Source organism: Pan paniscus, chromosome X (genome assembly GCF_029289425.2).
Source record: "Pan paniscus chromosome X, NHGRI_mPanPan1-v2.0_pri, whole genome shotgun sequence".
Lineage (NCBI taxonomy): Eukaryota > Metazoa > Chordata > Mammalia > Primates > Hominidae > Pan > Pan paniscus.
Window position 1 is genome coordinate 49,435,347 of NC_073272.2, and position 144,179 is coordinate 49,579,525.

General features: G+C 39.8%; 2 protein-coding genes and 1 pseudogene across 7 annotated transcripts; 1 reads left to right on the forward strand and 2 right to left on the reverse strand.

Annotated features, from left to right (window-relative positions):
- Positions 1–13,307: 13,307 nt before the first annotated feature.
- On the reverse strand, positions 13,308–14,048 carry LOC103785058 (uncharacterized). Its single transcript, XM_008964554.3, is given in 2 exon segments — positions 13,308–13,768; positions 13,771–14,048. Coding segments are annotated over 2 exon segments (729 nt in total). The 5' UTR covers positions 14,039–14,048.
- A 96-nt stretch (positions 14,049–14,144) lies between these two features.
- On the forward strand, positions 14,145–119,027 carry ZNF81 (zinc finger protein 81). Of its 6 annotated transcripts, XM_063601694.1 has the most exons (7): positions 14,171–14,241; positions 17,583–17,700; positions 19,907–20,025; positions 23,347–23,563; positions 72,915–73,041; positions 80,784–80,879; positions 99,855–119,027. In XM_063601694.1, exons 4-7 carry the CDS (start codon positions 23,510–23,512, stop codon positions 101,561–101,563), a joined length of 1,986 nt encoding a protein of 661 aa, XP_063457764.1. In that variant the 5' UTR covers positions 14,171–14,241; positions 17,583–17,700; positions 19,907–20,025; positions 23,347–23,509; the 3' UTR covers positions 101,564–119,027. The 6 variants fall into 6 exon arrangements, with proteins under 6 accessions (XP_034806082.1, XP_003812198.2, XP_008962804.2 ...); XM_034950191.3 differs by lacking the exon at positions 17,583–17,700 and having other exon boundaries at positions 14,145–14,261; XM_063601693.1 differs by lacking the exon at positions 17,583–17,700 and having other exon boundaries at positions 14,161–14,241.
- LOC134729791 (ribosomal protein uL30-like) lies at positions 17,700–19,911 on the reverse strand (annotated as a pseudogene).
- Positions 119,028–144,179: the final 25,152 nt, after the last annotated feature.

Consider the following 144,179-nt stretch of genomic DNA (forward strand, 5'->3'; position numbering starts at 1 on the left):
CAAAATTTACACACAGTAAAACACACAAATCTTATGTGCACTATTTGATGAGATTTAACAAGTGAACACAGACTTCTAGTTTCAGCTCTGACATGTTAAGAGCTTGGAAGTAATCACTCCCATCCTTGCAACAATAATAAAGGCTGAACAAACTGAAACTCAATGACTTTTCATAGGCCGTCAGAGAGTTTAGGTCACAAGGCAAACTGCCACCCCCAAATCTGGAGAGACAGACAAATACAGAGAATCACAGCTGAGATCAGCTTACTTTACCTGGAGCAGAAGCTGCTGGATCCCTAAGCAGATAGGAACACTTCACTGGTGATTTTGACAAATTGCTAGAGGCTGAATATGAATAGCTTGAGAATGAGAAACCTCTTATGGAGGTCTCACGCTTTCCTGGGTTTTACCTCCAGAAAGCCAAGAAGGTCCTCAGGTGAAGATCTAAAGAAAATCCCCTCACGTTTCTGGCAAGAGGAGGGCAGGAGGGTAAGAGGGTTCAAGTTGCCATTTTGAAACACACTCAGAGCTTTCTCTGTAACGAAGGACTGCTCTCTAGGGGAAGAAATTTTTCCAGAGACTTGTCTACCTGGGTGAAGGGCACCCAGTCAAAAACATCCTGTATAATCTAAGGGGAGAAAAAAAGGCTAAGAAATACTTTTGAAGGTCACAGCCCAGAGACTAAGGCCCACAAAAAGAGTGAGATTTAATTATAAGATAATGGAACATTTCCTCTCTTTCACTCCTTACTACTGCAGTATAATAACAGTGAATTAAAACTGAAAGAGCTGCAAGACACAGACCCTATTTAATGAAGGCGTTCTTAGGGAAACTCAAAGACACCAGGGGAGGGAAAAAATAAGAACACTGGAGAAACCTGAAGCCTCTGGCATCTAGAACTACAGCAAACATTAAACACAGACCAGCTCCTAGATTAACATAAAACCTCATACTAAAGATCTGTATTTGTTAGATACCTGATACATCATGTCCAGCATTCAACAAAAAATTATAAAACCATGCTAAAAGGCAAGAAAAAATATAGTCTGAAGAGGCAAAGCAAGCATCAGAACCAGACTCGGATATGACACAGATTTTGAAATTATCATGTAGGGCATTTAAGAGAACTATGATTAATATGTTAAAGGCTCTAATGTAAAATGTGGACAACATGTGAAAACAAATGGGTAATTTAAGAAGAGAGATAGGAACTCTAAGAAAATCAAGAGGAAATGCTAGAAATAAAAAAACACTATAACAGAAATGAAAGAATGGCTTTTGTGGGCTTGTAAGTAGCCTGGACATAGCAGAGGAAAGAATCAGTGAGCTTGAAGAAAGGTCAATAGAAACGTCTCAGATTGAAAAGCAAGGATAAGAAAAAATGAAAAAAAAGCACAACAGAATTTCCAAGAACTGTGGGATAATTACAAAGAGTGTAAAATATGCAAAATTGGAAAGCAAAAAGAGAAGAGAGGAAGGAGCAGAAGAGAAATATTTGAAGAAATAATGGCAAGAATTCTACAAAATTAATGGCAAACACCAAACTGCAGATCCAGTAAGCAGGATGTCTTAGTCCACTTAGTGTTGTTATAAAGGAATATCTGAGGCCGGGTTATTTATAAAGAAAAGAAGATTTATTTGGCTCATGATTTGGATGATTGGAAAGTTCAAGATTGGGTATCTGCACCTGGTGAGGGTCTCAGGGTGCCTCTACTCATAGTGGAAAGCTGGCATGTGCAGAGATCACATGGTGAGAGAAGAAGGAAGGGAGAGTGGGTAGGTGCCAGACTCATTTTAACAACCAGCTCTCCTGGGAACTAATAGAGTATAAATTCACTCATCGATGAGAGAGAGCATTAATCTATTCATGAGGGATCCACCTCCATGACCCAAACACCTCCCATTAGGCCCCTCCCCTAACACTGGGGATCAAATTTCAACACGAGGTTTGGAGGGACCAAACATCCAAACCATAGCACAAGATAAATACCAAAACAATCTACACTAGTCGTATGATAGTCGCACTGAAGAAAACCAACAACAGAGAAAATATTGAAAGAATCCAGAGGAGAGGGAATCTTACCACTAGAAGAACAAGATTAAGAATTACATTGGACTACTTGTTGGAAACCATGAAAACAGTAAGAGAGTGGAGAGGCACACTTAAAGTGTCAAAAGGAAAAACCCAACAACCTAAATTCTAGATCCAGTGAAATTATCCTTCGAAAATGAAGGAGAAATAAAGACTTTCAGATAAACGAACACTGAAGAAATTCATTGCCAGTAGATCTGCCTTGCAAGAAATGTTGAAAGGGGTTCCTCAGGAAGAAGGAGAATAATCTAGGTCAGAAACTCAGATCTACTAGGAAGGAAGAGGAAGAATAATTAAAGTTAAAATATTTTATTTTTCTTATTCTTAGTTGATCTAATAGACAACTGTTCAAAGTAATGTATTATATATACGATTATAGCATATTTATAAGTGAAATAAATGACAGCAACATTATAAAGGATGAGAGGAAGGAATTGGGAATGCTCAGCTATAAAGTACCTGTACTACCCATGAAGCAGTATAGTGTTAGTTGAAAGTGGACTTAGATTAGTTGTAAATGTATATTGAAAAGTCTACGGCAACTGCTAAAAAATATTTTTAAAAAGTGTAATTGATAGAGGAGAGAGGAGAGAAAATGGAATCATATAAAATGATTAATTAAAACCAAAGAAGGCAGAAAAAAGGGGAAGATAAAAAAGGAAAAAGTACAATAAATAGAAAACAGTTTAAAAGATGGTAGATAATTAAACTACATCAATCATCACTTTAAATGTATTAGTCTGTTTTCACACTGCTATAAAGAACTGCCCAACACTGGGTAATTTATAAAGGAAAGAGGTTTAATTGATTCACAGTTCAGCATGGTTGGGGAGGCCTCAGGAAACTTACAATCATGGCAGAAGGCAAAGGGGAAACAAGGAACCTTCTTCACAAGGCGGCAGGAAGGAGAATGAACACAGGAGGAACTACCACACACTTATAAAACCATCAGATCTTGTGAGAACTCACTCACTATCACGAGAACAGCATGGGGGGAACCACCCCCATGATTCAATTGCCTCCACCTGGTCTCTCCCTTGACTGTGGGGATTATGAGGACTACAATTCAAGATGAGATTTTGGGTGGGGGACACAGCCAAACCATATCAAATGTGAATCATATAAATACACCAATTAAAAAACAGGGAGTGTCAGAGTGCATAAAAAACCAAGACCCAACTATATGCCAATCTATAAGAAGCCCACTTTACATATAAATATACAGATAGTTTAAAAGCAAAGGGGATAAAGAAAGGTATATCCTGCTAACACTAAGTTTAGAGCATTCTAATTTAGGAACATTAAACAAAAACATTCCTAAATGAAATAATAGCAAATAGAATCCAATAGTACATTAAAATAATAATAATATATCTGTACATCTATTATATATCAATAATTTTTTTAAAGAATATTACATCATAACTAAGTAGGACTATATTAGGGTTAAAGGGAAGTTTTAAAATTTGGCAGTATATTAATGTCATGTTAACTGAATTAAACATAGGCAAAATTCATTGAGAGAAAAACCGATACACAGGATTTTAATAACATGAAAGCATGCTCAACCACCCTCATACTAAGACAAAAGTAAATTAAAACTACACTTGAGATATCATTTCCCACCTCCCAGATTGGCAAAATCTAAAAGCTTAACAACCCATACTTTTGGTGAAATTATGAGAAAACTAATACTCTCATCTATTGCTGGGGTGAGTCAAAACAATACAATCCTATGGAGATGAATATGGCAATATTCAATAGTTCAGTTGTTTCTCAGTAGAGCTCAAATAAATCAATGAAATCAAGTCATCAGTATGATTCCAGTCACTAGAATCAAGAAGCATGAAGATATTAGATTAGAAGTAAGAAAAAAATGTGGTTTCAGAGCCAAGACAAACATCTGAGGACCAGTATATCTGACATACTGCAATTGGGGAAGAAAACTGCAATTGATGAGTACAGATTATGTGTCCAGGAGTTCTAGTAGAATATTATAGCAGTACTTATCATTTATTCATTGCACTGATATTTCTTAAGCACTAATTGTGTGTTATACAATGTATCTGCAATCAGAAAAGCAGTAAATCTGATGCTGGGACATGACTATAATTATTCTAAAAAAAAACCCTACATGCACAGGGAAGGAAAATTCTTTAATGAAAAATGCCAGCTAATACAGAAAAATAATAGAATTAGAGAAGCACATTTTGCCACCCTAAAGTTAATGATTATTTTAGGCAAAGATCATCAATGGACCCAAATTAAGGTTGTCGAGGTAGAAATAATTTGCAAAAGTTTTACTGGAAGCCAAATGTGAGGATCAACCCAGGAAGACACACCAACAAAGTTGATCATGTTCAAGTTTGCCACAGGCTGAAGGGCTTTTATGGGAAAATTTAGAAGAAGGGAGAAGGACTCTTCATGTCAGAGTTGTCCTTTTTATTGGAGGGTGTAATATAGAGGTTATAATCATTAACGATAGATTATAACACATATGCTAAAATGTTCTACACGTAAGACAATCAGTAAAACTTTATGACTTAGCAAAAAATTTGTAAAACATCATGATTTGGAAACAAATTAGTGTCCTTTTTAGTGTCAGTAGGTTATGTATTAATCAATTTGTCAATAGTTTGAGGAACTCATAAGATTTTTTACTCCAGGGACAGGAAGTAAGCCATGAATTCTAAGACTTCCCTGGGTGGGTTAATTTGGAAGCCTGCTAAATGTGACCTGTCAGTTATAAGTGCTAAAACCATTTTTGTGAATGCTTCTTGGGGAACAGATTATTCACAGGGTTCCCAAAGAATGACCCCACAGCTAAATACAAAGGGCAGAGGTGGCTTTTTTTGCAATGGAGAGATTTGGTGGTCCATCCCTTAACCAAGAAGTCAAACTTAGTATAATATTACCAACAGAGTGAAGTGACACATGCCTCCAGATATGACTTACCGAGAGGGAAACATCACCCATGTAGTTTTCTTTTCCAAGTCGTTTGGCCTGAATCCGTTTTTGAGAAAACAGAAATGCAGAACCATCTGTAACTGTAACCATCTGTAACAATTGACATAAGCCCTTCAAAAATATTAACATTGTGACAGACAAAAAAGGCTGTGAAACTATTATAGATTAAGACTAAAGAAGAGATTAGAGACTAAGGAGATACGACAACTAAATGCAATGCATGAACTCTGTTTGGATACAGGATTTTTTTTTAAGTTGTAAAAAAAAAAATTGGAGCTAACTAGAAACATATGGAATTTGGACTGCATAATATTTTTGTATCATTGTTAAATTTCTTAGGTGTGATGAGATTTTTTTGGGGGGGAGGTGTCATGGAACTGTTCTGTATGCTGATGGTGGCGGTGGTTACACAAATCTACACATGAATTAAAATTTATGAAACTGGTCTGGGTGTGGTGGCTTATGCCTGTAATCCCAGCATTTTGCAAGGCCAAGGCAGGAGGATTGCTTGAGGCCAGGAGTTTGAGGCTGCAGTGAGCCATGATCAGGCTACTGAACTCCAGCCTGGGCAACAGAGCAAGACCTCCACTTAAAAATAAATTAATTAGGCTGGGCATGGTGGTTTATGCCTGTAATCCCAGTACTTTGGGAGGCTGAGGCAGGAGGATCACTTGAGGTTAGGAGTTAATGACCAGCTTGGCCAACATGGTGAAACTCCATCTCTACTAAAAAAATACAAAAATTAGCTGGGCATGGTGGTGGGCACCTGTAATCCCAGCTACTCAGGTGGCTGAGGCAGGAGAATGGCTTGAACCCGGGAGGCAGAGGTTGCAGTGAGCTGAGATCAGGCCACTGCACTACAGCCTGGGTGACAGAGCGAGACTCCATCTCAAAAATAAATAAATAAGGTAATTAATTAATTAAACTGTACACCAAAAAGTCAATGTTACTATATGATAATTTAAACATAAAATTTTAAATCGTTTAAAAAAATCTCTCAAATTTCTTAGGGGTGAGAATGGGTTTGTGGCTATGCAAGAAAATGTCCTTGTTCTTAGGAGAGTGGAAATATACACAGATGATCCAATGAGAAAAAGCAGAGACTTTTCAGAGCTTACTATAGTAAGGTATTGGGCCATTATCACTTGGCGTTTGTCAAAGACTCAAAGGCAGGCAGAAGAATGGGAAAGCTTTATATGTAGTAGAAAAAGGGGAAGGCTTCAGGTGTGTCCTGATTGGAGGGTGTTGGAGTGCACAAGCTGGAGGTGGACTAACTGAAGTGGGGCATCCTATGCGATTGATTTGGGAAGTAGATTTGGCTTTTTCTGGTTGGCCCTGAGTTGGAAATTGGGTTAAAAAAATTGAGAAGCTAGATGTCATCAATCAAATCCTGACCATCTGGGCTGATTGCTACTGAGGTTGTGGTTTGGCTTCCCATGCTTATTGCTGTAGAGGTTGTAGGTTAGGATTCTATTGTTATATATGGTCTGGCCATTGCCTGTTTGTATATTCAGTCCCTCAGGAGATACATGCTGAGTATATATCCTGCTGAGTATAAGGAGCATGATGTCTGCAGCTTACTGTACAAAGGTATTGTAAAACAAACACGGTGGAGTCCTCAGTTTCTCTGTTGCCTTCTACCTTGCACCTTTCATCCTTTTTTGCTATCTCTCCCCTGCCCCCATGAGCTCTGACTAGCAGATAAGCCACAATGTTTGCAAAAGTAATCCTCTAAAAATACTGTCCTGAAGGGTTCTGATTGAGCAAGGGGCACAAAAACAGGAACGACCCTGCCACCAACTACGAGTTTCACTTAAAGTCAAAAACTGCTATCCAGGCCAGGCATGGTAGCTCACAACTATAATCCTAGCACTTTGGGAGGCTGAGGCAGGAGGATCGCTTGAGGACAAGAGTTTGGTACCAGCCTGGGCAACATAGCGAGACCCCGTCTCTCTCTAGTGTGTGTGTGTGTGTGTGTGTGTGTGTGTGTATACACACATACAGCTACCTAAGCCAAAAGCAAGAACACATATTCCACTTTCCCTCATAAAAACCCTGACCCTGCTTCAATCAGGACATCACCTGATGCACCTCAGCTGAATAAAGCCTTTAAGCTCTATAGCAGTCACTTCAATCATTTTCTTTTGACTCTGTTTTTAAATGATGGGGCCTGTATATATGCAAACAGAAATATAAGGCAAATGTGACATAGATGAACAATTGTTACTTCTAGGTGGAAGGTATTTGAATATTCATAAGTGCAATTCTTTCAACTTCTGTGTAGGTGTGAAATTTTTCCATTAAAAAGCTGGGTGTAAAATAAATAAGGTATTATTGCTTGCTATCTACTGAAGTATGTAAATGGTTGTGGTTATTGGTCCTGAGGTCCCTGCTCAGCCATTGAACCTGATACTTTTCACAAAGTTTTCTTTGACTTCTGTCAGTGGAAGACTTTGTAAAATGTTTTCCCCTACTAAAGGGAGGCACACAAGACAAGAGTGACCAGGAGACCTTGGCTGTGGATTAATTTTTGCATCTGCTCTAGGACACATGTGCTCATCATTATGTCCTTAGCTGCAGATATAAAAATACTCGAACTTTGCATTCTTCTTGGTTTTCAACTGGGTACCCACATAGATGTAAAGAATCCCGACTGACCTCTCTATTTAAAGTGGCAGTTCTGGAAATCAGTATATGGAAGAAATACCTGCACTCCTATGTTTGTTGCAGCACTGTTTACAATAGCTAAGATTTGGAACCCACCTAAAGGTCCATCAACAGATGAATGGATAAAGAAAACATTGTACTTATACATAATGGAATACAATTTAGCCATAAAAAGAATGAGACCAGTCATTTGCAACAACATGGATGGAACTGGAGATCATTGTTAAGTGAAATAAGCGAGGCACAGAAAGACAAACATCGCATGTTCTCACTTATTTGTGGGAGCTATAAATCAAAACAATTACGGAGATAGAGAGTAGAAGGATGGTTACCAGAGGCTGGGAAGGATAATGGGGGGCTGGTGGGGAGGTGGGGATGGTTAGCGGGTACAAGAAATATAGTTAGAAAAAATGAATAAGATCTACTATTTGATAGCACGATAGGGTGACTATAGTCAATAATAACTTAATTGTGCATTTTAAAACGTAATTTAAAACATAATTTTTTTTGAGATGGAGTCTCACTCTGTCGCCCAGGCTGGAGTGCAGTGGCACGATCTTGGCTCACTACAACCTCCACTTCCCGGGTTCAAGCAATTCTCTGCCTTAGCTTCCCGAGTAGCTGGGATTACAGGAGTCCACCACCACACCCGGCTAATTTTTGTATTTTTAGTAGAGACGGGGTTTCACCATCTTGGCCAGGCTGGTCTTGAACTCCTGACCTCGTGATCCACCCGCCTCAGCCTCCCAAAGTGCTGGGATTACAGGTGTGAGCCACTGTGCCCAGCCAAAAATTTTTTTTTTAAATAAAAACTAAAAACATGAAGTGGCAGTTCTCCCAGCATTTCCAACTCATACCACTCCCCTATAACATACCCTCTTTAGCGTTTGTCACCTTTGTAATTTGCTCTTTTAAAATGCTTATTGCCTCTATTCCCTGCTAGGATGTTAACTCCATGAAGTTAGGGATTTGGGGGCTGTTTTGTTGAACCAAACATCAAGTACCAAGAACAGTGCCGGATGGTCAATTCATCAAGTATTTATAAGTTCTCCATCTCTTTGGTATTTCATACATTACTTATACCAAATTAATTTTATTATAGCAGTCATGTCGTCCAGAGATGCCTGCAGAGTCTTTTGGGGAAATCATTAATATTTTAAGAAAATGACTCTGAAGTGCGTATTTTGCTGCCCTCTACATTGTATAATAAAGATACTAGAAATAAAGCAGTTGATTACTCCATATATGTAAGAAGCAGAAATCACTGCAGTATCAGCATGAACAAGTAAATGAGCAAACAGTAAACAAATACAATAATTTCTGATACAAAGGAAGGCTATGAAGAAAACTGAAGCCTGGCGAAGAGCTCAAGTGTTGGGATAGACCAGGGAAGAAAGACCTCTGAAGAAGAGACATTTGAGCAGGTAAGTGACTCGATAGAGTGACCCATGGAGCCAGGGGCAGCAGTAAATGTCAAGGCCATGGAGCACCTGCCTCCCTGTTCATCCCACCACTAGGTGGCATCTCTGGGCTGCAGCCAAATGTTTTCTTGCCCCATTAAAGGGAGAGATGCCACTTTTCTCCATACAGATTTTTTCTTTTTATCAGTTAGATATTTATCTGTATTAGTCAGGGTTCTCTAGAGGGACAGAACTAGTAGGTGATATATATATGAGTTTATTAAGCAGTATTAACTCACACAGTCACAAGGTCCCACAATAGGCCATCTGCAAGCTGAGGAGCAAGGAAGCCAGTCCGAGTCCCCAAAGCTGAAGAACTTGGAGTCCGATGTTTGAGGGCAGGAAGCATCCAGCAGGGGTGAAAGATGTAGGCTAGGAAGCTAAGCCAGTCTAGCCTCTTCATGTTTTTCTACCTGCTTTATATCCTGGCTGCGCTGGCAGCTGATTAGATGGTGCCCACCCAGATTAAGGGTGGGTCTGCCTTTCCCAGCCCACTGACTCAAATGTTAATCTCCTTTGGCAACACCCTCACAGACACACACAGGATCAATACTTTGCATCCTTCAATCCAATCAAGTTGACACTCAGTATTAACTATCACATTATCTAACATCTTAATTTTCCCAATTAATTTAAATATGTAGTTACTTTTAATAATATAATTAGCTATGATCGTGCCACTGCACCCCAGCCTGGGTGCAGAGTGAGACTCAGTCTCTAAAATGAATGAATGAATGAATGAATATATGCACCTACCACCCAAAAGAAAAGGTAAGGACTTGATGATAACCTCTATCTATCCATGGAGTCCCCCAATTTGTTGCCTTGCCCTCACCCTCAACTGAGGTAAATATCATCCTGAATCCCAAGTTCGTCGTTTTTAAATTTCTTTTTAATGTAATTTTATTGCAACTACACAAAATCCTAAATAGTTCATATCCTTTATATTAGTAGCTTTTTTTTTTTTTTTTTAAAGAGACAGGGTCTTGCTCTGTCACCTAGGTTGGAGTGCAGTGGCACTATCATAGCTCACTGCAGTCTTGAACTCCTCAAGAGGCTCAAGGGATCCTCCCACCTCAGCCTCCCGAGTAGCTGGGATTACAGGCACAAGCCACCACACCTGGCTAATTTTTAAAATTATTGTAGGGACGGGGATCTCACTTTGTTGCCCACACTGGTCTTGAATTCCTGGCTTCAAGAGATCATCCCACCTTGGCCTCCCAAAGTGCTGGGATTACAGGCATGAGCCACTGTGCCCAGCCTATATTAGTAGCTTTTAAGTTTATAAAAGTGTGTTATGCTTTATATAATCTTTTGGGATTACAGTTCCTCCCCCTTAATATTCATCCATATTGTTGGGTGTTGTTCTAGTTCATTCATTATGACTTCTGTTGATGAGCATCCATTTTTTTTTCCAGGTTTTGCTGTTGTGAACAGGATGCCATGCTGGTATGGCTTGAATATTTGTCCCCTCCAAAACTCATGTTGAAATTTATCCCCAATGTAGCAGTATTGAGAAGTAGGGCCTTCAAGAGGTGATTGAGTGTTGAGGTCTCTGCCCTGCCCTCATGAATGGATTACCCCATTAATGAGTTACCATGGGAGTGGAACTAGTGACTTTATAAGAAGAGGAAGAGAGGCCAGGTGCAATGGCTCATGCCTGTAATCCCAGCACAAGGTCAGGAGTTCGAGACCAGCCTGACCAACATGGTGAAACCCTGTCTCTACTAAAAATACAAAAATTAGCTGGGCGTGGTGGCGCGCGCCTATAATCAGGAGGCTGAGGCAGGAGAATCGCTTGAACCCGGGAGGCAGAGGTTGCAGGCAGCTGAGATCGCACCACTGGACTCTAGCCTGGGCGACAGAGAAAGAATCCGTCTCAAAAAAAAAAGAAGGAGCGACCTCAGCTAGCATGCTCAGCCCCTTCACTGTGTGATACCCTGTGCTACCTTGGGACTCTGCAGAGAGTCCCTACCAGAAAGAAGGCCCTCACCAGTTATTGCCCTTCAACCTTGGACTTCTCAGCCTCCATAACTGTAAGAAATAAATTCCTTTTCTTTAGAAATTACCCAGTTTCAGGTATTCTGTTGTAAGCAACAGAAAACAGACTAAGAAACATGCATATCCTAGGTTTCTTGTGCAAGTGTTTCTCTTGGTTACGTTCATGAGAGTGGACTCACTGGATTGTTAAGGTATGTATATATTCACTGTAGGAGAAAATGCAAAAATATTTTCTAAAGTGGTTGCACTGATTTACATTCCTTCAACAGGGCAAAAAGATCCTGTTGGCCCACATACTCTCCAACTCTTGGTATTGTCAGACTTTTACATTTTTGCAATTTGAATGGGTATAAAATGTCATTTGTATCATGTCTTGATTTGTATTTCCCTTATCACAAATGACTTTGAACATCTCTTTATATGTTTGCTGGCTCTATATTTCCTTCTTCTCTGAAGTGGTCTAACAGAACTTTCTTTTTTTTTTTTTTTTTTGGCACTATTATAACATCCAAGAACACTAACAGTGATTCTTGGCACTCTATTAGAAGTGTATGCATGCCAAATATGCTTCCACTGATTCCATTCTTCTTTCATTTATTCATTCAACAAACATTTGCCCAGACCAGGGATGCAGGGGCAGAATGACAAGCTGGGATAATCAAAGTTCAACTGCTATGGTTCAAATGTTTGTCTCCTCTGAAACTCATATTGAAATTGCCATTGTAACAGTATTAGGAGGTGGGGCCTTTAAAAAGTGAATAGGTCATGGAGGCTCCATTCTCATAAACTGATTAATGCTGTCACTGAGGAAATGGGTTAGTCACCTCAAGAGTGGGTTGTTATAAAGTGAGCCCAGTCCCTTGTGCTTTCTCTTTGTTCATACACTTGCTTGCCCTCTTGTCCTCTGCCATGGAATAATGCAGCAATAAGGCCCTCACCAGATGCTGGCACCAAGTTGGACTTCCCAATCTCCAGAACTATGAGCCAAATAAGCTTATTTTCTTTATAAATTACCCAATCTGTGATATTCTGTTACAGTAGCAGAAAATGGACAAAGATACCAACTCTCTAAAAAAATTAAAATGAAAATCGGACTATAAAAATCTGCCTTGCTATTCATCAGGATGGAAGAACAGACACATATAAAGCCAAATGCAAAATTCACAGGAAACATTATTTCTTCTAAGGACAGGCTGCAGTTGTAATGCCATAAAGAACCCCTACTTTAAGTGCCTATTGCTTTCTTGGTCAATGAGAAACTTTGTTCTCTACAATCATAGACTATCAGAAACTTTGCTGTTTGAAATGATATCAGTAAGAGGGAAACATCTGATTCTCATGGGAGATTCTAAGTCACTTCCAGACAGAGAAGCAAGATTCAGTTTTCAACCCAGGTGCAAAGCTTTAGGCAAGAGTTATCTGGGGACACAAAATTCTACATCTAAATTGTTTCCAAGGAAACAGCACTCTGGGTTCACTTCACAGTCCAGACCTGACAATTACCCTTTACATACAGCCCTGCTTTCCTTTGAGCCCACTAAAACACTGCTTCATTTAATTTCATCTGAACTCCACTATTCCTCAAAATCCTATAAGAACTCTATCTTTTCCTTTGCTTAGTGAGCTGCCCATGGTGCCCCTGGTGTGCAGTCTCCCTTATTGATTGCTGGATCTGTCAGACTAAAAATTAGTTTGAGGCTAATTGGACTAGGACACCTCTAACCTTCGAGATTGTTAAACCGAGGGCCAGAGGGGATAAGACTGGATTGAGAGCCCCCAGCAAGTCCACACTTCAGCCTACACCAGGTCCTCTCAAAATATTTTTTTCACCTGAGGATTCAGAAAGGCTTTCAGGAGGGCACACAGGCTTCTAGCTCTGTCAGGATTCTCTGGAGGAGGAGATATTTGAACTTGATTTTGAAGGATGAATAGGCATTCCTAGGTGAAGGACTGCACGACTTCTTCCCCTTCTGCTCCAGTGACATCTCCCAGAGGGCAGGGGCATCTCCAGAATTTACACATTGGAGGTGATATGGAGCAGCAAACTGGTTGAAGGGTAGAAGCAGAGCCTTGTATTAAAGCTACATTTCCAAAGTAAGGGCACCATGACCACATATATTTTACTTCATGAGGAAATAAAAATAATAAAGTTTCCTAAAGATTTTTATTGACATATTGCATTGGACTAAGGACACATTAAAAATTATTAGTATTGGTACTACGTAGTCCCTTTTTAGCTGGGGTAGATGGAGTGGGAGATAAGGTAAATTGCTGCAGCATTCAAACCCCGCATCCAAGCCCCACAGGCACAGCAGGAGGGGAACCCAGCACTCTGAGTTCTCCCTTTTTCCCACCTCATGGCATATTCTAGGAGGGCTTGCATAACCATGATTTCTCCTCCTCCTCCTTCCCTTGTGGTATGTCCTAGGAGAAGCCTGTAACCAGCCTGACATCTCCCCGCTTCTCATCCTGTGGTATCTGCCAGGAGATAGCCGCGGCCGCCCCTGATTCTTTCCAAGAGGCCCTTCAGTTTCTCGGAGCGGTATCACACAGATCCATAGACTACAGGTCCAAAGACCCCTCCTCCAGTTAGCCCGCCCAGAGAAACGTCCCCACCCGTGCTCCCTGCCACCAGCGGGACAGCTCCACCTGAGTTTAGAGCAGACAGCTCTAAACTCACAGCCTGCTCTGTGAGTTCAGAGGTGTCCTCATCCTCAATACGGATGGACACTCCTCCAACATGGTGTATCCCATGGGGAAGCGCGACGTGGGCGCGGCCATGTTCCCCACCTGACCACGCCGCCGAGGGGCACCGAACGTCCCAAAGCACCCACTTCCGTAACTTCTCCATGTTGACTCCTGGCTAACAGCAGCTTCAAAGGTGGTTTTGCGCACGCGCGGACCCCCCCTTCCCTCATTCATGTGAAGTCCCAAACCCCGAAAAAGGGCGGTGCTAGGGGTAGTGACCGGAAGCGGCTGCGGTTCTCGCCGGTTCTCAGCCGGGGTTTGATAGTTGTGTGGAGGATTCGACGTTCAGTGCCCAGGGATGTGGAGGTGATGGGGGGCCGGGGAGGGTGAGTGCTGGGCGATTCTGTGTGGCCAGTGATGGAATCGTTTATCTAACTTGAGTTGGATGATTCACTCATCATTTTGCAGGCTTTTCTCTTTTCTAATATCACCGTTAAGGTCTTAAAGTTCATTCTAAGCCCCATTGGGTTTGGAGTATTATGTTTTTTAAGAGTGTTAACTTGTATTCATTTGTCTTTTACCCGGGAGTTATTCAAAAGTGGGGTTTCATTGTGCAAAAGTTTATCTCTGTAATGGATCTCTAACCTTAGTTTTCTGTGTTAGAAAAATATCTACGTGAAGCTCATTCCTTGAAATATAAGGAGACTTATGGCCTAGTCCGTGGTGAATTTTTAGAAACGTTCTATATATAACTTGAAAATAATATTTAATTATTTAGTCGTCAATTGTGTCATAGAAAATCTATCCTTTTTTGTCTGCTTCTTCTATTACTTCGAGGAGAGAGAAATTCTCCACTGTGATGGTGATTTGTCAGTGTCTCCTTACTGCTGTCTGTGATCCTCTGTGAGTTACTTTTTGTATAAAGTATGAGACTTAGGTCGAGGTGCATTAATTTGCTTATGGATGTCCAGACTGAAGCACCATTTGTTGAAAAGACTATCTTTCCTCCATTGACTTGTCTTTCACCATTGTCAAAAATAAGTTGGCCATACTTGTGTGTGGGCTCTTTCTGGGTTTGCTATTCAGTTCATTGTCTATGTGTCTATCCCTCTGCCAGTACTACCTTGCTGTCTTGAATTGGATAGAGTGATTCCTCTCACTTTATTCTTTTTCAAAATTGTTTTAATGCCTCTGGTTCCCTTGCCTTTCCTATATGCATTTTAGAAAATCTTGTCTCTATCTACAAAGCATCTTGCTTGGATTTTGATAGGAATTGCATTAAACCTGTATACCAACTCGGGAAGAAGTTAAGTCTTAACTGTGCCAAGTCTTCCAATCCATATACATAGTATGTCTCTCTATTTATTTAGATCTTTTAAAATTTCTATAAATGGTGTATTTTAATTTTCATCACCCAAGTTCTGTACATGTCTTATTCAATTTATACCTAAGTATTTAATTTTTTTGGAGTGGTCATAAATGGTGTTATCTTTTAAATTGCTGCTTATATATAGGAATACAATTGAGTTTTGTCTGTTGGTCTTGTATCCTGCAATCTTGCTGAGCTCAATTATTAGGTTTTACACCTTTTTTGGCAGATTCCTTGGGTTTTCTGCATGAGCAATCATGTCATATACAAACAGGGATAGTTTTATTTCTTTCTTTCCAATCTTTATACCTCTGCTTTTCTTCCCTTATTACACTGGCAAGAAGTTCCAGTACTATGTTGAATAAGAGAGTGGACATCTTTGCATTGTTTTCAGTCTTAGGGGGAAAATATTCAACCTTTTACCATTAAGTATGATTTTAGCTGTAGGGCTTTCTTTTTTTGGACCCTCTTTTTTGGTTGAGGAAGTTCCCCTCTATTTTTAATTTCAAAAGTAGTTTTTATCGTGAATGGGTGTTGAATTTCATCAACACTCTGAATTTTGATGATCTTGTGATTTTTTTTCTTTTTTAGCTTGTCAGTATGGAGGGTTATGCTGATTGATTTTTGAATATTGAACTAGTCTTACATTCCTGGAATAAACCCTACTTGGTTGTGATGTATAATTCTTTGGATATATTGAAGGAATTGATTAGCTAATGCTTTTTTGAGGATTTTTGCATCTAAGTTCATGGGAAATATTTGTCTATAGTTTTCTTTTTTATACTATCTTTGTCTGGTTTTATTTTTTATTTTTGAGACAGGCTCTCACTCTGTTCCTCAGGCTGGAATGCAGTGGTGTGATCATGGCTTACTGCAGCCTTGACCTCCCAGCCTCAAGTGATTCTTCCACCTCAGCCTCCTGAGTAGCTGGGACTCCAGGCACACGCCACCACACCCAACTAATTTTATTATTTTTTGTAAACCGGGTCTCACTATGTTGCCCAGGCTGGTCTCAATCTCCTGGGCTCAAACAGTCCTCCTGCCTCAGCCTCTCAAAGTGCTGGGATTACAGGTGTTAGCCACTGCTCTTGGCTTTGTCTGGTTTTAGTATTAGGGTAATACTGGCCTCATTGAATGAGTTGGGGACTATTTCCTCCTCTTCTGTTTTCTGGAAGAGATTGTGTAGAATAAGTACTAATTTTTATTTAAATATTTAAATATTTGGTAGACTTCTCCAGTGAAGCCATCCGGGCCTGGAAACTTCCATTTGGAAGCTTTTTGATCATGGCTTCAATGTCTGTAATAGTTATGTAACTATTCAGATTGTCTATTTAATATCATTTTAGACTACAGGTTAAGCATCCCTAATTCAAAAATCTGAAATCCAAAATGCTTCAAAATCCAAAACTTTCTGAGTGCCAACATAATGCCACAAGCAAAATTTCACACCTGATTTTGTGACAGGTCACAGTCAAAATGCAGTGAAAACTTTGTTTCATGCACAAAATTATTAAACATGTTATATAAAATTACCTTCAGGCTATGTTATAAGGTAACATAGTGTACATGAAACATAAATGAATTCTGTGTGTATACTTGGGTCTCATTCTGCAAGATACTTTATTATGTATATGCATATATTCCAAAATAAAAAAAAACTGAAATCTGAAACACTTCTGTTCCCAAGCATTTTGGATAAGAGACATTCAACCTGCATTTAATAGTGGGTGAATTGTGGTACTTTGCATTTTACAAGGAATTGGACTGTTTCATCCAAGTTGTTGAATTTATGTGCACAAAGTTGTTGTGGTATTCCCTTACTATCCTTTTAATGCAAGCTTGTCCAACCCGCTGTCCGTGGGCCACATGTGGCTCCGGACAGCTTGGAATGCAGCCCAACACAAATTCGTAAACTTTCTTAAAATATTGTGAGTTTTTTTTTGCATTTTTTTTAAAGCTCATCAGCTATCGTTAGTGTTAGTGTATTTTATGTGTGGTGAAAGACAATTCTTCTTCCAGTGGGGCCCAGGGAAGCCAAAAGATTAGATACCCCTGTTTTAATGGCTGCAGGATCTGCAGTTACATCTCTGTGTTTCATTTCTAATATTGGTAATTTGTGTCTTCATGTCTTCTCTCTCTCTTTTTTTTTTTTTTGCAGAGACAAGTGAACATTTATTTTTGTGCCTTTCTTCCTATGTGTATTTCGAGTCTTTTTCAAAACAAGTCCCCAGGAATCTCCAGATTCAATTATGTCCCTGGGCTTGGTCGACTGCTGCAGGATTCTTAGGAAGCATTATACAAATGCTAGAGTTACTCATTAACCAACATTAAACCCTAGGATAGAAGATGCAGCAAAGCAGGACTCCTTCCTCCGTGGAATGTGCTGATTTCAGATGAGGCCGCAGCCAATGTAGAAAATGCTGGAATTTTTCCTTGGAACTGGACTGTGATGAGAGGTGCTTGCCATGAACATAAGCTACTGTCTTTTCTTTTCTTTCTTTCTTTTCTTTTTCTTTCTTTTTTTTTTTTTTGAGACGGAGTTTTGCTGTTGTTGTCCAGGCTGGAGTGCAATGGCGCAATCTCGGCTCACCGCAACCTCCGCCTCCCAGGCAGGTTCAAGCGATTCTCCTGCCTCAACCTCCTGAGTAGCTGGGATTACAGGCATGCGCCACCATGCCCGGCTAATTTTTGTATTTTTAGTAGAGACGGGGTTTCTCCATGTTGGTCAGGCTGGTCTTGAACTCCTGACCTCAGGTGATCCGCCCGCCTTGGCCTCCCAAAGTGCTGGGATTGCAGGCGTGAGCCACCGCGCCCGGCGAGCTACTGTCTTTTCTTTGACCCTTCCTTTCCAGTTTTTGAAGATAAAGCAGGAGATAAACTTCTCTGAAGATACTTGATAAAAATTCCCCCCAAAAATAAAAACACATGCTTCCACTTCATTGATACAAATTTACTGCAGTTTGGCACCTGGGTCTAGTTCAGCTGGTGGATGAGCAGATTGATGTGTTCACCCCGATAGCCAGGTGTGCCCGTCTCCTTGAGGAAGCCTACTCTATTTTTGGTAGCATGACGGGCCACTGACAGGTGGAAAGGGCTCAAGAACCATGAGATCTCCTCGAAATGCTTCCCTGGGAAGGCAATTTCATGAATGAGGTCTTCCAAGCAAATGACACCAAACTTCCCCAGGTGCTCCTCAATCACTGTACTGTCTGTCAGAGGGATGGTCTTATTCTTGACCTTGGCTTGTCTATGTTTAAAAATGAGTTCCCGGACAGACTTCAGATTTGGAAATCCCCAGGTCACATAAGGTTCCATTATACGTAGCATTTTTAGGTTCTGGGAGGTAACTTTTACAAAGACACCACTAAAAATTTTCTTTAGGCGGTCTTGCAATGGTTCTCTGCACCAGTAAACTCACGCCATCAATCCTTTCGATGTGTATGACAAAGGCCAAGGAATGTTTATCTGGCAATTCCAAGGCATGAGGTTTCACTTCTAGTCGTCTGAGACGCACCTTGTCACGTTTCTGCCGGCAGGAATCATGTAGGAATGATTCCGGTCACTTAAACCTAAGCCCTTTTCCTTTCCTCTGCTCCTTCTTTGCCAAAAGTGCCTGCTTTGCCTGGGTGGCTTTGAGGGCTTGATAAACCTTCCTCTTTTTTTCAGGAGATTTTCTGGAACCAAAGGGATTTTTCTTTGCTCTTGCTCTGCCATCTTTCTAGTCGTGTCTTTTTTATCTTTGTCAATCTTGCTGGAGGATTACAAGTTTTATTGTTCTTTTCAAAAGACCAGCTATTGGATTTATTTATTTTTTTCTATTGTTTTTCTGTTTTCAATTTCATTGATTTCTGCTCTTGTATTTATTACTTCCTTCCGCTGAGTTTGAGTTTTCTTTTTCTAGTTTCTTGAGGTGGGAGCTTAGATTATTGATTTAAGACCTTTCCTCTTTTCTCATATAAACATTTAGTGCTATAATGTTCCCTCTCAACAGTGCTTTATCTGTACCCCACAGATTTTGATATGTTACATTTTTCGTTTTCATTCATCACATTTTAATTTCCCTTGGGACTTCATCTTTGATCCATGGATCATATAGAAATATATTATTTAAAGTATCTGGAGATTCTCCTGTTATCTTTCTGTTGTTGATTGATAGTTCTATGCTATTATAATCAGAGAACATACTCTGTACGACTTCAATTTGTGGAGGTGTTTTATGACCCCCGGTGTGGTCTATTTGGAGAATGTTCAGCAGGTGCTTGAAAGGAAGGTGCATTCCATTAGTGTTTGGCTGGAGAAGGCTGTGTATCTTCAAAAAGGTTTTCTGTTCAGCGAAGTCACCTTTTTCCTGGTCCGTTAACAGGAATGGCTTTTCTTGGAGCCATATTGTTTTGGCGGGGGGAGTCTGTTCCTGTTGATGGTTCTGAGTTGTATGTTTCTGCAGTACCTTTTGATGATATATGGGAGGATAAAGGAAAACCCAGGGAACTCAACCACTGTGCTGTTCAAGTCCTGAGGTCTGCAAGCTGTCCTCCTTACCTTTCTACCTTTCAGAGTCTTCCGATTTGTGTTTGTTGTTTTAATTTTTTTTCTGGTCTCTTCTACATGTACTAACCTCTTCTTTCTTTTCTGTGTTTTGGTTTTGTTTTGTTTTTTTGATAGAGTCTCACTCTGTCACCCAGGCTGGAGTGCAGTTTGTGTGATCTCAACTCACTGCAACCTCTGCCTCCTGGGTTCAAGCGATTCTCCTGCCTCAGCCTCCCAAGTAGCTGGAATTACAGGTGCGTGCCATCATGCCTAGCTAATTTTTGTACTTTTAGTAGAGACGGGGTTTCACCATGTTGGCCAAGCTGGTCTTGAACTCCTGGCCTCAACTGATCTGCCAGCCTTGGCTTCCCAAAGTTCTGGGATTACAGGTGTGAGCCACCACACTCGGTTTCTTTTCTTTTCTTATATTAACTTTGTTAATTTGCATTTTACTAGGGAAGCACTTGTTTTATGGCAGTATTAAAATGCATTGCTATACAGTTATGCATAATGTTCTGCAATAACTGCTTTAAACACCTTCCTATCTGGGAAAGATATTCCTCTCATTTTGAATATATGTATATGTGTATGTGTGTGTATGGTTTCTATGGTTTTAAGGCTCTTCCATGATGTAATAGGTATCCGTACTTCTTTTTTATTACCAAATAATACTCTATTGTATATATATGGCAAATTTTGTTTATCCATTCATCACTTGATGGACATTTGGATTATTTCCACTTTTTGGCTATTATGGATAATGCTGCTGTGACTATTTGTGTATAAGTTTTGGAATGGACATATGTTTTAATTTCTCTTGCATAGACATGGTCTCCTAATCAAATGGAAGATTTGGGTTTTGATTTGTATTTTCCTAATGACTGATGATGATAATTATCTTATGTTATTCCTATATCTACACACACACACACACACACACATTCTTGACTCCTTTATCTGATTTGCTAGAGAGTTTTTTTTATGACATTGGTCATTTCCATTTGTTTATTTTTTTGAGACAGTTTCTCACTCTGTCATCCAGGCTGGACTGCAGTGATCCAACTGTGGCTCACTGCATCTTCGACTTCCCAGGCTCAAGCAATCCTTCCACCTCAGTCTTCCTGAATAGCTGGAACTACAGGTGCACACAACCATGCCTGGCTAATTTTTCTATTTTTTTGTAGAGATAAGGTTTCACCATGTTGCCCAGGTTGGGCTCAAACTCCTGGGCTCAAGTGATCCTCCCACCTTGGCCTCCCAAAGTGCTGAGATTATAGGCATGAGCCACTGCGCCTGGCTACATTGGTCATTTCATTTCTTTTTTTTCTTTAAACCTCCTATATTTATTTGATTTAGTTAAGGTTTTATTAATTACTTCCTGGTTTTGGTTTTTGTTTTGCTTAATTTTGTTTTTTCTAATTCTAATGTTTTAGGTCAAATATATAGCTCATTTTTGGGTTGTATTTATTTTTAATTAAAACCAAAGCTATTTAAAGCAGTAAGTTTCACTCCAAATACAATGCTGTATTCCGTAACTTCTGGTAAAATTTGTATAGCTTCTGTATTGATTTCCCACTTTGATCCTGGGTTATTCAGGAAAAAGTTTTCTTCCCCTTTTAAAAAATAAGATTTATTTAGGTATATTCCAATACCATAAAATTCACTCACTTAAAGTATGTAGCTCAGTGGTTTTTAGTATATTAACAGAGTTGTGCAGCCATCACCACAATCTAATTTTAGAACCTTTTCAACACACCCAAAAGAAATCCTGTCCTCATTAGCAGACATTTACCATTCATGCCACCTCATACTCCCAGCCCTAGGCAACCATTATTCTATTTCTGTCTCTGTGGATTTGCCTATTCTGGATATTTCACATGAGTGGAATCACAAAATATGTGGTCTTTTGTGAACGGCTTCTTTCACTTAGGGTAGAGTTTTCAGGGGTCATCCATGTTGTAGTAAGTATTAGTACTTCTTTTGTATTACCAAATGTTATAATATTCCATTGTGTATATATGCGAAATTTTATCCATTCATCAATTGACATCAAACATTTGGATTGTTTCTACTTTTTGGCTGCTATGAATAATGCTGCTGTAAATATTTGTATACAAGTTTTGGAATGGACATGGGTTTTTAAAAATTTCTCTTGCATAGATATCTATGAGTGGAATTTCTGGGTTATATGGTGACTTTATGGTTGATATTTTGAGAAACTGCCAAACTGTTTTTCAGAATGAGTGCACCATTTTATAATCCAACCAGCAATGTATGAGAGCCCCAATTTATTCACAGCTCACCAACACTTGTTACTGTCTTTTCTTCTTATGTTAGCCATTTTAGTGGATGTGACATGGTCTCCTAATACATGAAAGATTTTGGTTTTGATTTGCATTTTCCTAATGACTGATGTTGTTGAACATCTTATGTTACGATCAGAGAATGTAAACCTGTCAATTCCCAACATTAAAACATTTATCAGATTTTTTGGTGGCCAAGTTATTTGAAGGAATTTTGTAAAAGTTCCATTACTATAAGAGAATAAAGTATATTTTCCCTCTTGTTTTGGTATAACATCCTTTTTATGTTTTTAAAATTTAACTTGTTCATGCCTTTTATTTTATTTTACTCTTTATTTATTTTACTTTCTCTTTTCCTCTTCATCCCATTCCTACTTCCATTGTCTTAAGTTCCTCTTTTTTAAGTAGATATTTTTCCTTTCTTAACAAGAATGACTAAATCTACAGTGCCTCTAATAATTGATCAGAATAAAATTGTACCTCAACTTGGACACAGAGACACCCTCTCCTCCCTAGTTCCCTCAACGAGGAAACAGTTTTACCTCTGGATATTTTTGAGTTAATTAAAAAACTTTAGTCCCAGGCTATTAATATTTTTCTTATAGCATGTCTCTTCTGTTTCAAGAAATTTTACTTAACTTTTTTATTTTGAATTCAGGGTCATATTTTCAACATCTGTTAAACAGAACCACATTTATTTTGAACCTACCATGGAAAAGGTATCATATGATATAACTTTGACGGCGTGAACTTTGGAGCCTTGGTAGACTGGGTTTGACTTAACACCACTAAACCTCTAATTCTGTGTGCATAAAATGAAATAATAATGATTATAACAACACACAGATGAAAGGATTGTTGTGTAAATTACCTGCTATTACATGCTTCCTTATAACAATACTTGGTAACATGTATTAAGTGTTTACCTGGGGCCAGTTCAGCGCTAAGTACCATTGAAACATAATCTCATCTAATTTTCATAACCACTTGAGATAAATATTTCAAATTCATTTTGAAAAATAAACCTGAAGCAGCTTTTTCATGTTCTCATAGCTAAAAGTTGGCAGAGCTAGAATTTAAACCTTTATTAATTTTAGTCCAAATCTCACGCTCTTGCTCATATTCTATTTTAATTGATAAGCAGAATATGTGTTTCTTGGACTTTATCTACTTCACAGTATCCAGTGCAGTGAACTGTACTTTGGTTCCCCCAGGAGATATCTGTGTAGTAAGTGCTATCTGCCTCTGATCATATGGACACTGTCTTTCCAGAGTTCTTGGAGTCTCTGCGGAGTCCCTGGGCCAGATCTCACAGTGAAAGCTGCAGGATCTCCCTTCTGACCCCAGCAGTCCCTGTTGAGTCCACCGATCCCACTGGAATTATAAAGTTGTCAGCAAGAAAGCCCCAGGGCTGAAGTCCAAGTTCGTCGGGAACATGCCAGCTAACGAGGACGCTCCCCAGCCAGGGGAACATGGCAGTGCCTGTGAGGTGAGGAGGAGGAAGAGGTGCCCAGGGATTGGAATTCATCCACAGCCCTGAAGGAAAGATACTACCTCATAGTTTTCATTTCTAGTACTTTTTTTAGCAGGCAGGAAAATTTCCCCCCACCCCCATTTTTATTGGTCATTTATTTCCCTTTTGTGAATTTCCTTCTCCTGTCCATTGCTGATTTATTTATCTTAGCTTATGGATTTTAAAAGAGGCTTTTGAAAATATTTAGGTTAATAGCCCTTTATCATTCTTCCATATTTTTATGAATATTTGTTGTCACTTCGTAATTTGCAATTAGCTCTTAGTTTCATTTACAAGTGGTAAAGGTATCAAATAGTTCTCTAAGTCTTGTTTAAAAAAAAAAAAAGCTCTTCCATGCTTTGTTTTCCACCAGATTCCAGCTGCCCAGAAGCAAGCACCCTTACTCTTTTTAATAGTTTTAAAGAATGTTTTGGGTGTTATCTATTGGCTTTCCACTATGGAAGATAGAGATTGAGCTTTTCTTTACACCCCTACTCACATACACATTTCCTAACTCCACCTCCCTAAGACAGGTATATCATTGTTTTGGTGAGATTCATGGTCAGTGTTGATCATTGAATCCCATGGTATCTATGCCGTGATGACTATTTCGGCACAACTTTTTTCTTTTCCCTGGAATTAACAATTTTCTGTCTCAGTCATTTGTTTGTGTTACTATATACACATCAATCATTTAACTCCAAATTCTTCCCTGGTATTAAATCTCCTTTCTATATATTCAAACATATTAGGTATTAATCACAGTGATAATAATTAAAAGCAGTCATACAACATTTACTGCATGCCAAGCACTGTTACACGTACTCTACATGTGTTCACCCATCTTCACAACAACCTCATGAAGTAGGTGCCATTATTATCTTTAGAGACAGCGTCTCACTCTGTTGCCCAGGTTGAAGCGCAGTGGCACGATCATAGCTTACTGCAACCTCGAACTCCTGGGCTCAAGTGATCCTCCTACCTCTGCCTCCCAAGTAGCCGGGACTACAGGTCCAAGCCACCATGCCCAGTAGGTGCCATTATTATCCCCATGTCATAGAGGAGAAAACTGGGGCATAGGGGAAAACCATTTGGCCCAGGTTTACACAGTAAATAGCCAGTAATAGGTGGGGCTGCTCTCACTTCTGGGCATCACTGTCTTCTCTTTGAAGAAATCTCTCCTGGAGCTTGACTTGCTAAAGTCTGGACTGGTGTCTTTCTCAGTTTGATACAGAGCTGTTACCTTGGTGTCTTCCCTTCACCATCTCCCAGGAAATGCCCTTGACTTCTCTCTTGGGTCAGATCTGTTTCCTGGAGCTTGTGTCTTCATCTTCCTTGGCTTACCCCTTCATTTTGTGGGGAGCACATCCTTGCAAATGGATGCATGACAGGTACATTTTATGAAACTTTGCATGTCTGAAAATGTCATGCAGAAATATATTTACTGAATACATATAACTGTATAAATTTATGTGTAGAAATATAAATATGAATGCCATGGAAATATACCTATTTGATCCTGACACTAAATTTGTCTTTTTGGCTGAGAATAGAATTCTAGATTAGAAATAATTTTTTTTTTTTTTTTTAGACGGAGTCTTGCTCTGTCGCCCAGGCTGGAGTGCAGTAGCACAATCTCGGCTCACTGCAAGCTCCACCTCCTGGGTTCACGCCATTCTCCTGCCTCAGCCTCCTGACTAGCTGGGACTACAGGCACCCGCCACCACACCAGGCTAATTTTTTTGTATTTTTAGTAGAGACGGGGTTTCACCGTGTTAGCCAGGATGGTCTCGATCTCCTGACCTCGTGATCTGCCCGCCTCGGCCTCCCAAAGTGCTGGAATTACAGGCGTGAGCCACCATGCCCGGCCTAGAAATCATTTTTATGCCCAATTTGAAAGCCTGTTTCCAAAGTCTTCCTAGGCCTTTTCTACTCACATGTACATTTTCTCTGCTTTTCTAAAACTCTTTTTATTTGGTTGTCGATGCTCCTTTGTAAAAATTATTTGCTTTACTGATTTCCATTTCTATCTCTTTTGTTCCTCCTTCTAGTAGTACTTTTTAAAAACTTTATCTTCCAAATCTTCTTTTGTGTCTCTCATTAATGCTGTTATATTTTTTCTTTTAAGTAGCTCTTTTTGTCTTCAGAATATTCCCGTGCTATTTTTGTTTTATGGATGCAGCATCATATCATTCTAAAGACATTAGTAGTAGTTTTTTTGACAACTTAATTTTTTGAATAGTAATATAGAAAAAATGGCTCAAAAAATTAAAGACATATAAAAAGCTATACAGGTTGAGTATCCCTAATCCAAAAATCCAAAATCCAAAATGCTTCAAAATCCAAAACTTTTTGAGCACTGACATGACATTCAAAGGAAATGCCCATTTGGATTTTGGATTTTCAGATTAGGGATGCCCAACCTAAGTATAATGCAGATATTCTAAAATCTGAAAAAAAAGTCCAAAATCCCAAATACTTCTAATCCCAAGCATTTCGGATAAGGGCTACTCAAGCTCCATGGTCTAAATTCTCTTACCCATCTTTCTCCTGTCTGCTCAGCTCTCTCTAATACATAAAACCAGGTTAGTTTTTCTCTGTATGATTAGGGTTTCTTTATGCAGATAACAGCAGCTGAGAACACATTCTTATTTTCTCCTTTTTATGTCACAGAAGGTAGCCAATTAAAGAAATTTTTATCAATTTTTGTTAATTTAAAATATTTCAGTGAAATATAATATGAATTATAAGCAATGCTGCTAGGAACATTCTTCATGTCTCCATGCACATGTGTATACCCTCTCTTAAATATATACAGGGGGGTGAAGTTAATGGGTCATAGTTATGTCTTAAAAACGTTTTTATTGTGAAATGTAACATACATACAGAAAAGCATACGGAACAGACATGTATGGCCGAATGAGTTATCCTTCCATAGGCCTAGAAAGAGTCCATAGTTAGCATTCCACAATCCCTCTACTCCCAGAGCTAACTACTACCCTGACTTTTATGATAATCACTTCCTTTAAGAAGAAAATCATAGCTAGGCACGGTGGCTCACACCTGTAATCCCAGCACTTCAGGAGGCTGAGGCGGGTGGATCACCTGAGGTCAGTCAGGAGTTCGAGACTAGCCTGTCCAACATGGTGAAACCCTGTCTCTACTAAAAATACAAAAATTAGCCAGGCATGGTGGTAGGTGCCTGTAATCCCAGCTACTTGGAAGGCTGAGGCAGGAGAATCATTTGAACCCAGGAGGCGGAGGTTGCAGTGAGCTAAGATTGCGCCACTGCACTCCAGTCTGGGTGACAAGAGCGAGACTCCGTCTCAAAAAAAAAAAAAAGAAGAAGAAGAAGAAGAAAATCGCAATCCATAGAGTGGGAGAAGATATAAACAACAGAGGACTTATACCCAGAATATATCAAAAACAACAAAACAACAAGAAAAAGCAGAATACCCACTAGTCAGAGGCCTTCTTGAACAGATATGTAACAGATGAAGATATTCAGATGGCTAATAGACACGTGAGACAGTGCTCAATCTCATTATTCATCAGGGAAATGCAAATTTAAACCACAATGTAATACAACTACCCCTTACCACCACCACTAGAATGGCTATAATTTAGAACACTGACAATGACAAGTACAATGACAAGTGTTAGGAGGAGGAGCACTGCTCATGAGAATGTAAATTGACACAATCTCTGGGGACCTTTTAGCCTTATTCATCCGTACATATGTAGACCATATGAGGAAACAGTTCTAGGAAAACACCCACCAGAAATCCTTGGCTGATGTACCAGGACACATGTATAAATGCTCACTGTAGCATTACTTGTAACAGCCAGAAACTGGAAATAATGCAAATGACCATCAATAATAGAGTGGGGCCAGGTGTGACAGCTCATACTTGTAATCCCAACACTTTGAGAAGCTGAGGCAGGAAGATCATTAGAGACCAGGAGTTCAAGACCAGCCTGGGCAACATAATGAGACCCATCTCTTAAAAAAAAAAAAAAAAAGAAAGAAAAAATTTAAAAATAGAATGGATAAATACATTGAACATAATATTGAGTGAAAGGAGGTAGACACCAAAGAATTTGTTGTGTTTATTTCAATTTATATGAAGTTTTAAGACAGGAAAAGCAAAAGCATATAGTATAGAGGGGTACATTTGTAGGTGATAAAACTTGAAAGCAAAGTGAGGAAGCGCTCACCATCTGAGGCAGAATAGTGGCTTCCTTGACCAGGGGCGTTGCAGGGAGGGAGGGAAAGAGGCATGAGTAAGGCTTCCGGCCAGGGAGCTGGCCATGTTCTATTTCCAGATTGTGGTGGTAATTAGGTTGGTATTTGCTTCAAATGATTAGTTAAGGTGAATATTTGTTTCATATGTTTTTCTGCATGAATATTATATTTAATAATAATAATCTTTTGAAAAGAAAAAAGTACCCTCCAATTTTGACCCCAGTGGCCTATATATTCTTTCCCAAGGCAGCTACAGATAGTCTGTCCATACAAACACGTGCACTCATTCACAGGCGCACACACACACACACACACACCCCAACACCCCTATATCCATTTTTAAACTGAAATATTAGCATACAAAATTTCCAGCACTTGCTTTTCTCCCTTAACAATAAAGCTTGGTGATTATTCAGTGTCACTACATGTAATGAGTTACCTCATTCCTTTACAAGGCTATGTCTTATTCTATTATATGAATATATCAAAATATGCTAACCAGTTTTCTATTAATAGACATTTAAATGGTTTCTAATCTTTTGCAATTGTACACAACACTGCAATGAATATCCTTATACAAATCTTAGTTAACACAAGAGAGAGTATGTTTAGAGAGAAATTTCTCCAAGTAGAATTCCCAGGACAGATGATATATACATTTTTACTCTTTTTATTTTGTTTTGTTTACACATTTTTATTCTTAATGGATATGGAAAAATTGCCTGCCTCGTGGGTTGTGTCAGTTGTGTGAGTGTCTGTTTTCACCATACCCAAGCAACACAGTGTCTTGTCATATTCATTTTTTCTTTTTGGTCAGTCTGATAGGTTACAACACAGTATCTCAGTATAGATTTAATTTACATTTCTCTTATGGCTGAGGTTGAATATATGTGACTGTGTTTAAAGAGCCATTTATATGATTTTTTTCTGAGACATTTTAAAATTTCCTTTTCCCATTTTTCTATTAGGGTGTTGCTGTTTATGGAAGGATGTTACATGTGTCCCAGTTATTTTCCCCAACTTCCCATTTGTCTTTTAAATGAAAATGTTAGTGTTTTCTCTGTGCATTGTTTATGAATCTTTTCTGTTCTCCAAGTTTTGTATCAACTAGAAAAGCCTTCCTCATTGTTCCTCATTGCTCAGCTGTATTTGGGAAAAAAACTCTTACATTTTCTGTTTAATACTTAATTGTTTTTATTTTTTACTTTTACTGCTGCGACTAGCTGGATTCTTTTTGCTATTGTTGTAAAGCCTTAGCCAGGGATCTGTCCTAATTTTTCTTCAAGATGCCTACACATTTGTCCCAATACCATTTATTGAATAATCTATATTTTCCCCACTAACATGCAATACTACATTAGCATATACAGGCATACCTTGGAGATATTGCGGGTTCAATTCCAGACCACTGCAATAAAGCGAGTATCTCAGTAAAGAGAGTCATACAAATTTTGTGGCTTCCCACATAAAAGTTATGTTTATAGTATGCTATAGTCTATTAAGTGTACAATAGCATTATGTCTAAAAACAGTGTATATACCTTAATTTAAAAATACTACTACAAAATGGTAACAATCACATGAGCCTTTGGTGGGTCATAATCTTTTTGCTGATGAGAGGTCTTGCCTTGATGCTGATGGCTGTTGACCGATCGGGGTGGTGGTTGCTGAACACTGGGGTGGCTATAGCAATTTTTAAAAATAAGACAACAATGAAGTTTGCCACATCAACGAACACTTTCCTTCCTGAAAGATTTCTCTGTAGTATACAACACTGTTTGATAGCATTTTACCCACAGTAGAAATCCTTTCAAAATTGGAGTCAATCGTCTCAAACCCTGCCCCTGCTTTCTTTCAGTTTATGTAATATTCTAAATCACTTGCTGTCATTTCCACACTGTCCACAGCATCTTCACTAGGAGTAGATTCTGTCTCAAGAAATCATGTTCTTGGCTTATCCATAAGAAAAAACTCCTCATCCGTTAAAGTTTTATCATGAGATGGCAGCAATTCAGTCACATCTTCAGGCTTCACTTCTAGTTCTCTCGCTATTTCCACCATCTCTGTAGCTATTTCCTCTAGTGGCGTCTTGAACCCCTGAAAGTCATCCATGAGGGTTGGAATCCAGTCTTTCCAGACTTCTGTTATTGCTGATATTTTAACCTCCTCCCGTGAATCATGAGTGTTCTTAATGGCTTCTAGAATGATGAACCGTTTACAGGAGGTTTTCAATTTACTTTGCCCAGATTCATCCAAGGAATCACCATCTGTGGCAGCTATAGTCTTACAAAACGTATTTCTTAAATAAGACTTGAAAGTTGAAATTACTCTTTGATCTATGGGCTCCAGAATCATGTTGTGTTAACAGGCATGAAAACAACATGAATCTCCTTGTATATCTCCATCAGAGCTCTTTGGTGACCAGGTGCATTGTCAGTGAGCAGTGATATTTTGTAAAAAATCTTTTTTTCTAGCAATAGGTGTCAACAGTGGTCTTAAAATATTCAGTAAACTATGCTGTAAACAGATGTGCTGTCATCCAGGCTTTGTTGTTCCATAATTCTTTTTTTTTTTTTTTGAGATGGAGTCTCGCTCTGTTACCAGGCTGGAGTGCAGTGGTGCGATCTCGGCTCACTGCAACCTCGCCTCTGCCTCCTGGGTTCAAGCGATTCTCCTGCCTCAGCCTCCCGAGTAGCTGGGACTACAGACACACGCCACCACGCCCAGCTAATTTTTGTATTTTTAGTAGAGACAGGGTTTCACCACGTTGGCCAGGATGGTCTCGATCTCTTAACCTCGTGATCTGCCTGCCTTGGCCCCCCAAAGTGCTGGGGTTACAGGCGTGAGCCACCGCGCCCGGCCGATTTGGCATAATTCTTAAGGATCTTAGGATTTACAGAATGGTAAATGAGCATTGGCGTCACCTTTTTTGTTGTTGTTTGTTTGTTTGTTTGAGACAGGGTCTCATTGTGTCAGTCAGGCTGGAGTGCAGTGACGTTATCATAGCTCACTGTAACCTTGAGCTCCTGGGCTCAAGCAATCCTACCTCAGCCTCCTGAGTAGCTGGGACTACAGGCATGTGCCACCATGCCTGGCTAATTTTTTAATTTTTTTTTTTAAGAGATGGGGTCTTGCTCTGTTGCCAGGACTGATCTCAAACTCCTGGCCTCAAGCAGTCCTCCCACCTTAGCCTCCCAAAGTGCTGGGATTACTGGTGTGAGCCACCATGGCTGGCTGGCTTCAACTTAAAGTAACCAGCTGCATTAGTCCCTAACAAGAGAGTCAGCCTGTCCTTTGAAGGTTTGAAGCCAGGCATTTACTTCTCTTCTCTAGCTATGAAAGTCCTAGCTGGCATGTTCTTCCAATATAAGGCTGTTTAATCTGCATTGAAAATCTGTTGTTTAGTGTAGCCATCTTCATCAATGATTTTAGCTAGATCTTCTGGATAACTTGCTGCATACAGCTTCTATGTTAGCACTTGAGCACTTGCTACTTCACCTTGTACTTTTATGTTATGGAGATGGCTTCTTTCCTTAAGCCTCACGAACCAACCTCTGCTAGCTTCAAACTTTGCTTCAGCAGCTTCCTCACCTCTCTCAAGCTTCGCAGAATTGAAGAGAGTTCAGGTCTTGTGCTTTTGAGTAGGCTTTGGTTTAATTAAGGGAATGTTGTGGCTGGTTTGGTCTTCTTTCCAGACCACTCAAACTTTCTCCATATCAGCAATAAACCTATTTCACTTTCTTATCTTTCATGTGTTCACTGGAGTAGGACTTTTAATTTCCTTTAAGAATTTTTCCTTTGCATTCACAACTTGTCTGACTGGTGCAAGAAGCCTAGCTTTTTAGCCTAGCTTGGCTTTCAACAGGCCTTCCTCAATAAGCTCAATCATGTCTAGCTTTTGATTTAAAGGGAGAGACATGTGACTCTTCCTTTCACTTGAACACTTAGAGACCACTGAGGGTTATTAATTGGCCTAATTTCAATATTGTTGTGTCTCAGGGAATAGGGAGGCCCGAGGAGAGGGAGAGACAGGGAACGGGCCAGTAGGTGGAGCAGTCAGATCACACACAGCATTTATCAACTCAGTTCACCATCTTCTATGCGCATGGTTCGTGGTGCCCTGAGACAACGACAATAGTAACATCAAAGATCACTGATCACAGAGTACCATAACAGATATAATAATAGGCCGGGCGCGGCGGCTCACGCCTGTAATCTCAGCACTTTGGGAGGCCAAGGTGGGCAGATCACGAGGTCAGGAGTTCAAGACCAGCCTGGCCAAGATGGTGAAACCCTGTCTCTACTAAAAAGACAAAATATTAGCCGGGTGTGGTGGCAGGTGCCTATAATCCTAGCTACTCGGGAGGCTGAAGCAGAGAATTGCTTGAACCCGGGAGGCAGAGGTTGCAGTGAGCCAAGATCATGCCACTGCACTCCAGCATGGGCGACACAGTGAGAATCTGTCTCAAATTTTAAAAAATGTACCCTAAAACTTAAAGTATAATAAAAAAAATTCTAACAATCAAATAAATAAATAAATTAATTAATTAAATTAAAAAAAACCCCAAATCTTCCACCTTAAAAAAAAGAGAAGAAACAGATATAATAATAATGAAAATGTTTACAATATTGTGAGGATTACCAAAATCTGACACAGAGACATGAAGTAAGCACATGCTGTTGTACAAATGGTCCCAATAGACTTGCTCTATCACGGTTGCCACAAACCTGCAGTTTACGAGAAACACAATATCTCTGAAGTGCAGTAAAGTGCAATGAAACTATGTATGCCTATACATACATTCCAAGATATAACTCTGAGTATATTGGGTATATTTCTGGACCTTATCCTGTTCCATTGAGCTAATAGTCATAATCTTTATTATTCTAATTCCTCTATATTTGTTATTTCTTCTAATAGATGGTAGGGCTGTCTCTGATTACCCTTTTTTTCAGGAATTTACTGTTTTCTTGATTGTTTTCTTTTTTGTACACAATTTATAATTTACTTACCAAATTTAAAAATAATTATATTGCCATTGTAAATAAACTTGCATTAAACTTATATCTAAGATAGGGCCATTTGCTTCTTTATGATAATTCAGATTTCCTACTAAAGAATTGAGTATGGGCTGGGTGTGGTGGCTTATGCCTGTAATACCAGCACTTAGAGAAGCCGAGGCAGGTGGATCACTTGAGGTCAGGAGTTTGAGACCAGCCTGGCCAACACAGTGAAACTCTGTGTCTACTAAAAATACAAAAATTAGCCAGGCGTGATGGTGCACGCCTGTAATCCCAGCTACCCAGGAGGCTGAGGCACAAGAATCACTTGGATCCAGGAGGTGGAGGTTGCAGTGAGCCGAGATCACGCCACTGCACTCCAGCCTGGGTGACATAGTGAGACTCTGCCTCAAAAAAAAAAAAAAAAAAAAAAAAAAGAATTGAGTATGTTTGCTTTTTTCAAGTAATCTTTGCATTTCCCGTTAATGTGTTAACATTTTCTTCAAATATGTTTTGACATCAGTTTTTGTTTCTATTTTCTAAATGGAAAAAATGCAAATATATATGAATGTATATCATTATAAATTGAAACTAAAATTACAATTATTTCCACAGAAGAGATAGTTGAAAGAAAGTAAGTGAAAGGAAAAGCAAAGAATCCTATGATTCTCTTACTCTTTTTCAGAAGAATATAGATATTGATAGACTTTGGGAGAGAAACATGCATAGAATTCTGGTCTTATGTTGGGATGAGTGATAAGACTAAACGTAGAATGAATAGTAATTTTCAAATGAGCATTAAGGGGGAAAACACCAAAAATTTTATGTGCCAAGGAAATTAAAGGAAACCAAAAGAAATATTTAAATAGCAGAAATCCATCCTAGTGTTCCAATAATTACATATGGCTTAAAATCATTCATTAAAAGAAAAACATCGTCAGCAGATAGGAAAAAACAACTGAAAAATTCCCCAAGGTCCAGCATTATTTTATAAATGTGAGTTACATTTGAAATTAAAAGACCCAGCCGGGCGTGGTGGCTCATACCTGTAATCTCAGCACTTTGGGAGGCCGAGGCGGGTGGATCACCTGAGGTCAGGATTTCTAGACCAGCCTGGCCAACATGGCGAAACCCCATCTCTACTAAAAATAGAAAAATTAGATGGTGCTCACCTGTAATCCCAGCTACTCGGGAGGCTGAAGCAGGAGAATTGCTTGAACCTGGGAGACAGAGGTTGGCAGAGGTTGCAGTGAGCTGAAATCATGCCACTGCACTCCAGCCTGCGTGATACAGCGAGACTCCTTCTCGAAAAAAAAAAAAGTTAAAAGACCCAGAAAATATGAAAATGAAGGGACAGAAAATGATAGACTTGGCCAAAAAACACCAATAGAAGCCTGTGGCTGCAATTTTAAAACCTGAGCAGGGGGAATATAAGGTGAAAAACTTCGCAAGGTATGAAAGTAGATGGTTCTTCAAACTGTGAAATACCAAGAATTATAACATTTATCAACACATATATAGCTAATGATATATCCTTAAACTATGTAAAATTTAAACTAGGTGAAATAGTTAATTGTACCACGAGCCACTTTAACCCAGCCTTTTTCAGAAACTAGATGATGAAGCAAAGAAAAAAAAATTTTTAAACTTTGCTGTAATATGGATCATCACACAGAGCATGAAAGCATGAAATTAAAAATAAAAAGTAAGCAGCTAGTGAAAAATAAATATTCCCTACGCACATTAAAATATTTTACATAAATATGTTTAAAGAGAAAGCATAAATCACCTTACAAAATACGTACAAGTAAACATCAAGAGGCACATTTCAAGGTTTATGCAGTAAAGCTAAACTTACAGGTGGACGGAAAATTATAGATTTGAATGTCCATTTATTCCTTTCCTATACCCATGAACTTTCCTTCCTGTTAGAAATGATCTTTCCACTGAACCCTTTCCCCTCCCTTCCAGTTATCTCCTCTCTTTCCTATCACATCACTTTTCCCCTTCTATGCTGGGCCATTCTCACAAGCATGCAACATGCAGAAATATTTTCCATCTGAAAAAATCTGCCCTTGACCCCTTATCCACTCCCAGCCAAGGTGTTTCACCAGAGGAATAAGTAATTCCTGCAAGCTCACTGACAAAACCTGTGACTTGCAAAACAGTTTAATGTCTTCTCCTGTTAGGTGGGTTTTGGGCCAGGGACACATTTCCTCAAACTGGGGCGAGGCTGGGGGTTACTCTCCTGTAATCTCTGTGGTACACTTCTTTGCAGGTCTTGGGAATCTCAATTACGCCAACCCCTGACCCTCAATTATTCCCCTTTTATTCTGTAAGCTGCCATTCTTACTACCAAGGGTCTCATACTTTTTACCTAATGTTGTGGTATAACAGCCTGCCAAAGAGAACATCAGCACTTACAGATCAGCCTCACTCATGAATAGTGATGGAACTGTTATAAATGAAATATCATCAAGCAGAATCCATCAATTCCTTTAAAAGTCACTCATTCTGACCACGTGGTCCAATATTATAAAATCTATAATCCACCATATTAACATATCATCAGAGAAAAGCAATGTCACAAAATTCAACATCCATTCTTGATTTTAAAAAGTATCAAAGTCAAGCATCCCACACTTCCAGTTCTTTCCCCAAACTCACCCTAGGGATTGTCACTGAAGTAGTGAAGGCTGATTAAGAACATCCAGAACTCTTCATTTGGGAATGAGTCCCTTATAAGTCATCTTCCTTTGTCTTGTCTTATACTTTTCCAGAATTCGTCTCTGGCTGATTAAGATGGAGACCATGCCTCCTTTCTTTTGCGACTTCCTTATACACTGATGATGTTCAGAATCCTTTATTTTAGATTGAGTCTTTTATCTTTATAAAGTGTCTTCCTTTGTCTTGTTTCATTCTTTTGCCCTGGAATTCTACTCTGGTTGATATTAAGATGGAGGCCTTGCTTCCCTTCTTTTGGCTTTTTCTGATACACCTTTGCTTATCCTTTTACCATCATTCTGAATCTTTGTTCATTTTTCTATATAATATGTGAAAGATGTGTTTTATATTATACTTTCTAATTTTAATGTTTCTTTTTAATATGTTTCACTATATGCTCTATTTTGCTTTGTTTTTTGTTCTTTCTAATAATTTGAAAGGGTCGGCTGGGCGTGGTGGCTCACACCTGTAATCCCAGCACTTTGGGAGGCCGAGGCAGGCAGATCACCTGAGGTCGGGAGTTTGAGACCAGCCTGACCAACATGGTGAAACCCCGTCTCTACTAAAAATACAAAATTAGCCGGGCGTGGTGGCACATGCCTGTAATCCCAGCTACTTGGGAGGCTGAGGCAGGAGAGAATTGCTTGAACCCAGGAGGCAGAAGTTGCGGTGAGGCAAGATCGCACTATTGCACTCCAGCCTGGGCAACAAGAGCCAAACTCTGTCTCAAAAAAAAAAAAAAAGAAAGAAAAGAAAGGAAAAGAAAGGTTTAAATTCTTTTTTTGGTTCTTTAAGTGGTTACCTTTATAACATTAATTTTATAAATTATAATTAATATTCTAATTATTATAACACTATTAACTGTCCACCTTGAGTAGTGACAAGATTTGTATATGTTATTTCAATAATTCTTTTATTAGTTTTCCTTCAGCCTTGTATTTGAAGGCTTATCAGTTCAACTTGCCTGGGTCAATTTTTAAGAACAAATTATATACTGATTTTCCTCTCTTCCATATTTCTGTCATTTTTTTCCTATTATATTTTGAAGTATTTGTTGATTTCCACTTCATTTTGTTTACTGGCCATAATCCTTTCTTTGTTCCTACCTGTTTTGACAGGAACTGTTAAAGACATTCATATCTGTATTGATTTTTTGTTTTTTTAATCACTTCAAATGGTCATGTCAATGTCTTTTCAAAGTTGATGACTTCAAATCAGAATCCAAATAAGGTCCACACATTTGTTCCTATGACTCTGTCAAGAACTGTGAACAGTCTGAGATTTTTACCCTACTTGTGAGCTAATGTTAGCCTGCGACAGTGTCCTGGATGCTGGCAAAAGAGATATGAAACTCTGGGCTAGAGAAAAGGACTTTATTACTCATGGCAGTCGTGGTAGCTAGAGTCTTAACATTTGTGCCAGCTCCCCAAGTCCTGATTCCTACAGGGTGACGTGAAGAGAGCCAGGTGATGCACAGTGGGTCGCTTAGGTATCCTGAGTCTTTTATACTGAGTAGTAAGCAAACTTGTCCGTTGCTCTGGAGGGAGACACAATATATATTTCCAAGGCTGTTTGCTCTGCAAACATCCTCGAAAAGATGGCCTGGAACAAAAGGCAGTGTGGCATAATAAAAATATATATATTTGGTTCCTGGCACAGAGCTCTGAAAATTCTTGTAATTTCCTGAGTGGATAGGGGTGCCAGGAACATCTGTTGTTCTAATATTTGGTCTTTGACCCTAGTTCTTGACACAGAGCTCTTAATCCCATGCAATTTCCTGGGTGATAGGAGCATCTTTTGTTCTAATGAGATGACCTTTTTTTTTTTTTTAAGATGGAGTCTCGCTGTATTGCCCAGGCTGGATTGCAGTGGCGTGATCTCGGCTCACTGCAAGCTCCGCCTCCTGGGTTCATGCCATTCTCCTGCCTCAGCCTCCCAAGTAGCTGGGACTACAGGCGCCCACAACCATGCCCGGCTAATTTTTCGTATTTTTTTTTTAGTAAAGATGGGGTTTCACCGTGTTAGTCAGGATGGTCTCAATCTCCTGACCATGAGATGATTCTTGATGGGCTCCTGGATAGCTTCAGGAGTGGGGCTGATCACCAGAAAGACCAAGCTGTGATTAGAAGCTTGGAACTTTCAGCCTCACGCTCATCCTCTGGGGAGGGAAGAGGGGCTGCAGATTGAGATGATCATCATGCCTATGTGATGATGTATCCATAAAAATCCCTATAAACCAACCCCTGATTTATAGCCAATTGGCCAGAAGTACAGAGGCCTGGACTTGTGATTGGTGTCTGAAGTAGGACAGTCTTGTGGGACTGAACCTTAACTTGTGGGCGTATTAAATTGTAGAACACCTGTTGGAGTCTGCAAAAGATGTGGTTTGGAGAGCTTCAGGATTGGTGAACATGGAGGTGCTGGGTGGATGGCACGCCCGGAGAGGACGTAGAAGCTCTGCGCCCCTTCCCACATACCTTGCCCTATGTATGTGGATAGGGGTGCTAGGAACATCTGCTGTTCTAACATTTGGTCTTTGACCCTTGTTCTTGACACAGAGCTCCTAATCCCGTGCAGTTTCCTGGGTGATAGGAGCATCTTTTGTTCTAATCAGGCTGTTTATCTGGCTGTTCATCTGTGTCTTTTGTAATATTCTTTATAATAAACCAGTAAATGTAAATAAGTGTTTTACTGAGTTCTATGAGCTATTCTAGCAATTATTGAACCCGAGGAGGAGTTTGTGGGAATCCCCAATTTATAGCTAATTAGTGGGAAGTACAGGAGACCTGGACTTCTGATTGGTGTCTGAAGTGGGGACAGTCTTGTGTGGCTGGGCCTTAACCTGTTAGTGTCTGTTCCAACACTGGGTAGTTAGTTCAGTATTAAAGTATGGAACACCTGTTAGAGTCTGCAAAGAATTGCTCGGTGTGGAAAACCCCACACATTTGGTGTCAGAAGTGTTCTGTGTGAGTGGAAGGAAAAACAGTTGTTTTTTTCCCTTTTTCAGGCAATCAGTACCTGTCCTCACAAGATCTGCAGAAATGTGAGAGCCCCGTAGAGAACTGTCTCACATCTCCGCCTTGTTTCTACACTGTCTTTGATTCTGCACATGTTCCCATGAGTACGCTACTCCACTGGTTACTTTAATTATTCTGTCAGAGGCTAGGGCCAAATCTGTGCAATTTGTCTCATGCAGCACTTAATTAAGGGTTGATCAGCAGTGCTGCAAGCAGCAGTCTGGCCAATACTGGGCCAATACCAGCAACACCGGGCCAATCCCCAGTATTTTCCTCAACCATAACCCTTAGGGTTCCAGGCCCAACCAGCTGAACAAATCCCATAAACCATTAAGGTCTGTCTCCCTGATAAAACCAGGTGTTTTTCTCCTTAACTTTCTAGCTTGACCTTTCTACTTGGCTTCAGGCCTAATCCAGGTAACATGATGTATTAATATTAGCAATCGCATAAATTCTATCTTGACCCCAAAGGGCAATTTCATTATCCATAACGACCTTGGACAGCAAGTTGAGGCTGACCAGAATGTTTCCAGGGCCAAGGTAGCATTATTAATCACCTCGGCTAAAATCAGGGACAGATTTGCTACCACCTTTTCTAACTGGATGATTCCTATCATGGGAATAACTGCTTGCAGGGTACACATAAATAACAAGCCAGTTTATCCCTCTAGGAAGTTCCTCCTAGCAACAATGGGTAGCCTTGTTTTGGTGAAGTCTCAAGAGTCATTTGAGGGTTACGTGAACCGCTGGTAGTGATTCCTTACACACTTGCAGGTCTCTAATGAGCCCCACTCAAGATGCAAATCACCGTATTTTGGGAGGGAACAAGTTAATGTCTGACTTACACACAAAGAGTACAATCTCGGCCGGGTGCGGTGGCTCATGCCTGTAATCCCAGCACTTTGGGAGGTCCGAGGCAGGCGGATCAGGAGTTCGAGACCAGCCTGGCCAACATAGTGAAACCCCGTCTCTACTAAAAATACCAAAAAAAATTAGCCGGGCGTGGTGGCAGGTGCCTGTAATCCCAGCTACCCGGAAGGCTGAGGCAAGAGAATCACATGAACCTGGGAGGCAGAGGTTGCAGTGAGCCGAGATCATGCCATTGCACTCCAGCCCAGGCGACAAGTGAGAGACTCCGTCTCAAAAAAAAAAAAAAAAGAAAAAAGAAAACTACAATCTCAGGGTGACCCTGGGAAGAAAGTGTTGTTTAAAACTTAGGGGGCTCCCTAAGTAGGAACCACAGCAGTCCAGGGACACAGGGTGAGAGTACCTCCAATGTGCTCTCACAGCCCACTGATAGTCTTTAATTATTTAAGATAAAATCCAAGCAGTGTAAGAAATTGAATGTATTCAGGCTACTGCAAAAGGAGAGTGCCTCAGATCTGGAGATCAGAGTGTCTGGGAGGGGTGGTTTTGAATCTTACTTTTATAGGTTTGAGTGGGGAGAGTTCCAGTGTGGAGGTGGGTTGTTGTTTTTGCATTCAGGGGAAGTCCTAGTCAGCTGAACAGGGAAATGTTTATCTTTGTGGCTAGCTAGTTTCAGGAAAACAAGCTTCCAATCTCAGTTAATCATTCATGAGACACAGAACAGGACGTTAGAGGGTCTGTCTCAGGCGTTTTGGCAGGTTCAGGCAAAAGGAGAGTGGTCTGTGTTTGGCTTTTTCACAGGTAAACCCGGGAGTCATGAGAAAGAGTGGACAGCAAGCCTTATCTAAGCCACGTGGGGGAGAGGGGTCTTTTGCAGTCAGTGTTTCCAAAACGTGAAACGGGGAGGGTGGTTCTTAACTGTTGCTATTTTCAGAGTTCTGGTGGAATTCAACATTGTCAGACCCCTTCTTGTTCAAGGCAGCTATAAGGTTGTCCTTGAACAACTGTCTGGAAATGAGGCTAATGGGGATACCAGGTCTACACCATTGTCAGTCTAGATTTGATCTCCACATGTAACTTTGTTGGCTCAGATTTGGCCTCTGGGCACGAAGTCAGTTGGCAGTGCATTTGTTGTCAGGTCTGCTGGATTGTGATATGTTGAATCATTTGTCGAGACTGGCTGCAGTGTGGCACTAAGACTCTGGGCAGGCTGTATCCCCAATTGCAAAGTGTAAGATTATACACAGGAGAAGGATTAGTAATCCCTGCCATCTACCTGAAAGCTAAGATCTTCTACTTCCAAATTCTGGCCAGGAGAACTTGCCCCATAGGCCGTTCATGTGAACCTTAGAGAGGCAAGTAACCTTTCCCTGGAGTTTAGTGATTGACTATTCTACAAGGCCTGTGGTGTTCATCCAAGTAGAGCAAGAGGTGTTAGCTATGGTGCAGACACCTCCTTGACCAGCTAGGAGGAAGGCAAGAGCTACATGATTGTACTAATTTGAGCCAGTGAGTTTCAACCTATTTGCTATGTTGTAGGGCAGAGGTGGTATCATATCATTTATTACTTCTGCAAGGGTTTTGGAGAGATTTGGAGCTACTTTTTCTAATTGTGTAATTCCTTGAGTGGGTAAAATGATCCTTATAGTGTGCATAAAGAGGAAATTGCTGATTCCCCTGGGGGGTTCTCCTGAATACCCTTTAGTTGCGTCATTTTGGAATGATTAAGTCTCCAGAGGGACATGTGAGTTGACAGGTGAGGTGGTGGTTTTCAATATTCGGAGGTCCTGGACAAGGATTCCAAAGACACTGAAAGGATTAATGTCGGGAAGGCAGGTGTAGACTGGCTGGCCACATACAAAGTAGTACCATAGGGGTCACAGACAGTTTTTGTGGTTTAGGAATTCTTCATAATGGTTGCAGTTAGTCAAGGGGTGGACCCCTCAGGAGGGCAGAGTCTTTGTGTAAAATTGAACAAAGTCTGTGAGGCTGATTGGAAAGTGGTGGAGGAGAAAATGGTGGATAAAAGCTCTGCTATGTTTTTTTTTTTCCTTTGACTGATTCTGAGGAAGTGGAGTCCATTATAAATAATGTACTGGGATATTTTCTCCTTTCCCCTACCCTATTTGGTTACAAATTATTGCTCGAGATTTCAAGAGAAGCATTAATTATGTTAGGAGATACAGTGTCATTACTATGTGCTAAAAGGTTGGGGTTGGTGAGGTGAGATGGTTTAAATACCAATATGAACCATTAAGGGGAAATGGGTTGTGCTGAGGGGAATGGTGATTAAATGTTAGTGCTGAAAGTCAAGCGAGGGTTGACACATCCAACAACTGGCGAGACTGCAAGTGGTAGCAATAGTTGAAAACCAAACAAGGGGCCAGGTGGGGTGGCTCACACCTATAATCCCAGTACTTTGGGAGGCTGAGGCAGGCAGATTACTTGAGGTCAGGAGTTCGAGACCAACCTGGCCAACATGGTGAAACCCCGTCTCTATTTAAAAAATACAAAAAGTAGCTGGGTGTGGTGGTGGGCACCTGTGATCCCAGCTACTGGGGAGGCTGAGGCAGGAGAATCGCTTGAACCCGGGAGGTGGAGGTTGCAGTGAGCCGAGATCGCACCATTGCACTCCAGCCTGTGCGACAGGGCAAGACTCTGTCTCAACAACAACAACAACAAAATAAAATAAAATAAAGCCGAACAAGGGAATATCATCCCCTCTTTGTTTGTACTTTTGTACAGTGGGAATATAAAGGAGGGAGAGGACAGAAGGTACTGTGAGGGGCAAAGCCATCTTAGAGTACAGGATCATAAGGGGACGGTTGGGTCAGAGGTCAATGGAAAAGAAGGAAAAATATGACAAAGAGCAGACAAAGAAGCAAGATGGCAGGGGCTAAATAATTTTAACAGCAAAAACCAAATTCTGGTTTCATATCAGTATAATATTTGATACGAAAACTCATTTTGAAAATCTTACAAATAAACTCATTAAACCTTAGCAAACTTTGTCCACAACAAATAAAATTCTTTCTGTGGACCTTCTACAACTTTCTATATTCATTCAAGTTTTGCCCTCTATTTTTCTCTTTTTCATTCTGGAACAACCAGTCATTTTACTTTAGGACAAAACTACTTACTTTTTCCTCAACAAAAACATATCCTGTGTAGCTCACGTACAGAGTTATTCCTTTCTGCCACTGTTGCTCCTGGTAGTCTCATTCACATATATAGATTATAACTTTTAACCACAGTAACTTCTATTTCACAAAGAAAACTATGAACTGTGAATAAATGTGAATTGTCTGTCATACACCAGCATTTTGTAGCAGACTAGCAGAGCTTATGAATATACATCTGCCAATTTTTTATAGCCATACACATCCTTTATAGTACAACTTCTCAAAATGACAAAGCTTAACATGTTCATTAACAGACCCAAATATTTATAGCCTCTCTGTACCATATAAAAATAAGACACAGGCCAGGTGTAGTGGCTCACACCTGTAATCCCAGTACTTTGGGAGGCCGAGGTGGGCGGATCACCAGGTCAGGAGTTCGAGACCAGTCTGGCCAACACAGTGAAACCCCGTCTCTACTAAAAATCCAAAAAATTAGCCGGGCATGGTGGTGTGCGCCTGTAATCCCAGCTACTGGGAGGCTGAGGCAGGAGAATCACGTGAACCCAGGAGGAAGAGGTTACAGTGAGTTGAGATCGCGCCACTGCACTCCAGCCTGGGCGACAGTGTGACACTCCATCTCAAAAAAAAAAAAAGTCACAAATGTTACATAAACTTAAAATTATGCTTAATGTTTTAGTTTTCTTTCTTACTTAAAAATAACTAGGTATCTGGTGAATAATGATTAACTTAATTTGACATACATCTAAGGCTTTAAGTTACCTAAAAATATTGGCACCTGTCTTCAAATTGACATACTGACATATAATTACTATAGAAATAAAGTTTGTCAGAATAATGATTCTATTTGGTCAAATATACATTTACATTTTTCATAATCTTGAACATCTAGTAGATGTAATGATAGCATATTCAACCAGTAAACCTGTATAAATATAGAAAGAATATATCCAACTGGAATAGAAATGTATGTTTCTGTTTAGTTTCAATTTTTGATATAGAAAATCACCCTAAAGGACGTTTTTACATCACTTGTGGATTTCAGTCTTTTATGCCACAGCCCTGTCTACTCTTACCTGGAATAATCAAGAACTGGTTAGCCTCCAGGGGAATGCAGTGAAGTCAGTCATATAGTGATGGATGGTATTTTGGAATAAAAAGCAAGATGGTTATTGTCCATGAAGCACTAATGTGATGAACAGCTCCCCAATATGCTGCTTGATGGATGGAGGGAGATGCTGACTATGTAGGCTTCAACCAGACATTCTAGATTCTTCAGGCAAATATTTTATCTAATGGAAAATGACATTGCAGCCTGTTGCTTTGCTTGTCCTTTAAGGTAAGCTAGCAAATAGAGCAGAGGCTTTCAAACTTTTTAAAAAAAGTTTCATTGAATTTTTTTCCAAACATGTTTTACTGTGATGCACAGTGAGAAGTACATTTTACATGGTGATCTGTTTGTATGTATACACACACACACACACACACACACACACACCCCATATACGTAAACATATGTATACACCATATATATAAAATATATATGCATGTGTGTGTGTGTGTGTGTGTGTATATATATATAATCTCCCCACTGTGCATTCATATATGCAGGCAAATGCGCACACACACGCACGCGTGCGCGCACACACACACAAATGCGATAGGAAAAAAAGTTTAGAAGCAATACTCTTCGCAAATAATATACTGGGATATTTTCTTTTCCTCTACCCTATTTTGTTACAAATTTATGCTGGTTGCAATAAAAAAAATGCTTGTATTATACTTCATACTGATAATGCAAAAGACATGGCTATTTTTATTAACTAACAACATTAAACTAGTCTTGTTTGGCAAAGATTTACCTCAATTATGTGAATTTGAATTCTGAAAACATTTGAGTTAGTCTCTATAAGTAATGTCCCCTTATCTGCAGTTTTGCTTTCTACAGTTTTAGTTACCTGCAGTGAACCAGGGCCTGAAAATATTAAATGGAAAATTCCAGAAATAATTTCTGTTTTAAATTGCGTGCTGTTCTGAGTAGCATGATGAAGTCTTGTGCCATCCCATTCTATCCCACGTGGGATGTAAGTTATCCCTCCGTCCAGCACATCCATGTTGTCTGCTTTCCCACCTGTTAGTCGCTTAGTAGCCATTTCGGTTATCAGATGGAAAAAATTTAGTATATACAGTGTTTGGTAGTGTCTACAATTTCAGGCATCCACTGAGGGTCTTTCTTGGAACATATCTCCCGTGGATAAGGGGGAACTACTGTACTTTTAAAAAAGCATATTAAGGCCAGGCATGGTGGCTCATGCCTGTAGTCCCAGCACTTTGGGAAGCCAAGGCAGGTGCATCACGAGGTCAGGAGTTCGAGACCAGCCTGGCCAACATGGTGAAACCCCGACTCTATTAAAAATATAAAAATTAGCTGGGCATGGTGGAGCGTGCCTATAATCCCAGCTACTCGGGAGGCTGAGGCAGGAGAATTGCTTGAACCTGGGAGGCGGAGGTTGCAGTGAGCCGAGATCGTGCCACTGCACTCCAGCCTGGGCGACAGAGCAAGACTCCATCTCGAAGAAAAAAAAAAGCATATTAAAAGTATTAGAAGTTCAAGTTATTGGGGGTGAATTTTAGGAATATTCATTTTTTCTCAGAGGTAGGAAAATATTACTTACTCACAGACACATAAACATACAGACACAAATAGAGAGCTTATAGCTCACTGGTTCATACAAGAGCTGTTCTCTTCCCAGTGGGCTTCCTGGGGCAGTGGAGCTGAGCAGAAAGCTCTGCTGGGTTTTGAGAGGTCCTAGTGAGACAGAAAGAGGTCTAGAGGAAGGCAGGTCATGTAGTACATTATCAAGTTCCACCACAGGTTGGTTTGGATGCTCTGAGGGAGGTTGGTGGGAAAATAAGAGACATTAATGGTGGAAAGTGTTGGCCTTGTGTCTGCTGGGAAGGTGGTAGGATGTCTATGCTGGGGATGATTTTCTCCCTTTGCAAACTGAGTCAGTTCTGGGCACAAGGGCAAGGGTCCCTCCAAGGAAAGTCACTGGGGAGATGAATTTTTGGATTCTTGTTCCCTTTTGTGATCTAGAGCTTGGAATTCCAAGTCCAATGTCCCCACCCTATCTGTGGGGGTTGCGGGGAGAGCAGATTGCTCTGGCTCAGTCCCTTCTTAATGTTTGAGTTGTAAAGCCATGGATTTGCATTGTGTTGATTTGGTCTTTTCTGTAGTGAAGTCCTTATGGTGTCGAACTAGTGTGTGTATTTAGGAGAGAAGAGTATTTCACCAATTTACATTATGTTTTTGAATCATGTCTCTAATTTCTGGTTGTAAGCTATTAACGAAGTTAATGACCAAGGCAGATGTGGTTTCATCTTCAAGAACAAGACCAGAGTAGTCCTTCCAAACACGTTCTAATCTCTGTCTTTAGTTAGAGATGTATTTATCTCTTTGTTGTGTACAGTCTTGTGTCTTAATTTCTGAGAGGGAAGACAGTGGGAGTAGATTCTAAAAGCCTCTCCCCTATGGTTTTAACTTGCATGTAAGCCTCAGGGTATTTTCCCATCCAAGTACTAACCAGGCCTGATCCTGCTTAGTTTCAGAGATCAGATGAGACAGGGCTTGCATGGAGTTATGGCTGTAGATTGCTTCAAGGTGTTCTGATTTCTTTGAAGTTCCACCTGCAGGGCCACTAGCAGTAGCACAAGTTGAAAAGAGTCAGAGAGCCCAGGAAAATATGCCCCAAGGAACACTCTGAATTGATTACAGAATTCTTCATTCTTATAGGGGTTTAGAAAGTCCTTAACAGTCTCATGTATATATGAGCAAGACCAAGGCTGAAAGAATACTTGGTTCACATGGGGGCTCAGGTCATTGACCTTCCATCACAGGTGGAGAAAGGCCAATAATACAGGTTAGGATGGGGACTTGGTAGCAGGAGAGTTTAATAGACCCAGAGAGGAGGAGTAGGGGGAATCCACAGGAGTAGGGAAAGGGTTCGGTGGCACACATGGAGGGTTCCAGATGAGAAGAGGGTTTTGAGGTTTAGTTGGGGGTGAAGGAGGAGCAGGAGGAGTGGACTGGTGGTTGAGAGATAGTTCTTAAGGGATTATGCAGTTTGAGATACATTGAAGACATTTTCTCATTTTTCAGCCTCCTCATAGAAAACAAAACAAGCTGACCATTGGTGAGAAGAGACAGTAGAGCTCCAAGGTTTGGGAGCATTTCACAAATAAGTAAGTTTAGGGAGATCCTGAGGGCCTGAAAGGGCCATTGGAGTTCTAAGTTATCCTTAGTAAAATTATGGCATTTTTTGAGATCATGAACTGAATTGTTGCCATAGTAGCAAAGCATTTAATCGCCAAGAGTTTTTTGAAGGCGTTGATAATTGGATCAAGAGTTTCCAATGAGTACCAAGGTTAAACAAAAGCCAGCAATAAAACAAAACCAAAAGAGCACTCAAAGAATGAAAACCACATGCTTACTGTGCTACCATAGACAGTGTCCAGAGCACAGGGATCAGGGTCTGGACTTACCCAGATCCCCGAATCACCAGTCAGGGAGGAACACAGTGGGCTGGAGGCCTCGGTACCCGGGTGGAGGAGGTGGTCAGGAAGTGAGCTTCTAGTCCTCTTCAAGTCATGGCACCAAACTGTCCAAGACAAAAACCAAGCAAGTAAGAAAGTGGATTTGATTCAATCTGTTGCAATAGGGAGAGCACCCTAGATCCAAATAGTAGAGTCTCAGCAGGTGGTTTTACCTTATACTTTTGTAGGGAGAATAGACAAGTTGTAAGTGGAGAGATTTCCAGGGGAGATTGTTTTTGCCATGAGGGGAAGTCTCAGTCAGTCAGCTGACCAGGAAATGTTGATCTTTGGATCTAGCTAGTTTCAGAAGGATAACAGTTTGGTTGATCATTCATGAGAAAAGAATGGGGAGTTAGAGGGTCTGTGTCAGGCTTTGTCCACAGGTTCAAGCAAAAGGGGAAAGGTGTATGTTTGGCCTCGTCACAGGTAAACAATGAGTCATCTGCAAGTCTTATAGGAGTTATGACAGAGAGTGGACAGCAAACCTTAGCTCAGGTATATAGGGAAGAATGGCTCTTTGTGGTGAGTCGTTTCTCAAGAAGGAACTTAAACAGGTGGGGGGATTTCTTAACTCACTGTTTTCAGGGCTCAGGTGAAGTTCAGTGTTGTTGAGTGTTCTCACTTCTGTTTGAAAACTTGAGTCCAGTTCTTGTTATTGGAGAGACTGCCTGATGGCAGTCATTCCTACTGGTCCTACATGCCCATGCCACTAGCCCCATGGCATTCTTCTACCCACAGAATGACTTAGTGACAGCTGGGGGAAGGGCTTGGGGAAGACATTTGGAGATGTTGCTAGTTGTTCTGCATGTGAGATGCAGGAGCTGGGTGGAGGGAGGTTGGGGATTGGCCTCGGCTGACAGTTATTTTTTTTTCATTTTTAAAAAGTTTTTAAAAATTTTTTTGAGACAGCATCTCACTGTTGCCCAGGCTGGAGTGCAGTGGTGCAATCACAGTTCACTGCAGCCTTGACCTCCTGGGCTCAAGTGATCCTCCCACCTCAGCCTCCCGAGTAACTGGGATTACAGGCATGTGCCACCACACCCAGATAATTTTTGTATTTTTGTAGAAAAATGGGTTTCACCATGTTTCCCAGGCTGGTCTTGAACTCCTGGGCTCAAGCAATCCACCTGCCTTGGCCTCCCAAAGTGCTGGGATTAAAGGCGGGAGCCACCGTGCCCAGCCAGTAGTCAGTTAAATTGAAGGCTCTTGCAATAGTTTGGGAGAGATTTATGAGGGCATTTTCCTTTTTGAGGAAGGCTCTAGGGGTGGTCCAAAGGACAAAGATCATTACAGTTCCTCCCTGTCTTGTGCCTCGTGGGGTCGAAGGTGTTTCCTCTTCAGATGCTGAGTTCTTGCTCTCCCTCTACTGACGCAAAATCTTTGTGGCCCTTTCTAGTAGCTATCAGTCATTCCCTAGTAGTTCCTAGAGCTTTCATCTGAATGGATCAGGTGCAGGAGGGACAAGACCATTTTTTAAAATTTACAGAGGTCTATTATGTTCCTCCCTTTGGCCCATGTGGGTTACTGTAGGGGAACACAGTGAGCAGTGTACTGAATCAATGGTACCTATCCTTATGATCTAAGACAATGTCAGTCCAACCAGAGAATCCAGGTGGCTGAACTGGAATTAAACTTAAATCCCTTTGGTTCCCTTCTGGCTAGGCTGCCACCCAGAGGGTTACCAAACACTCTAGTCAGGGATTGCTGTTAGGGGAAAGAAAGAAGATAATACCCAGAAATATTCAAGACAGAATTTCAGATTTTCAAAACATGTTCATATGACCCTCGACACTTTTTGTTCTGATCGTTACCCAGGGAGAAGCTGAAAGAAAATGATCCCTTTCTGGGGTCAGGCATATTCATGACCAAACTGCCTTACTAAGGCTTGCGGACCAGGAGGAGGCAAGGGAGGTAGACTCTGAAGTCCTTTTGAGTCAGTTTTTGAGAAGGCTTTTCCAATGCTTAATGATACCAGATGCCTGTGGACGGTAGAGAATATGGAAGTCTGTCGAATACCTTGACATCAGCCCATTGTCACATGGATTTTGCAATAAAAGGTACACCATTTTCAGGCTGTGAATAGTCCAGAAAACTGAAAATAGCCACAATTATGAGGCCAGAGCTGGCTGAGCAGATTGAAACAGCACCACTTTTACCTGAGAAGACGTCAACGGTGGTGCAACCTCAGTGAAAGCTCTTAGAATGGGCTTAAGGAATGATGTCATCAATTTGCCAGGAGTGAGTGGGGCCACACCTCATGTGATGTGACCTTTCTTATCACAATGGGTAATCTTTTAGAAGGAGTCAGAAGTTTGGCATGCAGTGGTAGCTTCTGCATCAGAAACTTAAGAATCTTGTAATTTGTGCCCAGTCTGTGACAATGGATGCATTGCCATCACCAGTGGATGATGGATCCAGGCAGCAGTGACTGTAGTATGAATAGTATGGAATCAGCAGCTTGATTTCACTCAGTTTCATCAGAGAGCGGATCCTTACCATAGGCATCTATGGGGTGACCCAAACCACTCAGCCAGTAGCTACAATTTGTTTCTACAGTCCATGGTTCCAAAAAGAGCTGACTGATCTCAGTCTGTAGTCTTCCAAGTGGGAGACTGAAAAGCTATGCCATTGGCAATAGCTCAAGAGTTAAGAAATATAAAAGAGAATATTGAGCAGAGTTACGACAGTGGCCTTGCATTCTGCCTGCTGAGCAGAGCACCCACATCCATTCTCAGTTCTGCTGAGGTTGAACAGCCACACGGCCCAGTGGAAACCATCAGGTTTCAGCTTAGCCAGACCATTAGTGGATCAGGTCCAGGCTTTTAGGGGAACCTTTGTGAATTGAGGGCCCCATTAAGCCCAGCAGCCTTGCTCTAGTTGGCAGAGTGAGAAATAAATTTACCCCCAAAGGGATAGTTGTCCCATTTTCATGTAAAACCGAGATGCCACTGGGGACAGGCCAGTTATACTCTTGAATATACTATTGGGCCCTTCCTACCTTATTAGTCATCAAGTCTGAATCAGCCGACCCCAAAGTGGGAATGTCAGTCAAGCTGGAGAGTCACAAGGCCTCCACTGGTCAGGTGTTCAGTTTCGACAAAGGCCCAGTAGCAAGCTAATAGCTATCTTTCATAAGGGGTGTTGCTGGTGACTCTGTAAGGACAATGAAAAATCCAAAACCCAAAGGGCTCTTCTGGGTGGAGGTTGCCTCCCTTTGTTAGAGATCCCATTAGGCAAAATCACCAGTTACAAACACTAGTAGCTCAACAGGGTCATTTAGGCTTTGGGGACCCTGAAGGTAAGGAGCAGAGAATGTGCCACAGCTTGCTGGACAGCATCCTCCACTGCCTGTTGGGTTGGGCCCCGCTCAAAGGACATTGGTTTGCAGTTTATCCAATATAAAGGATCTAGTAGAATGTCCAAGTGAGGCACATAATGTCTCCCATACCTAAAGCATCCAGAATGGTCTCTTTTGGGGCTTCCTTTTAGGTGTGAAGTTCAAAGAGATGGAAATTTTTCCTTGACTGAAAGAGGGACAGAACATTGTGAATCCACCCAGAGGTCCCAGATGCTTTACTTGATGAGCAGGCCCCTGAACTTCGTCAGAATTTACCAGCCACCTCTGATGGCAAAGGTGTGCTAATACCACCGTCAGAGCCATTGAGATGGAAGCTTCTGACTTGGCAACCAAGAAGACTGATCTCTATAGTGAAAATTTTGTACATCAGAGGGTAGAGGTGGTCACACTAAAGCCTAACCTACTCACTGGTGTTAAATGACAGGGTACTCATTGCCCCTGGGAGAGTACTGCAAACCTGTGTTGAAGGCCTTTGCCACATGAATGAAAATTGATCTTGGCCCTTGGTGTCAAGACCTGAGATTTTACCCTACTTATAAGCTAATAATTGGGCTTGCCACAGTTGCAAGTGTGCTGGCGGAAGTCACCAGATTCCTGAGTCAGTGATAAAAGACCATTACTCAGAGAAAAAGACGTAGCCAGCATCAGCTTGGCTGCATGTTGGAGAAAAGATTAAAAATAAAATTCCTGGCAACCCAGGAAATCCTCTCCACAAATATAGAATAGAAAGAAAAGAGTTTTATTATTGAATATGCACTAAACCACACTGCAGTGTGCATCACAAGAAATCTGCTAATGAAATTGCAAAGACAGAAGGAAATCTCACCCTTGTATGTAGCCGGGCAGATTCATGTTCTCAAGATAAATAACTTGTCTCATGTAAGAAGAACTGATAGCACCATTTGCTGTATATTCTTTCATAATTCATCCTAAGTTTACCTGGTAATTGGAGTGGCCATCTGTGCTAGTTAATTGCCCTTATCCAAAGGCAAAAATCAAACTTCTAAATATGACATGCAGGTAGTTACAGACTAGAGCCAGGCACCTAGGCTAGACTCCCAGGGTGACAGGGAGATAGCACCTAGGCTAAACTCCCAGGGTGACAGGGAGATAGGATCCTTGATGTTTATATATCAAAGAGATGTCTCCTGAGCTCTTAAGAAAAACATTCTTGGTACATGCATGTGTGTGTTCATGGCAGCACTATTCACAACAGCAAAAACAAGGAATAAACCCAAATGCCCATCAATGATAGACTAGATAAAGAAAATGTGGTACATATACACCATGGAACTATGCAGCCATAAAAAGGGACAAGATCATGTCCTTTGCAGGGACATGGATGGAACTGGAAGCCATTATCCTCAGCAAACTAACACAGGAACAGAAAATGAAACACCACATGTTTTCATTTATAAGTGGGAGCTGAACAGTGAGAACACATGGACACAGGGAGGGGAACAACACATACTGGAGCCTGTGGGGGGTTAGGGGGAGGCTAAGAGAATCAGAATAAATAGCTAATGCATGCTGGGCTTAATACCTAGGTGATGGGTTGATAGCTGCAGCAAACCATCATGGCACACATTTCCCTATGTAACAAACCTGCACATCCTGCACAGGTATGCTGGAACTTAAAATAAAAACATTCTTGGATTGTAATACAGGCAGAAGACTTGTTTAGCTTTTAAAAATTCATACACATATCAAAAGAGCAGAGGAAAGATTTACAAATACAAGTTTTTTCAGGAAATGCTCTAAGAAAAGGGAAGAGGGAGGAAGGTCTCTTTCCCTTTTGGTAATAAGGAAAATTTAAATGTTTTTTCTCCTTATGATTTCCCCTTCTTTTATAATAACACTACGGTTTTCTAATTTTCTGTGTCACTCACCATTTCTACCTTTCTCTGGGCAGTTAGACATCTAAAGATCCAGCAAATCCATAGTAAAATGCAAAGCAAGCAATTATGAAAATTACCATAGGATGAATTTAAAATGTCAGTGCAACATTTGCATTGTGGGAAAATCCTTTAAGTATGTCTTACCAGTGGTGAATGGTTAAAGCACATTCTTGATTAGCAACGTGCAGAAATTCTCATTTCCTGATATATTACTTTTACAGATTGCTGGTGTTGTCCGTATTGCTTGTTCTTTAAGATGATTGTTTAAGTATTGTTTTGTAGTTCTTTAGGAAGTCTTACCCAATCCAAGTCTAAGGAGTAGCTTTCCAGGGACCTGATATTCTAATTTTTAATTTAGAGTTTTATAACACCCAATAAATTTCTCTTGAGTTCCTGTCAATCAATAAGTAACACCACATTTACAAAACGTAGCCCTGTAGTACTTGTTCCATCTTCTCAAATAATATGTCCAAGATGCAGAACACAAAGATACCCCTGGCTATTATCGAGTTTATTATTATTAGGCATTCTTTGAAGGGTACAGATTGAACTTCCAGTGCTTAATGTGCTTGGCTCTAATTGTTTTAAGTCTTGAGGAAAACCCCAATCTGTGGGTCATTGCTTGCATTAGTCTAAATCAATAGTAACACCAGGCATGTCAGTCCCCATGAGTAACAGGCATCCACCTGTGTTTATCTGTCCCAGTTTATCTCTGGGACTGGAGAGAATCTGCATCCTAAATTAATCCAATGACATTAAACCTGTTTTCTTCAGTCTCTATCTGTGACTGCCAGATTTGTTTGTCTATTAAGTAGATGCTTTTTTTATACTATTCTTCTGTCTCTTCTGGTATAGTCATAGTCTAATGCCTATCTATTTCCTTAAAGATGAACAGCCCTGTGATTCTGAACTAGTGATGGTATCTGGGACTATTTTATAACCAATTGCCTTGGACTGTGCAAATGAACCTCTGAGACCTTCGTGGTGATTTTTGGTTCCGTCATTAAATTACTCCAAATAGTTCAATTCTATACTGTTTTCCATTTCCACTCCTATTGAGCTCCCCTTGCTTTAAAATATCTTACATGATGTGATTCATACAGTTTGTGATTGTATTATGTGCTTTTGTAGTTGTCCCAAAGCACTATGTTTATTATTCAAAGTCTCAATCTCAAAAGAGTTAGGTATATCTGTACCTGTCCCTATTCCTCCCAGGACTGTATTCTAATAAGTCTCCTTTTGCCCTTGGCTGTCCCCGAACAGGCCTGTTAATAAATTTTATATTGGGAAGGCTCAAGGGATACATGTCTAGCTGTGAAGACTGACAGCAGCCTCAGACAGTTCAAGAAAAACCATCTACCTATAATCCTGGGGGCTATTAAAATAGGCTCAGGGCATTGCCATGTTCCAAACATAGTGGTGGGGGGTGGGGGGGATCTCTCTTATATACATCTTGAGGAGTCTGTTGAAAGGATTCCCACCAGTATGGATGTAATTTACCATCGATGTCTTTACAACTATCAGTAGTTTTATTGAACCAAACCTCTACCATAGTAAAGGTGAGAGAATAAATCACAAGGCTTACTCCTATAGGTATTTTGATTGTCATATAGTTAACAGATTCCTTTTTTCCCTCTAAGGATCCTTCCAGTCAAACCAGTTAACAAAACATTTTTGTATCAAATTTAGGGCTTGAGTATCTGGATGCATATAAGTTACTTTAGTATTATCAAACATTACTAGTGAAGATGGCTCTGCCTTTACTCTGCCAATAATTTGACTGTTGGACTTAAAAGTCCAGATCATGTGTATTCTGAGGATATAATACGGAGTTCATCAGGAAAAACAGGACATGGCGCGGGCACAGGACATGGTCTGTGTAATTGTGGAGACCATTACTGGGAGTACAAAAAAAAGCAGCATAACAAATAACAGATTTGTTTTCTAGTAAAATGAGATTCCTAAGTAATCAAAATAAGCCTATTAAGAACAGGAGAGCAAGGCAGTCTCTGAGGATAGTAGTAATACATTTTCCAGAATACCTCTTTTCAGTCGAATCTCAATACCAGTGTAAGTTACTTTGGAAAACTTAAGTTTCAAGTCTTTTGTCAGTGCTGGCTTCACAAGGAAAGCATGGATCCAACTGTATTTTTTGTTTTTTTTATTTTGTTTTGTTTTGTTTTGTTTTGTTTTCCCTTTTTTTGAGATGGAGTCTTGCTCTGTTGCTCAGGCTGAAATGCAGTGGTGCGATCTCAGCTCACTGCAACCTCCGCCTCCTGGGTTCAAGTGATTCTTGTGCCTCAGCCTCCTGAGTAGCTGGAATTATGGATGTGCACCACTGCACCCGGCTAATTTTTGTATTTTTAGTAGAGACAGGGTTTTGTCATGTTGTCCAGGCTGGTCTGAAACTCCTGGACTCAAGTGATTGCCTGCCTCGGCCTCCCAAAGTGCTGGGATTACAAGACTGAGCCACCACACCTGGCCCAACTGCATTTTTCTTTTACTTTGATAGCAGAGTGGGTGATCACAGCACTTGAAAAGGTGAGCGACGGCCTGTCTTTTCCCAGGAACACTTTCATGTAGATGAAATCTCCTGGTTGAAAAAGGTGGCAGACTTCTTCCAGCAGGTCCATCCAGATCTTTATGACTTTATATCTTAGGGTTCCTAAGGAAGAGAGGAACTCTTCTAAATATTGAATATGATTATAAGAAGATTCAATTAAGTTAGGCACAGGACATGGTCTCAGACCCACATCATAGGTCTGCCAAACATAAGTTCAAAGGGAGTGATACCATGCTTGCTAGCAGGGGTTGCTCTAATTTTTAACAAGGCTAGTGGTAAAGCCATTGGCCATTTTAATTCAGAAAGTCAGTGAATCTTGGCCAATGAGTTTTTTTAGACTTTGATTCATTTGCTCCACTTGTCCAGAGGACTGAAAATGATTGATAGAGCATATAATAGTTTATAGGATTCTGCAAACATTTGCATAATTCTTGAACAACAGAAAATAAAAGGTCTTACTCTGATTCAATCTGCTTTTGTATCCCCAAAGTGAGAATTATGTTTATTAAGGAAAACTTTACCACTGCCTGAGCAATGACTTTTGAAGAGGGCAAAACTTCAGGGCATTGATACACACCATAACTAGACAAACATCTCTTACCTTCTGCGGGCATTGATTCTATGAAATCCAGCTGCCACCAGGTTCCTGGTATGTTGATTGGGGAAAACTTCCTGTGCTTACCTTGGGAGTGGTCTGTGAAGACTTTTGCTGACAAATAGCACATCTCTTTACTATGTTTTGAATAAATTCATCTTTTTGGTAGGCATAGTGAGAGTCTGAAACCTTTAAAATCCATCTTTTATGTAGCTGATTTTGTTGCTGACACAATACTAACCAAGTAAATAAAGACCAAGGAGTAGGAATTATATTGTTAGCTAATTCCCATAGTACAGCCCCCCTTCCTTAATCCCTTTGCCCATTTTCTTTTGGAATGCATATTTTTGAAAATAAATGAAAGTTTCTTGTATTAGAATTGGGGCTTCTGAGCTGGGTGTCAGCCGTGTGTTAACCGTAGTTTTTACAGCCCTATCAGCAGAATCATTGCCTTTAGAAATTTTGTTTTTCTGCACTATGTGGTCTCTACAGTGGATTATCGCTATCTTACTCAGCAGTTGTGAAGCCTCTCATAACTCGGATATTAATTTTCCATGAGATATTTTAGTTCCCATGAAGTCAAGAATCCATTTTTTCAAATTTCCCCTATTATATGACAGACACCAAACACATGTTTATTGTCAGTATATAGATTCACTTTAAGTCCTGAACCAAGAGTTGTAGATCCCTAGTAGCTGCTATTAGCTTGTCTGCTTGTGCTGATTTAATTCCAGGCAAAACATAAGCGTTCAAGATTTCCTGAGCAGTCACCACAGCATAAGAACCCTGAAGGTGGCCCTTCTCATCCCAGGTATATGCCCCTCAGTAAACCTTATCAAATATGCATTTTGAACGGGAATATCAGAAAAATCAGGTTGCTGCCTAGTATCTTCTATTACTGTTGTACACTCATGATCATCTATTTGACCAGGATCTGGTAAAAGAGTAGCTGGTTTTTGAAGATTGCATCTTCCAAGCACAAGATTAGGATTGGGTAATAATGCTGATTCATAATTAATAAGATAGTGCACCGATAAATGCTGGGTCTTATGCACTTGTAAGATAGTTGTCATAGCATGAAGGGTATGCAGAAGAGTCAGGTGACCCAAGGTAAGGGTTTGAGCCTTTTCACTAAGTGTGGCAGCTATTGCTGCTGCTCGGGGGCATCCAGACATTCCCAACAGCATCCAGAAGAACTGGGAAATGAGCTGTCAGTCTATAGCCTAACCCCGCCTTGTGAGTTAAAATTCTACTAGCAGCACTTTTATTTTCATGATAAAACAAGTGGAAAGGTTTTAAAATTTTGGAATCTCCAAAGCTAGGGGAGAGACCATAGCGAATCTTAGTTATTCAAAAGCCTCTTCGGATTCTAGGGACCAAATCAGAACATTTGGAGAATTACCATGCAGTTGCTCCATCCGAGGTTTTCTACTCTTTGCAGAAGCTGGAATCCCCTGCTCTATAGTCCCCTAGCAGTTCCCAAAATGGTCTCAGTTGTTTTATTGTAGTAGGCCCTTTCATCTGCAAAATTGCAGCCTTTACCTGACAATAGATTCCCTAAATATTTCACTTCAGTTTGGCAGTATTAGAGTTTGTTTAGTGAGGCCATATGTCCCAACCAAGCAAGGAATTGTAACAAAGCCAAAGTATCAGTTTTGCATTGTTCTTCAGTTTTAGAGGCTACCAGCAAATAATCTACATATTGAATAATTACAGATCCCTCCAGTGAGACAGATTTCCCTAAGTTTTCCTGTGAGTGGCTCGAGAAAAAGAGTAGGAGAGTCCGGAAACCCTTGAGAGACCATTTGCCATAAATATTGAACTTCATCATAAGTAAAACCAAACTAGAATTTAGACTCATTAGCTAGAGGAACAGAAAAAAATGCAGAACACAGATAAACTACACAGAAAAAATTTTCAGACAATGGCACTGAAGTCAGAGTAGTTGCAGGGTTAGGAACTAATGGGGTTAATGGAGCAACAAATGTATTTACTTCCCTAAGGTCTTGTATAAATCTATATAGTGGTTGTCCATCTTCATCAAATGTACCTTTCTTGACTAGAAGTATGGGACTATTACAGGGTGAGTGCCCTTTTAAAATTATTCCTGGTTTTTCTAATTATTTTATACATGGTTTTATTCCTTCTGATTGAGCTCTCAACAAAGGTTATTGTGTTATACATGGCCATAGCTTATCTTTTTGGTAAGCTATTTTTATTGATTCGATATCTTGAATTAAACCAGTATCATTATTCTGTGGCGCCCATTGATTTGTTTCAGTTTGGGGTACTTTTCCAGCACAGTGTGAGATTGCTACCCTCTGCCATCCCCTTTTCTTTCTAAAGGCACCTAGTAACCAGATCAGGTGCCTTTTCCTCTAGGCATCTCCACAAGCACTCCATCTGGAGTAGAGAATATGGTAGCCTTTATTTTGCACAGCAAATCTGCAAGGGAGTCTCTCTTCAATAGCTTTACAGGAGGATCAGGAGAAAGTAAGAAAGCATGTTCGTTATCAGAGGACCTATCTTTATGGGAACTGTGGAGGGAAAGAAACAAGTAGAAGGCTGACCTGAAATGTCAGCAGCCTGTATTAACCTGTCACCAGACGGCAAGTGAGAAATTTGAGGCAGTTGTAGAATAAGTAGCACCAGTATCTACCAGAAAAGGCAAACATAGGTTAGCCTGAGGGAAAGTTATTGACACTTGCTGTTCACTAGTTTCCACCCCTGAAACTCCCTCAATCTGCCAGTTTTGAGCCAATTGCCAGTTGTTCCTTAGTGGAGGGTTTTCTCCGGGGCTTTTCTGATTTCTCTCTGTTCCTGCAATTTCTGCATCCTCTGGGGTCTCTATAATCCCTCTTCCAATGTCCTGGCTTCTTACTCTAATGACAGTTTTCTCTTTGTCCTTGGCTCCCTTTGTATATTGTCCAGGGTAGCGTGATTCCTTTGGAAAATAGTTGTAACTGAACAGTTAACGCAGTGGAGTTTGTTTGTTTGTTTTGTTTTGTTTTGACACAGAGTCTTGCTGTGTCACCCAGGCTGGAGTGCAGCGGCACAATCTCGGCTCACTGCAACCTCCGCCTCCTGGGTATAAGTGATTCTCCTGCCTCAGCCTCCCGAGTAGCTGGGACTACAGGCATGTGCCACCATGCCTGGCTAATTTTTGTATTTTTAGTATAGACAGGGTTTCACCATGTTGCTCAGGCTCATCTCGAACTCCTTGGCCTCAAGCAATCTGCCCATCTCAGCCTCCCAAAGTGCTGGGATTACAGGTGTGAGCCACCATGCCTGGCCTTACAGTGGGTTTTAATTGCTTCTCTTCTTCATCTTTCTCTAACTTGTCCCAAAACTAAGTAGCTGCTGCTAAGATTTGAGTAATAATCCGTCCTTGGCTGAGACAAAGGCAGACAGGACCAGAGAGTGGTTTTGATCTGTCCCTGGATTTGCACTGGTAAATTTTGAAAAAGCCTCAACAAACTGCTGAGAGGAGTCAGCAAGGAACACACTCATCTTCTAGGTTCACTGCTGTAATTTCTGCCAGCTCACTTTTAGCAGAAAGGGGTTCAAGTATGGGCATTAGCAACCCTTTTTAATGGGTCCCTAAAGCCCTTGTTCTTCCATGGCCATGGGGGATGGCAGATAGTAGCAGTCTTTTGGCCACTATTCCTCCTATTGTGACAGGTCATCTTCCAATCCCTAACATGCCTGTTCCATCAAATAAGCACAGCCTGCTGGTTGCAGAATTCCATGCAGGAGCCAGGGTACATCCCCATATTCAGGGTTGTAAACTGGAAACACACAGCCAAGTTCTTGTGCAAACTTCTGTGGCTCTTGCCTGGGCACAGGAAAGGAAGTCCTTGTGTGAGTAATACTGGCTGAGTTGAAGGCATATAGATTCTTACCATTTCAGGTTCCCCTTGTGTAGGTCTGCGGTAGCTTTGTGATGGCATCAGCCTTATTGGTGATGCAGATAGGAAGGGCTGCTGTCCTCTCATTGAGTCAAGTTAGATAGCACTTGGGATTCCTTTTCCATATTGGTATATATCAGCCTAACACACCTTTTTTGTTTGTCTTTTCCAAGTAGCTACTGCAACTGCTGTCCATCTTGTCACCTGCATATGGGGACACAGTCTTGTATCTCAGTTATTCCCTGATGATGTTGCTTTATTACCTGTGCTTCCCTAGCTGTATGGTATGTGGATAATAAAGGACTGTTGGAGGTGCAATCTAGGCTAAGCATGAAATGGAATCAGGGCACACAAACCTCACACAGGGCAGATAATTCATTGCTGGTGAAAACAGTTGGGCTTTTGTCCCTCTTTGCAGGGAAACCCCCTAAGGGAACCACCCATCTCAAAGATTATGGCTTTCTTCTTACCAGGAATCAATTTGAGGCCACGGGGGTGGGGGTGGGTAGAGATAAAGAGGTCGATGCAAGGGGAACAGAGTGAATGGGGACGGCAGAGCAAGGAGGAGCAGGAGGGTTTGGTGAAAGAGAAAGTACCTTTCATTCTCCCATTTGCTCTTCTGTTTTCCTCAATCCTTCCAAATAATTTTTAGCTTTCTTCTTAGAATGACATTCATCCCATAAACATGAGTAATGCATTTGCTTGCAATGAGGTCCTTCTAAGAATCACCACAAACAAGTTAATTCACCCAAATAAAAGGAATCATCCTCAGGTCACACTATAAGACTGGATTCTCATTACAGATGGATTTCATTCCAAATGTTATGTACAGATATGTTAGTGCTTTAAGAGAAAGCCCTGCAGGCTTTCCCATATTTTTCTACCATCAAAGCTAGTGGTGATCCTGATGGAGTTATAGGTTCTGCATTACACATGCTTCTCAATCATAAAATCTGGAATTTGGAAAAGTTGATTTGTCTGGCTAGTGTTTGAAAATAGCACAGAGCTAGAAGGGAGACATTTTATAATTCACCTTCAGCTGGTCTGCTCGATTCAGGAACTTCCAGGCCATCCCATCCTCATCAGCAGATTGCTAGGGGAAAATTAAAAGTAAAATCTGGCAACACAGGAAATCCTGACTACAAATGTAGGGAAGAAAGAAAACAGTTTTATTATTGAATAAGCATTAAGCCCACTGATTTGCATCACAGGCAATCTGCTAATGAGATTGCAAAGGTAGCAGGAAATCTCACCCTTTTATATAGCCAAGCAGATACAATCCATTACATACGTGTTCTCATGATAAATGATAACTCATCCTCATGTGAGATGACTTGACAGCACCATTTGTTATACATTCTTTTATAGTTCATCCTGTTTACTTGGTAATTGGAGTGGCCACATATGCTAGTTAATTGCCTTTATACAAAGGCAAAAGTCAAACTTCTGTCTCTGTGATAAGCAGGTAGTTACAACTTAGAGCCTGGTGCCTAGGCTAAACTCCAGGGTTACAGGGAGCTAGGAGATAGGATTCTTGATATCTGTATTCAAAGAGATGGCTCATAAGCTCTTAAGAAAAACATTCCTGCATTGTAATGCTGACAAAAAACTTATTTAGCTTTTAAAAAGATTTATGTACATATCGAAGAGAATATAAATCTTCTCAAGGAAGTGCTCTAGAAAAGGGAAGAAGAGAAAAGGCATCTTTCCCCCTTGGCAACAGTGAAAATTCAACTCTTTTTTAACCTTATAGGCTAGGGGTTCTCCAAATCCCAATTCCTACAGGGGTGGCTCAGATTGTCCTTGATGAGTGCCTGCACATGCAGTGAGTGAGGTGCACTACAGGAAATGAACAAGCCCAGGGAACCTGCTACTGAACAGCCGCCTGTAAGCAAGGCTCAAACTTGCTTGATGCAGATATAAGCCTGAGACGTGTCCAGGTCAAGAGCAGTCCGGGCCTTGCTGTGTAGTCATACCCAGCAAGATGTGTAGGAGCACAAGAGACCCATGGAAGTGTCTTCCACCTCCAGTGGGGTAGAAAAGAAAGCATAGGCAATGTCCAACACAGTGTCCCAAGTGTCATTCGCTTGTGCAGTGTATTCAGTTATAGTCACTATGTTTGAAACAGCCAGGACAATGGGAGCAACAACTGAATTCAGTTGGTGGGAATCCCCTGTCAGCCTCCAGCTCCTGCTACTCTTTTTCACTGGCCATATAGGGCTGTTGTATTGACATCTTACATATCTCATGATACCTGCTGCCTTTCTGTCCTTAATTGAAGCTGTGATTGCTCTTTGTCCTCCAGGGATTCTCTCTCTCCTTTTTGTTGGACCACCTGGGAGAGGAAGGGAGATGGATTGGGGAGTGGCTTGCATGTCTCACTACCATGTGTCTACATATGGGAGTCCCTGAACAGGAGAATCCCTTTTGGACTGGATGAGCATTCACAGCACAAGCATGTAAAACATCATGCCAGTGATACACTCAGCCATGGAAGCCCCAATAACCATACACTGAATTGGCCCAAAGGGCCCTATCCACAAGGTCACTTTAGTTTACCACAAGGTCACTTTAGTTTACCTTCCTCACTAATCCCTGCCTAAACCCCATCAGTTGAATTTGGGTGCGCCCCCCCGCACCTTGAGATCAGATAGGATGGTCCCTTGGGCAACTGTATCCAACCAAGCCTTAGAAGTCTGAGTCCTTCCCTTCCCTGAAGTTCTCCAGCACACTCAGAGGGGCGTGTATGGTGGCCTTTGGTCCCTCTTGGAAACAGGGAGGCCTCTGTCCCCTCTCTAATAATTTATTAAAAACAGCTGATTTCAGGGCAGAAGGGGACAGAGGGACCAAGCATGTAGTGAGAGAACGCGGTGCCATGCCAGTAAGCAAGTCTTCCCATTTACTTTCAGTTTCAAGCAATGCAGCAGCTGCTCAGGACTCAACCTAGTGAAACTCTCATGTTTTTAGTATGCCCAGAACTCTGTATCAGGCGGCAAGATCAGCCTTACTGACACCATCTGTTTCGACTTTGGGGATGCCTCAGTTCTACAGCCATGGCCACATTGGTTTCTGGTCATGCCCACTGGTGAACTCAGGCATTACTAGCACAGTAGCAACTTCTTATTTTTAAGATGTCCACTTTAAGCTGGCACATTTGCTGCTCATTTTCCTGATAGCATACCTTAAGTTGTTGCTTAGTTTTAAACATAAAAACGAGGGGAGTTTTCCAGGACAGTGTGAGCTGACCTAAAAAACATCTTGAATTCTTTGGGTCAGTTTCTCATTTCCTAGCATTATAGATCCAATACGGGGCAGTAAGAGCCCAATGCTAGTCAATGCCTCATCTGTGATTTCCCACAAGAGTTCGTCTCAGGCAGCTTACCAAGAGGGCTAACTATAGGCCTAATAACCGCAGCCAGGATCTACTGCAAAAAACCTCTGAGACCTTTTCCTGTTGCTTCTGAAGGGCTCTAAGGTTGGCATGATCGACTGTAGGAGGGGCCGAGCCGTGAACATCCCAGCTGTTGCCATTCTTCCTTAACAAACTTTACATCCCCTCCTGCCTGTCGTGCAACCAGACCAGCCAAAGTTCTGACCATTTTCCTGGTTTCTGTGCCTACCAGTCATGAATTTTCCTCTTTTTGTCTTGAGTGTAGATGCTCTTTTCTGTAACTATTGTCTGCAAAAGGGTTGGGAATTGCACCTCCACCCCTCCCACCAATGATTCTCAATACTGGTTGTTACTAAGGGTGGAAGGGGACAGAGGGACCAGGCATGGAGTGAGATGGTGCGGCGCCATGCCAGTAAGCAAGTCTTCCCATTCACTTTCAGTTTCAAGCAATGCAGCAGCTGCTCAGGACTCAACCTAGTGAACCTCTCATGTTTTCAGTATGCCCAGACCTCTGTATCGGGCAACATTCCCCTCAATGACATCCCCCGACTGGGGGGAACCTGAGACTGACCATCAGATTGGTAAGGAAGTCCTCCACCTGGATGAGACTTTGGAATAACTAGGAGACTCTTTAAACCTACTTCCTGGCACTTAGTGTGTAAGAATTTCCCCAGTTCCTCCTCATTGACAAGCAATAAAGTGGAGGACCATTTATTTCACAGTTGACCATACAATTTAGTCAACATATTCACTGCTGATTCACCTTAAATCCTCTTAATTGCCCCATATATTAGTTTTCTATCACTGCTGTAACAAATTGCCACGAACTTGGTGGCTTAAAATAACAGAAGTTTGTTATCCTATAGTTCTGTAGTTCAGAAGTCCAAAATGGTTCTCACTGGTCTAAATTAATCAAGATGGCAAGGCTGATTCCTTCCTCAAGGCTCTAAGGAAAATTCCATTTCTTTGCCCTTTCCAGCCTCTAGAGGCCACCCATATTCCTTGGCTTGTGGCTGCTTCCTCCATCTTCAAAGCCAGCAACAGTGAGTCCAGTTCTTCTCACATTGGGTCACTCTAACCTTCTCTTCTTCCTCACTCTTCTTCTTTTAAGGATCCTTGTGGCTACATTGGCCCCACCTAGATGATACATGATAATTTCAGTATTTTAGGTCTGCTGATTTAAAACCTTAATACCATATGCAACCTTAATTTCCTTTTGCTATGTAGTATAATATATTCACAGGTTCCAGGGATTAGATGATGGACATCCATGGCAGGGAGTTTGGGGGATTATTTTTTCCTTCCAGGGGTCGACAAGGCCCTCATCTTTCCTTTTCCAGAAAGCTACATCTCTGTGAGTGGCCAATCCTAATCACCAGAACTTCAAGAACTGTGAAGGGTCTGAGATATTACCCTACTTGCAAGATAAAAACCCAGCACAGTATCATGGATGCTGGCAAAAAATACAAGACTCCTCAGTAAGAGATAAAGGACTTTATAATACTTGTGGTAGCTGGAGTGTTAGCAGTTGTGCTGCTTCTCTAAGCCTCAGTTTCCACAAGGCAATGCAGAGGGCTAGATGATACCTGCACATACAGTGGGTTCCATTATATGAGAGAAAGCCTAAGTTTATGGACTCCAGATCTTTTATAATGGGCAATAAATCTGCCTCTCCTTTGTCCTGAAGGGAGAAATTACATTTAGTATAATTTCTAGTATAACCTGCCCTTTGTTCTGGAGGGAGACTCTGTGTTCCAGGGCTGCTTGCTGTATTAACAGGCTTGAAAAGATAAGTTGGAAAAAAGGCAGTCAGTGAGTCTGCTTTCAAGATGTGCAGAGACCTGTGGAGAGCCATCTCCCAACAGCCTCTCAAGTCCCTTTTAATCTATGGCAAATCTCCCAGATTCTCCTCTGTCTTGTTTTTCTCCTTGCTATTTATTTGTTGAAGAAACTGGGCCATTTGCCCTGTGCTATGTCCCACATTTTGGAATTTGCTAATTGTATTCTTGTGGTGTTATTTAACGTGTTCCTGTATCTTTATATTAATATGAACTGATGAATCTAGAGGCTTGATCAATTCAGATTTAATTTTTTTGGGCAAGAATACTTCATAGGTGGTGTTGAACACACTTGCTAATTCATCCCTCCAGGAGGCACATAATACCAAATATGTCTGTGTGTTCAGGGGTTCTCAGCCTGGTCCGTACATTATAAAATTTCTGCAGTCTTTCACTCAGTAGTTTCAGCAGCCATTGATGATCAGTGCTTTCTTTTGAGACAGGGTCTTACTCTGTCATCCAGGCTGGAGTGCAGTGATGCATCACAGCTCATTGCAGCCTCGACCTCCCAAGCTCAGGTTATTCTCCCACCTCAGCCTCCCAAGTAGCTGGGACTACAGGTGTGCGCTACCATGCCTGGTTAATTTTTTGTATTTTTTGTACAGATGGGTTTTTGCCATGTTTCCCAGGCTGGTCTCAAATGCCTGGGCTGAAGCGATCTACCCACCTTGGCCTCCCAAAGTGCTGGAATTACAGGCATGAGTCACTGCACCTGGCCTCGTGATCATTGCTTTTATTAGCATTTCTCAGCTGGAATTCTTCTGTAAAGAATAAATTTCCAAAATCAATTATTTGTGTACCCTGAAATGAAGTACTTGTGGGTGGGATAATAATTTTAATATAAAACTCAGTAATACCTCTTTCTTGATATATAAAACACTTCATTGGCAAACTGTTACTTAAAAGAATTCATGCTATTTCCATGATCAGACTCCAGCATACTTACCTGAATGTTTTTCTCATAATCACCTCCCTAATTGTCTTACTTCCATTTTCTGTTGCTTATAACAGAATACCTGAAACTGGGTAATTTATAAAGAAAAGGAATTTATTTCTTACAGTTATGGAGGCTGAGAAGTCCTAGGTCAAGGGACCACATCTGGTGAGGGCCTTCTCGTTGGTGGGGACTCTGCAGGGTCCTGAGGTGGTGCAGGGTATCACATGGCGAGGGGATTGAGTGTGCTAGCTCAGTCTCTCTTCCTCTTCTTAGGAAGCCACAAGTTCCAATCCTGTGATAACCCATTAATCTATGAATGGACTAATCCATTTTGGAGGGTGTGGAGTCCTAATTAGGGAAAAGGAGTTGGGCTAGTGGGACTGAAGGAAACAAAAAGATAAAGCAGATAAGCTACAAGTCTGCCTTTCTTCATGGTCCAGGACACATAGCCCTCCTGCACAAATAACTCACAATCTTCCTGCTCCCAACTATTACCAGGCCTTCAGCTGATGTTATCAGTACTGCACAAAGCCCTCTTCAGCATACATCATAAACACCATTCTATAAAATCCCCAGCAAGCCTTTCTTTCCTTGCAGTTAGCTCCTCTCTTGCTGGTCTGCCCATTGCACCCTTGCAACATATTTTCCTACTTTCTCTAACAAATCTGCCTTTCTTCACCTACAACTGTCTTGGTAAATTCTTCTTACCCCTGTGCCACCGGCCCCAGATAGTCGCTGCCTACCTATGACAGAGGGGACAAATATTCAAACCATAGGACTGACATATAAATAGTATTCTCTCTTTTTTACAGAGCTGTTTGCTCTTTACTTAATTCACCATGTATTTTCCTGTTTCCACACTATTTTCCTTGTCTCTTCTGGAAAGTATTTCCCCCACTTATCTTTTCAATTAATTTTTTTTCCCAAGAGCCAATTTAAACTGCACCAACTTTATGGAACCTAAACTTACATCCCCAGTAGAATTGACTGTTTTCTATTTGGGCCCACGGTGTACCCTGAATATATTTCAATATATTTATTTTATTTTATTTTATTTTTAGAGTCAGGGTCTCACTCTGTCACTCAGGCTTGGAATGCAGTGGTGCATCCATAGATCACTGTAACCTCAAACTCCTGGGCTCAAACGATCCTCCCTCCTCAGCCTTCCAGGCAACTGGGACTACAGGCTTATATCACCATGCCTGGCTAATTTTTAATTTTTTTTTAGAGGTGGGGTCTCACTGTGTTGCCCAGCCTAGTCTCAAGCTTCTGGCCTCAAGCGATCCTCCCAAAGTGCTGGGATTATAGGCATGAATATGTTTCTAACATGCCCTTTTGTTTTTTGTGGTTTTTGAAATTGAGTCATATTTGAAATATACTGAATTGCCCAGATCTTAAATGTATAGTTTGATGAGTTTTGACAAGTATATGTGTGTGTATATATATATATACACACACATATACACACATATATGTACATATATATACACATCCATGCAAATTAAAATATAGAAAGTTCCCTCTTGACCAGTCAGTATTCTCCCCTTGAGGCAACAACCATTGTTAAGGTTTTAAATCCCTGTAGATTAAAATTCTTGATTGTCCTGTCTTTGTAATGGAATCAAACCATCTGTGTCTGACTTCAGTGTTTGGCTTCTGTTTGTAAAATAGCATAATGCTTCTGAGATTCTTCCAGGTTGTTGTGTCTATCCGTGGATTTTTCCTTTTTTGTTGCTGAGTATTCCATTGTATGAAGACACCACAATTTGTGTAGACATTCATGTGTTGATGAACATTTAGAATGTGTCTAGTTTCTGATTATCATGAATCAAGCCTGCTATGGGCATTCTTATATAAGTTTTCTGAGGATGTATGTTTTAATTTCTTTTTAGTAACTACTAAGAAATGGAATTGCTAAATTATATGGTAGGTATATGTTTAACTTTATTAGAAATTGTCAAACAAGGTCTGGCACAGTGGCTCAGGCCTGTAATCCCAATACTTTGGGAGGCTGAGGTGGGCGGATCACTTGAGGCCAGGTGTTCAAAACCAGCCTCGCCAACATAGCGAAACTCTATCTCTACTAAAAATACAAAAATTAGCCGGGTGTGGTGGCACACGCCTGTAATCCCAGCTACTAGGGAGGCTGAGGCATGAGAATCCCTTGAACCCGGGAGGCAGAGGTTGCAGTGAGCCAAGATCACACCACTGCCTCCAGCCAGGGTGACAGAGCAAGACTCTGTCTCAAAAACAAAAAAAAAAAACAAAAAAAGAAATTGTCAAACAAGTTTCCAAAGTGATGGCTTGGTTTTACATTCCTACCAGCAATTTTTGAGTTTCTTTTTAATTTTAGCTTTTCTAGTGAGTGTCTGTGCTTTCTCAATTTAGCTTAAATTGCATTTCCCTTACAACTAATGATGGTGAACATCTTTTCATGTGCTTTATTGGCCATTCGTATATCTTTTTTGTGTCTGCTCAAGTATTTTGCTCATTAAAAAAAATTGGGCTGTGTGTCTTTTTCTTACTACTTTCTAGGAGTTCTTTCTACATTCTTAATATGGGTGTTTTGTATATGTATTGTAAATATTTTCTCCCAGTCTGTGGCTTCACTTTTCATTTTCTCAATAGCGTCTTTTGATGAGCAGAAGTTTTAATTTTGATAAGGTCCAGTTTTTGAAGATTTTCTTTTATGGCTGGGGCTTTTTCTACTATGTCAAGAAATCCATGCTTACGTCAAGGTTGCAAAGATAACCTCTTACATTTCCTTCTAGGGCATTTTTAGTTTCAGCTTTTATGTTTAGGTCTATAATCTAGCTCAAGTTAATTTTTTGTTAACTTTTTCTATGATTTGTTTTCTATTTCTGTTCTTTAGTAATTCCTTTCTTTTACTTCCTTTAGGTTTATTTGGTCCTTCATTTTCTATTAGCTAATGGCTCCTTGAGGGTAAATTTGAGGACACTGATTTAGACTTTTGTAATATAAGTGTTTAAAGCTATACATTTCCTTGTAAATTTGTCTTTTATCTGCTTTTCACAAATTTTGATACACTGTAGTAAGCAGCCTTCTAAAATGGCTCTCAGTGATCCCCACTACTCAGTATTCACACCCTTGTGTAATCCACTTCCCTTTATGTGTGGGCTGGACCTAGTGACTTGCTTCTAATAAATAGAATATGGCAAAAGTGATGGGATGGCCCTTCTGAGGTTAGGTTATAAGAGATTGTGGCTGGGCGTGGTGGCTCATGCCTGTAATCCCAGCACTTTGGGAGGCCGAGGCAGGTGGATCATGAGGTCAGGAGTTCAACATCAGCCTGGCCAAGATGGTGAAACCCTGTCTCTACTAAAAATACAAAAATTAGCCAGGCGTGGTGGTGGGCACCTGTAATCCCAGCTGCTCGGGAGGCTGAGGCAGAGAATTGCCTGAACCAGGGAGGCGGAGGTTGCAGTGAGCTGAGATCGCGCCACTGCACTCCAGCCTGGGCGACAGAGCGAGACTTCATCTAAAAAAAAAAAAAAAAAAAAAGGAGATTGTAAGATAGCTTGCTGGCATACTCTCTCTGGCTCTTCTCGCTTGCTCTGATGAAGGAAGGTGCCATGTTGTGAGCTGCCCTCATCTATTACCTCACAGTTTCTGTAGGTCAGGAATCCAGGTGTGGCTTACATGGGTCCTCTCACTCAGGGTCTCTCACAAGGCTGCAGTCCATGTTGGCTGGGGCTGCATTCATCTTGAAGGGAAGGATCCACTTCCAAGCTTACTCAAGTGATTGTTGGTAAGATTCAGTTTCTTGCAGGCTGTTGTGCTGAGTGATTCAGTTGTTTTAACTTACTAAGTTTTAGAGTGATTTGCTATGCATCAAATAGATAAGTAACACAGATTTTGGTACTGGGAATGGGGCAGCCTGAAAATGTGGGAGTGTCCTTCAAACTGAGAAGTTGGTGGAGGCTGGAAAAGATTTTAAGGAGAATGTTAGAGAAATCCTAAATTTCAGAGAGATCTATGGGTGTACAGCTTTTGTCTAATGGTGTGAACCCAGTGAGATTCACAGAAAATAAAATTTTAGAGCAAACTATATTAGCAGAAATACTACCACTTTGGACTGAAAGGGATATAAACAATAAAAAATGGAAAAACATGTTGGCCCCCCAAAATTCTTTGGCAGGAAGCAGGTTGAGCAAACTCTTTTGTTGCCTTTCGTGAAAAAGGAAGGATACCTCAGATGGTGGTGCCAAGGACCCAGAGTGTGGAGCCAAAAGCCATGAAGAATTATTCCTAGGCCTCGAGACCTAATCAAAGAACTCCTAACATTTAACCAGTCAGATAATACTTTACTTTCTTCAGCATTTTAAAAGTACCATCCAACTGTGTTTTAGCCTCCACTTCTTCTGTTGAGCAGTAAGTGGTCACTTGAATCACCATTTCTCTGTATGTAATATTTGGGGGGATTTTTTGTTTGTTTTTGGCTTTTCTGGCTGCTTTTAAAATCTTGTCTTCTTTGGTTCTCAATAGTTTGACTATGATGCTCCTAGGAATGGTTTTATATGGGTTATTCTGTTTGGAATTTGCAAAACTTATTGAATCTATAAGTGTATGTCTTTCACCAAATTTGAGGAGTTTCTGCACATTATTTTTAAAAATACCTTTTCTGCCCTTCTCTCCTTCTGAGTCTTAAATTGCATGTATGTTAGATCTTTTGATTTTTGTCTTACTCATCTGTTTTAGTTTGTTTGTCCTACTGTAACAACATTCCTGAGATTTGGTATCTTATAAACAATAGAAATTTATTTCTCACAATTCTGGAGGCTGAGAAGTCCAAGATAAAGGCACCAGCAGCTTAGGTGTCCAGTGAGGGCTGCTCTCTGCTTCCAAGATGGCGCCTTGTTGCTGTGTCCTCCAGAGGGGGTGAATTCTGTGTCCTCACGTGGTGGAAAGTGTGGAAGGTCAAAAAGGAAGGATGTAGCTAGTTCCCTCCAGCCCTTTTAAAAGAACACTAACCCATTCATGAGCCCTCATGACCTAAATAACTTCCAAAGGTCATACCTCTTAATACTGTTGCATTGGGATTAAATTTCAACATGAATTTTGGAGGGATAACAAACATTGAAACCATAGCATCATCCCTGAGACTCTGTTTGTTTTTATTTTCAATTTTGTTCTCTCTGCTTTTCAGATTGGATAATTTCTGTTGGTCTATGTTTAAGTTAATTACCTCTTTCTTCAGTTACCTCTATTCTTCTGTCAAGCCCATCCAGTGAACTTTTTAGTTTCAGATTGTATTTTTCAGTTTTTTTAAATAGTTTATATTTCTTAGTTGGCCTATCCTATTTAATCATTCATTATGAACATATTTGTATGTTTTTGAGCATAATTATAACTAACTGATTTAAAGTGCTTTTCTGCTAATTCTAGCATCTGGATCACCTCAGGTCAGTCTCTGAGTGCATTTTCTCTTGAGCCTCTTCCCTTTCTCTCCACACCTTTCTGTCTCTTTCTCTGTTGAGTTGTTTTGGATTGTATCTTTGTTGTGAAACATATATTAGAGATGCTTGATTCTGTTTAATTCCTCTGACTATTGTTGATTTTTTTGTTTTGCTTTGTGTAGGGAGCACTTAACTTGGCTAGACTCAAACTAGGAAATGTTTTCTCCGTGGTATGTGGTAGCTCAAATTCCAGTTCATTCAGCTGGTCAATCAGAGATCTGGGCAGAGTTCATTCACAGAATTTAGGTACCCTTCTCTCTTTCAATGCCTTTCTGGATTCCCCCTTGATTTTCCAATGGTAGTGATGACTGCAGAACTCCCCTTCAATTCTTCAAGTCAATAACACTGGTGGTTTTCTTTTCTTTTCTCTCTCTCTCTCTTTTTTTTTTTTTTTTTTGAGACAGGGTCTCACTCTGTCACCCAGGCTGGAGTGCAGTGGCACAATCATAGCTCACTGAGCCTTGACCTCTCAGGTTTAATCAGTCTTCCTGCCTCAGCCTCCCAAGTAGCCGGGACCACAGGCATGTACCACTTCTCTTGGAATTTTAGTTATCCCACGTGGCACTGACTGGGCCTATTCACAAGCTAAAGTGCCAGCCTCTCTTCTAAGTGTCAGCTCTCCTCCCATAGATGCCTGACTTGGGTTGCTCCTTAGTATCTTTAGATAGTTTTTAAAATATTTTTTGTTCAGAGTTTATAGTTGTTATGTGTATGAAGGTTGGTCTGATAAAAGCAATGCAGTCATACTGAAACTTAATTTTTGTTAATTTTTGTATATGGTGTGAGGGGTGGGTCAAGGTTTATGCTTTTTTCCTAATACTGATATCTATCTCTTCCAACACAATTTGTTGAAAAGACTTCACTTTCGCCCATTGAATCACATTGGCACTTTTGTCAAAAAACAATTGTCCGTACATGTGTGGGTCTGTTTCTGGACTTTATTCTGTTCTAATGATATATCTGTCTGTGCATACATCGTCCCATACTGCCTGTATTACTGTAGCTTTACAGTAAATCTTAACATTAGGGGGTATAAATCCTTCATACTTTTTCTTGCTTTTGGCTATTCTGGGTCCTTCGCATAGCAATATAAACTTTAACATTTGTCAGTTTTTACCAAAATCTTGACAAATAAGTGATTAAACAAGTAGAAAACAAATCAGTGATGCAACAGGAAATTTCAACAACACTCAACCAACTTGATTTATACATTACAGAACAATACAGCCATCAATAGCCAAATATATATTCTTTTCAGGGAGACATGGACCATTATCCTAGATAGACCATATGTTGAAATCATACAGAGTATACTTTCTGACCATGACGGAATTAAATTAGAAATGAGCAATAAAAGGGCATCAAGAGAAAGAGGCCATATTTTTGAAGAGTAAATGAAAGCAACAGGAGAGGGAGCTATGTGAAATTTTTAAAAATTGGGATGGAAGGGATATATGTGCTTCCTTCTACAAGTTATAGAGCACAAATTTCTCATAAAAATGAGCAACAAAATAGGATCAAGGTCAAATCCTTACTAAAAATTATAATTTTTAATAAATGGAAGAGTAAATGTCATATATAATAAATAGCAGAAATTTATGATTAGATTTTTATATTCACAATATTACATATGTGTATATATATAAACTAAGTATTTAATGGGCATACCATATCGTATATTATGATGAAAAAGTATCAAAAAGAGCTTCCTATCTGTTTTCTCTCCATCCTCCAGTGCTGATCATGTTGCCTTGAACAAGATTGTGTTGTTACAGGTATCAGTGTCATTTGAGGATGTGACTGTGGACTTCAGTAGAGAGGAGTGGCAGCAACTGGACTCTACTCAAAGACGCCTGTACCAGGATGTAATGTTGGAGAACTACAGCCACCTGCTCTCAGTGGGTAAGGACAACCATCCTGTGAAGTTGTGAGGAGCCTGTTATGGGTTAAATTGTGTCCCCCAAATAAAATATGTTGAAGTCCTAATACCCCAGCCCCCCAGAATGTGACCTTATTTGGAAATAGAGTCTTTACAGAAGTAATCAAGCTAAAATGAGATCATTAGGGTGGGCTTTAATCTAATATAATTGGTGTCCTTATAAAAAGGAGAAAACTGGACACAGACACATATACACATACGCACGCACACACACACACAAACACACACACAGAGGGAAGACAATATGAAGATACACAGGGAGAAGATGGAATGTGACTAGAATGATACATCTGTAAGCCAAGAAACACTTGAGGCCACCAGAAGCTAAGAGAGGCCTGGAACAGTTCCTTCCCTAGCACCTTCAAAGAGAGTATGGCCCTGCTAACACCTTGGTTTTGGAGTTCTGGCCTCCAGAACTGTGAGACAATAAATTTCTCTTGTTTTGAGCCCCCTAGTTTGTGGTACTTTGTTATAACAGCCCTAGGAAACTAATACAGAGTTTTACACTTGGAAATGGGATGTGGCTGTGATAAATACCTTAAAAATGTGAAAGTGGCTTTGGAATTGGGTAACGGGTAGAGGCTGGAGCTAGGGGCTAGGTTTTGATATGCTTGACAGAAAAAGCCTAGATTGCGTTAACGAGACTATTGGTAGAAACATGAATGTTAAAGGTACTTTTAGTGAGATCTCAGATAGAAATAAGGAACATATTATTGCAAACTGGAAGAAAAGCGATCCTTGTTATAAAGTACTGGAGAACATGGCTGAATTGCGTTCTGTTGGGTGAAAAGTAGAACTTGTATGTGATGAACCTGAATATTTAGCTGAGGAGATTTCCAAGCAGTGTTGAAAGCACAGCCTGGTTTCTCTGTGCTGCTTATGTAAAATGTGAGAAGAAAGAGATAAATTGAAGAAAGAATTGTTAGGAAAAAGGTACCAGAACTTGAAGATGTGGAAAATTTTCAGCCTATCCATATGGCAAAAATTCAGAAAGTGTACTCTGGAAAGAACACCAAGGGTGTGTCTGGACAACCGATTACTAAAGAGATTAGGTGTGTGACTTGTGGATCCAATCAACTGTCTCACTAGAAATGCTTCCAGGTTGGACTGAAGGGGACAGAGACAGGAGAAAATGAAGGAAGGCTGTTGGACTTCTGGGATTCTATAAGCAGGAAATGTGATGATAAAGCTATTTTGACTGTGAACATGTGTCATCCTTCAAGAAAAGGGAAGAATGACTTTGAGGATAGTTCAGAAGCTAGTAGGGCTGCAGCTGCCACCACAGGCCCTGAAGGCACAGGCTGGGGAGATGGGGGGACCCATTGCCTCCTTAGTTTCAGAGAACAGTGCCATCTGTTTTCAGGGCTGAGGGGGCAGGGCCAAGGTTGCAGGGTTATCATGTCTGATCTGAGGTTACACCATGTATTAGTTACACCATGTATTAGTTACACCATGTATTAGTCCGTTTGTTCTCACATTGCTATAAAGAAATGCCTGAGACTGGGTAATTTATAAAGAAAAGAGGTTTAATTCGCTCACGGTTCTGCAGGCTGTAAAGGAAGCATAGTGGCTCCTGCTCCTGAGGAAGCCTCAGGAAGCTTCCAATCATGGCAGAAGGCAAAGGGGAAGCAAGCATATTACATGGTGGGAGCAAGAGCAAGAGTGAGGGGGAGATGCTGCATACCTTTAAACAACCAGATCTCACGAGAACTCACTCACTTTCATGAGAACAGCACCAAGGGGATGGTGCTAAACCATTCCTGAGAAATCCGCCACCATGATCCAGTCACCTCCCACCAGGCCCCATCTCCAACACTGGGGATTACAATTTGACATGAGATTTATAGGGGACAAAGATCCAAACCATATCAGGTGATGAAGACCAAATATATATATCTTTTTAACTTTCCCTTATGGTTCTTGTTGACTATCAATTTTGTGCACCTATTTAGCCTTAGTAGATGGAGTTTACTACCCACTTTGGGGTACATTCTCAAGCAACATGGCCCCAATAATGCCCAGGCCCAGTGCACCAGAGCCTGCTGCTGGCCTTATACCATCATCAGGCTGGGCCTCAATCAGAAGGACTTGGGTGCTATAAGCAGCAGTGGGGAGTGGGTCTTCTCTATGCCACATTTCCAACACCCCCACTGTGGGGCAGAGGTTTAGCACTGGGCTCTTCCATGTTCACTTGCTGTTACTGAGGGAATCCTTGTTAAGTTTCTTCTCCACTAACTAGTGTGCTTAAATTCAGTGGGTGAGTAAATTCTGGCCCAATAGCAAGCCAAAAATTATTTCTCAAAAAGAGAGTAGTTATCCACTACTACAGGATGGCAGGACTTTGCTCCCAAATCCTAAAGATCTGCACTGTGATTCACCTATAGGGGAATGCCAAAGGCTCCAAACAGCATCCCTGTCTGCCATTGTCACTTCAAGCACCATTGGATCTGCTGGATCATATGGTCCAAGCAGCAGAGCAGCTTGCACAGCAGCCTGGATCTGTTGTAGAGTCTTCTCTTGTTCTGGTCCCCACTGAAAGCTAGCTACTTTTTGGATAACTTGATAAATGGGCCAGAGTAGCTTTACCCAAATCAGGAATGTGTTACCTCCAAAATCCAAAGAGGCCCAGTAAGCATTGTGCCTTTTCTCTTTTTCTTATAGGAGGGGCCAGATACAACAATTTTTGCTTCACCTTAGAAGGGATATCCCGACATGCTCTATACCACTGGACCCCTAGAAATTTCCCTGAGGTGTAAGGCCCTTAAATTTTTTTTCAGATTTATTTCCCACTCTCTGATATGTAAATATCTTACCCATAAGTCTAGCGTAGTTGCTGCTTCTTGCTCACTAGGTCCAATCAGCATTATCTCATTAATGTCATGGACCAGTGTGATATCTTGTGGAAGGGAAAGGTGATCAAGATGCCTGCAGACTAAATAATGACATAGGTCTGGAGAGTTGATACACCTCTGAGGTAGGACAGTACAGGTGTATAGCTGGCCTTGCCAGCCAAAAACAAACTGCTTCTAGTGGTCTTTACTAACAAGTATCACAAAAAAACATTTGCCAGATCAATAGCTGCATAGGGTACCAGGGAATGTGTTAATTTGCTCAAGCAATGAAACCACATCTTGAAGAGCAAGTGTAATTAGAGTCACCACTTGGTGACGTTTACAGTAATCTGTCACTCTTCAAAATCCATCTATTTTCTGCACAGGCCAAATAGGCAAGGTGAATGGGGATGTGGTGGGAATCACCATCCCTGCATCCCTCATATCCCTGATGGTAGCACTGATTTCCGCAATCCCTCCAGGAATGTGGTATTGCTTTTGGTTTACTATTTTCCTAGGCAGAGGCAGCTCTAGTGGCTTCACTTGGCCTTTCCCACCATAGGAGCCCTCATTCCACAGGTCAGGGAACTAATATGGGGATTCTGCCAGTTGCTGAATATGTCCTTCCAATTATGTATTCAGGAACTGGGGAAATAACCACAGGACAGGTTCAGGGACCCACTGGATGCACTGTGAGATGGACCTCAACTAAAACTCCATTAACCACTACACTTTGTAAGCTCCTACGCTGACTGGTGGACCATAGTGGTGTTTGGGGTCTCCTGGAATTAGTGGCAGTTCAGAGCCAGTGTCCAGTAATTCCCAAAATGTCTGATTATTCTTTTTTCCCAATACATAGTTATCTTGATAAAAGGCCATAGGTCCCTTTGGGGAACACTGGGAGAAAGATTTCATAGTATAAGTTTTTGGCAGTGTACCAGGGTCCTTCCCTAAGGGAACCTGGCTTCCCCTTCATTCAAGGGGTTCTGGGTCTGAGTCTGTAAATAGGCTCAAGTCTGGGAATTGATTGAAGAGCTGTGACTTTGTGCTTTTATGATTCGAGTTAGAGTTTTGTTCACTTGACCTAGAACTCCTCTACTTATACAGATCAACTTATTATTGTGTAGACTGCCATCTGTTTCTTTTCTCAGGACACCATGATCAACTAGCCAGTGCCATAGGTCTCTGTGAATCAGACTATTCTGATTGTTGCTTTGACTCTGCTGTCCATTGTGGTAGCCATGTTCACCTTGCATTTGGCGATTAAGTACCTCCCTTTAACCCCTGCCACCCCAGGATCCAACTACCCCCATTGCACTTAGGTTTCCCTACTCAGTGGCTGCAGTTCCCACTGTAAGTTCCAGCCTACAGACAAGAGCACTTGGACATCTTCAAGGATGCTCGGGCTCCCCTTAAAAATTTGTTTCTCACATTGGTGACAGGTGTGTCCTCTGGACCCTCCCAGAGTAGATGAACAGGTAGGTATCACATGATAAATCCCCTCCAACAGTCCAATTCTTTGGATACCTTCCTCTGCAGAGTACCCAGGCAGTTCTGGCATTTCAACTTCATTTAGTGTAGGCCACCTTTTGGTCCATGTTTAGCCAACCAGCCAACCAAACTGTTAGAGCCCTTTCTAACCCCTCCAGCAGCAATATCAAATTCAGAATCTCTGCTTAGTGGGCCCATACCAATCAATTCAGCCTGATCCAACTTTTTGTTTCTTCCAATTTTATCATACACCCTTGATATCCACATCAATGTATAGTCTTTAGATTTGTCTGCATAAATTAAATGAATCGTGCCGTTCTTTTGGTGTACACACATCCTCATGGGTCATTCTTTGTACTTCACCTTTTGGGACCTGCTTTGACTTAAGTCCAGTTATATGTCTAAAAGCAAAGAAGGGTGGTGAGCATAGGCTCTTAAGGGAATTGGCAGTGCCTGTCAAGGCAAGTACCTCAGGGGAAGCCACTGAAAGTGCTTCAGGCAAAGTAGGGTTAACCTTCTCAGATAGGGTAGAAGGGCTGCCTCTACTGGCAAAGGAGACTCAAGAATTTAAATGTTCAATGTCTAGTCTATTTCCAATTAGTTTTTTTTTTCTTTTTTAGTCTCAGATGGTTGCTTTTAGGGTTCCCTCAGTCTCTTGAGAGCCCCTGATGGGAGGAGGGGTCCCAAAGTTCAAGTGACTGTAGGGAGTTAAGAGACTGAAGTAGGAAGGGAAAGGTCTGGCAGGAATGGATAGAGGGGTGGAAGAGGTAGGGGTTTGAAGAGTGACCTATGCGAGGATTCAAGAGAGCTTAAAGGGAAGATCAAAGGTGGTAAAAGGAAGAAGGAGGAGCAGAAGCAATGGGAAGGGAGAGGTTTTGGAGGAGACAGTTGGGGGAGATGTAAAGTTTCCCAAGGAAACCCCTGAAGTTCCAAATTATCCTTAGTAAAATCATGCCAACAAGACAGGAAACAGGTAGAGTTGGTGGAGCATATAGCCAGCAGGGGTTCAAAAAGGGATATTTTGGTAGACTGAGAAGTTCCCATGTTTTTTAACTAATAGTACTTTTATGGTTATAAATAGAGAAACTTGGGACTCTGACCCAGCTTCTGTTCCTTACAGAACCCAACCTCTTACAAAGAGAGAAACCTAGGAGACTAACCCAGCCTTTCCTTGCATGAGACTCTAACTTATTTTCTTATAAACAGCTGCTTACCTGGAACTTTAACCTACCTTCTAGCATGAGAATCACTTGAACCCAGGAGGCAGAAGTTGCAGTGAGCTGAGATGGTACCACTGCACTCCAGCCTGGGTGACAGAGTGAAACTCTGTCTCAAAAAAAAAAAAAAAAAATCAAAATCTGTCCTTACTGTGCTTCAGTGGACTGTCATCCAGAGGCTCAGGAGTTGGACTCATCAGTGGGTCCCCAATCAGTCAGGAGTGAAGACAAAGGCTTCGAAGGTGCATACTTCAGATTCTGAGTGAGAAGTCTGGGGTCCAGTGATCAATCTGATCTTATCCGAGTTGTGGCACCAAAACTGTCAAAGAAAACCAGAGCTGGACAATAGTTAAAGCAGTGAAAATAGATTTTATTCAGAACTATTACAATAGGGGAAAAGATACTTCGGTATAGAACTGGGCTGAATTCCAAATACAACGTGGACAAGTGGGGATTTATAAATATAGCCCAGGAGCAGAGTGGGGCCAGTCGATGGAAAATGACTAATGAGAGGAAACATCAGGGGTAAAGGGGGATTGTTACTAAACTGACCTGACAAGATTCTTGCTGAAGGCAGGTGAGGGTGATCAAATATTATGTGGGGGATAGTAGAAGATGAGGAATTTGATCAGATATCGAGGGTGATCAAATATTGAGGCTGGGAGATTCTAGCTAAACTGACTTAACAGGAATCTTGCTAAAATTAGGCAATGCAAGGATTCCCCTTGGTAATCATGATCAGTTACCCCAGCCAAAACCATAGCTCCCTTGTTTGCCAGTTGATTCAGGAGCATGAGGGACCCGAAGTGGTCGGGTGGGAGTTTTCACTTTTAGTTTAGTGGAATCATTGTGTGTCTCCTGGTGGAAGTATTTCTCCCTTTGGAATTAAGACCTCTAGAACAGCAGAGCATAAGGTCACAGAGACAGGTAGCAAAAATTTTGCTAGTGGACCATTAGGGGTAATAGGGGTGTCATTCCTGGCCCAGGGCTACCTGCCACCCAGTGGGCTCAGAGGACAGATCATGGAGACAATGAGATTATTCACAAGCCTTAAAATCTAATTGAATTTTCCCTGCTAGGTTTCAGACTTGGGTCCCATTATCTCTTTTTTCATTCCAGTTTCTCCCTTTTGGAATGGGAATATCTATCCTATACCTGTCCCACCATTGTATTTTGGAAGCAGATAACTTGTGGTCTGGTTTCATAGGTTCACAGATAGAGAGGAATTTTTCCCCAGGATGAATTATATCCTCTCTCATCCATAACTTATTTGGATGAATTAGATGATGAGATTTGAGACTTTTAGTTGACGATGTCGAGATGTGATTTTTGACTTACAAGTTGATGTTAGAATGACTAAGGCTTTGGAGGATGTTGGGATGGGGTGAATGTATTGTGCATGTGAGAAGGAAATGAATTTTGGGGGACTAGAGGGCAGACTCTTGTGGGTAGAATTTTGTCTTCCCCCAAAACTATGTGGAAATCCTACCCCTCGATACTTCAGAATGTGACCATATTTGGAAATAGAGTCTTTGCAGAGGTAATCAAGTTAAAGTGAGGTCATTAGGGTGGGCCCTACTCTAATCTGACTGATGTCCTTATAAAAAGGGGAAATTTGGACACGGGGGAATGCCATATGAAGATGAAGGCAGAAATTGGGGTATTGCTGCTACAAGCATGCGTAGAGGGAAGACAATAAGAAGATACGCAGGTAGAAGACAGACATGTCACTGGGGTGATGTATTCACAAGCCAAGGAATGCCAAAGAGTGCCAACAAACACTAGAAGCTAGAAGATGCTGAAAGGGTTCTCTCCTAGATCCATCAGAGAGAGCATGACCCTGCTGACACCTTGATTTTGGATTTCCAGCCTTTAGACATAAGAGACAATAAATTTCTGTTGTTGTAAGCCACCAGGTTTTGGTACTGTGTTATAGCAGCCTTAGGACACCAACATAGAGCCTCGTTGTGTTTCCCTTCACCACCACTGAGCTATCTGGGACATTAGAACCCTATGATGATGTCCTCCTTGATTTGTCTGAGATTCTTCAGTCCCTTTTCACCTCTGTGATTATTACTCAGTTCCCAATGAAATGTGGTTACTTCTCCAAAGAACAAATGGAAAGCAATTTGCTGGACCCAATTCTCTATCGTGTCCTGTTAACAGGGTTCGAAGTTCCTAAACCAGAGGTCATCTTCAAGTTGGAGCAAGGAGAGGGGCCATGGACATTGGAAGGGGAAGCCCCACATCAGAGCTGTTCAGGTGAGTGGGTGTGACCCAGGCAGATGGGGACACGAAGTAATTTTTTTTTTCCCTAAGGAAGACCGATGCCTTTAAAATGCTGTTATTGCTTAAAAGTTGGAAACTTTATAAATTGCTTGAGGATAGGTAGCATTGGCCTCTCGGGTGCCAAATTGTTCTCTCCTTTTATTTCTCTTACTGTTATCACCTGTCTTCTTTGCTTGGCTTTCTTCCAGGAGAATTGCCCCAATTCCTATACTCTGGATCACATGCCAGTCTTCCTCACTAGCGGTCTTGCTTTCTTGGATATTCTTTCCTTCCTTCAGTCCCATTTTTATGTGTAATTCCTTAAACCACACCCCAGAGTCTTAGACTCTTATCACATACATTTCAGTTTTACTGGATTTGACTTTTTGAAAATCCGTTGGTTGCCTCACTTCTGTTCTTCCTAGCACTCTTGCACTTTATTCTTTCTTTTGTTCTCACCTTCTCACTCTAAGGTACCAACAAACTCTCATCTACAACCAGCCTCACCTCCTGTTGCCTTTGTAAGTATCACCTTCAGATTCCTCACTCCTCTCCACCTTCCCATGGCCTAGTACCTCTCTCCCATCTTCTGACTTTATGGTCACTATCACTTAGCATTTCTTCTTTTAAAATCCATTTTATTAAGGTAGAATTTACACAAAATGAAATGTATTTATTTTAAGTGGACAGTTTGATGAGTTTTGATAAAGATATACACCAGTGTAACCACCACCCCTATTGTGATATATACCATTCCTTCACACAGAATGCTCCCTCATGCCCCTTGCAGTCAGTACACACAGCCCCAGGCAACCACTGACATGCTTTTTGTCACTCTAGATTAGATCTGTCTTTATTAGGGTTTTATATAAATGGAATAATACCTTACATACTCTTTTGGGTCTGGCTTCATTTGTTCAGCATAATCATTTTGCAATTCATCCATGTTATTAAGTATATCTCTGGTTTATTCCTTTTGAATGACAAATAGTATTTCATGGAATGAATATATTACTATTCATTAATCTCTACACCTATTGATGGATAGGTGGTTAATATTTGGTTATTATGAATGAAGCTGCAGTGAACATTCTCGTATGTCTTTGTGTGAACATACGTTTACATTTTTCTTGGGTAAATACCTAAGATTGGAACTGCTAGGTCATATAATAAGTGTATACTTACCTTTGTAAGAAATTGCCAAACTGTATTCCAAATTGGCTGTACCACTTTACATTCCCAGCAGCAATACATAAGGATTCCTCTTGCTCTACATCCTCGTCAACACTTGTTATCATCAAACTCTTTTATTTTTGCTATTGTAGCGGATATTATAATTTAAAGTTGCATTTCTCTTATGAGAATAATGATGTTAAGCATCTTTTTATGTGCTTATTGACCATTTGTACATTTTGTGGTGTGAAATATCTACTCAGATATCTTTCTCATTTTTTAATCAGGTTGTTTGTCTTCTTATTAGTGAGTTTTAATATATTTACTGGATACAACTCCTTTGCCAGATATATGTATTGCTAATATTTTGTTCCAATCTGTGGCTTGAAATTTCATTTTCTTTTTGGTGCCCATCAAAGAGCAAACATTTTAATTTTGATGAAGTCCAATTTATCATCTGTTTTATTGTTAGTACCTTTTGCGATCTGTTTAAGAAATCTTTGCCTACCACAAGGCACAAAGATTTTCTCATACTTTCTTCTATAAGTTTTATCATTTTAACTTTTCCAGTTAGGTCTGTGATTCATTTTTCAATACTGATATCTAATTGTTCCAGAAACATTTGTTGAAGGGGCTTTCTTTTTCCTATTGAATTTCCTTGGTATGTTTATCAAAATCAATTGACTTTATGTGTATGAGCCTGTATCTGGTCTCTCATTTCTGTTCAATTAATCTATTTGTCTGTCTGCTTTAAAAGATAGGTTTTATTATTATTTAGGTTCGATGAAGCCAACAGATCAGGAGACAACTGCCATTGGAAAGACAGTTTGTTATAATTCCCAAGAGGCGGGGGCATACCACACCATACAGGGCCATGCATACCACACATGTGGAAGCACCAAGGTCAGTTGGGATCTAGAAGGAGTGAGGGGAAAGCATGGGCCAGAGCCTTTATTTAGGTTTTGTGGGAAGGAATGGACTAGGCAAGGTCAGAAGGCTAGGCAGATTTAAGATTGGCTAGTTTGGATAATTCCACTGGGCTCTAGGGTATAGGGACTCTCCCCAGTTGCTTGGTACCTGGCCCTGGGGTGATTAGAGCAGGGGGATAGTGGCTCAACCTGTGAGAGCTCAATAAAAGAGGCAGTTGTGGGTATGGGCTGTGTATTGGCTGCTTTGCATATGAAAGGCATCCTCAAGGTCAAGTTATTTCCTAATCTCTAGAATTAGCTATCACTGGGAGGGGGCAGTCTCTCCAGGATCAGTTAAGCCCCAGATGCCAGAACATCAAGGATACAGAAAATAAGAAAATATAGTTAATACGTTATCCTTTTAGCAAACCCATACTATCTTTATTACTGTAGTTTTTACAGTAAATCTTCAATCAGGTAGTATAAGTCCTTCAACTTTGCTTTTTAAAAATTACTTTGCTCTTCTAGGTCATTTGCATTTTCATATACATTTTATAATCAGTTTGTAATTTTTACAAAAAAGCCTACTGGGATTTTGTTTGGAGTTCAGTTAACTCTGTAGATCAATTTTAGGAGAATTGACATCTTAACAATATTGAGCCTTCTAACCCATGAACATGGCATATTTCTGCAATTATTTAGTTCTTTAATTTCATTTAGCAGAATTGTATAGTTTTCAGCATAGAGGTCATAGGAAACCTTCATTAAGTTTATCCCTAAGTACTTGATGTTTTTGATTCTGTTTTACATGGCATTGTTTTAGTTTTATTTTTTGATTTTCATTGTTAATATAAAGTTTTTTAAATTTTATTTTTAGATTGTTTATTGCTAGTATAAGTTGCTAGTGATTGATTTTTGTGCATTAACTTTGTATCCTGAGGCACTGCTAAATCTACCTATTAGTTTTCTTGTAAGTTCCTCAGGATTTTTCATATAAGTAATCATTATCACCTAAAAATAGGGACACTTTTACATCTTCCTTTCCAAACTCATGTTTTAATTTCTTTTCATTATTTTACTGTCTAAGACTTTCAGTTCAGTGTTGAATGGAAGGGGTGAGTGTGGGCATGTTTGTCTTGGTTCTGATATTGTGGGCAAAAACTTCAGTCTTTCACCATTAAGTTATGATATTAGCTGTAGGTTTTCTGTACCTGCCCTTTAACAGGCTGTGTAAGTTCCTTTCTAATCCTAGCTTGTTTCATAGTTTTTTTTTTTTTAATCATGATTGAGTGTTGAATTTTGTCAAATGCTTTTTCTGCATCTATTGGAGTGATATTATATATATGAGCATTTTTTGTTCTGTTATTATGGTGAATTCATTGATTTTTAAATGTTGAATTAACCTTGTATTTCTGAGATAAATACTAGTTGATTATGACGTATTAGCTTTATTATATATTGTTGGACTCTAGTTACTGATATTTGACTTAAAAGTTTGCGTTTTTCATGAGTGATTTGGTTCATGGTTTTCTTTTTTTTCAATGTCTTTGTCATGTTTTGATATTATGGTTATACTGGCTACTAAAATGAGTTATGAAGTGTTCCCTTCTCTATTTTCTGAAATACTTTGTGTGAGATTATTATTTCTTTTAATGTTTCATGGAATTAACCAAGAAAGCCATTTGGACCTAGAGTTTTCTTGACAGGAAGGATTTAATGACAAACTTAATATTTTAAATAGACGTAGAGCTATTCAGATTTTTTGTTTCATCTTTTGCCAGACATAGTAAGTTGTACTTTTCAAGGAATTTTGTCTATTTCCTCTATGTTGTCCAATTTAATCCTGTTGTGGTCTGAGAGCATACCCTTTATGATTTCAGCATATGGTCTACCTAGGGGAATGTTTTGTGTGTCCCTGCAAAGAATGTATGTTCAGTTGTTGATGGGTACAGTGTTCTATAATCTATAACTCAGGTTGGTTCCATGTTGTTGAAATCTTCTAATGCCTTACTAATTTGTCTTCTACTTGCTCATTCAATTATTTGTAATTTGGGGGGGTTAAAACTGTCAAAGAGATTTAAAAATTTATATGGATATGCAAAAGACCTAGAATGACCAACACAGTCTTGAGGAAGAAGAAAAAGTATGGAGGATTGACACTACCAAATGTTAAGATTTACTTTAAAGCTATAGCAATCTGGACAGTATGTTACTGGTGTAAAGACACACTAATATATAAATGGAACAGAAGGGAAAGACTAAAAATAGACCCATTAATATATAGACAACTGATTTTTGACAAAGGTGCCAATGTAATTTGAAGGGAGAAATGAAAGTCTTTTCAAATTGTGCTGGAACAAATGGATGTCAGTATTGGGGGAAAAATTCATACTTTGACCCATACTTCACATCCTATACAAAAATTAACTCAAGTTCTAGTATTATAGAATTGTTTATATTGAAATAACCTGCCAGACAGTTAAAAAATTGTTAACCCTGGAAAGCATATTTTTAAAACTAGCTACTGAAGATGCTGGAGAGTGATCAAAAGAACATTTTTCTGCTCCATCATATTTTGAGTAATTTGGATTGCGTCCTGAACATTATCAATGTTTATGGTAACATGGTATTCTGTTATATTGTTCTGAAGAATGTCAGTGTTCTTATCACAGCAGGCAATTAACTAGGTTAGATTGACACTGGAAATGCTGTCTCACCTAAGGCGAGTGGCAACTCAGGTGCACTTCAGCCCTGCTTTAATTTTGCTCTACCCATGCAAAGTTGAGGGGTCAGCCAGAGACTTAGGCAGATTTTATACACAGAATTAGGAATTTGCTTTTTTTGATTCTTTCTTTTTGAGTTGCCCCCTTAATCTCTAGTGGCCCCGGGTACCCAGGCCTTCTTCCCCTGATTCCTCTCGCAAAAGGATTACAAGCTTTTATGAGAATTTTAGCTGCTCCACATTGCTGCTAGGAGTGCAGCTACTCTCAACAGAAACCCGAGAAAAGGGGAACTCACTACATGCTAGTCACTTCCTCTAACTTTTGACCCCCCTACAAAATCTGCCTGCTTTTGTTTGTTTTTTTATTTTTGTTTGTTTTTTTATTTTTGTTTGTTTTTCTAGAGATTACATTTACTATCTGTAGAAGGGTCTTTTTCAGAAGCTTACTTCTCCATACTGGAAGTAGAACTCTTACCATTGATTCTTGTACATTGACCTTGTATTCCGAGACTTTGCTACATTTTGCTTATTAATTCTAGTGGGTCTTTTTGTGAATAAATACCATAAAACTTTCTGCAAACATTATCATGCCTTTCTGTCATTTCCTTTTTGGTCTATATGCTGTTTATTTTTATTTTATCTTGTTCCCAATCTGAAGGCAAAAACTTTCAGTCTTTCACCATTAGGTGTATTAGCTGTGATTTTTCTTAGATGCTCTTTATTAATTTGTGGCAATTTCTTTCTATTCCTAGTTTGATGAGAGTCTTAAACATGAATTGATGTTGAATTTTCTAAATGCCAAATGCTTTTTATGTATTTATTGAAAAGTGCATTTTATCCTACTAATATGGTGAATTTTTACTGATTTTTAGATGTCAAACTAAACTTACATTCCTGAGATAAACCTTACTTCATCATGGTGTATTATCTTTTTATGTATTTCTTGGTTTGATTCGCTAATATTTGGTAAGGATCTTAATCTCCATGTCTTTGAGAGAGATTGGTCTTTAGTTTTGTGGGGGGGGGTTCCCTTATAATATCTTTGATTTTGGTATCATGTTAATTCTAGCTTCATAAAATTAGTTTGGAAATTTCATGCCTGCTCTGTTTTCTGAAAGAGTTTGTGTAAACTTGCTATATTTGCTAGAATTTTTCAGTGTTCACGTCTCTTGTGATTTTGTATAAGATTACTTTAAATTTCTTTTTCTTAAATATGTGATAAAATTCACCAGTGAACTCATCTGGGTCATCTGAAGTTTTCTTTGTGGGACTGTCTTTAATTTCAAATTCAGTTTCTTTAATATAGGAATATTCAGATTTTTTATTTCTTCTTGTTTTAATAATTTGTTCCTTCAAGAAGTTCGTGTATTCCATCTAAGATGTCAATATTTCGACATAAGTTTTTTTCATTAATACTTCTGTATTGTCACTTTAATGTCTTGTATCTTCGCCAATGTACTCTCTTTCTCTGAAGTTGATAAAATTTCAATTCAACAAGAATATATATATATAAACCTAATTTTCTATGTACTTAATAACATAGCCTCAAAATATATAGTAAACACTGACAGTATTAAAAGGAGAAGTAGACAAAATGCACAATCATAGTTGGAGATTTTAACACACCTATTTCTCTAACTGTTGTAACAAGCACACAAAAGAATCCCTAAAGAGGTAGAAGACTAGAACATGATAAACCAATATGATGTAATCGACATACATAGGTTACTACATCCAACAACTACAGAATACACATTCTTTTCAAGTATACATGGCACATTCACCAGAATAGACTATTTTGGGATATAAAGCTGTTTGCATCAAATTTCAAAGGATTGAAGTCATAGACTGTATGTTCTCTAACCACTGTTAAATTAAAACTCTGAATAGAAAAACAACTAAAAAATATCTAAATGTTTGAAAAGTAAGCAACACACATCCAAATATCCCATAAGTCAAAAAAGATATCACAATGAAAATGTATTGAGTGAAGTGATAGTGAAAATTGACACATCAGAACTTGTGGGGCCGGGCGCAGTGGCTCACACCTGTAATCAGCACTTTGGGAGGCCGAGGCGGGTGGATCACCTAAGGCCAGGAGTTTGAGACCAGCCTGGCCAACGTGGTGAACCCCATCTCTACTAAAAATATAAAAATTAACGCAAATCAATAAATGTAATCCAGCATATAAACAGAACCAAAGACAAAAACCACATGATTATCTCAATAGATGCAGAAAAGGCCTTTGACAAAATTCAACAACCCTTAATGCTAAGAACTCTCAATAAATTAGGTATTGATGGGACGTATCTCAAAATAATAAGAGCTATCTATGACAAACCCACAGCCAATATCATACTGAATGGGCAAAAACTGGAAGCATTCCCTTTCAAAACTGGCACAAGACAGGGATGCCCTCTCTCACCACTCCTATCCAACATAGTGTTGGAAGTTCTGGCCAGGGCAATTAGGCAGGAGAAGGAAATAAAGGGTATTCAATTAGGAAAAGAGGAAGTCAAATTGTCCCTGTTTGCAGATGACATGATTGTATATCTAGAAAACCCCATTGTCTCAGCCCAAAATCTCCTTAAGCTGATAAGCAACTTCAGCAAAGTCTCAAGATACAAAATCAATGTACAAAAATCACAAGCATTCTTATACACCAATAACAGACAAACAGAGAGCCAAATCATGAGTGAACTCCCATTCACAATTGCTTCAAAGAGAATAAAATACCTAGGAAGCCAACTTACAAGGGATGTGAAGGACCTCTTCAAGGAGAACTACAAACCACTGCTCAATGAAATAAAAGAGGATACAAACAAATGGAAGAACATTCCATGCTCATGGGTGGGAAGAATCAATATCGTGAAAATGGCCATACTGCCCAAGGTAATTTATAGATTCAATGCCATCCCCATCAAGCTACCAATGACTTTCTTCACAGAATTGGAAAAAACCACTTTAAAGTTCATATGGAACCAAAAAAGAGCCTGCATCGCCAAGTCAATCCTAAGCCAAAAGAACAAAGCTGGAGGCATCATGCTACCTGACTTCAAACTATACTACAAGGCTACAGTAACCAAAACAGCATGGTACTGGTACCAAAACAGAGATATAGACCAATGGAACAGAACAGAGCCCTCAGAAATAATGCCGCATATCTACAACTATCTGATCTTTGACAAACCTGAGAAAAACAAGCAATGGGGAAAGGATTCCCTATTTAATAAATGGTGCTGGGAAAACTGGCTAGCCATATGTTGAAAGCTGAAACTGGATCCCTTCCTTACACCTTATACAAAAATTAATTCAAGATGGATTGAAGACTTAAATGTTAGACCTAAAACCATAAAATCCCTAGAAGAAAACCTAGGCAATACCATTCAGGACATAGGCACGGGCAAGGACTTCATGTCTAAAACACCAAAAGCAATGGCAACAACAAAAGCCAAAATTGACAAATGGGATCTAATTAAACTAAAGAGCTTCTGCACAGCAAAAGAAACTACCATGAGTGAACAGGCAACCTACAAAATGGGAGAAAATTTTTGCAACCTACTCATCTGACAAAGGGCTAATATCCAGAATCTACAATGAACTCAAACAAATTTACAAGAAAAAAACAAACAACCCCATCAAAAAGTGGGCAAAGGATATGAACAGACACTTCTCAAAAGAAGACATTTATGCAGCCAAAAAACACATGAAAAAATGCTCATCATCACTGGCCATCAGAGAAATGCAAATCAAAACCACAATGAGATACCATCTCACACCAGTTAGAATGGCAATCATTAAAAAGTCAGGAAACAACAGGTGCTGGAGAGGATATGGAGAAATAGGAACACTTTTACACTGTTGGTGGGACTGTAAACTAGTTCAACCATTGTGGAAGTCAGTGCGGTGATTCCTCAGGGATCTAGAACTAGAAATACCATTTGACCCAGCCATCCCATTACTGGGTATATACCCAAAGGATTATAAATCATGCTGCTATGAAGACACATGCACACGTATGTTTATTGCAGCACTATTCACAATAGCAAAGACTTGGAACCAACCCAAATGTCCAACAACGATAGACTGGATTAAGAAAATGTGGCACATATACACCATGGAATACTATGCAGCCATAAAAAATGATGAGTTCATGTCCTTTGTAGGGACATGGATGAAGCTGGAAACCATCATTCTCAGTAAACTATCGCAAGGACAAAAAACCAAACACCGCATGTTCTCACTCATAGGTGGGAGTTGAACAATGAGAACACATGGACACAGGAAGGGGAACATCACACACCAGGGACTGTTGTGGGGTGGGGGGAGGAGGGAGGGATAGCATTAGCCGATATACCTAATGCTAAATGACGAGTTAATGGGTGTAGCACACCAACATGGCACATGTATACCTATGTAACAAACCTGCATGTTGTGCACATGTACCCTAAAACTTAAAGTATAATAATAATAAAATTTAAAAAAAATCAACTCCAAAAAAAGAAATACAAAAATTAGCTGGACGTGGTGGCGGGTGCCTGTAATCCCAGCTGCTCGAGAGGCTGAGACAGGAGAATCACTTGAACCCAGGAGGCAGAGGTTGCAGTGAGCCAAGATGGCACCACTGCACTCCAGGCTGGGCAATGAAGTGAGACTCCATCTAAAAAAAAAAAAAAAAAAAAAGAACTTGTGAGATGAAACTGAAGCACTATGATGAAAGTTTCTTATTTTATATATATCTACCAGAAAATTAAAAAGATTAAAAATTGGCCTATCTTGATTTTATAATCTGATGTTTTCAAAAACTATTTTTCACCATGGCCACTGCTTCTCAAACTGGGGAACCCTAGCCATCTTCCAGGAGTGTCATTTTTTTTTTCAGACATAGAGGTTTAAAAAATTTTTAATCTTAAAAAGTCCTGTTGTATATATTCACAGGTAAAATAAGAATAATTTTAAAGATAAAACATATGACTTCAAAGAAATTACAAGTTGACATCTTGGACTCTACCCCTCGTACTTTATCTCCTATGAGGAGGATTTCAGTAATTACAGCTGCGAAGCAATGACCTAGGAGATCCTGATTTCTCAAAGCATAGCCAGGTCTTTACTGACAGTGAATGTAAATACAATTCAAAGTCTTGGTGCATTCTCCTGAGTTCCATCTTCAGATATAATGTAATTCTCTGATTAAATATATATAGTCCTGTCTATACTGATCAGGAATTAAGTCAACAAAAGAACTCTGGACTGATTTTGATTTTTCACTGTTTATAATTAGAGGAATGCTACAGTTAAAGATTACTGCTTTACAACTAAAAATATACAACATATATCATCAAAGGGAGTGGAACTCATGAAGCCAAAAGATTAAAACTTGACCCAGTGAAAATAATAGGGAGAGTAACTGTGGGTGATTTTATCCTTCTTCCAAATTTACATTAAAATATATTATCCCTATTCTTTACTGCTCTTTTGGTTGAAGAGGTAAATACATGCATTTTTCTGAATAATTAATTATAACACCTCCTCTAGAATCCCAAATCCACTAGGGATTCTTTCTTGACCCCAAAGAGATGCTTTCAGTATGTCATGAGTATAAACTCAAACTGCTTGCCAATTATAACTACTTGTCACATAGAAAGTCAATAGCCACTTTCTGTATAAGTAACATTTATAAAAAACAAAATGAAGTTGCAAATGAAATTATGTCAAATTTACAGTTTCTTTTTTTAAACAAAGGGTCAATGTCATCAACATTATCTGTAAATCAAGTTATCATCAGATACATTTAATAATTAATGCCTGTAATCCCAGCACTTTGGGAGGCTGAGGCAGGTGAATCACCTGAGGTCAGGAGTTCAAGACCAGCCTGGCCAACATAGTGAAACCCCGTCTCTACTAAAAACACAAAAATTAGCCGGGCATGGTGGCTGGCGCCTGTAATTCCAGCTACTCAGAAGGCTGAGGCAGGGAGAATTGCTTGAACCCAGGAGTGGAGGTTGCAGTGAGCTGAGATCATGCCACTGCACTCCAGCCTGGGCGACAGAGCGAGACTCCACCTCAAAAAATAAAATAAAATCAAGATAACCTCTTGAATGTAATAGCTCATAGCACTTTAATTTGGCAAGCCATTTTTCCTGTTTTATTATAAATCTATATTAGATGTTTGAATATGGTTTGAAATATTTCACTACCGTGCTGAAAAAGATTGGTTGATAGCAGCTTGGAGTGCTAACTGGAAGATCAAAATCATGTCTCTTGCTGATAACCTAAGAGCATTAAGCTCTGAGTCCAGTGAGGTCATAGTAGTGTATGCTCCTTGCCCTTACGGAGTGTCTGTTTTTAGAAATTTAGATTTTAAAAGGCGTGGGACATACGACCAGGCCCTATAGCCACATAAATATAAATTTCATAGAAAAAGAATAAAAGCGGAGATATATTTTTTGACACAGAGGCACCCAAAGAAATACAAACATTGCCTAGCTGCTGCCATTTCTGTAACTGCCCAGAAGGGTGACAGATTTCTGAAGGGGAAAGGATTCAGATATGACCTTTTCTTTAGTCCCAGCCACTAGTTTTAACAAATGTGAATTATTGAAATGTGAAGGGACAAAAAGAATCATACATTTAAACTGTCTTGCTCAGCATACCAATATTGTATGTTACAAATCATCATTTCTAAATCTGGATTGATTCTGTTGTGTTTTTGACTGTTTCTAAAGTAAGTGTGTATAAAAGTTGTCTCCTTTTTAAAAAGATCATATTTTTAAATAAAGCATTTTTTGTAGAAAAAAAAAATTGGCCATCTAAGTTTGCACCTCAGGACATACAAAAGTGAAAACTACCAAAGCCAAAATTTGCTTCTTTGAAAGATTAACACAATTGATAAATTTAGCAAGCTCAATCAAGGAGGAGAAAGAAAACACAGATTATCAATGCCATAAATGAGAAAAGAAACATCATTACAAATCTTACAGGCCTTAAAAGGATACTAAGAAAATATTATGACCAACTTTATCCCCCAACATTTGATAACCAAAATGAAATGAACAGTCTTAGAAAAACAGAAATTACCAGAAATGTCACAAGAAAAAAGGTCAAAATCTTAGTAGTATTTCTATCTATTAAAGAAATTGAACTTATAATTTAAAACCTATCCACAAACAAAGCTCTCAACCCACATGGCTTCATTGGTGAACTCTGGTCTTTTAGAGAAGAAATAATACCAATATTATTCATGTTCTTTTGAAGGAAATAAAGAGAGAATACTTCATATCTCATATGATAGTAAATTGAACTATATTAGAATAAAGAATTACTCTTCTTTGAAAGACATCATTAAGAAAGTTAATAGGGAAGCCACAAGCTGGGAGAAGATATTTGCAATACATATATTTGACAAATGACTTTATATTCAGCATATATAAAGAACTCTCACAAATCAATAGAGAAAAAATAGATAAAAGACACAGGCACTTGAAAAAAGAGGTATTCAAATGGGCATTATATATATGAGAAGGTGCTAAAGATCATTACTCATCAGAGAAATGTAAATTAAAACCACAATGTGGCAGCCCTACACACATACATACATACAAAAAAAAGGGCTAAAATTTAAGACTGACAATTATCAAATGTTGATGAGTATTTAGAGCAACTGGAATTCACATTCATTGATGGTAGGAGTGTAAATTCTTTCAACCACTTTGGAAGATAGGCATTACCTACTAACACTAAATGTACACCAATTCTGTGGCCCAGTAGTGCCACTCCTAGGCATATATTTAAGAGAAACAAGCAAATATATTCACTAAAAGAAATGTACAAGAATGCTCATACCAGCTTTAGCGTAATTGCTCAAAATTTGAAACCACTCAAATGTCCATCAGTGGGAGAATAGATGAGCATTATGCTATATTCTTACAATGTGATACTACACAACAATGAAAAGAATGAACTGCTGTTACAAGAACTTGGGCGAACCTCAAAAAATTTGTTGAACAAAAGAAGCCAGACATGCAAATGGGTATATGCTATATGATTCAATTTACATAAAGTTCAAGCAAGGACAAGCAAAACTAATCTATGATTGTGATAATATTGATAAGTGATTGGCAATCTATGGTCAGAATGGTGGTTACCGCTGAGAGTCAATTATTGACAGGAAAGGGCCACCAGAGAACTTTCTGGGATAATTAAAATGTTTTCTACTTTCATCTGAGTTGTGGTTACATGGGTGTATACATATGAGTATTGGAGTTCAGCTTTATAGCTAAGGTCTATACTATATAGCTTTGCATACATTCATTGAGCTTTACAGTTAATATCTACACTTTACTATATATAAATTATACCTCAATAAAAAATAATTAGCCTGTGAGATTATTCCTCAGGGATGTTTATATAGAATTGGTATTGGTTGATCATTGGATCATATGTGCAATCCACAAGTGTGCCTATTTTACCACATTTATGCCAACACTCAGCATCGTTCAGATTTCTTATCTTGTGGCCAATATAATGGATGTAAAGTGGTATTGTGTTCTCTTCCCCCCTTTCTAGTATCTGCTGTACATTTAGGTTTCCCCTTTGTTAATTGCTTGTTCCTATTTTGTCTCATGTACTTTTCATAGAGGCTTTTTTCCCACTAAGATGCACTAGCTAGGGGTACCATTTACTGTCTTCAGGATACATGTTCTAGTAGTAATTAACTCAAAGGGGTCTTCCATTTGGAACACTTAAGGTTTTTTGTTTGTTTGTTTGTTTTTTAGGTTGTCATACATGGCTTTTATTGTTTTGACATATGTTCCTTCTATACCTAGTTTATTGAGGCTTTTTTTTCCTTTTCTTTTTTTTTTAATTATCATACTTTAAGTTTTAGGGTACATGTGCACAATATGCAGGTTAGTTACATATGTATACATGTGCCGTGCTGGTGTGCTGCACCCATTAACTTGTCATTTAGCATTAGGTATATCTCCTAATGCCATCCCTCCCCCCTCCCCCAACCCCACAACAGTCCCCAGAGTGTGATGTTCCCCTTCCTGTGTCCATGTGTTCTCATTGTTCAATTCCCATCTATGAGTGAGAACATGCGGTGTTTGGTTTTTTGTCCTTGCGATAGTTTACTGAGAATGATGATTTCCAATTTCATCCATGTCCCTACAAAGGACATGAACTCATCCTTTTTTATGGCTGCATAGTATTCCATGGTGTATATGTGCCACATTTTCTTAATCCAGTCTATCGTTGTTGGACATTTGGGTTGGTTCCAAGTCTTTGCTATTGTGAATAGTGCCGCAATGAACATACATGTGCATGTGTCTTTATAGCAGCATGATTTATAGTCCTTTGGGTATACACCCAGTAATGGGATGGCTGGGTCAAATGGTATTTCTAGTTCTAGATCCCTGAGGAATCGCCACACTGACTTCCACAATGGTTGAACTAGTTTCAACAAAAGCCAAAATTGACAAATGGGATCTAATTAAACTAAAGAGCTTCTGCACAGCAAAAGAAACTACCATGAGTGCACAGGCAACCTACAAAATGGGAGAAAATTTTCGCAACCTGCTCATCTGACAAAGGGCTAATATCAAGAATCTACAATGAACTCAAACAAATTTACAAGAAAAAAACAAACAACCCCATCAAAAAGTGGGCAAAGGATATGAACAGACACTTCTCGAAAGAAGACATTTATGCAGCCAAAAGACACATGAAAAATGCTCATCATCACTGGCCATCAGAGAAATGCAAATCAAAACCACAGTGAGATAACATCTCACACCAGTTAGAATGGCAATCATTAAAAAGTCAGGAAACAACAGGTGCTGGAGAAGATGTGGAGAAATAGGAACACTTTTACACTGTTGGTGGAACACTTAAGGTTTTTATTTGTATTCTGATGACTTCCATGTTGACACCACTAGGTGCTGTATTATAATTGTGCTCTAGTACTTACTTACCTGCATACCACACAATTCCCATTGAATATTCTACTTTATTCATCCTCAATATGGGAGGAATTGGGATCATCATTACCCAAATCAGGAATCCTCACATTCCAAATTTTGTCAGATTCTGCTGTTTCTTGTTTCTTCCCTCTTAGCTGTCTTTTCTTACTACTGCAATTCCTATTTTTTCTTTTTTAAAGAATGCTACTTAGTCTCTCATCTTAGTTCCAGTAACATCACTCCAAAACAGGTCTGTATTTTCTTATGCTTGGATTATTCTGTTCCTAATGGAAGCTGCAGATTCCATTCTTGTTTCTAGTTAATCTTTGAAATGCTACTGATAGATTTCATTACCTAAGACATTGCATTTATCTTTGCCATTAGCTTCATGAAGTAGTCTTACAGTTACTCCATATTATATAACACATGACCAATAACTTTTCTCTCAGTGCCATCTATAAGATTACCATTATTCCCAGTTTAAAATTTTATCTGTACGGTTTCCTTAATTTATGCTTACTTCAAATTGTTTGCCTGGTCTTTAATGCCTGTCATATATGAAGTGTGTCTGTGTATCTGGGCTTTTTATTATTTTGTGCTCTGCCTGTCCAGGTAATAGACATTTTCCTTTTGTGTTCAGGCTTTCATCTATTCCATGAAATGGCCCTTACCTACTCCAGATTTATTACTCCATTATTTATTATTCTTCCCCATTTCTGTTTCCCCATGTCCCAGATGCTTTTGCCCCCAGTAATTTTTGAAAGTCTCTGAAAGTAAGAGCTCGTATCTTATTTTCGTCATTCAAATGTTGAGCATGAAGAAAATACTTACCAATATTAACTAATTGAATTTGTGGGGGATAAGAATAGAATTTTGCTGTGTTTTAGAGGGATTTTAAAAAATTATACTGAGAGGAATTCAACGAAGATTGTTATTGGAAAGTAAACACAATGGCACCAAATATTTAAAAGTTTACCCTCTTACACATTGTGTTTCTGTTATAATTAGGAGTCTATTACAGGGATTAGCAAAATGAATAGCATAGAGAGTGCCTGCTCTTGACATTCAGAAGAAAAAAACTTACTAGCAATATAATTAGATTAGTTTTCTAAGTAAAAATTCTTAAACTGCTTGATGAAGCACACATACCTTTTTTAATGGCATAAAAGAAAATGCTAAGCAGGCTTAATGGGGAAAGAGGACATGAATATGTCCTTTGATTTGAAAATAAACTGGACTCTTTTGAGGCATCTTTGTGTGTGACAAGTAGAATGTAAGCTCACGTGAGCAGCTCTTTTTTCTAGAGTGATGACTCTTCATTTACGTACTCTTCATAGAATCGGGGGCTCAGGAGAGGTATAAAGAAGCTTTTTATTGCAGGAGCAAATTTTTTACGATGAACATTGGTACTAGTGACATAAAAAAAATTGTCTGGTACAGCAAGGGATTTATAATTTAAATAAAGTAAAAAGTAGAACTGCTTCTGAAACCATGCCTAGGAATCCAGTGCTTAGTATCTCCAGAATAAATTAAAGCCAGATGTGTGAGAATACAAATGCAACCTAAGAATAGGAGGATGAGATTTTGGATGGGACATGTGTCTGAAGTACAGTATCAAACCGACTAAAAGGGGATAAGTGGATTTGATGACTCAGAGCATTCTCAGTATCTAAAAATCTCTTATTGAAAAAGTCAGTGGTATAATTTATTCATGTTAAAATTATTTATCAGTAATCTAGTATGTCTCATGCACTGTACTAGGAATGGAAACATCTGTAATTCCCACTCTGGGCAAGAATAATGTATGAATTATACTAATGCTAATTTGTAGCAATAGATTGTCAAATATAGTGACTAAAATAGTAAGGAATTGTATTTCCCTCTTATAGGAAACCTCATTGCTCATGATTGTTCAGGAATCCAAGTTCCTTCCAACACACATTACTCCACCATCTCTTAGGATTTTTGTGGGATCTGCGTGCTTGACTCTGTGTTTCTGCCAAGTCCAGGTTTTAGTAAGCAAGAAGGTAGAAGCGGGTGTGGAGAAAACATGCCTGTGGTCTCAGTGCTCCCATCTGAAAGTGGCACCATCATTTTCTCTCAAATTCTCTTGATGAGAACATTGTCACATGGCCACACTAATTTCAAAGGAGGCTAAGAAATGCTCTATGACTGGGCATCCATATGCCTGGATGCTACTCTGTTAAATGCAAAAGAATGGGGTAACAGATTCTAGTGGGTAGCTTTCAGTCTCTACCAGAGATGACTTGTCTTTTCTGCTATTTTTTTGTTAGATATATATATATAATGTAGGTCCAAGAAAACAATTACACCTGGATGTAGAGTCGGAGTATAGACATCTATTTATTGTTTGTATAGGTTAGGATGGCTATGACTACAATATTTTTATAGACATGAATAAATTATTTTATCACATAAATTTTGGATTTTTGCTGATAAGCAAGATTAGTGAGGATTTAGAATTGAAAATGAGTATAAATAGCAGAGCATTTGTTATAACAGAAAAAAAAAGTTCTGCAATCCCAGCTACTCAGGAAGCTGAGGCAGGAGGATGGCTTGAGGCTAGGGGTTTGAGACCAGCCTGGGCAACATAGTGAGACCCCTTGTCTAAAAACAAATTATGTAAAAATTAGCTGGCTTGGTGGGACATGGTCCCCAACACTTGGGAGGCTGAGGCAGGAGGATCATTTGAGCCCAAGAGTACAAGGCTGCCATGAGCTATGATTGTACCACTGCACTCCAGCAGCCTGGGTAACAGAGTGAGACTCTATTTCAAAAAGAATAAAGAAAAGAAAAATATGGAGAATTTTGTCATCAAGGTGAAGTAAAATTCATTCATTTATTGTATTTTGATCATATTCATTCTTCACTTTGTATTGAGCCAGCTCCATGAAAGACAGTAATAGGACCACTTAAATTTGTAGTTATCACCCCCTCTATTAAATTCAATAAACATTTTTTGTTATCTTTTACAAGCAGTGCTTGTTAGAAGAACAGTGTGGTGTCAACAAAGTAAGACATGCACCTTTAGTCCCTATGAAGAAAACCTTTAAGCACATAGCAAAGGACCTACCTATATTAGAAGCCCCACAGAATTAAAGAATTGAAACCCATCGAGAAGAGTTGTTGCAGAGAGCAAGATTCAAAGTGTGAACACTCATCCTTGTCAATCAGGGTTCTCACTCTTAAACACAATGTCAGAAGTAAGCTGATGGTTATATTTAATATTTAGGCAAGAAGATATATGTGTATGCATTTTTGGACTTGTACACATACCAGGATTCAATATAAGTATCATCTATTAGTGGGAAAAAAAAAGAATTGAAAGCTAATGAGGACTTAAACTCCAAGCCTAGGCCCTCCTAGATCTTTCCCCTGAAAACTCTTGTATTATCAATCTTCTGTCCACCCTACCTAATAGCCAAGCTTCCTACCAAAATAGGACTAGACTGCTTATGTTGAATGCCAGCCTCCAACACTTAATAACCATGTTTTATGGCAAATTATGTAACTGTCATGAGCTTCACTTTTCTTATCTACAAAAGGTGGATAGTAATAATAGATACCTCATAGGACCTCTGAAAGGATTAAATGAATTCATATGTACAGTCATGTACCACATAATGATATTGAGTGACTTAAGATTGTAATGAAATTGAAAAATGCCTATCACCTACATACATCATGGCTATTGCTGCGTTGTAGTGCAATGCATTACCTTTTCTATGTTTAGATATGTTTAAATACACAAATAGTTACTACTGTATTATAGTTGCCTACCGTATTCAGTACAGTCACATGCTATATGGGTTTGTAGCATAGGAGCAATATTCTATACCATATAGCCTAGATGTGTAGTAGGTTATACCATCTGGGTTTTTATAAGTACTGTATACTCTATGATGTTTGCACAACAACGAAATTGCCTAATGACAGCTTTCTCAGACTGTATCCCTGTTGTCAAGCAATGTTTGACTGCATATATTTCTTAGAATGGTGCCTGGAATATTGTAAGTGTCGTGTAAGAGTTTGGCACATAAAAGTGCTATATATGTATTTCCTGTCATCATTGTCATCATGAGATTTACTGATTTCCACGTGTTCAATTTGTATTAGCTTATGTGTACCTTTTAATCTCTTGCGGTCTATTGTTTGTGTCAATTTTACTTTTTCTTTCTCTTTTTAGATGGGAAATTTGGAATTAAGCCTTCCCAGAGGAGAATTTCTGGGAAATCTACATTTCATAGTGAAATGGAGGGTGAAGACACAAGAGATGATTCATTATACTCTATTTTAGAAGAATTGTGGCAAGATGCTGAACAGATAAAGAGATGTCAGGAAAAACACAACAAACTTCTGAGTCGCACTACTTTCCTGAATAAGAAAATATTGAATACAGAGTGGGATTATGAATATAAAGACTTTGGAAAATTTGTTCATCCAAGCCCAAATCTCATTCTTTCACAGAAAAGACCCCATAAACGTGATTCATTTGGGAAGAGTTTTAAGCATAATTTAGACTTACATATTCATAATAAAAGCAATGCAGCAAAGAACCTGGATAAAACTGTTGGGCATGGTCAAGTTTTTACCCAGAACTCTTCTTATAGTCACCACGAAAATACACATACAGGAGTGAAGTTCTGTGAACGTAATCAATGTGGAAAAGTCCTCAGCCTCAAACACTCACTCAGTCAAAATGTGAAATTTCCCATTGGAGAGAAAGCAAACACATGTACTGAATTTGGGAAGATCTTCACCCAGAGGTCACATTTCTTTGCTCCTCAGAAAATTCATACTGTGGAAAAACCTCATGAGCTTAGCAAATGTGTAAATGTTTTTACACAGAAGCCACTACTCAGTATATATCTGAGAGTTCATAGAGATGAAAAACTCTACATATGTACTAAATGTGGGAAGGCCTTCATCCAGAATTCAGAATTAATTATGCATGAGAAAACTCATACTAGAGAGAAACCCTATAAATGCAATGAATGTGGGAAATCATTTTTCCAGGTGTCATCTCTACTCAGGCATCAGACAACTCATACTGGAGAAAAACTCTTTGAATGCAGTGAATGTGGTAAAGGCTTCTCCCTGAACTCAGCCCTCAGTATACATCAGAAAATTCACACTGGAGAGAGACATCACAAATGCAGTGAGTGTGGGAAAGCCTTTACCCAAAAATCAACACTCAGGATGCATCAGAGAATTCATACAGGAGAGAGGTCCTATATCTGTACTCAATGTGGGCAGGCCTTCATCCAGAAGGCACACTTGATTGCACATCAAAGAATTCATACTGGAGAGAAGCCTTATGAATGCAGTGACTGTGGGAAATCTTTCCCTTCTAAGTCACAACTCCAGATGCATAAGAGAATTCATACAGGAGAGAAACCCTATATATGCACTGAATGTGGGAAGGCTTTCACCAACAGGTCAAATCTCAATACTCACCAGAAGTCTCATACTGGAGAAAAGTCTTATATATGTGCTGAATGTGGGAAGGCCTTCACCGACAGGTCAAATTTCAATAAACACCAGACCATTCACACTGGAGAGAAACCCTATGTTTGTGCTGATTGTGGGAGGGCCTTCATCCAGAAGTCAGAGTTGATTACACATCAGAGAATTCATACTACAGAGAAGCCTTATAAATGTCCTGACTGTGAGAAATCCTTCTCCAAGAAACCACATCTCAAAGTACATCAACGAATTCACACAGGGGAGAAACCATATATATGTGCAGAATGTGGGAAAGCCTTCACTGATAGGTCAAATTTCAATAAACATCAGACAATTCATACTGGAGATAAACCGTATAAATGCAGCGACTGTGGAAAGGGGTTCACCCAGAAATCAGTTCTCAGTATGCATCGCAATATTCATACATGAAAGTAATCCTGTTTCTTGAAAATGAGAGCCTTATAAGGCTGACAAAAGTCAGGTCTAACTATATATTATAAAATTCATCCAAGACAGATCCTATATTAATACATTGTATAAGGAAAAGCATCAGGCTATCTCACTTGAGATGGAAAAAAATTATTCAGAAGAAACTCTCTTAAAAATGCATTGAAGGAGAGAGAATTTGCACAGCCTCATGAAATATAGTAAAAGTCATACTGGGAAAAATGTTGTCAGTTTGGTGTGTTAGGAAAAGCCTTCCTATAGAAAGTATTATAAGTTAAATTGTTACCAAATTCTTTATAGGAAGGAGAGTGCAAAATTATGTAAATGATGGTCAGGTTTACTGTGTTATATTAAGCAATTTAAAGTGATAACAAAATGAAAGGTAGTGCAGCAAAATAATATAACTGGTGAGTAGACCTACTTTCAGTTCCATAGGGTGTTTGTGGCAGAACACAGTGCAGAACAGGAGGAATATTACACTTTTTTTCAAATTTAGAATAATTATGTCCATCAAATGTTTCTTACTGAATATGTCTATCAAATATGTTTCTTATTGAATATTTCTATCAAGTGAATCCACAATTTAAAAGTCACTTTGGTTTTATGTATACACACATCTGCAGATATAATTTTATAAGAACACACAAATATAATCCTGTCATTCGTACTGGTTTCCATGACATAGTATCTTGTTTTCTTTCATTGTGGTACAATGCAAAGTAGCCACAGATTCCTCCCATCCCAAGTAGCGTCTATTTGTCTACTACTTGACTTTGAACTTGGCCATGTGACTTTCTTTGGCCAATGGAAATTAGCAAAGAATCAATAAGAAGCTTGAGAAGTGTGCAAAGCCTGCCTTGAAGCTTACCCTCTCTTGCTGCTCTTTGCAAACCTGAAGAATCTCAAATTGCCCTACTCGGGGGTGAGGAGCCACCACATGGAGCAGTGGTGAGCCAGCCTTGCTGAGGCCCCTTAGACCAAGTAGCCTGCCAATTGTCAGAATTGGGAGTGAGGTTTTCCAAGACCTCTAGCCCCAGCTGAGCCAGCCTAGCCCAGAAGAGCCATACCAGTTATTCCAGCTGATTTACAGAATTGTGAGATAAATAAAATGATGATAGTTTTAAGCAACATGAGTTTTGGGGTTAGTTTGTTGTACAGAAAATGCTAAGTAATATTTGAAAGTATATGTTTGGGGGAGGGGGCATAGTGGACCAAAACGTGACATGTGGCATTGGCTTTGGGTCTGAGTGGCACGTAGAAACTGGAAAAACAGTGAGGAAAACTGTTTTTCCTCAAATAACAAAGGTTGGATAGATGGCAACCCATGTTATTTAGTAGGGAAAGATATAGAAAAAGTCATCACCATACTCTGTGGGAAGATAGAGAATGGACCAAACGAACTGGTGGATCTGGCTAAGGAGATTTGCAGCAGAATATGGGAAGTATCAGTTTGCTTCTTTTAGCTGCATATGATACGATACAGAAAGAGAGAAATGAACTAAAGAAATAACTGTTTCTTTGGCAAGCAGAATTCAGAAGAAATGTGGAAAAGCCAAGGATTGCTGGGTTGAAAAATAATGCTTTCACATCACTAGTCTCTCCAGCTATCTAACTATTCTCAAGGTAAAAAATGGCCTCAGGGTAAAGATCAAATCATGGTTGTGTCTGTAAGACTCTATTACAGTGTGTGAAATAGTTCAGTTGGTGCTTAGGAGACCATCTCAGCTAAACTTAAGGGCTTCTAAAAATCTTCATGACGTTGTCCCATAGAAGCCTGACATACTACTCAAAGTGGAGAGAGACCTATCTTAAAAAGAATTGCTGATGTGGCATTTGGGGAAAGGAGTAGATCCAAACCAGATTCATAGGAAACTCACAAAGTTTTTAATAGAGTTTTACTAGTAAAACTACCTCCAGGTTGGACTTCCAGGGACTGAAACAGTTCAAAATGAAAAGTGGCCTCTGGATTCCCCTCCCTAACTTCTATGAATAGTATACATGCTGAGAAAGTTACTCAGATGCAAACATGGTCCATTTCTTATGGAAAATGAAGGGCATCTCAGAGGGAAGACCCAAGAACAATATATTAAAATGAGCTGGGGAGCCATTCCCAGGGAGAACTGTGCCCTAATCAAGAAACGTATCTGCCCCTGGAGACAAGGGAACCGACAACATTTGCTCTGTGGGATTTCAGAATCGTTATGGAACAGTGACTGATATGTGCCTCGTGGTCCTCCTCTTTTTGAATGGGAGTGTCTATTACAGTTATCCTGTACCTATCCCACCATTGTATATATTGGGTGTGTGTTGGGGGGCATGTAACTTGTCATTTAGCTCACAGGTATCTGGATCAAGAAACTGAAAAACTGTACCCAAGGAACCTCAGCCACAACTGAACCTGATACAGAAGACTTGAGATTCTGGATTGGAGCTTGATGCCACAGTTTTGGATGAGAAATTTGGAGGTCCTGGAATAGGGGTGAACACATTTTGCATGGGGTGGTAATGTGAATAATTTGTGACCAGAAGACACCATGTGTTAGGTAGAAAAATGCTACAGATGTCTTCATCCCTGTATATGTGTCCTTCTTCAGTCTTTATTTCTCTTTGTGTTTCAGTTAGGATAATTTCTATTGATCTGTCTTCAAATTCACTGATGTTTTTTCTCTCACCCTGGCTTTGTCAAGTCTACTGATGAACCCATTGAAGGCATTCTTCAACTCAGTTATGTTTTATTTTTATTTGTAATATTTCCATTTGATTCTTAGAATTTTCATATATCTGCTGAAATTCCCCATCTTTTCATGCATGTTCATGTTTTCCCCTCTACCCTTTGTCTTAGTCAGTTTGAGCTGCTATAATAAAGCACCATAGACTTGGTGGCTTATAAACAACAGAAATTTATTCCTCACAGTTCTGGAGCCTGGAAGTCTGAGATCAGAATCTAGCAAGGTTAGGTCTTGGTGACGCCCCTCTTCAAGGTTGCAAACTGCTCACTTGTTGCATTTTCCCATGTCTACAGCTAGAGAACTCTTTGGGATCCCTTTTATAAGGGCACCAATCCCATTCATGAGGTCTCCACCCACATTACCTAACTACCACCCAAAGGCTCCACCTCCTAATACCATCACATTGAGGATTAGGATTTTAACATATGAATTTTGGGGGGGATGCAAACATTCAGCCCATAATACCCTCTAACATATTAATCATAGTTATTTTTAACTCCCTGTCTGATAGTTCCAACTACTAGGTCAACTGAGTCTAGGTCTGTTGTTGTCTTCTCTTGCTCTTTTCCATCTAATAATTTTTGGCTGAATGTCACAGATGTTGTATGTAGGACAGTAGAAACTGAGGTAAATAGTAATTATCCCTGGAAACAGCCATGGTTGCCCTTTTGATAGGCCATTAGCATGGGGAGATTGAATCCATCTAATCAGGAGTTGGGCTGAGTTTGTGTTTCTTTGTTGCCAGTGTTACCTTTGCTGTACCATAGACTTAAAATTCCTCTATTGTTATCTCATGCTTGAGGTAGGCACTGGTTTGCCCAGAGAATTTTTATTTTTCCCAGACCACACTTGCCTTTAGGCCTGTAGGCCTTTCCTGTGTGCCTGCATCTCAGGGAGGGTCTCTCTCCATGTTGTTGCCTCTATGTTAGTAGTAGACAACTGTTATTACTTGTTTCTTGCTGACCTGGTGAGTTGGGGGGCAGGGGTTGTCTTGGGCCAGCCTCAGTTTTTGTCAGGCCATGAATCCCTGGGTCTTGAGGGTGGGATTTTTTAGTGATCCTGCCCTCTTCCACTGGTAGAAGGCCTTTAATGATCTGGGCCCAGGATGATTTCCTGCCCTTTTATCATGGGTGGAATTTTTTTTTCCATTTCCCTCACTCTAGTCACAGTGAATCTTTACCTGTGTCCTGAGGGCAACAGGGTTTGCTGCACTTCCTTTAGTGGCTTAAGGATTTTGTTCTGTAGGGGAGTAGGGTTTCATTGGAGCTTTGTGCCATTTCTATATTAGCAGCAGCCCCCTTGCAGGCCTACCTCACGGAGGTAGGCTTTCTCCAGTCTTCTTCCTTGTCCCCGTGTTTCTTGAGAGCACTCAGTGGATGACTATGGAGAAGAGCCTGCAAGCAGAGACCAACTACCCTTAGGTCTACAGCTCTCATGAGTCTCCCGCACTCAGCCTTTAGCAATTCATTTAAAATTCTTGTTGAATTCTTACTGCTTGTATAGTGGCCTCATCTTCCTTCCTGCTGTACCACAGATGGCCCAGGAGAGGCACTTGTCTTTTATTATATTTCAAGCTAGTTGGTTGCTCTGTAATCTTAGCTCTCTGATGGGTTCGAGAAAACTTATGTTTTTGCAGATTACCCAGCTTTGTTCTTGTTATAAAGATGGGAGCAGTGTTCTTTCCAGATGTCTACATGCTAGGCAGAAACTAGAAGTCTGGACAGTCTCCATTGTCTCCTACTATCAGAATATGTGCCCTTTTCAGTGTGACTTTGCCACTTCACCCATCAAGAGGTAGAATCTATTTCTTCAACCCCTGCAACTGAGCTTGGCTATTTTGTTGGCCAATGGGACATTAACAAGTATGATACAAGCAGAGGCTTGAGAAGTGCCTGCACAATGAGGCTTGCCCACTTTTGCAGCTCTTTGGAATCCTGAACCCATGTGTGGAAAAGCCTGAACTGTGCTGTTGGAAAATGAGAGCGATCACATGGAGCAGTAATGGAGCAAAGACCAGCCATCCCAGTTGAGATACCCTACACCAACCAGATTTTCAACTGCTGGACATATGAATGAAGCTATCCTAGGCATCCAGTCTTGGTCAAGGCAACTTTGGCTGGCAGTCTCTGAGATGACCCTGAATGATCCCCACCTCCTGGTATTCTCACTCTTATATAATCCCCTCCTCTTGAGTTTGGACTGGAATTAGTGACTTGGTTCTAGTGAATAGAATAAGGCAGAGGTAATGGGATGTCATGTTCAAGATTAGTTACAAAAAGACTGTGGCTTCCATTTTGGGTGCTTGCTTACTCTCTCAGATGGCTCATCATAGGGGAAACCTGCTGCTACATCATGAGATAGCCCTGTGGAAAGGTCCACATGAGTGAACTTTGAAGCATATCCTCCCCCAGTTTAGCCTTTAGATGAGGACCACAGCCAAACAGCTTGACTGTAAGCCAGATAGCTTGACTCATGAGGGACCTTCAGCCAGAGGCATCTTTTGAGCCACACGAATTCCTGACCCACAGAAACTGCAAGACAATAAATGTTGTTTTAAGTTGCTAAATTTTAGGGTAATTTGTTACACAGTAATAGGTTAATAATACACTGGCCCAGATTAGGAAGGTTCTGCCATCCATCCCAGCCATCCCAAACAACTACCAGAATAATGGATTAAAACGTTAACTGTTTTAAGTCACTAAGTTTTGGGCAGCATGATACCAACCCAGCAAAAAGCTAACTGATACATTGATTATTTACTGCATTTCTTCCTCCACTATTCTTCCCTAACAGATGACCAATACTAATAAACTACTGTGAACACTTTCATGTTTTAATCTCTGCTCTGTGCTCATAATCATATATAGACATACATACGTTCCCATGCTTGTAATCAGAAGTTATATAAGATTGTTTCCTCCTTTGATTTTCAAAAATGGGATCATAACATACAACCATCTCTGCAGCTTGCTTTATTATTATTCAACAATATTTGTTTTGAATGGTTGCATGATAGTTTATGGGGTGGATATACAATAATGTATTAAACTATTTGCATTGTTAAAATTTATTCACTCCCATTTTCAACCCTTTTTTGTCACTGGGAACAATGCTGCTAAAAATATTAAAAGATAGTTTGCATAGTGGTTAGGTAGATAGGCTCAGGAACCCATCTGCCAGGGTTTCAATCGTGGCTCTACCAATTTACTAGTTTATGTGACCTTGGGAAAGTTAGTTAACCTCTGTCCTGATGGTTTTCATCTATAAAAGATGTACACACTAGCACCTATCATAGATTTGACTAAGAAGCATATTTCTTTCCTCGGGCTGCTATAACAAAGTACCACAAATTGGGCAGCCTAAAACAGCAGAAATTGTCTCATTGTTCTTGAGGCTGGAGATCCGAATCACGGTGTCAGCAGGGTCATGCTCCCTCTGAAGGTGCTAGGGAAGGAACGGTTCCATGCCTCTCTCCTAGCTTTTGAGAGCCTCAGGTGTTATTTGGCTTATAGATGCATTATTCCTGTCAGATGGCTGTTTTCTCCCTGTGTTTCTTCACATCATGTTCCCTCTGTGTGTCTGGCTCTGTTTCCAAATTTCCCCTTTTATAAGGACACTAGTTATATTGGAGTGGGGTTCACTTTAATGGCCCCATTTTAACTTAATTACCTCTGTACTCTATTTCCAAATAAAATTGTATTCTGAGGTTCTGGGGATTAGGATTTCCACGTATCTTTTTTGCAGGTACACAGTTCATTAACAAGAAGTTAATGCATATTGTGTAGAGCTCTTAGAACTATGCATGGAGAGAATTTCTTAATGGGTATTAGATACACCTCACTTCCTGAGCCCGCACAGGTCCCCCTACAACTCTCTGTGCTTGGGACACTGAGGTGGGATTTGAGAGCTTGTTTCCGGCATCTTAGTGTCATCCAGCTATCTAAAGAAAATGTAGGGAGTAACAGGAAAAGCAGGCCTAAGACCAAAGCTTGTGCTTTGGGTCGAGAAGGATATGTCTATAGAAGATAATGAGAAGGAGCAGCCAGAGAGGTAAAAACATACCAGGTGAGCAAGGGGCTCATAGAGAACAGTGTTTCCAACAAGTGTTTTAATGGAGGACTTGTCCAAATTAGACATCAATTCATATGAGGATGGAAAATTGGTTCTTGATTTTATGACACAGAGGTTGTTGTTGGCTTTGATGAATGCTATTTTGGAAGTAAATTTAAACAAAGCAATTGAGCAAACTCAGAGGAATTTCTGAATTCAGGTGGTGTTACTTCACCATGAAGCAATTTTTCTCAGAAAAATATCAAGCCATTGGACTAGATTATTCTGTCGTTTGGGTTATACTGAGAAATAAGAGTTGGCTAAAGTAGAAATTACATGAGATTTGGAAGGTCAAAGGGAAGGAGCAACTATTGCTGTGAAAGTCTTTGAAATTAGAGACAGTGAAGGACAGATGCAGAGGTACCCAGCAGGTTCCAATTTTTCCTATCTTCCACTCTATATCCAGCCCTTCTTTCCATCTTCCAGCCCTGCTGACCAACAGTAGCCCCAGGTCTACCACCAGATGCTTGGCTGCAGGCTCACAAAAGCTTCTCATGGACTTCTCAACCAGCTTCTCATGGCAGTCCCACATCAGCAGCTAGATGTGCCTGGCTTCTCAGATTTTCCTGAAAGCTCTGATTTATCCACCCATGCTAATGTCTCAAAAGGGCTGGTTTAGTGATTTCTTTAGTCTTCTAACTCCCCCTTCTAAACCTTCCCCAGCTACTTCTATAAATTGTGCATGCATCCCTTATTCCATAATACTCATAGTTATTATGCTTCCCTGATTGACATATTTATACTTTCTTTTCCTGAGAATTTGGCAGATGCTGCTCTTCTAAAATTGAGTGATGTTATTGAGAAGTCTTAGACAAACTTGCTGTCTTTTTTCTTGTATATAATGTGCCTTTCTGCCATGTGATTCTTTTTTTATTCTTGAAGTTAAGGATCTATGGAAGCATATGCTTTGGTCCTGATCTTTGTGTATTAATTTTACCTGAGTTATAGTGAGCCATTCCAATCATTCATTTCAAGGAAGTTTTATTTTGCTTAACATTTTTTCTGATCCATTTCTTCTCTTCTTCAGGGACATCAATTATGCATATGTAAGATGTCTTTGTCATCTTCTACATTCATCTTCTACCAATCAACATTCATTTCACATCATTATTCTTTTCAGTTTTGTATGATTGACTCTAGCCTTGTCTTCAGAGACAATTCTCCTTGAATCTCATGTTCTTCATGTTTAGACATTAACAAGCAATTTGCTCAGATTTATTTACATTCCAGGATAGTAAAGATAGAGAATGTCTCCCTCCCTGGAGACTTTCCCAGAGAAGATTTGGTTGCATTCCAGGTTAATAAAGATTATATATATATATACCCAAAGAAGAAGATGGACAATAAAACAATATAACATTATTTCCCTCACATCTTAATTATGTGTATTTTCAATCATGTAGAAATATTGAAAACACAGTACAACCTATATAACATCCATCTAGATTTAACAATTTATATGTAATTTTTCCTGAAATACCAGTGGTAAGTTATAGATATAACATTATAACCATAAATAATTGAGCATTCATCTCCTAAAAATAAGGACATTCTCCCACATACCTGGAATATCATTATCAATCTAATTCTATGATATATCCAGTCCATTTCCAAATTTCTCCCATTGTCCCCAAAACATATTTTACAGTTTTAATGAGGTAGAATTAGCATACAAAAAGTGGAACTTGTTTAAAGTGTACAATTTGATGAGTTTTGACGTGTGCACCTTTCCAACCATCATGACAATACAAATAATGAACATATCAATCACCCCAAAAAAGTTTCCTTATGCCTCTTTGTCATTCAGCCCCCTTTCCCCACATTCTTCCCACATCCACAGGCAATCATGGATCTGTTTTCTATTGTTATAGATTAGTTTGCATTTCCTACAATTTTATACACATGGAATAATACTATAGGTACTCTTGTTTGGCTCCTTCCATCCAGCATAATAAGTTTGAGATTCATTCATGTTGTTATATGCGTCTATGTTCATTCCTTTTTATTGCTAAGTGTTATTTCATTATATGGACATACCAGAATTTGTTTATCCATTCATGTTTTGATGGAAATTTGTATTTCCAGCTTTTGGCTATTACAAATAAAACCGATGTGAACATTTGTTTACAAGTCTGTGTGGACATAGTTTTCATTTCTCTTGAGTAAATGCATAGGAGTGAATGGCTTAGTCATATGGTAGGTATATACTTAATTATTTAAGAAATTGTCGAACTGCTTTCCAAAGTGGTTGTACTATGTTACATTTTAACCAGCAGTATATAAGTGCTGCAGTTGCTTCATTGGGTATGATTATTATTTTTAATTTTAGTCATTTAATGGGGGTGTAGTGGTATTTCACTGTGGTTTTAAGTTACACTTCCCTAATAAGTAATGCTGTTGAGCATCTTTTCTTGTGTTTATGTACCTTCTGTATACCATCTTGGTTGATGTGTCTTCTTAAATATTTTGCCGATTTGTAAACTCAGTTATTCGTCTTATTATTGAGTTGTAAGTGTTCTTTATATATCCTAGATATATGTCCTTTGTTGGATGTACATTCTGTAAACAGTTTCTTCTAGGTTTGCCTTTTCATTTAAATAACAGAAGACCAAAAGTTTTTAATGTTAACAAGCTCAATTCATTTTTGTTTTCTTTTATACTTCATGCTTTTTTGGTCATGGTTAATAAATTTTTGCAAAGCTCAAGGTCATTAAGATAAAAGTTTTTAAAAAGATTTATGCTTTCTTCTAGAAGTTTTATAATATTGGCTCTTATATTTGGTTACCTAATCCATTTTTATTAATTTTGTATATGATGTAAATCCTTTCCAAAGATAAGGATTTAGGTTGATTTTGTTTTGCATATGGCTGTCCAGTTGTTCCAGAACCATTTGTTGAAAATGATAATGCATTGGATTGCCTTGATATATTTATCAAAAAATTAATTGGTTGGTTCTATTTCTGCTCTAGTTTTCTATTATGCCAGTACCACTACTGCCAGTACTACACCATTACTGTAGCTTCTGTACTACTGTAGCATTACTCTTTGCTGTAGCTTCATAAGTCTTGAAGTCAGATCATGCAAATCCTCTAACTTTATTCCTCTTTTTCACACATGTTTTGGCTATTCTGGTTTTTCTTTGAATTTCTATATAAATTTTAGAATCACCTTGTCAGTTACTATTAAAAGCCTGCTGGGATTTTGAGATTGAACTGAATTCATAGATCTATATGGAGAGAATTGACATCTTAATTACATTGTTTTCATATCCATAAACAGGACATATCATTCCATTTATTTAGGTCTTTAATTTTTCTTAGAAGTGCTTTGTAGTGCTGGGCGCGGTGGCTCACGCCTGTAATCCCAGCACTTTGGGAGGCCGAGGCGAGCGGATCACGAGGTCGGGAGACCGACACCATCCTGGCTAGCACGGTGAAACCCCATCTCTACTAAAAATACAAAAAATTAGCCGGGCATTGTGGTGGGCGCCTGTAGTCCCAGCTACTCGGGAGGCTGAGGCAGGAGAATGGCGTGAACCCGGGAGGTGGGGCTTGCAGTGAGCAGAGATTGTGCCACTGCACTCCAGCCTGGGTGACAGAGCGAGACTCCGTCTCAAAAAAAAGTGCTTTGTAGTTTTCAAGTGTACAAGCCTTAGACATATCTTGTCAAATTCATCTCTAAATAATTCATATCTATGCTTTTGAATGGTACCAGTTATTTTTAAATTTCAATTTCCAATATTTCTTTGCTAGTACATAGAAATATAATTCACTTTTATGTGTTGATCTTGTATACGATAACCTTGCTAAACTCACTTATTATTTCTAGTAATTTTGTAAATCCTGTAAGCTTTTCTACACAGACAATCATGTCATCTGTGAAGTGTGATAGTTTCACTTCTTCCTTTCCACTATAGGCGCTCTTTCTTTTTTTGTCTTATTGCATTGACTAAAACCTACAATATAATGTTGAATAGAAGTGGTCAGAGTGTATATCTTTGCCCTTTTCTTGATCTTCAGAAGAAAACATTTAGTCTTTCACTATTGAGTATGATATTAGCTATATGTTTTTCATACATGATCTTTATCAGGTTGATGAAGTTGCCTCTACTCCTGGTTTGTTGATAGTTTATCAGGAATAGGTGTTAGATTTTGTCAAATGTTTTTTCTCCATCGAGATTATCATATAGTTTTTCTTTTTTAGTTTGTTAATTTTTTGAATTACATTGACTATTGATAGATTTAGTATTCCTGGAATTAAACTCTTCTTGGTCGTGACGTACTACCATTTTTATATTTCACTAGATTCACTTTGCTAAAAATTTTGTTAAGAATTTTTGCATATATGTTTATGTGGGATACTGGTCTATAGTTTTCTTTTCTTGTATTTTCTTTGTCCGCTTTTGGTATCAGGGTAATGCTGGGCTCACAGAATGAATTGGGAAGTGGTACCTCCCCTGAAAGAGTTAGTGTGGAAATGGTATTATGCCTCCTTTTAATGTTTGGTACAACTTTCCAGTGAAGTCATTTGGTCCTAGAATTCTTTTGTGAAAAGGCTTTTAACTACAACTTCAATTCCTTAATAGTTAGGAAACTATTCAGGTTGTCATATTCTTCTTCATTAAGCTTTGTTTGTATATTTCAAAGAACTTGTCTATTTTACATAAGTTGTCTAATTTAGGAACGTGAAGTTGTTTGTCACATTCCCTTTTTATCTGTAGAATTGGAAATGATGTTTCTTCTCTCATTCTTGATATCAGTAATTTGTGTCTTCACTTTTTTTCTCCTGATCAGTCTGGCTAGCAGTTTCTCAATTTTATTGATTTTCTCAAGAAGCTTTTAGTATCCTTGATTTTCTCTATTGTTTTTCTATTTTGGATTTTATTGATTTATGCTCTTTTCTTTATTATTTCCTTTTTCTGCTTATTTGACTTAAATGTGCTCATTTTCAGCCAGGCACGGTGGCTCACACCTGTAATCCCAACATTTTGGGAGGCCGAGGTGGGTGGGTCATTTGAGGTCAGGAGTTCACGACCAGCTGTGCCAACATGGTGAGACCCTGTCTCTACTAAAAATACAAAAATTAGCCGGGTGTGGTGGCGCATGCCTGTAATCCCAGCTACTCGGGAGGCTGAGGCAAGAGAATTGCTTGAACCCAGGAGGCGGAGGTTGCACTGAGCCGAGATCACGCCACTGCACTCCAGCCTGGGCGACAGAGTGAGACTCTGTCTCAAAACAAAAAAACAAAAAAACAAAAAAAAGTGCTCATTTTCTAGTTTCTATGGTTGAAGCTGCAGTCACTGCTTTAAGATTTTCCTTCTTTTGTAGTATAAATTTTTAGTGATATAAATTATCCTCTAAGCACTCATTTAGTAGCAACTCATATATTTTGATGTTTTTACATTTTTACATTGATACTGTATTGTAACGATATTTTTACATTGTTTTTACATTTTCATTCATTCAAAATACTTCCTAACTTACTTTAGGATTTCTTGTTTGTCCCATAGGTTATTTAGAAGTGTATTATTCAGTATGCAAATATTTGAGTATTTTTTACTTATTTTTCCCTATGATTTATAATTTGATTCCATTGTGGTCAGAGAACATACTTTATAGGACTTGGATACTTACAAATTAACTGAGATTTCCTCTATGGCCCTGAATATGGTCTGTATTATTAAAAAGTTCCATGCATACTTATAAAGAATATGTATTCTACTATCATTGTATGGCATGATCGATAAATGTTAATTAAGTCAAGATTTTTGATAGTGGGGTTCAAGCCTTCTATAGACTTACAGATTTTCCTATACAGTAGTCCCCCTCTTATCCACGGGGGATATGTTTCAAGACTCCGAGTGGATGCCTGAAACCATGGATAGTACTGAACCCTATATACTGTTTTTCTGATCAGATAACCAATATGGCTACTAAGTGACTAACAAGTGGATAGCATATACAGCATGAAGATGCTGAAAAAATGGAGGATTCACTCCCAGGCAGGACAGAGTGGGATGGTGTAAGATTTTATCATGCTACTGAGAACTGTGCACAACTTAAAACTTACGAATTTTTAATTCCTGGAAATTTCCCTTTGATATTTTTGGACTGCAATTGACTGTGGGTAACTGAAACTATGGAAAGCAAAATCACAGATAAGGGGGGACTACTGTATTTATTCTATCGATTATTGAGGGAGAGGTATTGAAATCTCTAACTAAAATTATATTTTTTCTATTTCTCCCTTTAGTTATACCGGTTTATACTTTGTCTATTTTGAAGCTCTGTTATTGAGTACACAAGCATTTAGGATTGTTAAGTCCTCCTGTTAAGTAGACACTTTTATCACTATGGAATGACACTATTCTGGTAAAATTCTTGTATTACAATAGCCACTCCATTTTTCTTTTTCTCAGTTTTAGCAAGTATGTATTTTTCCACTACTATCTACATATCTTCTTATTTTAAAATGATTTTATACTTACAGAACAGTTATAAAGATAACAGAGTGTTCCCATATACCCATCAGTCATATTCCCCTAATGTTAACATTATACATAATCCTGATAGATTTTCTCAAAATTAATAATAGTACTAATTAAACTACATACTTCATTGAGATTTCCCTTGTTATTTTATTACTGACTGTGAGTTTGGAGGTCCCAAAGACCACCTTCAGATTCAATAATCCACTAGAAAGACTCACAGAACTCTGAAAAGCCACTGTACTGACAGTTACAGTTCATTACAGTGAAAGGACACACACTGAAATCAACAAGGGGAAGAGGCACATCAGGCAGAGTCCAAGAGACACCAGGCATAGAGTTTCTAGTTGTACTCTCCCAGTAGAGTAATGCAGATAGCACTTATTTCTATGAGCAATGATGTGTGACAATACACATGGAATATTGCCAACCAGGCAGATTACCTGAGCCATGTCTAGAGTTTTTATTGGGAGTTGGTTACATAGACATGACTGAGTGCCTGCATTGCTGACCTTCATTCTCCAGATCCTCCAGAGGTTAAGCGATACTGCATGGCTGAAGACCCCCAGGTAACCAAGGATATTCTTATCAAGCAGGACATTCCAAGGGCTTAGAGGTTACCTCCTAGGAGCCAGGAACAGAAAACCAAAACTTCTTTGAGCAAGATTAATCCTTTACTGCATACTGACCTTTTCTGTTCCAGGATCCAATCCAGGATATCACATTGCACTTAGTTGTCATGTTTCCCTAGTCTCTTCCAATCTGTGACAGCTCTTGGTCTTTCTCTTTCATGACCTTGATGCTTTTGAGGAATAGTCATGAATATTGTAGAATGTTCCTCAATTTGGTTTCATCTAATTTTTTTTTATCATGAGCAGATTGAGGTTATGAATTTGAGGGATGGATATCACCAAATCTTAGTCCCTTCTTATTGAATTATTTCAGGAAACAAGATTATGTCAACATGATTTATTACTAGTAATGTTAATCTTGATCACTTTGTTATGATGTTGTCTCCTGAGTTTTTCTGTTGCAAAGTTATTACTTTTTCTCTTTCCATACTTTTCATTAGAAGTGAGCCAAAGTCCCACTCATACTAAAGGGGAGTGGCATTAAGCTCCACCTTCTGGACAGAGGGGTATCAAAGACTTTGTGGTCATATCTTAAAATTACCACAGGGGAATTGCTTTGATGTTACACAGATAATCTGTTTCTCCTTAAAGTTTTGCCCAGTAATTTCAGCATTCATCAGTGAATCGTGCCTTCAGCAACTACTGTGTTTTTCTAATAGTGATTTTCTGTTTCCTTCATTGCTTTCACAGTTGTTAATTGGGATTCTTCTGTAAGGAAGATATGTCCTGTCTCCCCTGCTTATTTGTTTATTCAGTCATTTACTTATGTCAGTATGGATGAAGGGACATTTATTTTATTCTTTGTATTATAATCGAATAGTACATTATTAATTATGTGGCACAAATTGTTACAGGTTTGGCTATTGTTAGATCTTTCAGGTTGGTTCTTGTGTTCCCTTTACATGACCCCATCCTTTTATTGGTAGTTGCGGGGGGCACTTTCTTACTTCCTGGAACTATAAGGTGGTCCAGGCTCATCTTGTATTTTCCTTGTCCCAGACAAAGAATTCGCTATTTATTTCTCCAAGGAGATCTGGTTCCTTTTGCTGGAAAATGGCATTTGGAAATCAAGCTCTTAAGATTAGGTGTGTTCATTGTTACTGGTGTGTCGCTGCTAGGAATGTCACAGAGCTAGGAAATTCATGTATGTATTCTAATCCATGTGTGCACACATACCTATTTTTATTTCTTTATTTATCTGTACACATTTAAATATAAACATAGCCAGGCGCGGTGGCTCACGCCTGTAATCCCAGCACTTTGGGAGGCCAAGGCAGGCGAATCACCTGAGGTCAGTTGTTAGAGACCAGCCTGGCCAACATGGTGAAACCCCATCTCTACTAAAAACACAAAAATTAGCCGGGTGTGGTGGCAGTCGCCTGTAATCCCAGCTACTTGGGAGGTTGAGGCAGGAGAATTGCCTGAACCCAGGAGGCAGAGGTTGCAGTAAGCCAAAATCATGCCACTGCACTCTAGCCTGGGCGACAGAGCAAGACTCCGTCTCAAAAAAACAAAATAAATAAATAAATAAATTAATTAATTAATTAAAAAAACATAAGTTCATACTGACATCTCCAGCTCAAACACAGCACTACAGGGTTCCTTCTAGCCTTCTCCCTGCCCTTGCTTATTTTTACTTCTTTCTCCATAAGTCAGGAAAGAAAAACAGTTGACTACATTTGTGTTGGCCTATTTGGGGGTTCTCTATTCTGTTCTTTTGATCTTTATTTCTGGCTTTTTGTCAATACCACACTTTCCTCATTACTGTAGCTCTACAGTGAGTCTTGAAATTGGGTAGTTCAAGTTCCCCAACTTTGTTTTCTCTTTTCAGAATTGTTTTGGCTATTTTTGCTCCTTTATTTTATCATGTTAATTTTAAAATCAGCTTGTTGGTACCTCAAAAGGGCTTTCTGGGAATGTGATTGAGATTATGTTGCATCTATAGATAAAATTAGGGAGAATTGCTATCTCAACTATATATATATATATTTATTATACTTTAAGTTTTAGGGTACATGTGCACAACGTGCAGGTTAGTTACATATGTATACATGTGCCATGTTGGTGTGCTGCACCCATTAACTCGTCATTTACATTAGGTATATCTCCTAATGCTATCCCTCCCCCTCCCCCCACCCCACAACAGGCCCCGGTGTGTGATGTTCCCCTTCCTGTGTCCATGTGTTCTCATTGTTCAATTCCCACCTATGAGTAAGAACATGCAGTGTTTGGTTTTTTGTCCTTGCGATAGTTTGCTGAGAATGATGGTTTCCAGCTTCATCCATGTCCCTACAAAGGACATGAACTCATCATTTTTTACTCCATGAGCATGGTCTGTCTTTCCATTTATTTAGATCAGGGGTGTCCGTCCAATCTTTTGGCTTCCCTGGGCCACATTGGAAGAAGAATTGTACTGGGCCACACATAAAATACGCTAACAATAATGATAGCCGATGAGCCAAAAAAAATAAATCACAAAAACATCTCACAATGTTTTAAGAAAGTTTACGAATTTGTGTTGGGCCACACTGAAAGCCATCCTGGGCTGCATGTGGCCCGCAGGCTGTGGGTTGGACAAGCTTAATTTAGATGATCTTTTATTTTTCTTTTTTAAATTTTTCAGCATATAGATCTCACACATATTTATGTATACACACACACACACCCCTAAGTACTTCATTTTTGGCAATATTGTAGATGTTATATTTTAAAATTTCAAATTCTGATTGTTCATAGATAGTACATAGGATACAACTGACTTTTGTATATGACAACGTATCCTGTAACTTTGCTAGCTCACTTACTAGTTCTGGGTAATTTTTTTTGTAGATTTGTACTATTTTCTACATAGACAATAATGTCTGGAAATAGAGTTGTATTTCTTCTTTTCCAATCTGAATGCTTTTTATTTCTTTTCCTTATCTTATTGCGCTGTCTAGAACTTGTAGCATAATGTTGAATAAGAATGATCAAAGAGGACACCTTTGCCTTGCTTCTGATCTTAGGAAGAATGCATGCAATTTCTCTTCATTCAGTATGATATAACTTGTAGGTTTTTGTAGATGCCACTTATTGGGTTAAATAATTTTCATTCTATTCCTAGTTTGCTATGAGTTTTTAAAAATCACAAATGGATATTCAGTTTTGTCAAATCCTTTCTCTGCATCTACTGAGATAATTATACGACGTGTCGTATTTAGCCTGTTAATATGGTGAATTACAATGATTGATTTTCAAATGTTGAAACAGCCTTGCATTCCTGGCATGAACCCCTTTGTTGTGATATGTTTTTATATCTATATATAAAATCATATTTACATATGTCTATATATAAAACGAATATTTTGGGGAAGATTTTTATGTCATGCTCGTGAGGGATATTGGTCTACAGTTTTTTTTCCTGTCATATCTTTTTCTGGTTGTGGTATTTGGGCAATGCTGGCCTAATAAAATGAATTGGGAAGTGTTCCCTCCTCTTTTTTCTGGAAGAGTTTATGTGTTGTGAAATTTTGGCAAGGATGTGGAGCAATTGGAACTCTCATGCGTTGTTTGTGGGAACGTAAAATGGTACAGCCTCTGAGGAAACAGTTTGGTGGTTCCTCAATCAATCAAATGTGTAGAATTATCATATGACCCATTAATTCTACTCCTAGGTATATACCCAAAATACAGATTCTCCTTGACTTATGATGGGGTTATGTCCTGATAAACCCACTATAAGTTGAACTATCACAAGTAAAAAATGCACTTAAACATTCCTAACCTACTGAACATCACAGCTTAGCCCAGCTTACCTTAAATACACTCAGAACACTTACATTAGCCTACAGTTAGGCAAAATTATCTGGCAACACAGAACACAATAGAGTATTGGTTGTATATGTTGGGTTATTGTAAACCACAAAAATAACCAAGTTTCTTTGTCAATTGTGTTTCTAACTGTATCCAAACTGGACATTTTGTTATTTACAGACAATTGTTATTTTGTTTTAATTCTCTTCAAAACATGGTTTATATTCAAGCTGTGGGACTTTAACAGGTGCTCTCAAATGCAGGTTTCCAACAACAACACACACACACAAAAGAAGTACAGAACTCATAAAAAGCGAAAATGTTTATAAATATCAAGATATCAAGCAAAACAAAAGTTAATAAAATTGATTAAAGCAATAAAAAGCAAAAACAAGTTTTTACCTTTTGCTTAGAACACTGCTAATCCTTATTTTACTTTTCGAAGTCAAGAAAACTTGTCTTAAGCTAGCTACAGCCTTTAACAACTAAGTAAATTATACTCTTGTAAATAGGATTTAAAGTGTGTTTGTTTCTCTCTACCTAGTTCCTCTACAATTTGAAAACTAGTTATAAGTTTTCTTAAATTACAACAATATCGTTGTTTGCATCAGTGCAATAAGACTCTGTTTTCTTTTGTAACAGAACGCAATGGGAAAAACTGGTTGTTTTACCAAGGCTTTGACTGGAATGGTGTGCTCTCCTTTAAGGAATCAAACTTAACTTATGGAACCAATAAAGCCCTTGGAAAACTGGCCTTATATTTTGTGTACACAGTCCCTGTACAGGGTTTGTGATCTGTAGTAAGTAAAGAATGTCACTTTCTAACAGGCCAGGAACCCCAAGTTATCTTAAAACCTCAAGAGAAAAGGAATTTGCCCAACTCATAGGTATTTGATAGTACAAATCCATGGCTGGGCTCGGCTTTAAAAAGTCTTATCCCAAATTCCTTCTATGAAACAAAGTTCCATCAAAGCCAATTTAAAAGGCCTATATAGCAAATAATTATTCTTGCTGCACTGTATACAAATAATTAAGCCAAGTATAATAAAGCAAACCAGTCCTACCATAATTTGTCTTTTAATAAAAATGGGAAACTGGAGAATGAAAATTATGTTTCAAAAACTGTAGCACACCTGTTGTTAAATTCTAGCCTTGCCTAATGTTTTTCAATTTTTATCATTTGCTACAGTTTAAATTATATCCGTTAGAAAAACCAACTCCTGGTTACATCACACTCAAGTCAAAGCCTAAAAAGCTAAGGAAGCAACCCCTAACAGCCCAGAGAAACATCCTAAATATCAATGTAAAGAAATAAGAAATCTTAAGCTGAAAATCACAAAAAAATAAGTAACTGAGTGAGAATTACTCATCTTACTCAGTCTCACCCCTACAAATACTTTTTGTCGTTTCTCTCCTTTTAAGCCAAATATTAAAACCTTTTTAATGGAAATTATTTACTATGCCACCCTTGTGGGAATTGCTTTACTCACTCTACTATTTGCAGTAGGACTATATGCTGTAGCACCCTCAGGGTGGAATATCAGAAAATCTCAATTACTGTAGCATTTTGCTTAATTATTAGCCTCATAGCAGGAATAACAGTTACTAACAAAAAAATAACACACGGGCCTTTCCAAACATGCGGCTCTGCCTCTCATTGGGTGAGGAATGCTTCTATCTCAACCAGTTGGGCCCAGTAAAACGTGCTGCTGAAAAACTAAAAATAATAATAAAAGGGGGGCTAAAGAGCTAAGGAAATACCAAAACAACCAAATAAATTATTGGTTTAAAAACAAAATCACAGCATGGGTCAACCCATTCCTGGGCCCTCTCCTAATAATATGCCTAGGACTAATGTTCTTGCCCTGCCTAATTAACATTTTTCAAAGATTTTTAACTGACAGGATCACGGCCATCTCACAGGCAAGTACCCAAAAACATCTACAGATGGTGTTGCTCCAGCAGTCAATCCGAGACCAAGAAACTCTCCGCCCCACCCCTCAGCAGGAAGTAGCCAGAAAGAACACATCGCCCCTTGTCCTTTTATAACTATAGGGTCTGCAATGACAGAGCAGGAGTACTGTCATCTCAGACAAACACCGCCACTTTCAGTTCCAGCTCCCTTTCTATCCTCATGCATTTCAAGGAAATCACTTCTCTCCTAACTACAAGCAACCAGAAAAGAGCAGACAGTAAAACACAGATAAGACAGCTCAGGCACTGAGCTGGGACGGGCAGCGGCAGGGGCGGGCGGCGGGGGATGTCTCTTGGGTAACTGCCAAACTTCACCGTCATACAATGGGCCCCATGAAACAGTGGGTCTTAATAAGCACATTCCTTCTCCTTGAGGTGCAGTAAGATAGGGAAGCTAAAAGCAGACTCTCCGGGGGTTGGGGGGAGGGGTGCGGCGGTATGCCTGCAGTTGCAGGAAGATGTATGGGAACAGACAGACACACAAGTCTCCCTCCCAGATAAGCACAACTAAGAGACACAAAAGCAGTCAAAGTCTCTGATAAACTCTCCTGCCCTAAATCCTTAACAACTCTTACCCCTCTCAGGTGTATTTCTCTAAAATGAACCTGTCTTTGACTGTTGAGTCACCTTTCATGTTTCTTTCCTCTTTCTTTAATTCTTACAGTATACCCTTGTGAACACATGAATGACTGGGAGCTGTGGCTCACTACCACTGCCCAGCATTGTGAGAGACTGTCATACCACTTTCTACTCAATGTGTCATGTTTACACCATTGTAAAATTGAAACGTTGTAAGTTGGGGACCATCTGTAATTGAAAACAGGTGTTCAAAGAAAAACTTGTACACTTACATTCGTAGAAGCACTAGTCACAAAAACCAAAAGATACAAACTACCCAGTGTCCATCAACCAATGAATGGATAAACAAAATGTGGTATATCTATACAATGGAATATTATTCAGTTATAAAAAGGATTGTGTCATGGATATGTGCCACGATATGGATAAACTTTAAAACTATGCTAAGTGAAAGAACCCAAACACAGAAGGCCACAGTATATTTTATGATTTAATCTATATGGAATATCCAGAATAGGCAAATCTGTAGAGACAGAAAGCAGTAGTGGTTGCCAAGGGCTGAGGTGAGAGAGTGGGAAGTGATTGCTTAGTGGGTATAGAGTTTCCTTTTTGTAGTGATGAAAATATTCTGGAATTAGATAGTGATGATAGTTGCTCAAATTTGTGAATATACCAAATGAATAACCATTAAAATGGTTAGAATGGTGAATTTTATATGTATATTTGACCACAATAAAAAATGGATCATAGATCTAAATGTAAAACATAAAAGTGTAAAACTTCTAGAAGAAAACAAGGAAGAAAACCTCATGATCTTGGGTTTGCAAAGATTTCTTAGATATGACATGGAAAAGCACAATCCATTAAAATGTATTGATAAATTGGATTTTTAAATAAAAACCCTGTGCTGTATTAAAAGAAAACAAGCCAAAGACTAGGGTAAAATAATTGCAAAACATATACCTGACTCATATTAAGAATATGTAGATCAGGCATGGTGGCTCATGCCTTTAATCCCAGCGCTTTGGGAGGCCAAGGCAGGAGGATTGCTTGAGCCAGGAGTTTGAGACCAGCCTGGGCAACATAGTGAGACCTCATCTCTACAAGAATAAAAAACTAGCCAGGCATTGTGGTGCATTTCTGTAGTCGTAACTACTGGAGAGGCTGAGGCAAACGGATCTTGAGCCCAGGAGATCAAGGATACAGTGAACTATGATTGTACCACTGCGTTCCAGCATAGGCAACACAGCAAGACCCTGTCTGAAAAAAATATGTAAAACAACTCTCAAAATGCTATAAGTAAACAACCCATAAAAATGGGCAAAAATCTTGAGCAGATGCTTTACCAAAAAATGACAAATAAGCACATGAAAATATGTTCAACATTATCTGTCATTAGGGAAATGCAAACTACAACCACAACTAAATACCCCTACACACCTCTTAGAATGGCTAAAATAAAAAACTCTGACCATACCAAGTACTTTAAAGGATGTGGGCCAACTGGAGCTCTTATACATTACACAGTTTCATATAAAATTAATCATACCACTCAGCAATCCCATTTTTAGGTATTCCACCCAAGATAAATAAAAACTTATATACACACTAAAACCTGTGCATGAATGTTTTAAGCAGTCTTACTCACAATTGTCAACCTGGAAAGAACTCAAACGCCCTTCAACTGGTGTATCATGACTGTGGTGATGGCTCCATGCATTTATCAAAACCCATAGAAATGTATACCAAAAGAAGCAGATTTGACTATATGGAAAATTTTTAGAAAGGATTTGGGGGGGAACCCAAAGTGGAACACAAACTTTAAAAAATGAACGCAACTATCTTTGGCCAGGCACAGTGGCTCGCACCTGTAATCCCAGCACTTTGGGAGGCCGAGGCAAGCGAATCACTTGAGGTCAGGGGTTCAAGACCAGGCTGGCCAACATGGTGAAACCCCATCTCTAAATACAAAAATTAGCCGGGCGTGGTGGCGCGTGCCTGTAGTCCCAGCTACTCGAGAGGCTGAGACATGAGAATTGCTAGAACCTGGGAGGCAGAAATTGGAGTGAGCCAAGATCGTGCCACTGCACTCCAGCCTGGGTGACAGAGCGAGACTCCATCTCAAAAAAAAAAAAAGAAAAAAGAAAGAAAAAAGAACCCAACTATCTTATAAATTAATAACATTACACTGAAGGGGGTGGGCAGAAAAGACAGAAATACATAACTTAGGACATAGTACTTTTACTGGATACTGTAAGGGTATAGACAAAAATAACTGAACACAAATATTATTCTCTAGTTAGTAAATTTGTTGTTCCCAGGGGTATGAGTTAGCAATTCTGAAAGTTCTTTATGTTAATACTAGAGTTGAACAAGTAAGTAAATATATCATAGTTAGTGAGAGCTAGATTTCTCACTGTTATAATTAAGGAAATGGGAAAGGCTAGAATGAATCCTGTGGTGTTGGATTGGAATCAGAGGTGGAGAGAGAGAGAGAGACAGAGAGAGAATGAGCATGAATATATGTGCATGCATGGGTTAATATATATACATATATTTCCAAGCTTTCAAGTTAGCTGAGAGGGTCTAGAAGCAATAATAACTCAGTACCAGTGAGCACATATAGCAGTCAGATCTTGGTTTTTAAATACCATTCTCTAATAAAAGGAACCAGGGTTCCATGAAAAAGTAGTTGAATTGGAGCACCTTCTAGTCTGAAAAGGTAATGAAGTGCTTTTTTAAAAAGATGGAGGCATATCAAAAGAGCACCATAAACTAAACTGAAAGAGCTTGCAGTGGCCAAAGCTGGAATAATTTGAGACAGAAAATAAATAATGATAGATTATAACCCATAGATTAAAATAAATATGTGTGAGTCTAAATTGTTGTACATAAATAATTGAATAAATAAATAAATGGGGGTAAAAGGGACAACTCTTCCTTACTGAATAATTCTAATTAACAAATGTAGAAAGAGTGAGGGAAGCAGAAAATTGTTATTAGAATACTACAGTAATAATTGTTGCAGGGAAGATTGACCCATGGGTGCTAAAATTAGTGGGTAAAACCTTGATGAGAAAGTGTATTCGCATAGTTTCAAAGTACCTTCCCAAGATATTTATTAATTACAAAGGAAAAAATAGTAACTTTATGGTGAAGGAACCTAGTAGATACCACTGGGTTAATCAAGTGATCTAAGTTAATATCACCAGTAAGATGATGTAGCCATTATGTGACCACTGATATAATGCACTGAGAAGGACACATTGCTTCTGTAGTATTCTTGCCAAAAATGTGTAACCTCAATCTAATAAGAAGACAGGCTGGGTGCGGTGGCTCACACCTGTAATCCCAGCACTTTGGGAGGCCGAGATGGGTGGATCATCTGAGGTCAGGAGTTCAAGACCAGCATGGCCAACATGGTGAAAACTCGTCTCTACTAAAAATACAATAATTAGCTGGGCATGGTGGTGTGCACCTGTAATCCCAGCTACTCTGGAGGCTGAGGCAGGAGAATCGCTTGAACCCAGGAGGTAGAGGTTGCAGTGAGCCGAGATCGCACCATTGCACTCCAGCCTGGGCGACAAGAGCAAAACTCAGTCTCAAAAGAAAAAAAAAAAAAGACATAAGATAAACTCAACTTACAGGACATTCTGCAAAATAGCTGACCAGTACTCTTCAAAAGTGTCAAGGTCATGAAAGATAAAGAAAGAGGAAGGGCCTCCCACAGATTGGTGGAGACTAAAGTGACATGAAAACTAAATTCCATGTGGTATCTTGAATTGGATCCTGGATCTGAATAAGGGACATTAGTGGAAGAACTGGCAAAGTAGGAATAAAGTGTGTAAGTCAGTTAATAATATTGTTCTAATGTCAATTTCTACTTTTTATCATTATATCATAGTTATAAAACATGTTAACATGAAGGGAAACTTGGTGAAGGGAATATAAGAACTCTGTACTATTTTTTCAACTTTTTTATAAGTCTAAAAGTATTTCAAAATAAACAGTTAAATAAAAGTTCATGAATGATCATGATTTAAGAAATCTAGGTGTGGAATTGTTGGTCACATGGTAAGTATATGCTTAACTTTACAAGAAACTGTTGAACTATTGAACTGTTGACCTTTACAAGAAACTGCTCAACCGAGGTGGTTATACCATTTCACACTCCCACCAGGAATTTATGGGAGCTCCAGTTGCTGTACATCTTCACCAACATGTGGTAGATCAATGTGTATTATGGTAGTCAGCTTCTAAGATGGCCACAATGATACCCACCTCCTCATATTCACTCTCTTGTGTAATCCCTTTCCTGAGTGTAGACTGGACTTACTGATTAACTTTCAATGAAGAGAATATAGCAAAAGTGATGAGAAGACACATCCAAGATTAAGTTATGAAAAGATTGTGGCTTCTGTCTTGGGTACTCTAGCTTGGATGACTTGCACTGGCAAAAGAAAGATCCCATGTTTTGAATAGCCCTATTAAGAGGTCCATATGGTGTAGCAAGGACCAAGATCCTTAGTTCATCAGCCCACAAAGAATTGAGGCCCTCCATTCAGGACCCATGTGAATGAGCTTAAAAGTGTGTCCTCCAGGTCCAGTCAATCGTTCTGATGACTGTATCCCCACGTGACATCTTGACTGCAGCCTCGTGAGAGACCTTGAGTCAGAGGCACCCAGCTATACCACTCACAGATTCTTAACCCACAGAAACTGTGACATAATTACTATTTGTTATTTTAAACTGCTAAGTTTTGGGGTAATTTGTTACTCAGTTAAACCACACTGAGATATTATCCTTTACCTATAACGTTGGCAAAAACAAAAACAAAAACACCCAGTTGATGAGAGAGAGGGGGCACATGCAGTCTCATACAGTGATGTTGGAAGTGCAAAATAAAAATATTACAGCTCTTTTGGGGCTAATTTAGTGCTTCTAACAAAATCAGAAAATTATTTACCTTTGACTAAGCACTCTCACTTCCGGAAATTCATCCTACAGGTGTACAATGTAAAAAAAAAAAAAAAAAAAGGTGTCAAGAGAATAAAAAGACAAGTCACAGATTCTGAGAAAACATTTGCAAAAGATATATTATTCAAAAGATACAAAGAACTCTTAAAACTCAACAGTAAGAAAACAAACAACCCAATTTAAAAATAGGCAAAAGACCTCAACAAATACCTCACCAAAAAAGATATACAGATGGCAAACCAATAAGCATATGAAAAGATATTCTACATCATATGTCACTAGGGAATTGCAAATTAAAACAACAATGAGATGCCACCACACCTGTTAGAATGGCCAAAACCAGAACACTGATAAAACCAAATGCTGACAAGGATGTGGAGCAACTCTCATTCATTGCTTGTGAGATGACAAAATGGTACAGCAACTTTGGAAGACAGTTTGGCAGTGTCTTACAACACTAAACACACTCTCATCATATGATTCAGCAATTGTACTCCTTAGTATTTACCCAAAAGATTTGAAAATTTGTGTCCATACAAAAACCTGCACATGGATGTTTGTAGCAGTTTTATTCATAATTCCCCAACTTGGAAGCAACTAAAATGTCCTTTAGTAGGTGAATGAATAAATTGGGGTATATCCAGACAATGGAATATTATTCAGCACTAAAAAGAAAGATGCTATTAAAGCCATGAAAATGCAAGGCTGAGACTTAAGTGCATATTACTAAGTCAAAAAAGCCAGTCTACAAGGCTATGTACTGTATGATTCCAACTATATGACATTTTGGAAATGCACAACTATGGAGACAGTAAAAAGATCAGATTGTCAGAAGCTGGGGAGAAGGAGGGATGAATAGGCAGAGCACAGAGGATTTTTAGGTCAGTGAAACTACTCTGGATGATAGTATAATGGTGCCTACATGTCATTTTACATTTGTTCAAACCCATAGAATGCACAACATAAAGTGTGAATCCTAATGTAGATGAGGCACTTTGAGTGATAATAATGTGTCAATGTAGGTTCGTCAGTTCTCACAGATGTATCTCTCTGGTGAGAGATATTGATAGAAGGGGAAGCTGTGGGGGAGGACAGGAGGAGTATGGGAACTCTTTGTACTTTCTGCTCAATTTTGCTATAAACCTAAAACTTCTCTAAAAATAAAGTCTATCAAAAAATAAAATATAGACATAGTTATATTGCAGCATTGTCTGTTTATACTATTAAAAGACTGGTAACTTAATTGCCCATCAATAGAAACAAAATATGGCAATATACACATTGGAATACACTGAAACCATGTAGAGACAGATCTCTAGAATATATTGAGAAGAGAAAACCAAACTAGGTATAGAACAGTGTAGTAAGCTCAATTTTGTGTGAGAAAGGGGGTTATATATCTATATATATGGGTTAAATATATATGCAATACACATTTATAAATATATATTTTTATCTATTTGCAAATTATACATATTTGCAAAAAGAAATTCAAGTAAACCCATGAGCTAATGAAGTAAAATTTTACCAGGATCTACGCATGTCTGTATGTGTTAGACTTAACTTATGTATTTTTATATCACATTGCTTTTTGAACCACATAAATGTATTACCAATGTATTACCTATTCAAGAAAAATAAAATAGTATAACCCTAGTGCGGGGGGAGTGGGAGAAGCTATTAGAGTTCCAAAAACACTCCCCCACCATCAGTTTCCCACTTAGGTAGGAAGTTATAGGTGTGAGTTCTAGGGAGGATTAAACAGCAAGAATATGGTTCACACGGACAGCCCCCACCCAGGCTACAATCCACTGTTGTTGGGCTTCCTGATGAATGTTTATGGAGAGAAAACACTAACAGAGATGGGGCCATTGTGTTCAGGGAACTAGATCAGTGTCCCTTCCTCCACTGGAACACAGGGTCCAGATCCCCTCCCCATCCTCACAGGCCTCTGAGAATCAAGAGACGTAGATGCTCTCTGAGATAATCCTTGTCTTCTGCTAGAGGCAGATGGCAAGCCGGGCTGGGAGAAGTCATGCCTCAACTTCCCATCTTTGTTCCTGAAAGCTCCTAAGGTGGACTCCACCCACCTTTCTTGCTGACTGCTGCTTTTTTCCTCCCTCTGTCCATGATCACTCATAGGCAGGTCTGCAAATGTTACCTACTGCACCTCAAGTCTGTTTAATGCGACTTGGACTTGAGTAAGTCTGGACAGACTCCTGAAAATATCCTGCGATGGATGTCACAACAGGAGGCTCTAGAAGGGCTGGGAATGCCACCTCTTGATATGGCTGTTTGGGAGTAGCCTGGGAGATAGGTCTGCACATTGTCTTCTAGAGACCTTGAATCTGTGAATCCCTGACCCATTTCTGCCTCCCTGCAGTTATTTTGACTCAATTCCTAACCAAACCCTCCATCACCTAGGCCATATACTATTACCTGACAAACTTCAGCAGGACCACCTGCCTACCTTTTTTCCACATCTGTCTCCCCACCAGAACACAAGCACCTCAACTCCGCTCTGGTAGTGGGAGTGGGGTGGATTCCTGGAGCCCAGTAGCTCCTGTTGAACTGCTGAGAACTCAGCCCCTGACACCATAAACATCCCTCAGTCCCAGTGTTCCTTTTCCTCTTGCCCCTCAAAAACAATTAAGGCTCTTGAAAGGGCCAGAACTTCTGGTTCATGGAAAAATCCCAAAATAAAGATCAATGTGGTTATATCTATCAGAGGACATACCCCAGCATGATATTTCTCATTGCAGGCACAAGTCTCATTCCCTTCCTGATATGGTTTGGCTGTGTCCCCACCCAAATCTCATCTTGAATTGTAGCTCCCATAATCCCCACAGGTCATGGAAGGGACCCAGTAGGAGGTAACTGAATCATGGGGGTGGGTTTTTCCCATGCTGTTCTCGTTATAGTGAATAAGTCTCACAAGATCTGATGGTTTTATAAAGAGCAGTTCCCCTGCACATGCTCTCTTGCCTGCTGCCATGTAAGACATGCCTTTGCTCTTCCTTTGCCTTCTGCCGTGATTGTGAGGCCTCCCCAGCCATGTGGAATGTGAGTCCATTAAACCTCTTTTTCTTTATGAATTACCCAGTCTCAGGTATGTCTTTATTAGAAGTGTGAGAACAGACTAATACACTTGCCCTCTGTCTTTCCCTCTGTAGAGAACTCTCCCTCTGGCCCAACTCCACCAGTGCAGGTATCCAGGGCTGCCCTCCTAGGAACTCCCCCGGCTCCCAAGACACTGCCCCAAGGACCAGCCAACCACAGCTGAATCTATGCCCATCCCAGTATGTCCTGGCCCTCTGGAGCTAAACACTCAGAGACAGATACTTTGTGCTGACCATTGGGACATGGCCTCTGTCCCCTGAAGGATCTTTAGGAATGGGTCCCACAATCCTTTCTATTATCATTTTTGCTGTCCCAAATTTGATTTAGAAATATTAATATGAATTCATGATATATCTTCTCTTAAAATGTATATTTTCTCACTCTGTTTCATTAAAAAGAACTGGAAATCCAGAGCCATGAGCATGCGTAGCACCCAGACTGTGATCTCACATATCATTTCTCACTAAGGCTCCTTGGAGAAATGTTGGATTCCAGGTCTGGACACCAAAGATACATGATAAACCTGGAAAATAGAACATCGGAAAGCAAAGACACTCTCAAAAAGTACTAAATTCATGTCAGACTCAGAAGCCAACCCAAATATGTTCCCATCAGCCAAAGATGGAACAACTATGCATCAATAGGAATACAACTGTAATGGATTAAAATACACCAAATGTGTTTAAATTCATGAATTCACAATGATACTTTTAAAATATTATTGGTCATCTTTGGAGGATGCTAGAGAATCATCTCATTATTTGATAATTGGTTTGAAAAGGAAATAATTAAGCATTTATCCTGACTTTCTTAAGTGAACTATACTTCAATGAAATGAGACAGTTATAGAAAGAATGAGAGAATTAGAGTTCACCATGGTGAATTAATGGATATAGAAAGTGATCATCAACAGGTGATACCATTATAACAAGAGAGATGACCAGCCGGCTGTGGTGGCTCATGCCTGTAATCCCAGCACTTTGGGAGGCTGAGGCAGGTGGATCGCTTAAGCCCAGGAGTTCAAGACCAGCCTGGGCAACATGGCAAGACACTGTCTCTACAAAAAATACAAAATTAACCAAGCTGGTGGCGCATGCCTGTGGTCCCAGCTACTTAAAAGGTTGAGGTGGGGCTGGGCACGGTGGCTCATGCTTGTAATCCCAGCACTTTGGGAGGCCGAGGTGGGTGGATCACGAGGTCAGGAGATCGAAACCATCCTGGCTAACATGGTGAAACTCCTTCTCTACTAAAAATGCAAAAATTAGCTGGGTGTGGTGGCGGGCACCTGTAGTCCCAGCTACTCAGGAGGCTGAGGCAGGAGAATGGCGTGAGCCTGGGGAGGCGGAGCTTGCAGTGAGCCAAGATCGCGCCACTGCACTCCAGCCTGGGCGACAGAGTGAGACTCCGTCTCAAAAAAAAAAAAAAAAAAAGGTTGAGGTGGGAGGATCCCTTGAGCCTGGGAGGCAGAGGTTTCAGTTTGCTATGATAGCACCACTGCACTCCAACTTGGGCAACAGAGTGAGACCCTGTTTCAAAAAAAGAGAGAGAGAGATCACCAGTCAATATGTGTCTCTTGTAATGGTCTTCTATGCGATGGTCTTAAAAAAAAAAAAAGAATAAAATTTGAATGTGATCAACCTCTAGATAAGACTGTCTATTTGTAGGAAATGCAAAGGATAGAAAAACATGTTTGACAACATCATAGGAATGTAACCAGCAATATGCATACTGTGGGAAACTGTACAGGACAAATGGCCTGGGTTTTGCAACAATAAATAAAATGTAAGAAAAACCATTATAGAAGAGAATCTATAGATTAAATACATGTAAAGAAATATCAACCATTTACAATGTGGTGCACCTTGTGGTGTATAGACCCTATGGTTACCTCATGATTCCTGTCACTTGGTATTCATGCCTTTCATAATTCCCTCTCCTTGAGAATGGACAGGACCCATGACTTGCTTCTAGCCAAAGAATACAGCAAAGGTGAAGGAATTTTGTATATATAGTCAAAATCACAGATCAGTTGATTTTGAGTTAACCAAAAGGAATACTGTAGTCAACTGTAACACAATGGTAAGTATTTGTGTATCTAAACATAGAAAAAGTATAGCATAAAAGTTAAAACTGGTATACCTGTACAGGGCACTTACCATGAATGGAGCTTGCAGAACTGAAAGGTGCACTGGTTGGGTCAGTGAGTGAGTGGTAAGTGAACATGAAGGCCTAGAACATTAGTATATACTACTATAGACTTTATAAACACTGTACATTTAGGCCACAGTAATTTTTTTCAAAGAGTTTTTCTTTCCCCAATAATAAATTAACCTTAGCTTACTGTAATTTTTACCTTATAAACTTTTTGTGTTTTAAATTTTTTAGAACTGTTTTACTCTTTTAAAATAACACTTAGCTTAAAATACAGTCACATTGTACAGCTATACAAAATATTTTCTTTCTTTATATCCTTACTCTATAAGCTTTTTTCTATTATATTTAAACATTTTATTTTACTTTTTTTCAACTTTTTGTTAAAAACTAAGACACAAACACACATTAGCCTGGGTCTACACAGGGTCAGGATCATCAAGATGTCACTAGGCAATAGGAATTGCAGCTCCATTATAATCCTATGGGACCATTGTCATATATGCAGTCTGTCATTGACTAAAACATTATTATATGGCACATGATTGTAATAACGGAAAACATCCCACAGAGGAGTGAAATAAATATGTAGGTCTATGATGCCCAAAGAACCCCAAATAGGCTGAACATTAAAAGATCTTCACTGACATATATTATAATCAAATTATCTAAAGTTAAGGACAAGGAGAATTCTGAATGCAACAAGAGAAAAGAGAGTATGTGTAAACTATCATATACCAGAGAATTCCCGTAAGACTATCAGTAGCTTTCTCACCAGAAACCTTTCAAGCTAGGAAAGAGTGGGATGACATATTCAAAGTACTGAAAGAAAAAAATTGCTGTCCAAGAATACTAAACCTGGAAAAATATTCTTTAAAAAGGAAGGAGAGATAAAATCTTTCCCAGACAAATAAAAACTGAGGGAGTTCATCACTAGACCTGCCTTATAAGAAATGTTCAAGGGAGTTCTTCAAACTGAAATGAAAACATGCTAAACAACATCACACATATCAAAGTATAAATCTCACTGGTGAAGGCAAATACATAGACATATACAGATTAATATAACACTTTAGGGATGATGCATCATTTGCTTTTAACCCTGATATAAAAGTTAAAAGATAAGAATACGTTAATGGATACACAATATAAAAAGAAGCTAACTCTGACTACAAGAATACAAAGTGTTGGGACAGGGTGAGTAAAGGTACAGTGTTTTGGGGTGGGATTGTACTTAAGCTGTTATCAACCTAAAATAGAAGGGTGTAACTACAAGATATGTATGCAAGCCTCAAGGTAACCACAAAGAAAAAGCCTATAATAGATTCAGAAAAGATAAAGGGAAAAAACAATACAAGAAAGTCACTATAAAAAAAATCACCAAATAACAAAGGAAGACAGCAAGAGAGGAAAAGGGGGCAAAACAACTACAAAATAGACAGAAAACAATTAACAAAATGGCAATAGTAAGTTCTCACTTATCAATAAGTACCTTAAATGTAAAAGAATTAAAATAACTAATCAAAAAGCACAGAGTGGCTGAATGGATAAAAATACAAAACAGGATCCAGCAATATGCTCTCTACAATAGACTGCGTTTAGATTTAAAGAGACACATAGGCTGAAGTGAAGGGATGGAAAAAGATATTTCATGCAAATGGTAACCAAATGAAAGCAGGAATGGTGATACTTATATCAGAAAAAGTAGATTTTATGTCTAAAACTGTCTCTAATACATAAAATGTCATGAAATAATGACAAAGGGGTGAGTTCAACAGGAAGATTTAGCAATTATAAATATATACACACCCAACATCAGAGTACCTAAATATAATGCTATGGTTTGAATGCTTTTGTCCCCTCAAAAACCCATGTTGGGCAGGACACGGTGGCTCATGCCTGTAATTCCAGCACTTTGGGAGGCCAAGGCAGGTGGATCACTTGAAGTCAGGAGTTCAAGACCAGCTTGGGCAACATAGTGAAATCCTGTCTCTACAAAAATTACAAAAATTAGCTGGGCATAGTGGCATGCACCCATAGTCCCAGCTACTATGGAGGCTGAGATGGGAGGCTTGCTTGAGCCTGGGAGGTTGAGCCATGATCATGCCACTGCACTCCAGTCTGGGTGACAGAGTGAGACCCAGTCTCAAAAACAAAAAAGAAAAAAAGAAAGAAAGAAAGAAAAAGAAAAATGTTGAAACTTAATCCCCAATGCAATAGCATTGGGAGGTGGGGCCTAATGGGAGGTGTTTAGGTCATGAGGGCTCCACCCTGATGAGCGAATTAATTCTGCTATAAAAAGGGCTTTTAGGAGTGAGTTCACTCTCTCTTCTGCTAGTCTGCCATTTCTGCAATGTAAGGATGCAGCAAGAAGGCCCTCACCAGACACTAAATGCCAGTGCCTTGATCTTGGAATTCCCAGCCTTTAGAGCTGTGAGAAATAAATTTCTGCTACTTATGAATTTCCCAGTCTCAGGTATTCTGTTATAGCAGCACAAAATGGACTAAGACATATGTAAAGCAAATATTGACCAATCTGAAGACAGGTATTGGCAGCAATACAATAAGAATAGAGGGCTACAATACCCCACTTACAATAATAGATAAAACATTCAGACAGAATATCAATAAAAAACAACTGACTTGAATGACACTACAGACCAAATGTAGCTAAGTGACATATATAAAACTTTCTGCCCAACAGCAGAAGAATACACATTCTTCTCAAATGCACACAGAACATTCTCAAGGATAGATCACATGTTAGGTCACAAAACAAGTCTTAACAAATTTAAGATCAAAATAATTTCAAGTATCTTTTCTGACCACAATGGAATGAGACTAGAAATCAATAATAGCAAGAAAACCAGAAAATTAATTTAAAAAAAAAACAGAAAATTCACAAATATGTAGAAACTAAACTACACACTTTTGAACAACCATTTGGTCAAATAGAAAATCAAAAGAAATTTTTAAACTATCTCAAGACAAACAAAAATGAAAACAAACATACCAAAACATATGGGATACAGCAAAAGCAGTACTAGCAGGGATAAATGTCTACATTAAAAAAGAATAAAGATCTCAAATAAACAAACTAATTTTACATCTCAAAAAACTGGAAAAAGAACAACAAACTAGGCCCAAAGTTAGCAGAAGGAAGGAAATTATAAAGATTAGAGCAGAAATAGAGAATTAGAAAACAGAAAAAATTAACAAAACTAAGAGTTGATTTCTTGAAAAGATAAAATAAACCAACCTTTAGCTAGAATAACTAAGAAAAAAGAGAGAAGGTACAAATGAATGAATCAGAAATGAAAAAGGAGATATTACAGCAGAAATGTCAGACATTGCCTGAGAAATAAAAAGGATCACAAAGGACTATTATGAATAATTGTATTGCAACAAAGTGGGTAGCTTAGAAGAAATGGATAACTTCCTAGAAACATACAGCCTAGCAAAACTGAATCAAAAAGAAATAGGAAGCCTGAACAGACCAATTACAAATAAGGACTTTGAACCAGTAATCAAAAACCTCCCAACAAAGAAAAGCCCAGGACTAGGTGCCTTCATGGGTAAATTCTACCAAACATTCAAAGAAGAATTAATACTAATCCTTCTTAAACAAAGAAGAAGACGGAGAAGGAGAATGAGGAGAAAGAGGAGAAGGAGAAAAGGAGGAGAAGGAGAAGGAGAAGGCACACCTCCAAACTCATTCTATGAGGTCAGCATCACCCTGATACCAAAACCAGACAAAAACACTACAAGAAAATAAAACTATAAGCCAATATCCCTGATGAACACAGATGCAAAAAATCATTAATAGAATACTAAAAAACTGAATTCAAATGATCATATACGATGACCAAGTGGGATTTATCCTGGATGGAAGAGTGGTTCAACAACCTTCCAAATTAAATCAATGTGACACAATACATTAACAACATGAAAGAAAAAATAATCATCTCAATAGACACAGAAAAAGCATTTGACAAAGTTCAACATCTATTCATAATTAATAGAACAAAATTCTCAACAAGATGGGTATAGAGGGAACTTACCTCAAACAATAAAGACCATGTATGAAAACTACACAGCTAATGCCATAATCAATGGCGAAAACTGAAAACTTTCCCTCTAAGATCAGGTAGAAGTCAAAGATGCCAAAGCCACTTCTTTTCCACATTGTATTGGAAGTCCTAGCCAAAGCAATTAGACAAGAAAAAGAAGTAAAAGACATCCAAATTGGAAAAGAAGTTAAATCATCTCTGTTTTTGGATACCATTTTCTTATGAATAGGAAAAACCCTTAAAAAGCCACCCAAAATTGTTAGAACAAATACACAAATTCAGTACAGTTGCAAGATACAAAACCAACCCACACAAATCAGCTGTGTTTCTATCCACTAACAACAAATTAGCAGGAAAATAAATTAAGAAATAAACTCATTTACAATAGTGTCAAAACGAATAAAATCTTAGCAATAAGTTTAACCAAGGAGGGAAAGGTCTGTGTCCTGAAAACTATAAAATGCTGATGAAAAAAGAATGAAGAAGACACAAATAAATGGGAAGATATCCTGTCCTTATGGATTGGAAGAATTAATATTGTTAAAATGTCCATACTACCCCCAAGTGATCTACAGATTCACTGCAATCTCTATCAAAACTATAATATTTTCCACAGAGATTGAAAAAACAATCCTAAACTTTGTATGGAACCACAAAGGATGCTGAATAGCCAAAGTAATCTTGAGAAAGAAAGACAAAGCTGGAGCATCACACATCTTTTTCTTTCTTTCTTTCTTTTTTGGAGATGGGGATCTTGCCATGTTGCCCAGGCTGGTCTCAAACTCCTGGGCTCTAGCAATTCTCCCACCTTAGCCTCTGGAGTAGCTGGGATTACATGCAGAAGAATGAAATTAGGCCCATATCCTACACCATACACAAAAATTAACTCGAAGTGAATTAAAGACTTAATGTAATGCCTGAAACCATAAAACTCCTGGAAGAAAACATAAGGGTTTGCTCCTTGACATGGTTTTGGCAATGATTTTTTTTTGATATGACACCAAAAGTACATATAACAAAATCAAAAATAAACAAGTGGTACTACATCAAACTGAAACCTTTCTGCATAAAATATATACAAACTATATATCTAATATATTTAAGGAACTCATACAACTCAATAGCAAAAATCAACCTGATTTTAAAATGGGCAAAAGACCCAAATAGACATTTTTTTCCAAAGAAGACATACAAATAGCCAACAGGTATATGAAAAGGTGTTCAACATCACTAATCATTAGGAAAGTGCAAATCAAAACCACAATAAGGTGTTACTCACACCTGTTAGAATAGCTATTATCAAGAAGACAAGAGACAGCAAGTGTTGGTGAGGATGTGGAGAAAAGGGAACCCTTGTATACTATTGGTGGGAATGTAAATTGGTATGGCCATCATAAAAAACAGTATGGGTGTTTGTGAAAAATTAAAAATAGAACTGTCTTGTGATCCAGCAATCCCACTTCTGGGTTTATATTCCAAAGGAAATGAAATCAGTACCTAGAAGAAATATCTGCACCCCCATGTTTATTGCAGCATTATTCACAATAGGATAGCCAATATATGGAAACCCCTGTCGGGTTTTTCTCAACCTTCTTTCAGTGACATCTTACTTCCATTTAAACCAATTCCTTGTAACAGATCAAACACTCCTTGTAATAAATCAACCAACTTGTAAGGTAACTGGACTCAATCTCTGAGAGACTTTTTTGATTTCAAACACAATAGGCCAGAAGAACAAAAAGCTAAACTCCTTATCGTATCATCCCTAAAGATGGAGATTGCTCTCTCCACTGAAACAATACTTGGAAATATTTTGTGAATTTTGAGTTTTAGAACTGAACTTTCACCAAAATGGAATTGAGAAAGCTTTGAGGAAGAGACGGTGTGTATTCAGAGGCTACCTCACTTTTGTACAACTTATCAAAAAGGCATATTACATAGACTCAACCCAAAGTTCTTTAGGTTTAGATCTACCTGAGGGTCTCTGTTACTAAAAATGGCAATGCTTGGCACCAGACCACTCTTGCTATTCAACATAATATTCAACATATTATGATACTATTTGACACCCTATAGGGGTTATTTTATTTTGGCCAAAGATTGATCACTGGATAGCCCCTGATGACCAGTATTCAGGCTGGGTGCAGTGGCTCACACCTGTAATCCCAGCACTTTGGGAGGCCGAGGCGGGTGGATCACCTGAGGTCAGGAGTTTGAGACCAGCCTGGCCAACATGGTGAAACCCCATCTCTACTAAAAATACAAAAATTAGCCGGGCGTGCTGGCAGGCGCCTGTAATCCCAGCTACTTGGGAGGCTGAGGCAGGAGAATCGCTTGAACCCAGGAGGCAGAGGTTGCAGTGAGCCAAGATTGCGCCATTGCACTCCAGCCTTGGTGACAAGAGCAAAACTCGGTCTCAAAAAAAAAAAAAATACCTTGGTCAGCAGTAGGGTGTAGATGATCAGGGTAGGGTGTTCCATCGGTGGATGTGTACTTGACACTAGCGAGGGTACGAGCTTCTCAGGTAAGAAAAGGGCACAGCAACAGAGTAGGGGTTAAAGTCGGAGGTCACCTGTGGCCAGAAGTAGGGATCAGATTGTCCTTTGGGTATCGCTCAAGTGGTATTAGTGGTTCAGAGGTGATGAGTGCATGTCCTGGGTGTGGGGAACAGGTCCAGGTGTGTCCCACGGTACCTTCAGTGGAGGACGTGGGCGGCAGATGAGGGCGTCTCTCTCTGCAGATGGTGGCAGGTGGTTTGCTGCTCCATGGGGTGAGGAGACACAGGCTGAGGATGGTCCTAGTGGGTGGTCCTCGCAGATCCTCATCAGGATTGAAGGGAAGTGGCTCGGCCCTGCACTCTCCAGGAGGCAGAAAGTAAAGATGAAAGTACCAGCTGAAAGTTCCTTTGCTGTGGGAACTACGTCAAGGCTCCTGAGTCTTGTGAAAGCTGGTAACTATCTCTGGTGTGGGCGTGTACACCAGCAGGGGTGGCAGTGTCCTGTTGGCAGTCTCCTCATTTATCGTGAATTTCAATATGGTGTAGTTATGGCATAGGCATGTGAAATAATGATCAGGCCTATGGGCAGTAATTTTTTTACCATTTGGGGGGCTATTTTCCTACAGGTTCTCTTAATAGTCCTTGTTTTAAAAGCCCACTGTGGGCAGGGCATGGTGGCTCATGCCTATAATCCCAGAACTTTGGGAGGCTGAAGTGGGAGGATCACTTGAGCCCAGGAGGTCAAAACCAGCCTGGGCAACATAGCAAGACCTCATCTCCAATTCTTTAAAAAATTAATTAATTAATTAATAAAATCCCATCATGTCTCTCTTTGATACCTGCCTCTTTAGGGTGATGGGGTAGGTGGAAAACCCAAGTAATGTGATTTTGTAACATCCACTGCTGCATTTGTTTGCGGTGAAGTAGGAGCCTTGATCTGATCATACACCTTGTGGCAAATCCAAATGCTGTAAAAGCTGATGTGCTAACCCTGCAATAACGTAAATAGAGGCTGCTACCTTGCATGGGTAAGCCAATAGATGCCTGTGTAGGCATCCACCACTGTTCAGGCATATTTCACGGTTCCAGCCGCTGCAGGGAGATGCCCAATGGAGTCGAATTGCCAGTTTTGATGTAGCCCTTCTCCTCTCCAAATGTTTCCTCCCACGAGGTGGTCCCAATGTCTGGATTGCTGACACCTGGTACGGTCCCTATGACTTTGTTTAAATGTCCCTCCACTGGATCAACTCCTCTCTTAACAACATATTTTCACAACCTCATGGTGCCCAAGTGCCTTGACCTCATGTGTCCATTTGTAGAAGGGGTCAGGTGGCTTGTCTCCAGGGTCTGAGGACTCGCCCTCCTTCACAGCCCTGCCTGCTTGGCTGGTTGGGTTAGCTCATCTTCAGCATGGTATCGCACCTCCTACACATCTTGTTTAATGTGAGCGGAGGTATGGTACACAACCATGGGCAGAGCAGGGTGAATTTGGCAATTTCCACCCCTGCCCCCGACCCCATCTCTTTATCCCAAATGTCTGGGCCTTGTATTTTCAGCCTTGATTCTGCTAACGCCCCAACTATGTAGTCAGCCCATTAGCCTCTGACCTGGAATCAGTGAAACACCTTGGGAAAATATTTGCCAAGAGCATGGTCTGTTGCTAGGAGTATTGCACACAGCTCAGCCTGCCCGCACTGGGGCCCCTCCCCGACAAGGAAAGTGGACTGGTGGACTGGGGTGCAGATGTCATTGCCTGACTCTCATATTCCCCGTGTTCGCTCCATCTATAAAGAAAGAGCGTTGTTTTTCTTGTTTTGAGAGTGCTGGCTTTCCTCCCTCTGGTCCCCCTTGAGTAAGGGGTGGAATTATTTCTAAGGTTTGGCAAGTTTGCCTCACCAGCAGGGCACGTGGCAATTTGCCCAAGGGCTTGTGGTACTCCAGGAGGGCCGAGTTTAGCCAGAGCCTGTGGAGCCCGTGGAGCCCATTTCTATTTTGACCTGGGGTCCTCTGTTGCAGATTCGGTTTTAGGGGGAGCTTCTCCCACTGTGCAGGGCATACTAGGAATCTCGGTGTGTAGGGTAATGGGCTATGTCCCAGGAAGGGCTTCCGTTTCCAGAAGTACCCAGGGTGCTGCCAGGTGATGCCTATCTTGTGACGGATACCTTTGGGCTGAGACTGGGAGCCGCCTACAGCAGAAGCCCATGGATAGGTGCTCGCCTGTGCATTTGGGGCAGACACTTTGGGAAGCAAATTTGGAGGCGGCTGGACCTTCTCACTTCGTGAGTCCTGCCCTCAGGACAGGTCGGGGAGCTGACATAACAGCCTCCATGCGTTTATGTGGTGTCTGTTGCTCAGGTCCCCGCTAGAGAGTGGAAGAGGTAAGGGAGACTCCACAGATAGCACCCAGCAAATATTGGAAGTGGGGGATGTGGTGGCGCCAGAATCCAAACATGCCAGCCACAGTTGAGCGTCCTTGCCAGTGTGGGAGGCTGCAGCTCTGGGAACTTGTCTTTTACAGGATCAGGGACAGTTTGCCCTTCTGAGTTCTACACGTAGCCACCGAATTCAACAGACCGGGAGGGGCCATGGACCTTTTGGAGGGGCAGTTGCCCATCCCCTCACAGTGAGGTACACACTCAGGGCTGTGACCACCTGTGGGACAGCGCCTTAGTCCCTTTCAGTGAGGAGGATGTTGCCAATGTGATGGCAAAGCCGAGCTCTGCTGGGAGTGCAGGCAGCACTCAGGTCCTGTGTGCAAAGCCTGTGTGCAGTCGGGGGCCAGGGAGCGGGTACTGAACAACCCCAGAGGCGACCAGTATAAGGTGTCCTGTTGGCCCCAAAAGGGGAAGGCGATTGTGGTGAGTCTCCTGGGACATTTTCATGGAACAGAACATGTCAGCAGACTCTTCAACTCCAAACTATTTAGCCAGGTTGTTTTCAATGTCGTCTTAAGGCAAAGATGTCTGGTAGAAGTGCTCTAAGCCAGGGGACAGCCTTGTTTAAGGCTCCGTAGTCTGGAGTTAGCCTCATACGTTAGTAGTGGCTTTCAGCACAGCTCGTACTGGGGAGCTGGAAGGTGAGATGGTAGGAGTTCGTTCCCTTTCCCTAACCAAGTGAGCGCAGCAGGACTTGCCTCCGCTGCTATGGGGTGTGTGGACCCCCACACTGGCAGGGGAAGGGGCTTGGTTAACCGGCTCCCACCTGTCAGTGGCAGCAATAGCACAGGACCCTTAGGCTGTTCTCTGAGGTCACCCGCTGACTGAGAGGGCCCGTTCCAGCGATGGGAAAAGGGGCAGATTGGGGACAACAACCAGGACAGAAACGTCTTTTAGCAACCCTGGGCCAACCTGAATAGGGAAGAGGGTGATGATGCTTTCCTGGTTCCTCCTCCCAAGCGGGCCACCTCCTGGGGAGGGCCCTTTAAAGCTTGAATGTTGCCTGGGATGAGGGAGATTCCAGCACCTGTGTTGGCCTGTGGTGTTGATTTGCTGGAGGGCAAACCACAGTTAATATGGAAAAGGCTGATTGTCTGCCAGAGGGACCTGCTTCCATGACCACGGGATCTGTGTGGGGTGGGTCCCTGTCACTGGCAGAGATCAAGGCAGGTGCTGAAGGTGAGGCTGCCTTGGAAGCAGAGGCCTGCCATGGCTGTCCCCTCACCCTGGCTCGTATTGTGTTGTTGCACTGATTTATCAGAGCACATCCAATTTGGGATCCTCTTGTCCCTTAGGGCTCCATACAACCCGGGATGGTGAATTTTACGTGTCAACTTGCCTGGGCTACAGGGTGCCCAGACATTGGATCAAATTGTTCTGGGTGTGGCTGTGAGTGTGTTTCTGGGTGAGATTAACCTTTCCCTGGAAGACTGAGTGAAGCTGAATTCCCTCCCGGATGTGGGGGGCCCCACCCAGCCAGTTGAAGGCCTGAGGAGAGCATGAGTCAGAGGGGACTCCTTCTGCCTGAGTGCTGGGGCTGGGACATCAGTTTATTCCCGCCTTGGAGCATGAACTAAAACGTCAGCTCTTCCTTGGCCTCAAGTCTGCTGGCCGTCACACTGGACCTGCACCACCCACTCTCCTGGGTTCCCAGCTTGCCAACTACAGGTCTTGGGATCTGTGGGCCTCTGGGCCCATGTGGGCCAATTCCTTACGATACATCCCGCATATCTCCACATAGACGTAGACATATCACCTCCTATTGGTTCTGTTGCTCTGCAGAACCCTAATAGATGACCTCTTCCGTGCATCTCAGGGTTCCCGCTCAACTGGGGGCCTGGCTGGTGGTGGTTTATTTGCACTACGAGGGGGCGGCCTTGCCAGTGATGTTCCTTGTGATTTAGGCCAGGTGGGGCATTGTTTTCATGACTGCAGGCAACACTGGGCTGTGAGTTTGTCCTCCATGAGATTCTATTCCATCCAGGGCAGCCATGGCCTGGTGGATTGTTTAGCCTTAGCCATCGCTGACAGAAATCAGGACTTGTACTTGTCAGGTGCTCCCTGAGAAACTACTGTGTGGGCTCAGCACTCCATTCAGCCTCCTCAGACTACAGAGTCCTCATGCTGTGCCATCTGTCACCAGATAATCCCACTGGAATGTACAGAGCTGATGGAGGACATCTTTGGCCTCAGCTAATGTTTTCCATTGCCAGTCTGCCCAGGGGGTTGTGAGGCCTCGTGTAGGGTGGGCAGCTTTCCAAGCCACCAAAACTCACAAAAATGCAAAATTCATACTGACCAGGTGTATATGGACTGCAGTGCAAAGCCTCCTGGGGGTCACTCCCAGCTTCTGCACTAACTGTGCAGAATTCTTTAGTAGGGAAGCCACTTTTCTATACCATCCTGGGGCAGCCAAGTGCTTCACTTCAGCCCCTGTCAGGTGGAGCTTGCTTTCCTGGTTCTTCCTCCCAAGTGGGCCACCTCCTGGGGACGGCCCTTTAAAGCTTCAACGTTGCCTGGGAGAGGGAGATTCCAGGACCCATGTTGGCCCGTGGTGTTGATTTGCTGGAGGGCAAACCACAGTTAATGTAGTAAAGGCTGATTGTCTGCCAGAGGGGCCTGTTGCCTCTTTCGAATACATTCTCTGTAGCCAGGCAGCCACTTTTTCATTTGGTTCCTGGGCTAGGTTCTTAAGGACAGGCAGGGCCTCCGGGTGAGACAGAGGGTGTGTCCTCCTCCAGATAAGAAATGGCCTCTCCTTCTTGACCCTCCGCTGTTGTCTCTTCTGTCCTTTTGACTTTGCAGGTGATCACTGGCAAAGGAGAGGGTCAAGTTCCTCACTCTCCCATGGTAGTATTGTGCTGCCTTATCCTCTAGAGGGTGCAAATCCTCTTCTCCAGGGTCCTCTCCTCCTTCTGGTTGTCCGTGGAGGTTGGGCTCCCACCTCCTCTCTGTGAGGCATCCTGGTGAGAAGCAGCTGTGAGCAAGCTCAACAGGGGTCCCCTGGTTTGGATTCAATAGGACAGCCACCTCTTTTGGAGGGC

Coding starts and splice junctions, on each gene's coding strand:
- ZNF81 (XM_034950191.3), top strand. CDS start 23,510: ATGCCAGCTAACGAGGACGCTCCCCAGCCAGGGGAACATGGCAGTGCC. Junction 23,564..72,914: donor AACATGGCAGTGCCTGTGAG/GTGAGGAGGAGG, acceptor GTGTTGTTACAG/GTATCAGTGTCATTTGAGGA. Junction 73,042..80,783: donor CAGCCACCTGCTCTCAGTGG/GTAAGGACAACC, acceptor TCCTGTTAACAG/GGTTCGAAGTTCCTAAACCA.